The sequence below is a fragment of the Schistocerca gregaria genome, chromosome 7 (assembly GCF_023897955.1).
Source record: "Schistocerca gregaria isolate iqSchGreg1 chromosome 7, iqSchGreg1.2, whole genome shotgun sequence".
NCBI lineage: Eukaryota > Metazoa > Arthropoda > Insecta > Orthoptera > Acrididae > Schistocerca > Schistocerca gregaria.
Genome location: NC_064926.1, coordinates 122,865,313 through 123,009,491, shown reverse-complemented (window position 1 = coordinate 123,009,491; position 144,179 = coordinate 122,865,313).

The following is a 144,179-nucleotide window of genomic DNA, read 5'->3' as shown; positions in this document are numbered from 1 at the left end:
ACAATCATAGAAACAGACAATATGGCAACCAGAACTATTATTATTATGGGGGACAGAATAACTTCAGACACAACAGTCCACCGTGCAGTGATAATTCAGGGAGAAATTCTCCACCACTTAACCGACAAGAAATAAACTATAGGAACTACCGACATGACGACAGATGGTATGATCATAACGACAGACCGAAATTTCATCAGAACTGGCGGGATCCAGAGTAGGGCCCTCTCGGCAAGCTGAATTTGTAGTAGTTAGGTCGCCTAATCCCAATAACGACGCACGCCAACAAAGGGATAGCAGGCAGCCACGTGCGCCGGCTGGCTCAGAGAGAAATAACATAAACTGTAACATTGAGAAAAATTTGAGCATTCTTTACCAATGTACCATATACCACGTGATAATACCGTTGAAGCTGGATCTCTGCATAGAAGGAAGAGTAAAGGTTTACACCAAATTTCACATGTAAAACCGTTTATTGAAAAACAATCTGCTTTTAACTTTGCCTTTGCCATAAAACTTATCACTTTACATGACTGGTATGCTTTGTCAGACTTAGAATCTGTTAACATACAACAATGTTTGAAGTTAAATATCCAGTCAAGATCAAAGAGAACTTATTTAAACAGCAATTACGAATGCATTGTTATAGTGAACAGAGGACATGGTGTTATTGTGTGTGTACATTCTTGCTTGTTAATTGCACGATTACGTTACGACTATAAGACTTATATACACTCCTGGAAATTGAAATAAGAACACCGTGAATTCATTGTCCCAGGAAGGGGAAACTTTATTGACACATTCCTGGGGTCAGATACATCACATGATCACACTGAGAGAACCACAGGCACATAGACACAGGCAACAGAGCATGCACAATGTCGGCACTAGTACAGTGTATATCCACCTTTCGCAGCAATGCAGGCTGCTATTCTCCCATGGAGACGATCGTAGAGATGCTGGATGTAGTCCTGTGGAACAGCTTGCCAAGCCATTTTCACCTGGCGCCTCAGTTGGACCAGCGTTCGTGCTGGACGTGCAGACCGCGAGAGACGACGCTTCATCCAGTCCCAAACATGCTCAATGGAGGACAGATCCGGAGATCTTGCTGGCCAGGGTAGTTGACTTACACCTTCTAGAGCACGTTGGGTGGCACGGGATACATGCGGACGTGCATTGTCCTGTTGGAACAGCAAGTTCCCTTGCCGCTCTAGGAATGGTAGAACGATGGGTTCGATGACGATTTGGATGTACCGTGCAATATTCAGTGTCCCTTCGACGATCACCAGAGGTGTACGGCCAGTGTAGGAGATCGCTCCCCACACCATGATGCCGGGTGTTGGGCCTGTGTGCCTCCGTCGTATGCAGTCCTGATTGTGGCGCTCACCTGCACGGCGCCAAACACGCATACGACCATCATTGGCACCAAGGCAGAAGCGGCTCTCATCGCTGAAGACGACACGTCTCCATTCGTCCCTCCATTCACGCCTGTCGCGACACCACTGGAGGCGGGCTACACGATGTTGGGGCGTGAGCGGAAGACGGGCTAACGGTGTGCGGGACCGTAGCCCAGCTTCATGGAGACGGTTGCGAATGGTCCTCGCCGATACCCCAGGAGCAACAGTGTCCCTAATTTGCTGGGAAGTGGCGGTGCGGTCCCCTACGGCACTGCGTAGGATCCTACGGTCTTGGCGTGCATCCGTGCGTCGCTGCGGTCCGATCCCAGGTCGACGGGCACGTGCACCTTCCGCCGACCACTGGCGACAACATCGATGTACTGTGGAGACCTCACGCCCCACGTGTTGAGCAGTTCGGCGGTACCCGGCCTCCCGCATGCCCACTATACGCCCTCGCTCAAAGTCCGTCAACTGCACATACGGTTCACGTCCACGCTGTCGCGGCATGCTACCAGTGTTAAAGACTGCGATGGAGCTCCGTATGCCACGGCAAACTGGCTGACACTGACGGCGGCGGTGCACAAATGCTGCGAAGCCAGCGCCATTCGACGGCCAACACCGCGGTTCCTGGTGTGTCCGCTGTGCCGTGCGTGTGATCATTGCTTGTACAGCCCTCTCGCAGTGTCCGGAGCAAGTATGGTGGGTATGATACACCGGTGTCAATGTGTTCTTTTCTCCATTTCCAGGAGTGTATATTTTCCTAACCGTGCAACGATCCTACAACGCCGCGAGGCGACATCCCTCGCCGTGGGCAGTGGTTTTAATGTTTTGGATTTTCAATGTTCCTCCTATGACGTTGTCTTTGATGTGCCTACGTCACGAACCCGTGAGGTGACAAGCAGTGGCGTGAAGACTCGGACGTTACTGGGCTGGTGCTGCCGTCTTGTGACGGCTGACTTACTGCCGGTGTAGACCAGGAAGAACTGGCCCCAGTCTCCCGGTGCTGAGGGTTGAGACGAAACTGCTGGTTCTGCCAACTTGAGGCGGAGGGCGAAACTGACGTCAGACGGTCCAGCGGTGGCTTAAGTAGTCGGAGGGGATGGATACCCACGTGGCGCTGCGAGGACACGTGACCAAGCGTAGTAAAATAGTGTTTTGACGGCAGCGTTCAGTGCTACGACAGGTACCCTGCCTTTCAGCAAGGATGGCACCTCGAGGTCCTGTGGAGGCAACTTGTAACTCCGTAGTGTACAGCCCAGGCCATATTAGGAAAATACCGGGTGTTCAAAAAGTCAGTATCAGTTTGAAAACTGAATAAATTACGGAATAATGTAGATAGAGAGGTACAAATTGACACACATGCTTGGAATGACATGGGGTTTATGCAGGATGGCGCTCCACCCCATATTGATAGAGCGTGAAAGATCTCTTGCGCGCGTCGTTTGGTGATGATCGTGTTCTCAGCCGCCACTTTCGTCATGCTTGGCCTCCCAGGTCCCCGAACCTCAGTCCGTGCGATTATTGGCTTTGGGGTTACGTGAAGTCGCAAGTGTATCGTGATCGACCGACATCTCTAGGGATGCTGAAAGACAACATCCGAAGCCAATGCCACACCATAACTCCGGACATGCTTTACAGTGCTGCTCACAACATTATTCTTCGAATACAGCTATTGTTGAGGAATGATGGTGGACATATTGAGCATTTCCTGTAAAGAACATCATATCTTATTTGTCTTACTTTGTTATGCTAATTATTGCAATTCTGATCAGATGAAGCGCCATCTGTTGGACTTTTTAAATTTTTGTATTTTTTTGGTTCTAATAAAACACCACGTCATACCAAGCATGTGAGTCAAATTTTACCTCTCTATCTACATTATTCCATGATTTATTAAGTTTTCAAATTTCTACTGACTTTTTGATCACCAGGTACAGTCGTGCTCAAAGGTATTCGAACGACCTGAATTGCATTTAGCTCTCTGCTAAAGTTATCAATCTAATGGTTGTAGCATAATTCCCTTCACTTCTCAACCAAAAATAGTCGCATGTGGGGAAAAGGCTAACTTCTGCAACATTTTATTCTTTTCAGGTTTAATAGACAACCAGGTAGCAGATGCATCTCGAAACCCCTGTATTATGTATGGGTAGAGCGCATCGTGCCAAATTACGTCGGAAAAGTATTTTCTACATTAGCTGTCGTCTGGTAAGTTACTTGTTAAGAAGCAATATTTAACATCCCTTGCAGTTCGTTAACAGGGACAACAGATGCTGGGTAGGAATTCGCGTCCGTTAAAAATGTTTGCGTTATGTAATTTTAAGTTCTGTTTGCTAAATGATGCTGTATAAAATCGAGGTATGTCACTCTCTGTATGCCTAATCAGGAATGACTGTTAGTTTCCGTCAGTCACGAAATCTTTGCTTAGTCTGCATGACCTGGGTTTGAATCCATATGCAGAACGAGACGGTTCGTCGTGTCGTTTGAAGTTCATACATATTCTCAAGTAGCTGTTCGTGAATAACTTAAATTTTTAATGTCATTTTGTGTTAGATAATATGTACGGTATGTTACTTTGAAGAGAAAATTATGAATACGACGAACACTATGTGCATTACCTATCTGACGTAATAATGAGAGTGGTAAGATTTTAGGTATCTCATTTATTGTAACAAATGTGAGCTTACAAGCGTTAAGTACAGTCTTACCTATGATAAGGTGTTCCCTGATATTTGTAGAATCGTAGTATTACTTTACATCTTGAGTTATTGCGATAAAGACCAGTGTTTTCTAGTGGAGACTTGTTGGAACCGTTTTCAATAGTCAAACGACTGTACCAAGGAGCGATTAGAGGACCTGCTAGACAGCTGCGTTATGTGGGTTGCATGCGAATCAGGCGAAATGCAATTCAGGTCGTTCGGATACTTTTGAGCATGGCTGTAAATCATTGTTGTGAATCGAAGGTGGATGGGAAGAAAGGAAAGGAAAGGGAAGTGAAGGTAGTTCTGAGGACAGCTGTATAGAGACTTTGTACGGAACAAACAGCGACGAGTAATATCTGTGCCGTATCAGAAACTCGGAGTCTGCTGCTTACTATGCAGTTACATTACTCACTGTGTGACCCAGACACTTTGTTTTTTAGCAAATCCGCGTGTTATCCTAGCACGACTCACACCCCCATCTAGCGTCATCTATCTTCAGTTCCCGTCCATATCCTGCATACTTGCTTATTTTTTATTCCCGCTGCAGCTCGAATGTAAATATGCATCCACACAGAATATTACAGATTAAATGTATTCGACTCGAATTAATTACATTAATGAGTAGTGTCTGTTCTTGTGGACATATTCAAAAGAACAGACACCAACCGCTTGCACAGGGTGGTCCAATGATAGTGACTGTGCCAAATGTCTCACGAAATAAGCATTAAACGAAAAAACTACAAAAAACGAAACTCGTCTAGTTTGAAGGGGGAAACCAGATGGCTCTGTGGTTGGCCCGCTAGATGGATCTGTCACAGGTCAAACGGATATCAACATCGTTTTTTTTTTTAATAGGAACCCCCATTTCATTACATATTCGTGTAGTACGTAAAGAAATATGAATGTTTCTGTTGGACCAATTTTTTCGCCACTACGGACGGTATTTGCTTCGTTATACATTACCCGAGTTAAAATGGGCCGTTTACCAATTGCGGACAATGTCTAGATCGTGTTGATGTATGGCTATTGTAGTCAAAATGCCCAACGGGCGTGTGCTATGTATGGAGCTCGGTATCATGGACGATATCATCCAAGTGTCCGGACCGTTCGCCGGATAGTTACGTTATTTAAGGAAACAGGAAGTGTTCAGCCACATGTGAAACGTCAACCACAACCTGCAAATAAATGATGATAATCAAGTAGGTGTTTTAACTGCTGTTGCGGCTAATCCGGACATCAGTAGCAGACAAATTGCGTGAGAATCGGTAATGTCAAAAACGTCGGTGTTGAGAATGCTACATCAACATCGATTGCACCCGTACCATATTTCTATGAACCAGGAATTGCATGGAGACGAAGGCGTGTACAGTTCTGCCTCTGGGCACAAGAGAAATTACGGGACTATGACAGATTCCTTGCACGTGTTCTGTTTAGCGACGAAACGTCAATCACCAACAGCGGTAACGTAAACTGGCGTAATATGCACTATTGGGCAAAGGAAACTCCACTATGGGTGCGACAAGTGGAACGTCATCGACCTTGGCGGGTTAATGTACGGTGCGGCATTATGAGAGGAAGGATAATTGGCCCCCATTTTATCCGGCACATAGCTCGCGTGCGTTTGAAGCGGTATTGAATAGCATATTTCATGACATGTGGATTGGTCGTCGAAGCACCATACCACGGGCCACACTTTCACCGGATCTGAGGTCCCCGGATTTATTTCTTTGGGGAAAGTTAAACGATATTTGCCATCGTGATCCACCCATAACGCCTGACAAGATGCATGTGCGAACATTTCGGAATGCGAACTATTCGCTGTTGAGAGGAATGTCGTTACACGTATTGCCAAATGCATTGAAGTTGACGGACATCATTTTGAGCATTTATTCCATTAATGTGGTATTTACAGGTAATCACGCTGTAACAGCATGCGTTTGCAGAAATGATAAGTTCACAAAGGTACATATATCACATTGGAACAACCGAAATAAAGTGTTCAAACGTACCTACGTTCTGTATCTTACCTGTTGCCAACTGTTCGTATAAAATTGTGAGCCATATGTTTGTGACTATTACAGCGCCGTCTATCACAAAGCGAAAAAAGTGGTCCAATTAAAACATTCATATTTCTTTACCTACTACATTAATATGTAATAAGAATGGGGCTTCCTATTTAATAAAATGCAATTGATATCAGTTTGACCTATGGCGGCGCCATCTAGCGGGCCAACCATAGCTGCATCTGGTTTTCCCCTTCAAGCTAGACATGTTTCGTTCTTTGTAGCTTTTTTGTTTGACTCTTATTTCGTGAGATATTTGGACCGGTCATGATCAATGGACCACCATGTATAATCATTCATAAAACTTAAAAGAAGATATCTGTGTTTTGATTAGAGCTGTTTACGCACGTCCTCTTCGCGGGGCCGCTGCCCGCAAAACCTGCCTGGTGTGCAGAGGAAACTACCACCAGATGGATACAACAGAATACATTGTTCACTTATATTCCAATGTTCAAATGTGTGTGAAATCAACATCGATAACGCTGCGCAACACCACCTACCAATAAAATGTGCCTGCGGTTCTCGTTGTCGCTATAAAGCGAACGTAATGCATCTATGTGACCTGAGCAGACACGCAGGATGCATCGCAAACGTACGCGCGAATCGTACCGTCAAATAATTGAGTCTGAATGAGGACGCATTATTGGGATAAAATATAATGGATCCATCCGGAAATTTTCTGCTTGTGTGGAACGAAGTGTTTCGACAGTGCAGTGGGTGTTTGCAGCTTGGTTGACTGAAGGCCGTAGAACATGCAAAAATGGGTCAATTCGCACCATCCAGACCCACCCTAAAAAATATCGACAACTTTGCTTGTCTGAAAAAAGATGACCTCAGTTTGGTTCGCTGCAGGCAGAAGAAGCGCCTTCACAGTGACTTCATTCGTACAAGACACACAGCGCCAGCTCAAGGTTGCTGTTGGGCACATGTCGATGCGTGTCCAAGGCACTTGGACCATTGTGATGTACGTGGATGAGAAACTGCGACCCGTGGCCTTACCCTTCCTGCACAACACCCCAGACGCCATTTTTAGGCAAGACGATACAGGACCACATGTTACTGCACGAATACGTGCCTTCTACGTGTCACAGGCTCTCAGCCTTTTGCCCTGGTGCGACAGATCACCATACTTGTCATCAGTCTAATATATGGTGAAACGACGGGTGCAGCGTTGTGACCCAGTGCCAAACACGACAGGTGAACATTGGAACCAAGTGAATGAATCATGGATGGCTGTACCACAGGAAGCCATTTGCGTCTTATAGGCGTCGATACCACAACGCACGGAACAAGTTATCAGGGCCCATGAAGAACTCAGTGCCTACTAGGCAAGGGATCACATGACGAACCGAGGTGACTGAAATGCTAATCGTTTTTGCACAATATACTAATGCACATGTCCTGTGAATATAAACGTCCTCTCTCTAGTAGTTCATAGTGTTCTGTCGTTTCTGAACGTGAGTCTACGTAAAAGGAATATCATGAAGGAGCAACTCAAACCTGACAGTTTATTCCTTGTTGTCTAGAGGAGGTTTGTAACCAGGGTGTAGATACATAATATTTTACCAATTCAAACTGAGTGATAGATGGATAGTATGAGTTCACCTGGATGATCAGCTGCACATCAGCTGTTTGTTATCGCACTTTTTTAGTCACACTTTTAACTGCTTATGAATGAAGTTCATACGATTGTTAGTCAAAGTTTTACTTGTCACACAGTCAAAGTTTTACTTGTTACATCGAAATCTAAAGATATGTATCCAGTTTATGTTCATTTGACTGTAAGTACAGCATTCATTTTATGTTCACTTGATTGTAAATCCATACCTGCAGTCCTGGTATACACTGAAATTCCCGCGCTGTTCCACCGTAGCACATCGCTAAAAGAGGACAATGGTACAATGGAGGTGGTTTGCGCTATTTTGTTTTGGTTCTTGTAGCGTCTCGGAGATTTCGGGGTATACTAACTGTATGACTGCAGGCATGTTGGTGCAAACAACATGAGATGTGCATGAAAAGTTTATGTCGACTAGTCGTACACGTATTTCAACTTTTAATATGGATCGAAGAGGTACCGATAACGAGACTGACCATCAAAACTTGTGCCCTACGTATCATATTTCTCTTCTCTTACGTTAGACACTTTTCTGAATGAGTGGCGATTATTCACGTGTGCAACATCATACGTACTGAAACGAAGTACGCATTTCGACTATAATTCTAACAATGTTACCAAACAATGTTAGAACAGTAGCAGGTATGATCCTGGCGTTGCCTAGCGCTATGGAAGAAAGAATGAAACTGTAGTTAATAATGAGCAGTTATTTCGTCTACAGGAGTGATCTGAAGATCTGTTGAGATTTGCAGCGTTTAGCCTATCTGTTCACTGGTTATTACAGGGAAGCTGACCCCGATTGTCTCCATTTTTCCTTGATTTTCAGTGGAAAAGGATTTCACATTTAAGGAAGAGTATAGCTGCTTTTACGCAAGTGCTACGCACGCCGTTTCTAACAGGAACACTTTGGAAGAAGCAGGCTTTTCGACCAGGCTGACATTTGGTCATTCATGTTCTGCTAGACGTCATAACAAGGAGATATTTACAACCGACAATGACTTCGGAGCTAAGTACCTATTTACCTATAGAACATCTTTATAGCTATCGAGCGCAACAGAGCGAGTTGACGTCGATTGACCTACGTCATTTACAATCGCTTTCTTATGCTAATATTTATATGGGTGATGCTATTCTAGGTTACCAGGTAGGACCAGGACAGACAAAATGCTCAACTGCTGTTATACTTGACTGACTATTCTAAAGAAGTACTGTTACAGTCACTGTTATGAGTCCCATATGATAGCAGTTAGCTGTCTCTAACAATCTTAAACAGCCATCGTCAATCAATTATGGGCGATTAAAACGTAACGGTACATACCGCAGCGACTGTGTGGCAATCAAATAACTTTGTGCGTCTCTCCAGAGTTGGTATTTCTCCAGCAACACCCCAGGGGATGTTTGCGAAGGAGCATCGGCAAAGGGCTGATCTGACTGTCTGTATTGTAAGGAAAGAGAGTTCGCAGAATGAAAGTTAGACCCTTTCTGTCACGAGCATTCTTTTAGTCTTACTTAAATTTGTCCCTGACCTCTGCTGACGCCAGAAACGAAAGACTACATTATGAAATACAAAGTACAACTTCACCACTGATGTTTCGACCTTCTTGCAGTTCAGTTTAGTCGCCCTCAAGAGATCGCTGGAAGTGCGGTAGAACCGTCGGTGGTGTAGTTATTTAAATGGTTTAGAATAACGAGGCCCAACAGCAAGCATGATTTTATTGAAACTGTCACTGACCTTGGATTCCTACGAACTTACAATAAAAGCAGCTATGTTTCTTTCGGTAACATGCTCAAAATAAAATATTGAAACATACATTGTTATCTTATCTACGTCAAGACTGTTTGTTATAGAAGGGGTGCTGTGTTACACACACTGCAATCCTGTATAAGTAGAAACATTAGGCACTCTGAAAGACTGTTGTAAAACCAGCCACGAGCAACCCCTCCTCTTCAACATTGATCCTCAAATCGACGTAGGTCCCGACGGAGTGTGATATTGTATGCCGGTACCTCAGAACTCACCGTGAATGAATAAATTAATAAATTAGTCTGGACGGAGGTACTCCTTTGTCCAGAACGTTATACTAGTTTTTGGTCAAATCGTTGCTCTATGAACTGGCCTTGGAATGAAGTTATCTTTGCAATAGATATGATACACATTCTTATGTGTTGCAGGCAATGAGGGCACTGCAGACTGTCAGAAGACTTTGACCATATTCCAGTAAATGACATACTCCAAGGAACCGTTTACATGTCCTGCATGGATGCAAACCGTGAACATAATCTTCAAGCACGTCCCACATCTGATCGACTTTCATTGTGTACTGAATGAGATTTGGATCCACCATTCTCATTAACGTCATACCTTAAGACACTGTGACCCTCGGACGGTGTTGGCTTTTCCAAAAACTACACCCTAGTACCAACACCATGCGGTAGGTGTTGCGGCGTGGTCTGTCACTGGTACCTACAATAACAGAAATGAAACATTAGATAACAAATTTTACCAGTGCTTTTTATTCCATGAAATTTTGGGCACACTCAATAACAGTGTGGGTAAATACATTATGCAACCTAATTTAGATGTATAAGCTCAAAGAAAATTTTTACAGGCGTAGTTTCAAAATACTGTATATTGCCTGTAATCATTGTTGTTGTTGTTGTGGTCTTCAGTCCTGTGATTGGTTCGATGCAGCTCTCCATGCTACTCTATCCTGTGCAAGCTTCTTCATCTCCCAGTACTTACTACAACCCACATCCTTCTGAATCTGCTTAATGTATTCATCTCTTGGTCTCCCTCTACAATTTTTACCCTCCACGCTGCCTTCCAATACTAAATTTGTGATCCCTCGATGCCTCAGAGCATGTCCTACCATCCGGCCTTTCTTCTTTTCAAGTTGTGCCACAAACTCCTCTTCTCCCCAATTCTATTCAATACCTTCTCATTAGTTTTGTGATCTACCCATCTAATGTTCAGCATTGTTCTGTAGCACTGCATTTCGAAAGCTTCTATTCTATTCTTGTCCAAACTATTTATCGTCCATGTTTCACTTCCATGCATGGGTACGCTCCATACAAATACTTTCAGAAACGACTTCCTGACACTTAAATCTATACTCGATGTTAACAAAATTCTCTTCTTCAGAAAAGCCAGAAACCATTATTGTCCGTAAAAGGCGCAGAAGTGCTAAATATGAAATAAATAACTACAATGGTGTTCTTGTGACTGCATTTTGCACTGTATCCTGTGAAATGAATTCCTTTTTGGTACAATGCACAAAAAATTCCACGTTTCACAATGGAATACCAATGAGGGCAAAATGTACATTTTCCGAACTTTCGACCAGTCACCAAGACTGCGATTTTGTTGATCATTCACTGCCACGGGTGACGCTGTTTTCTCCTTCTTCTGGAGCGGCTGTAAAGCCGGCAAAGGCCGGCCAGGCTTCTGCTTCCCGGGAAACATCAGTAACTTCGCAATGCCACAGGAAAGAGTTCGCTAACACATTTGCAGTGCCATAAAATCGAAAGAAAATGCTACACCGATAATCGATGTCTCCATAACCTACCACGCTGTATGCCAAATATATTAATAAACGTCGCACCCTAAACAACAGAATATCACTGGAAGCTTCGAAGCAGCATTCGCCACCCAGGACGAACTTCAGACATCTTGCAGAAACAGTGTGGAATCTTGACTTTGCTCCAGATCGACATTTCCCCATCAAGGTTAAGTTACTTAAAAACAATTTCCAAAAAGAAGTTTTTTCGCGCAACATGTGCATTTCTTACGGCTTCAAGTGGCCATGTCCCCCGCAACCATCATTCAATCTCGCGGTGGGCATTGGTCACGCTGGTTTGGCTCGTGTAGTATGCACCAAGTTGGGAACTACCCCTTACGTCACACCATAAAGTTATGATGAGATCGTTAATTTGGGGCCCTCTCGAGGCCGCGTCCACGCCGTTCACTCAGAGTGACCCTCCCGGCGACGAGAGACGAGAAGCCGCGCTCCCGCCCCGGCTGTTTTCCTCCTCCACGGCTGCTTCGGAGCTGCCAGCACGACGCCACCCGGTTGTGTAATCGCACAAAGCACTGAAGCACTGGTCCCCACAGCCCACAGCCCTCGCGTCGCCCCCGGCCAAACTCTCAATGTTGTATGTCGCAATTTGCACCTCAGACGACTGGCGAGGGATGCGAAGGTGGTGCCTATAAATACTAAATCCCCAGCTCAGCGCCGGCTAACAGGGGATGACGCCCCCTCAGGCCCTGCGGGCAGCGGGACCACGGCAGACAAGGCGCCCCCGCCGCCATGGCCAACCTCGGCCTGGCGGCGGTTTTACTGCCGAGGGGGACTTTCCCCGAGGTATTGGATTATCTCTAATTAATTCCGCTGACAAGAATGGCCCACCGCTTCTTTCACAGCAGTCTTCTCCTCCAAATGAGATGGAAGTAAAGACCAGCGTCTTGAAGACGGTTGTTTCACACTCTACGTAAGGCACAAAAGGATCAAAATGAATGAACTGAAATTTCTTAGGATATCACCACAGTTTAACAGCGTGGGTAGAGAACGTTTTAAGTAGAGGACGTAATTTTCCTCGTTGCAATAGGATGACAACGATTAGTCAAAAATTTTGTATTGGGTCGTTGCTTATAAATCCGTGTTATTCCCCTTTGGGATGACACTACTACACTGCGAAACCTCATTTCTTTGTTATCCAATTGTCTTCTTCAGTTTGGAAGCTTGCTTACAGAAACATGTATGTCATTAGCAGCTCGTTTGGCCATTTTCACTCTTAATCATTATGGAGTGTGAAGTAGATCAGAATTTCCGACACTTTTTACTCGTCGAGCTTAGTCGAGGATCTAGAGCTGCAGAAGCCTCGAGAAGTAGTAATGGTGTAGGCGAAAAGGGGAGCATATGCTGAGAAGACGCTTCTGAGAAGAAAAACTCGACGCGTCATGAACGACGGTCAGGAAGATCTCTATTTGATGGAAACCGACTAAATCAGTAGTTTCACCCTAATCCTCTCCAAACAACTCTAGAATCAACATAAATTATAGAATGCGATCACAGAACCATTGTTTGCCATTTCCACTCATTGTATAAGGTGCAGAAATAAAGTACATTGGTATCAACTAAATAAAAAGTGAATAGCCGTAAGTCTTTCTTTGCTGGCCCATTACAGTTACCCAGTCATAGGCGCAATCGGCACGAATCATTCCCTCGGGACAATGGAGGAGGTGAGGATTATGCTGTCTGTATCTGAACATGAGGGATAGCAAGCATGAGGTTGAAGGGGTATTGAACAGCACATTTCATGACGTGGCCCGCACGTTCGCCGGATCTGACATCCCTGGATTTCTGACGTCCCAGGATTTCTTTCTATGGGGAAGGATATTTGCTGTCGTGATCCTCTGAAAACGTCTGACAACATGCGTCAGCGCATTGTCAATGCATGTGCGAACATTACGGAAGGCGAACTACTCCCTATTGAGAAGAATGTCGTTACACGTATTGCCAAATGCATTGAGGTTGACGGACATCATTTTGAGCATTTATTGCATTAATGTGGTATTTACAGGTAATCACGCTGTAACAGCATGCGTTCTCAGAAATGATAAGTTCACAAAGGTACATGTAGAACATTAAAACAACCGAAATGAAATGTTCAAACGTACCTAAGTTGTGTATTTTAGTTTAAAAAACTTACCTGTTATCAACTGTGCGTCCAAAATTGTGAGCCATATGTTTGTGACTATTACAGCGCCATCTCTCACAAAGCGGAAAAAGTGGTCCAACTAAAACATTCATATTTCTTTACGTACTACACGAATATGTAATAAAAAATTGGGGTTCCTATTTTTTTAAAAACCTATGGCAGCGTCATGTAGCGGGCCAACCATAGAGCCATTTGGTTTTCCCCTTCAAGCTAGACAAGTCTTTTAGTTTTTTCGTTTGATGCTCATTTCGTGATATATTTGTCCCGGTCACGATCATTGGACCACCCGGTATATTGGTGGCAGCAGAATCGTACTGCAGCCAGCTTCAAATGCTGGGTCACTAAATTGTCTTAATAGTGTTCCTCGGGAAGTACCCATTTGTGTTCCCGAAGCATCTGCGTGAAACTTGCGTCTTATTCTAACCTAGCAGCAACAAATCCGTCAGCCCGCCTCTTAATTGCTTCGGTGTCTTCCTTTAATCCGACCTTGTACGGGTCCCTAATAGTCGAGCAGTAATCAAGACTAGATCGCACTAACGTTCTGAGTGCCGTCTCTTTTATACATGATCTACACTTTCCCAGACTTCTCTCAATAAAACGACCATTCGCTTTCCCGACCTCAATCCTCACATGTTAGTTCCATTTAATATCATTTTGTAATGCTGCCCCCAGAGACTTAAAACGACGTGACTGTGTCAAGCAGGGCACAGCTAATGCTGAATCCGAATATTACTGGCTATGTTTTTCTTAGTCATCCGCATTAACTTAATTTTTTTTTATTTTTTTTTTATTTATTTTTTTTTTTGCATTTAGTGCTAGCTGTCAGTCATCACACCATTGAAAACTTTGTCTACGTTACCTTGTATACTCATGCATTCTCGCAATTTCAATACCTTCCCGTACACTACAGCAAACAAACGCAGATTGCTGCCCACCCTGTCAGCAGGATCATTTATGTATATAAAAAATCAACAGAGGTCTTATCGCACTTCACTGGGGCGCTCTCGACGATTCCCTTGTCTCTGCTGAACTCTCACTCTCGAGGACAACATATTGGGTTCTGTTGCTTAAGAAGTCTTCGAACCCGCTTAAGAAGTCTTCGAGACCCTCACCTATGTGGAAACTTATTCCATCTGATCGTAACTTTGTAAACAATCTGCAGTGGGTCACCATGTTAAATGCAATACAAAATTGTAGAAATATGGACTCATCCTGTTGTCCCATCCATAGTTAATACACTCCTGGAAATTGAAATAAGACCACCGTGAATTCATTGTCCCAGGAAGGGGAAACTTTATTGACACATTCCTGGGGTCAGATAAATCACATGATCACACTGACAGAACCACAGGCACATAGACACAGGCAACAGAGCATGCACAATGTCGGCACTAGTACAGTGTATATCCACCTTTCGCAGCAATGCAGGCTGCTATTCTCCCATGGAGACGATCGTAGAGATGCTGGATGTAGTCCTGTGGAAAGGCTTGCCATGCCATTTCCACCTGGCGCCTCAGTTGGACCAGCGTTCATGCTGGACGTGCAGCCCGCGTGAGACGACGCTTCATCCAGTCCCAAACATGCTCAATGGGGGACAGATCCGGGGATCTTTCTGGCCAGGGTAGTTGACTTACACCTTCTAGAGCACGTTGGGTGGCACGGGATACATGCGGACGTGCATTGTCCTGTTGGAACAGCAAGTTCCCTTGCCGCTCTAGGAATGGTAGAACGATGGGTTCGATGACGATTTGGATGTAACGTGCAATATTCAGTGTCCCCTCGACGATCACCAGAGGTGTACGGCCAGTGTAGGAGATCGCTCCCCACACCATGATGCCGGGTGTTGGGCCTGTGTGCCTCCGTCGTATGCAGTCCTGATCGTGGCGCTCACCTGCACGGCGCCAAACACGCATGCGACCATCATTGGCACCAAGGCAGAAGCGGCTCTCATCGCTGAAGACGACACGTCTCCATTCGTCCCTCCATTCACGCCTGTCGCGACACCACTGGAGGCGGGCTGCACGATGTTGGGGCGTGAGCGGAAGACGGGCTAACGGTGTGCGGGACCGTAGCCCAGCTTCATGGAGACGGTTGCGAATGGTCCTCGCCGATACCCCAGGAGCAACAGTGTCCCTAATTTGCTGGGAAGTGGCGGTGCGGTCCCCTACGGCACTGCGTAGGATCCTACGGTCTTGGCGTGCATCCGTGCGTCGCTGCGGTCCGGTCCCAGGTCGACGGGCACGTGCACCTTCCGCCGACCACTGGCGACAACATCGATGTACTGTGGAGACCTCACGCCCCACGTGTTGAGCAATTCGGCGGTACGTCCACCCGGCCTCCCGCATGCCCACTATACGCCCTCGCTCAAAGTCCGTCAACTGCACATACGGTTCATGTCCACGCTGTCGCGGCATGCTACCAGTGTTAAAGACTGCGATGGAGCTCCGTATGCCACGGCAAACTGGCTGACACTGACGGCGGCGGTGCACAAATGCTGCGCAGCTAGCGCCATTCGACGGCCAACACCGCGGTTCCTGGTGTGTCCGCTGTGCCGTGCGTGTGATCATTGCTTGTACAGCCCCCTCGCAGTGTCCGGAGCAAGTATGGTGGGTCTGACACACCGGTGTCAATGTGTTCTTTTTTCCATTTCCATTTCCAGGAGTGTGAGAAAAGGACAGCCGGCCGGTGTGACCGAGTGGTTCTAGGCGAGACAGTCTGGAACCGCGCGACCGCTATGGTTCACAGGTTCGAATCCAGCCTCGGACATGGATGTGTATGATGTCCTTAGGTTAGTTAGGTTTAAGTAGTTCTAAGTTCTAGGGGACTGATGACCTCAGATGATATGTCCCATAATGCTCAGAGCCATTTGAACCATTTGAACCACTTGTGAGAAAAGGACAAGCTGAGTTTCGCACAAGCTATGCTTCCTAAAACCGTGCCGATTAGGAGAAAATCATCTTCTCTGCTTCAGTAACATTTATTACTGTGTATATTCAAAGTGAAAATACTGTATGTTCTACGATCTTGCAGCAAACCTATGTTAGGAATTATAGTTTTTAATTTTGCGTGTCACTTTTTTTAACCTGTCGCCTGCGCTTTCTTCCAGTGACTTGGGTTTTGCACTATGCGAGAGATTCGCGACAGACGCAAGCTAAGTAAGGGGCCAATGTCGTAGAGTACTCTTTGTAAAACTGAACTGGGTTCGACTCATACCTAGCAACTTATTTGTTTTCTATTCTTTCAGCTGTTTCTCTGCGTCAAGGACGCTTATTTCTAGATTGTCCATCCTCCCCATTCCTACAATGTCCGACCAAACTTATTACGTTTTATCGTACATCATGGACATTGTTACTGAAAGAGTACTACACACCTCAATAATACTGATAGCACATAATTCGTGCTTAGTGTAAAATATGTGCTACAGAAACTTCATAGAATATAGAAAAAGTCATTATGTGATAGGTAAAGGCCACCTTGAGAAATTTTATGTTGAAAATTTGTGTGCAATATTTCATCTTTTTTCCTCATCAAGAGAATAAATGTTTTTAATACTGATTTGTAACACTTGCTACCACATTCGTGAGCTGGTTAAAATAACTCTGAAACCAAAATTGTACATAAAAATATGAAGGTAAAAGCTCTTCGATTTTTATAACAAGCCAACATTTTTTTTGTTTGGGTGGGGGGGTTATATTATTGAGAGAAGTACCAGTGTTTGTTAAATAAATTAAACTATGAAAGGGTTAAGGTGATTGACCGATACTTTGACTGATGGTGTGAACCTATAGAATTTTCGACCAAATATGTCGTGAAAGAATGGAGAAGTAACACAAAATTTTTAGGACACTCGCACTAAATATGTAGCATCTCTCTTTGATTTTGGTTTGTTTTTTCCCCAATATATGCTTATAATTTTCTCTTTCTGTAGCTGAGTGGTCAGCCTAACTGGCTGCCATGTGGAGGACACTGGTTCGATTCCTGGAACTGCCATGGATTTATCCTTGGTGGAAAGTCTGGAGTGGGGTGTACTCAGCTTCATGGTGCCAGGTGAGAAATATTGACAACAGGTTTGCTGACCCGACTACTGCCAGGACAGCGGTGGGCTCACCACATGGCCTTCCGTAATGCATTCATATCACGTCATTAGCTAGTAGATGACACGATCGTCGGTCGGGCCCGGCTTTCCTATTCATCCTATGTTTATAATTACTTTTGTTGATAGAATGAAGAAATATTCTTATTTATTTGAAGGTTTTCTACTTATTATTCATAGCGGAAGAGGGAAGCTAAGTATTCGTGTTCGGCAGAGAGAGTGTGTTAAGCAGCGGGAAGAGTAGCTCTGGCTGCTGAACCATTAATCGAATCACTCCCACTTCGCGTGTGCCCGCCTCGCACAACGCCTGCCGGCAGCGTTCGGGCTCGGGTTTTCATTAAGCGCTGCCCGCGCGCCTCGACGCCGTCCCTTCCGGGCGTTCGACGCCAGCCGTGTAAGCGGATGCCGGCGGCGCCCGGCGCACAGTGTCTGCCCTCCCTCTGCGGCTACAAACAGCCTCGCCGCCAGTACAGCTTAACTCATTCCGCGCGGAACAACACGATTAATGTTGCACGAGCGTGTAATAATAAATAAGGCCGTATAATTTTACGCGCCTGTGGGGCGGCTGTACAGGTACCGCGAGCCGCAGCTGCCTTCGCATTCATCGCCTTCCGCGCCGGGAGAACAGTGCCCTGTGGTCTTCTGCGGCGCTACTGCTGTCCGAGCTAACACCGCTGCATTCCCCCTTGTAGCTACTGCGCTGGTGCGGCACACCGTTGTTCTGTTGGATGCTCATTGTACCTGAGTACAAAATTAAGCCCGAAAAATTCCTCACCTCTCTGTGACTAATTTCCGAAAACACTGGCCAGTGACAACAGGATTTCAGTTGATGGTCTCCAGATAACATTAGTATGACTTACCACTGAGGAAGTAGTAATTAACAATTTGCGTCACTAGAAGACTGCGATGATTTTACGAATTAATTTCGTTTCACCGCGTAGTCTTTTGAAATGAGTAGTCCTTAGGACTGATTAGTCCTTAAGTAGGAGACCTGAGGAAACGCACTGTCCTCCTACAAGTTGGGCGAGGTAAAAATGGCCAAGAAGTTATTACAGGCACTATAAAACAGGCAATCAGCTTACATCACCTGACCTGTCTAATGAAGATGTAAGCTAAGTTTCCCACCTTAGGTTCATGAAACACTTTTTGGGTCAGTTTTAAATTGCTCACCCTATGCACAGTGACACAGTCATCTGCTAAGAAATCATGTTGACTACTGAGTAGACATAGCTTATAACACTTCCGTCTGCTAGTGTTATACCGTAACCTCAAAAATGGAGTCAGTTCGTATAATTAGATTATTTTTATTCATGTAATTATAGTATGAAGAAGCAGAGCAGTGTTACCCTCTGAAAGTATTTCAGTTGTGTTGACCGTGATATACCTAACGGAGCTGGCTTATCGGAACTGAAGGTCAGAAGTACATAAATACTTAAACAGTAATAAACAGTATTTAACCTATCCACACTGTTCAAAGGATAAAGAAAACGATCGCCAGCCTAATTAAGCAAGACAATGATTGACATTCCTGTTCAAGAAAATAGGTATGAGTAACTTTAACGGACAAACATACCTATACTTTGCCACACGCGAGTCCAATGAACTCTGGCACCTGAATACAATACGTTCACGTTAAGGTTGGAGCTAACAGATCAGAACAAACTATTTGCATACATATAACAGATAACAAAACACACTATTACCTTGAGGACTCAGTCAAAGTAAATGGTCTCAATAACATTACTATTAATATTCAAAGTAGAATCGTAAATTGGACATAGGTTTGATATTACTTTTCAAACAAATTCCGTCCGCAGCTCGTGATCGTGCGGTAGCGTTCTCGCTTCCCGCGCCCGGGTTTCCGGGTTCGATTCCCGGCGGGGTCAGGGATTTCCTCTGCCTCGTGACGACTGGGTGTTGTGTGATGTTCTTAGGTTAGTTAGGTTTAAGTAGCTCTAAGTTCTAGGGGACTGATGACCATAGATGTTAAGTCGCATAGTGCTCAGAGCCATTTGAACCAATCAAACAAATTCCTATCTGACATGAAATATGGATATGGTCCACAGCAAATTTAGTTAATGTGCATAGATTAAGTCTTTCACTACTAAACACCTTTCTACTTAGAAAGAAAATTAAATGGAATTCACTAACAGATTACTTCTCACTTTCTTTTCAATAAAGAAGTTACTGTTTTCATAGGCAGCTATCTTTCTATTAATCTTTATGTAACATGAACACAATAGACACACTGTGGATCCTGTTACAACATTAATATGCACTTTTAATACACAAGGGGAACCCAATATTGTAAAGAATTTGACTTGAATAGGAAGAGTAATTGAAACTTTCTATAATTAAGTAAATTTGTGCATTTGAATTACTTTCAATGGAGGGGGGGCCCTTAATCTTGACCAATGTAGCACAGCGAACTAAACACACTTTCATTACATCAGTGAAACAAGCACTTAACAAGCATGAAGATATAACTCTCAAGAGTTGCAGTTCTGAACTTTTACTGCAATGAAACACAAAATTTAATATTTGGAAGGTCCTTTCAACAAACAATATTAAACTTATCACACCCTATTGCCACATTAATTGTAATATGCTTTCACTGAAGGACACTGGGCAATCACTTTAGCATGAGAAGAACCCTAAGTGATTGTGTGATGAGGGATAAAAAATCAAGGTAGGTATAGAAGTTCGTGTAGAAGTTACCTTATATTTGTCCACACTAAAACATCCAATGAGCCGATCCTTCACTTTACATTACTATAGTGTTCCATTACAGTGACTGCGCAATGTGGTGGCGATTGCATGTTGGTAGGTGGATTTGCACGTAGAATTGCTGGACTCTGTCATTTCTTGGTGGCGATGATAGATACCAATTCTAGAATAGTTCCAGCTCTTTATCCATCCATCCGAGGCATTGGAAAGCATCAGGAAAAGCCTCTCTCGGAATCAGCACAATACACAACTTTTACATGAGCAGTTGATAGTTTGGTAGCTCGTCCCCGACTGACTCCTTGTTCCGCCTTTCTATCCATGCCAACGACATTTTGCGCGCGCTACACAGTTCCGTTCCCGAGGGGAACTACAACGTCTTTTACATACAAAATAACTAAGAACCCTAAGTGAAGGCCAGCAGTTTACATGAGAGTAACTGTCGTATCGGCCGCGACACAGCAGCCGGCAACTCGGCGAGGCGTGCAACAACGCTGGCGAGGCACACGATGTCAACAACTGGCGCAAGTAAATGCGTCGTCGCAGTGTTAGTGGCAGCGTGCACACCACTATCGATACGGATTAGCCTGGCGGCGCTGCCCTTGCCACCAGAGTGAGCAACCGTATAAGGGCGCCATCTACCAACACTCTGATTGGCCGGACCGGCGGATTTAAGCGAGCTCCCTGAGCCCGTTTAACCAGTTCAATCTTCGCCGATGACTGTGTTAGTAACCGACTGCTGGATTCACGACGGCCGAACCGTACTGTGGCCTCCCTGGCTGGAAACTTGCGACGCGTCGGTATCGACTTGTTGGCAGTGGTTTCGACTTTGTATTCTCTACTAGTGACTCTCATTTCTCCTTGGTGTTTACTGCCGTTGTGTAGTCGAACCGAAGGTCAAATAAATCTGGTTATCACGGAATATTTGTTGCGTTATAGTGCGGACATAACACAACAGTAACCAAACATATTAAACAAAACAGAACATTTGCACATATTGACATTCCTACAAAGTATTATTTAAACAAAATTACAATTACATACAATAAGTTTTGATCCCTCCAAATGAGGCAAAGAATTCAAATGATAGGTACACTACATTGCATAGAATCAAACCATGACCACAAAGCTTGTACACAGAAAAGAATAGACACTGTCATGGTATCGATTCAATCTAACAACATTTACAGAAGCTCAACGATATAACATTAAATAAAACAAAAGCCAAAATAAATCAGTACAGCATTAGAGCTATGGTGTTACAAGCTGTCGAATCTAGTTTATGCAGTAAACGATGTATGTTTGCATTGGCTGATAACCTGTGTGATCTTACATAGTGTGCTCACTTACGCTCTATGCTAATCATATCGCAAACGTAAGACGGCCTTAAATATCATGATTAGTAGTCATTTTTCATAACATCTAGAAATTGATATAATTCAATTAATAATCACAGTTCACGCTTCAGTCGCACTTACGAACGCGTAACAACGCAGCACAATTCCTAACGTACTTTACTCAAGTGCACTGAGTAGTACTACTCGACTTGTTACGTTTTCCAGTGCTACAAGGTTTTCTTGGCATATTACTGTTTGACGTCTGTCTCGCTTTTTTCGGCCAACGTTTGTTTGACAATTTTTCTGACTTTTCGCCAACACCAGTGGCTGGCATTGTGAAAGCTCCACCCTCCATTGCTAGTGACGGACTGGAACCGAGCTCGCGGCGGCACATTTTATGTACCTTAGCGCACCAATGCTCAAGGGCTTGTCCGCAGTCATTACCGCTGCGGTTCCCCTCTTGCAATCTGCAACGATCTTTCTCTGCAGTATGGGAATACAGGACCCGTTCACCTTGAGGCTTTCTTCTTTCTTGTTGAAGTTATGTTTGTGCATTTCTATAGCTTCTGCGAACAAGTGGGTGTAATGGCTCTTCTCTGCAGCAAAACGTTTCGTGCAGGCGAATTTCACTAGACGGTCAGTCTCACACAGCGAGTGCTCCGTCACGGCCGATTTCTCTACTTGCGCTAACCTGCGATGCCACTCATGTACGGTGATGCTGGTGTTGGTTGATCGTCCAGTCATTCCAACATAGACTGTTTCAGGTGTACATGGTAAACGACGTATTCCCGACATTGCAAGTGGGTCCCTTTCCTCCTTGTCCATCTGAGACACTGTTTGGTCCGCTTTGTCGCTTTACAAACAGTCTTCTCGCCGTGTTCGCGCAATATACGGTGGATTCTGTCCACCACACTAGGAATGTATAGCAGAAAGGCCGTAACTGACATTTCCCTGTGTTACTTCTTAGAATGTTTGATCCTGCGAAACTGCTTAGTGTAATTGTTGGAGCACTCATTGTTCCTCAGAACGCTTTCCAGACTTTGCGTGTCGAGTGTGATGTGCTGTGGCTATCATATTTGTCTTACTTTCGTGTTAATCATGCCTCTCTCCTAGCTCGGGAGGTGGTTTGATTGTTTATGCAGGTATCAGTCCGTTTGTATCGATTTTCGATTTACGCTGTATACCAGGTTTTCAGTACTTTTCGTGACCAGCATATCCAGAAAAGGTACCTCTATGGTAAAGTTTATGTTTGAGTAGAGCCTCTTCAGATGTCTTAGCAAACCGAGTTACTTCAGTCATCGAAGATATCGTCGACGTTTCTGTACCAAACCTTAGGTTCGAAATATTAAGTGAAAATACTGGCCACTACTGCAGTAAAGTGGACAATCCATGGCGTCCCCTTCCAGCTGTTCGTAGTAGCTGCCATTCCACATGCATGAAAGAGCCTGATGACGTCCTGCGGAGAGGCGGAACCGATATACTACAGAGAATCATTGAGTGGCACTTTAGTAAACAAATAAACAACGTGAGAGTTGACCTGGACATCTTTTGGTCCAAGTTTTAGTTTCTTTAGTTTCTCAGTGAAACGTCATGACTCCTTCATGTATGTGTGTGTCTTCCTACGTGCGACGGGAGCAGAGAGGCCGAGTGTCTGCCACTTTACACGTTTAACAATCGGTCTTAATTAGACATTACTCTTATGGGTCTTCGGAAATCCTTACAGCCGAGGTGGTAGGGCTTCTGCGTTGCACACGTTTCTCTGTGTGTCCGCCGAGAGAGGACGCCTTGATTAGCCGAATCGTATTCCGTGTGATCCACTGCGTCGGATTTACGCTTAATTTTCGGTACGAGGAATATGCTATTGGGCGCGTTAAGATTCTTGATAGCTTCTTATATTTCTACCTTCAGGTTGCAAGCTGATATGTACTATCAAAAACAGTTTTGATCACAATTTATTTATTACGGTTACCGGTTTCGACCACAGACCTACAAGTCGCATGCAAAGCTTTAATTAGAGGGCTACATACATTAAAGAAAATACATAAAGTTATCAAGCTATAAAGCTATAAAACGATGAATTACCAATGAATAAGAACTTCCTTCTGGTGGTAAATGCCTACTGGAGAAACCAGTGCACGTCTTACGATATATGATGCAGGCTCCACCTACTTCTGACGGAAGTTGAATAACAATGTAAAATTTCTTGGTTAAAAGAACATTGCCATGAAAAGAAAATAAACATACACTACACTTATCTTGTTTAACAGCTATCGTCAATTAAGAAGCGTTAAAAATACTGAAACGTATAGGATAAATGAACTTCTTTTTGACAGTACATGGGTTGCCCTCTCAAGGCCTGTTAGTGAACCATTTGGAACCACTGGTTGCCTTGGTGAAGTAGGAAGCCGTTCCAAAGATGTGGCAGCAGGCTTCTTTCCACTGAAGTTGTTGTAAAGTCGATAGGCAAGCTAGCAGTTGCCATGGTGAGGATAAACGCAAGTCCAAAAATGTGGCAGCAGGCTTCTTTCTAACGAAGTTGTTGCGAAAGTGGAATGTCAAAGGCTGTCACGTCAGACGATCTACTATTGAGCAGCAACATGTCTTATTGAAACAATTTTCAATAAGTAGGCTGCAACAATCGTTACCTGACATGTATAGTACATGCTGCACAGATATGATTTACGGGTGTAATAAGAGACTTCCATTTACATAGATGACGTAGTAATTCTTACAGATCAATATTCAGGGGAAAAAATAAAATAAAAGGCATTCTAAGTCTTACGTTGCATGCCAGTCTTATAAAATAAAAATAATTAAAATGGAAGGAATTTTAAATTATAATACTACCAGCCGTAGTGTCAAAATAAAGGGATGTGAATTAGCAATATGCAGTCTTAAAGCATATAAGCAAACATTCTAAAAAGTGATAGTCAGTCATAGAATAATGTTTGGCGAAATAAAATTACAAAGTAAAGATGAAATATTTCCTAAAGGTCTTAATATTTTTAAAAACGAAGGACAGAAAAGCGACCATTCTAAAGCAATCATCGAAAAGCTCAAAGAAACGGGTTACTTTAGTGAAGTGAATACATTTCAATTTCTTCTAAAATATTTAGCGGTAGTCCTTTTGGCACAGTGTGTAATATTTTCAAATTATTAGAAATGCAACCCTCAGAATGACTGTATCCATCAGGATGATGACGAAATATTGATTTGGTACGTGCAGTACCAGTAGTATGTTCCTTAAAACGTGTTGGTAATTTACGAACAGTTTGGCCAATATACTGTTTCTCACAGTCATTACATAGTATTTTGTAAACGCCTGACTTTTTGATTTCCCAATTGTGTGTTTCAGTTTCATCTGTAGTGGGTTATTGGTTCTGAATGCTATTGTCACGGTTGTAGTGTTAAATAATTTATTTATATTGTCTGAAATAGGTCCCATGTATGTCATTTTCGTACATTTCTTCCTGGAATTTATAACAGCATCATTTGTTTGTTGTAATTTTTGACACCAGTTAATGGGGAGTGTTTGATATCTGCAGTTTTGTACATGAAAACACCCACTGTTATGCCCAGCTACTCTCACTTGCTTTTATTCGGTGTGTCCAAGAATTTGAAATATATCTATGAATGTAGAAGACATTGAATGGCGTGACTGGATTACAACTCCACTGAGATTTTGGCTTCATGTGTGATTTTTGTATGATGCTGCCAGGTTATATGACTTACATGTGAGAAATTCTTGTCTTCATTAATAAATGTAACTGATCTGACCTTCAATCTTAGTTTCTAAATACATCCTTTTCTTATTTTTATAGTGATTGTCCTTTTCCCTTATTTAGAATTGTACTATTTTCCCACAAGCAGCACACAAATTTTATTTCTACTTGCAAATATTTCTGTTAATTCTGCGGGAAGACTATGTTCTTGGTGCCACATCAACGTGTTAATCTGAAGAATAAAAACTATGTCCAGAATTTGAGTGCGTATGTTGTCTTACCGTATGCCTATTTACTTGCCTCAGCTATGTGGGCATAGTTGCTGCAACTGTCTACAAACATTTTTCAAGTGCTACGTGTACAGTTTACCCATTCCACGTCAAAAACGTACATTTTCTAAGAATTTTTACATAGAAATTCCCTCACCGTTCATCATGAAGAGGTTGGAAGTAACGCTTATTGGAAGAAAACATTCTAGTGGGAAAGTTTTGACGCGGCCGCCTTTGGCAGCTTTCGTGATGACGCTGTGTTCCGGCCCAACGGCTTGACGTCATGTCTCTTCACAGCAGCCATCAATTGACGGGTGAGCTATCAAAAACAAGGACTCGGCTAAAAGGCATCTCCCGAAGTCCAGTCAGGCAGCCGACGGCTGACTAGTTCAAGTGTTGCCCGCCAGGCGGCGTGATTGATGCCAGGAAATGGGCGCGCGTAATTGGAGCGCGCTCCGCAGGGTTGCCAACCGACTAGGGCCCGCTGGTTGGCAGCGCGCCGGTTGCAGTAATATAGCGCTAGTCGGCGACAAGAGCGCCAGGCCGTTTTATTAAGTTTCCAAGGCCGGCTGCGGGCGCATGCGCAGAAACTGGGGAGCCTCGAGCAACAGCTTGCCACCGGGTCACGGCACCAGCTTATGAACTAAGTTGTCACGAGCAACGTGACGTGCTCTAACATGGAGGTTGTCGTTATGAGTAGAGACCCAAGTACGCCAGAAGCGTTTTTGACAAGAGTACATGAGTAAATATGGAAAAGAGACTGTTTCATTAGACCACGACAACAAATTATTTCGTTGCTCTATTTGTTTTACTACTCGCTAGATGAATGAGGCATAGAATCGGTGTTGGATTGTCTGCTTGTCCCTTATCCTTGACATCACCTTTCATGCATTTGACTGGATGGAAAGAACTCCAGTTACTGTAGCTCTCATCTGTTCAACTGATGCAAATTAAGGTAGGAAACCACCATTAGCGCAATGAACAAAGAGTTACAATATATTCCAATGGACGTATCATAGAGTCACATGGTCTCAGTTGTACATTTCTTCTTACAGGAGGAATAAAAGTCTCGGGAAGATAGGCGATTCGCTTGTATTCCCTGTACATTTGTACCATCCGCGAAGCGTTTACGTCACGCTGTGATCGTTGTCGTCATCGTTCTCATAGTCATCATTATAATCATAGCTGTCACCTTCACATGATCCAGGCCAACGAAAATTTTATAGTCTCCATTTACGACGTATTTTGCGCGGACCTCTGTTTAAGGCCGAAGCAGTGAACAAATACAGATTTCCGGTGTTCGTTAATGACTACAGATTATTCCACATGTCCGATGGTAGTTAATCATGGAGCTGTACCTACCTCCACCTTTCTGCCATCTGGTTACATGTCGAAAGACAGCCGCCCGGAATCTGACACGGAATAGCATGTTACGAAGAAACAGTTGCTAGGAAACGGAAGAGACAACGGCGTACCCCTTCTGATAACTGCGTCCATCGGAAATCTGCACAGTATGACGACCTTGTTACTGACAGTGCGCTGTCCTTCGACACTCTGACACCTGACGACGCGTCCTTCCCTGACTCCATCTCAATTTAGCGTCCACCTCCAGACACTGACCTTCCCCCGCCTGTGTCTGATGCGGTTGCGTCCCTTTCTGTGTCTGACCGCTACCTGGGGCGCACCTCTGATCATATTCCACTGTACCGGCCTGGTGACACGTCTGTCTCCTGGGTGGCCGACGCCGATGTTGAGGATCGATATTCTGGAGGTGTATATAACGCTGGACCGTCTTGGTAGGGATGGCTCCCTCGCCATCACAGTGATGTGTCCTTCAGTGTGGGCCTAACAGGGAGTTACCTGTACTTCCCCCTTTGTTTGAATCGCCTGTCTTCCTGGTGATGGCAGCTTTCCCGACTTATCATATACGCACATTCAATGTCAACACTATTCACATACGCCACAAATTCGCTGATGGCAGCTTTCCCGACTTATCATATAGCCACAATCATTGACAGCACTATTCACATAGGCCACAAATTGGCTTTACTCCTTGACGTGCTGTATGCCTTGGACGTTGACGTAGCTGTCCTTAAGGAAGTGCATGTTGCAACTTTCTGTGCTCACCATGGTTTTACAGCGTATGTCCACATGGTAGTGGGGTGGCGATTCTCTTACGCGGCTCCCTATCTCCCTGATGCCAGAGGTATGGCTCTCACGTTTAGTGGCGTCAGGATCGTCAATGTCCATGCGCTACCTGGTTCGGGCCGCCTCTGTGAACGTTACACCTTCTTCTCAAAGACAGTCACGCTTATCTTCTGCGATCGGCGGGAAGCACTGATCTTGGGAGGCGATTTAAACTTCACTCAGGCACCCAAAGACCAACTAACACATCACTCTCCACGCGCAGCATAGTGACAATTGTCCAGCACCTGAGCCTAGTGGATTCTTGGGAGGATGTTTATAGCGATCGTCCAGGATTTCCGCATTTCACTAGCCATTCTTTCAGCTGACTCGATTGTGTTTACATCTCCAGCGACATTGTCAGTGTGCTGCAGAACGCTGAGGTCTGGCCCACTGTGTTCTCTGACCATGGCACATATATCTGTGCCATCAGTCTGGCGCCATAGGCTGTGGTGCGGCCGTGGACCATGGAAACTGAACACGATCCAAATTACTTCACCCGACTGCCAGCAGTTCATCGAGACCACATGGACAGTTTGTCGTCGATGCCATGATGACTATCAGTCTGCCCTGTCATGCTGGGTTCTCTGTGCAAAGCCTGCTCTCCGCAAGACCTTGATTGGTTGCAGAAGGGAGGTCGTGGCATGGTAGCAACGGACTCAGGAATTCTATTTCATCATTCTCTGGTAATGTACTATGATGCTGTATTCGCCAGAGAGCCAGGGGATGGCGAATCGTGCCGACCCCCAGCTCACGTCCCTCCTTCTCCACAACTAGAGCTATGGTCAGGGTGTGCACAAATGATGGGTTAGTGAAAGAGCATCCATCTACGTATCATGTCGTAGCGGAACGACGCCATCGTCGGAGGAATCTGATTAATGTTCTCATGAATGCTGATGAGCTGCATTTTGGTACTCAACGAGATATTGGGTCTGATCTCCATGCACATTACGTTACACCGAACTCTGAACAACGTCACCACCCTGACAACAGTTCGGCGGTCTCCAGACTCTCATTCGGCTCGGTTCAAGTGGATACGACGATGGATCTAATTGCTAACATCATGAAGTCCATGATGCTATCCAGGCGGGTTCTATGAACAGGTCTCCTGGTCCTGACGGCCTCCCATTGGAGTTTTATCAGACATTTCGTTCCCTTCAGGCGCCAGTGTGGACGGAGATTTGTCAGGACCTAATGTCACTTTTCATGTCGATTCCAGACGGTTTCCTCGATGGTTTCCTAATTCCCACCCACAAGCCCTGGGGTACCTCACAGATATGCGATTACCGCCCCTTGACGTTACTCAACAGCGGTACATAGTTCTTTACCCAGCTGCTGTCTGCACAGCTTACACGTACAGCTCGGTACATGGTATCTCCCCACCAGACTTTTATAGGATGTTCCAATAACATCCGTACTGCCCTCTGCCGCTATCAAGGCGTAATCGCTCTTGCTCACGCTCGTCATATGTCTTGGCAGCTCTTCAGCCAGGCGTTCGATCATGTGGGAGGTGTGCTCCACAATGTGGGCTACATCGTAATGCATCACCTTCGTGGAGCTACTTCTCATGTACTCTGCAATGGCTGTCTTACTCCTCCCACCTCGAACCATCGATCAGTGCGTCAAGACTGCCCACTCTCAGCACTGTTGTATGCATAGGCAATGGAACCATTGCTACGTCAGCGCCTTTCTGGGATATTTCTTAGTGACCATACATTCAGCTACAATGGATAGGCAGACTATCACGTCATCATTGTTCCTAGTGGTGCTGAGATCAGGGAGCCACTGGCATGCGTTACTACTTACGACCTTAACGTCAGCAAATCGAGCGCCATAGGTGCGGGACTTCCTGCAGACAGTGCTGTCTCTCCAATGCTTAAGACTCGATTTCGCAAGTGATCTGCGGCGGACAACTGCCATCAGCTGCCGACGTCGACTTTCCCAACTACGAGCTGGGCTCTTAGATCATGTTTACGAGCACTCTTCTGCAATGCACACAACACGTAAATCTATATTTGGCATCACGTATCCCACACGTGGTACAGGCAGTTCCTATTGCGCCATCCAGGCCCACCGCATGCTAGCTGCATCGGGTTTGTTTGTTTGCCACGGCTTGCTGTTCAAAATTAAATACCAAACCCTCACCCTCCATCGGTGCAGGAGTGGTTTAAGTCTGTATCATGTGCCTGACAGAACAGTAGCCCTTTTCATTGGCTATCACATGACGTAATGGCGCCATAGTCCTAAGTGCCTTACACCCAATTGCGGTAGTCCACACTCTCTATCAGCACATATCCAACTTTCGGAAGGCCAGCCACCCTTCTTTTACTTTTTTCTTGAACTGAGCTACGCTCATACTGTGATACTGCCGGCGCAATTGACATCCCCGAAGGCGATCTACGATTGCCTTCAGCAGCCCAGGTCACTGAACGTGGTGGGAACAGGACATGGTGGCCAGGCCTCGGTTACGAGCCCTGCCCACTTTGCACCCACCCTTCCATTGGGCCGCGGCAAGGTTCCTTTAAGGAGAAAAGAGGCTCAGTTGGGAGAGCGTTAGAAAAAAATGCGATAGCGTCCTTGATTATTAATGAAAACGTCCTCGGTACCAGGCTCGAAACCTGACACCGTATAAACATTGATTAATAATCTGCATTTGAGGCCGAAGGCTTCCCGCATAACAATTCATCTTTAGACTGCCAGCAGCTTTGTCAAAGAGGGTGGGAGAGCGGACAGATGATGATGATGATGATGATGATGAATATGATGTTTGGCTGGCACGGCGCTCAAGTGCGCGGTCCCAATTTTTACTCAGTTCAGTTTTTTATCAGAGTCCAATCTAGTCACTGTCACGAATGATGATGATGAAACGGTGAGGACAACACAAACACCCAGTCCCCGGAGCGGACAGAGGTTCATGGTACCCTTGGGATAGGAAACTGCCCCTGAAGACGGAAGAATCAGCTATGATCAACGGCAGGAGGATGCAGAACACAAAGGAAACTACTGCATTAAAGGCACATTACGTGTATCGTCAGGACATGAGGCCTTTAATTGAAAAAGTGTGATGTTTATTTCTCCACTGGCAAAAGATTCCGGAATAGTCCCCCATTGGGATCTCTGGGAGGGGACTGCATAAGAGGAGGTGACCATGAGAAATATATTGAATAACTGACGAAAGGATAACGTTCTACGACTGCGGCGTGGAATGTCAGAAGCTTTAACGTGGCAGGGAAGCTAGAAGATCTGAGAAGGGAAATGCAAAGGCTCGATCTAGATACTGTAGGGGTCTGTGAAGTGAAATGGAAAGATGACAGGAATTTATGATCGTATGAGTATAAGGTAATATCGGAAGCAGCAGAAAATGGTATAATGGAAGTAGGACTGATTGTGATCAGTTCAGTGATAGGGTTGTTCTCATCAGAAGCGACAACAATAGTTCAGGTATACATGCCGACTTCACAAGACGTAGATGGAGAGATAGAGAAAGTATGAGTGACATTGAACGGGTAATACAGTACGTAAAGGCAGATGAAACTCTGTTAGTCATGGGGGACTGGGATGTCGTTGTGGTGGAAGGAGTAGACGAAAAAGTTACAGGAGTGCTTGGGACAAGGTGTGAGAGAGGAGGAAGTCTAATTGAATTCTGTAATAAGTTCCAGCTAGTAATAGCGAATACTCTGTTAAATAATCACATCAAGGGGAAGTATAGTTGGAAAACGCCAAGTGAGTTGGGCAGATTTAAGTTAGATTACATCATGGTCAGACAGAGATTCCGAAATCAGATACTGGATTGTAAGGCGTACCCAGGAACAGACATAGACTCAGATCACAATGTGCTTTTGATGAAGAGTAGGCTGTAGGTTAAGAGATTGGTCAGGAAGAGTCAATATGCAAAGAAGTGGGATATGGAAGTGATAAGGACTGACAGGATAGATAAAGCAATAAGTAATAGCCCAGTAGGCAGCACAGTTGAAGAGGAAAGGACATGTTTAAAAAGGGCAATCACAGAATTGGGGAAGAAAAAGGTTGGTACAAAGAAGGTAACTGTGAAGAAACTATGGGTAACACAAGAAATGCTTCAGTTGATCGATGAAGGAAAGGAACACAAAAATGTTAAGAGAAATTCAAGAATACAGAAAAACAAGTCGATGAGGAATGAAATAGACAGTAGGAAGCTAAGACGAAATGGCTGCATGCGAAAAAGGAATAATTATCGAAGGACTGACTCAACATATAGAAAAGTCAAAACAACCTTAGATGAAATTACAATCGAGGGCATTAACATAAGAGTTCATCGGGAATTCTACTGTTAAATGCAGATGAGAGAGCTGATTGGTGGAAATAGTACATTGAAGGCTGATTGATAGAAGAAGAAACAGAAGTCGGTTTAGAGGAGACAGAGGATCCTGTATTAGAATCGGAATTTAAGAGAGCTTTGAGGGTATTAAAATCAAATAAGACAGAAGGTATAGACAACATTCCATCAGAATTTTTAAAGTTACTGGGGAATGTTGCAACAAAACGACTATTCACATTGGTGTGTAGAATGTATGAGTCTTGCGACATAACATCTGGCTTTCGGAAAAATATCATCTACACAATTCCGAAGACTGCAAGACATGACAGGTGCGAGAATTATTGCACTGTCAGCTTAGCAGCTCATGCATCCAGGTCGCTGACAAGAATAACACGCATAAAAATGGAAAAGAAAACGGAGGATGTGTTAGTTGACAATCAGTTTAGCTTTAGGAGAGGTAAAGGCACCGGAGCGGCAATCTGACGTTGCGGCTGGTAATGAAAGTAACACCAACAAAAAACAATGACACATTCATAGGTCTTGTCGACCTGGAAAAAGTGATCGAATATGTAAAATGGTGCAAGACGTTCGCAATTCTCAGGAAAATAGGGGTAAGCTATAGGGATGGATGGGTCATATACAATATGTACAAAAGCCAAGAGGGAAAAATAAGAGTGGACAATCAAGAACTAAATAGTCATTAAAAAGGATGTCAGACAGGGACGTAGTCTTTCGCCCCTACTGTTCAATCTGTTCATCGAAGAAGCAATGGTAGAAATAAAAGAAATGTTCATTAATGGAATTAAAATTCAAGGTGAAAGGATATCAGTGATACGATTCGCTGTTGACATTACTATCCTTCTAACATTCTGCGTGGTGTCTGTTGTTCTATGTCGTGTCTCCCTACCACTTTCGCGCAACGACGCTCTGAGCGTGTTTTTTAGGGACCTGGGACCTGTTGCTGGTAAGGAGACGCCAGACCACACATGGCATGTGGAGTTCAGAAGAGTTCAGTGAGACTAGCGAAGATATAACCAGATACTTAATGATTTCAGCGTCAGTTCCACTGCACTCCTGTAAAAGAATCTTACTACTAACTAAATTTAGTGGAAGGGGTTCAAGGCTTTCTTATTTTTAGTTAGCTAGTAAAATAACGTCGAAAAAGCAGTTAAGTTTACCATTGGAAATTTTATTCTACTCACGAAACATTGCTTATATATTGCACTATTGATAAAAGGAAATGTTTTAATACAGGATGATAAAAACCAACTGCGTTCAACAAAAATGTGAACGAATATTCCCTGAGTGGATTTCCAAGTTCTACAATGGATCGAAGGATGACCTATGCCGTATCACATCTATAATCTAGGTTTAAAATAAGTTTCACAAAAGAGAAAACTTTCAAAATGGCCTACAGTGACCCTCAATTATCTTTAATTACATATCTAACTTGTCTTAAATTACAGTGGCTGATGTGGCTTCTCAATAAGTATATAACAGAAAAATTATCGCGTTTCAGATTTTTACTTCAAGTGGCAAATGTGAACACCATGAGCTTTAATTGACGATCGACACTAGTATTACGCAAAAAGGGGGTGTAACAGATGAGACTTCTGCAGTTCTGAGTGAAGCTTTATGCGCTGTTGTGCGACATCGCATGTGTTCATTATCATGTCGGTGTTCGTCAGGCGGCGGCGAGCAGCATAGCTCCGGTCGCCTCGCCCACCTCGCCGTCTCGGAAGCAACTCTCTCCTAACTTCTCCTCACTACAATTTACAGAAGTTGGTTTAAAACCCCATCTGGCTGTGTTTTCATCTGACGAATCAGGGTCTCAATGTTAAGCTTAAGCTCTGCCTACAAAATCTGTCTATCAAATGAGAAACGTTACTTTTCGTGGTGGGGCAATGTTTTTAAAGTTTACAACGTAACAGAGACGCGAAAAAGTCTCACGCTAAAACTTGCAGCTGGTGTGACCCTTTTAGTGTTATCGTAAGATCTATGCTGTTCTTATGGAGGGCTCTAGCTTTTAACATGGGATGGGGGTGGTCCTGGTGGTTAGCTGGAGACGTGGGTGTCCGTCCCTTATCGTACAGCCTTCTAGCTTAACACGGTTCTGCTCTCGGCTTCTGTTCTCGTTTCTCCCCTCTGTCTCACGGTGGGAAGGTATGAGATGCATTTAGGCATTCTTGTGTTAGTCTGTGGTATTCCATTTGCTCACTCGTTACTCGTATTACTTTGGTTAATTTAATGTCACCTTTTATTCGGAGCTATGTGACATACTACTGGATTTGCTTATCATGTCAGGGTTTTCATGGAAGGTGTTGGATTTGCCAGACACCTTACATCCTGAGTGAAAGTGAAGAAGTACATTATCTGCTGTAGTGTAATGAGTACAGAATATGGACTGACAGTAAATAGAAGAAAGACGAAAGTAATGAGAAGTATCATAAATGAGGACAGCTAGAAACTTAATACCAAGATTGATGGTCACGAAGTAGATGAAGTTAAGGAATTCTGCTACCAGGCAGCAAAATAACCAATGACGGACGGAGCAAGGACATCATAAGCAGACTAGCACTTGCAAAAGGACGTTCCTGGCCAAGAGAAACCCTTTAGTATCAAACATAGTTCCTAATGTGAGGAAGAAATTCCTGAGAATGTACGTCTGGAGCACAGTATTGTATGGTAGTGTAACATGGACTGTGAGAAAATCGGAACAGAAGAGAGTCGAAGCATTTTAGATGTGATGCTACAAGCTAATGTTGAAAATTAGGTGGACTGATAAGGCAAGAAATGATGAGGTTCTGCCCAGAATCGGACAGGAAACGAATATATGGAAAACACTGACAAGAGAAAGGGACAGGGTGATAGGATATCTGTTAAGACATGAAGGAATGACCTCCATGGTACTAGAGAGAGACGGAGGGGAAAAACTATTGAGGAAGACAGAGATTTGAATACATCCAGCAAATAATTGAGGACGTAAGCTGCAAAAAAACTTCAAATGTGTGTGAATTCCTAAGGGACCAAACTGCTGAGGTCATAGGTCCCTAGTCTTACACACTACTTAAACTAACTTTAACTAACATATGCTGAGAACAACACATAGACCGATGCCCGAGGTTAAGACTGGAACCTCACGTGGGAGGGGTCGCACTATCCGTGATATGGCGCCTCAAACCGCGCAGCCACATCGCGCGGTGTTCATTGCAAATGCTACTCTGAGATGAAGAGGTTGGCGCAGGAGAGGAATTCGTGGCGGGATGCATGAAACCAGTCAGAACACCGATGACTCGAGAAATGTGGTAGTGTGGTTACGATTAGTGTCTCTGCACCACCTCTCTTCTCGACCTTTTAACTCCTTGACAATAATTACCGTCCCTCTAGCTCTATATTGTCAAAACTCTAGGTACTGGGTTGTATAGCTTCATGCAAAGATACTGAGTGATTTCTTATAGCAACGTAGGTGACACTGAGAAGCAACTAAACTCGCCTTATTTTCTGACAGCGATTATTTCCGTAGCGTATATGTTCCAAAACTGTACCTCCATGCGTTTCCACATGGCAGGCATCTTTTACAATAAAACCTTGTTAGAAGGCCGTGACTTGTAGCTTGGTGAAACTCTTTCATTCTGTTGATTTATGAAGTATCGGGTACAAATTTGTTGGGACGTAATAGTATATAATTGACAAGAAGCCAAAGCCGTTATAAAACCCAAATTTTCCTTTCTATCGGACTAGTAAGTAAAGGGAGAATGGCACTTAAATTGTTGTTACTTCGTAGTTGAATTTCCTGATCTGTTATTGTTCCAAGATAATTTCAGTTTGTCATTTTACAGTAAAGTTAGTATTTTCTTTTAATTTTGTGGATAACAACTTAGAAAAAAGGAAAGATTTGTATTCCATTCATATGTCTTTTGTGTTGCTGAACAAACTGCTAAAGACAATACAAAACTAGACAAGACAGTAATACACGATAATTATAGTTGCCAAAACAACACAGGACTGTCCTCACTAAGAATAATAACAAGAGGTGTGCTGTGAGGTTTATGGTATGTCCAGTCCATTAACTCAGATTAATCCAATATATGACATTCTTTTGTACTTCTCCATTAAATTTAATTAAAATTCGGGAAATTCAATATGAATTGAATTAATCACTGAATTGCTAAGCGTTACTAACGTGTAATACTAATAAAATTATGAAAGTGAATATATGGAATAAACATATGGGACCAATATAAGTCCAAACGTTAAATCAAAAGAATTCAGAGGAAGCAGGAGCTTAATCCTCAAAAAAACAATAAGATAATCAGACGGAAGTCTACAAATGTAAGGCCTGTCCTTTGCTCTCCATAAACGCCAAGTGGAATGTATTAAAAATAATGAAATAAAAAGGGAGAAACAGTCATCCCAGTTTAACACAGTTCATTAAAATAAAACTTTATGTTAAAAATTCACAGAGTAATTCTAAACTATGATCTATCGTTACCTTCTATTTAATTAATTAAGACACATATTATTATAGGGATCGCCAATTTAATATTGAAGGGCAGCGTGGAGGGTAAAAATCGTAGAGGGAGACCAAGAGATGAATACACTAAACAGATTCAGAAGGATGTAGGTTGCCGTAGGTACTGGGAGATGAGGAAGGTGGCACAGAAGAGGGTAGCATGGGGAGCTGCATCAAACCAGTCTCCGGACTGAAGACCACAACAACAACAACAACAACAACAATTATTATTATATTGAGTGCTGAGGTACTTTGCGGTGATAAATGAAAAGGATATCTTAGGTGCGCATGGGAAAAGTTCAGACAAACGTACACAATTCACACGCACAAGAATAAAGATGAAAATGACAGTAAGTCAAAGTCTCAGAGATTCATCCCTATCGCTACGATTGAATTATTGTGAATACGAATACTATGGATCACTTTCCGACAAAGAAATTTATATGCATCACCTTGCACATGAAAATAAGCCACACTGGCTTGAAACACAACACACACACAGCCTCCCTCCCCCTAATTCCGCGAATATTCACGAACAAAGCAAAATTACTAAGACTCGTGAAAACATACAGAACACAAATGTAAACCGTATAGACGCGAATAGCAATAAAATATCTCGAGGAATTAAGAATAAAACTTATTCAAGATAGTACTGAAGTTACACACGGTAAAATCACCTGATGTACATGGAAAACCTGCAAATCACACTTAAGTGGCAGGCAGAGGATTCATCGAACCACCTTCACAATAATTCGCTGTTATTCCAGTCTCGAATAGCGCGAGGAAGCGAATACCTATAGTTCTTATTTCCCTTATTTTATGATTATGATCGTCTCTCACTGCGAAGGCCGGCGTCAACAAAATATTTTCGCATTTGGAGGAGAAAGTTGGTGATGGAAATTTCATGAGAAGATTCCATCCCAACGAAAAACACCGTTGATTTAATGATGTCTACCGCAAATCCTGTATCATGTCAATGACACACTCTCCCCTCTTTCGGGATAATACAAAACGTGATGCTCTTCTTTGAGCTTGACCAATGTAGTCCGTTAATCCTATTTTATTTTTATATAATGGGTCTATTTTTTAATTTGCTAAAAATTCGATGCAGATTATCTCAGACCGCAGAGCAGTGGTCCAAAAGAAGACGGAAAAGTGTAGTGTAAGGAGTCTCCTTAGTAGATCTGTTACATTTCCTAAGTGTCTTGCAAATAAAACGTAGTCTTTGGTTAGACTGCCTCTCATTGTTTTCCATGTCTTCTTTCCAGTTTTCCTAATTGTAATTCTTAGCTATTTAGTTGAATTTACGGCTGTTAGATTTGACTGATTAATCGTGTAACCGAAATTTGATGCATTCCTTGTAGTACTCATGTAGATGACCTCACACGTTTCTTTATTTAATGTTAATTTGTCAATTTCTTCTACACACAGATATTTTTTGTGAATCGTTTTGCAATTTGTTTTTATCAAAACTAAATTACAAACGACTGAGCGTGACACTATGAAATACAAGTTAAATAGTATTAAAAAAATCTAACAGAGAAGTTTCAATGTACTCCAGAAGGTATCGTGTGGTCTCCACCTACCCATGAATACAGAGTTCTGTGAGAGTACTTGGTTATGTCTCTCCTAATTCTTAATTTTCTCACTAAATTTACTCTCTTGCCAGTCTCAGCTACATCAGGTACACATGCATTTCCTTAGCTGCACCTGTCTCGTTCTGTGTGCGTAATTAACACCTAACTATTTCGTACAACAGTATTTACTTCTTCTCTTCCAACTTAGAGCTATTAGTCATCACTTTGCACAGCTTGCAATCAAAGTTTTTCTGTTGCTAAGAGGAGTAAAAAAAACTACGCTAGTTGCAGCTAGTCATTGTACACATGAACGTTCCAAGTATCTGAACATCATCGGTGCTGAGTTAGGCGTTGGAGATTATTAAGGTTACCAACGTTAGCACACTACTCGAGCCTGGCTTTCTGCCTGAACGCCCGCAATTTATCTTCTGGCTAGGCCAACTCAGCCCGTATTTTATTATGATGTCATCTTTGGTCTTATGGCAAGACAAGATGCCAGCGATATCTGTGCAACGCGAAATTAAAGTCTGTATTGCATTTTTAGCAAATTGAAAAATAGACCCATTATATAAAAATAAAATAATGGAAAATTAAACGTATGCTAATCGTATTGCTACGAGTAGAAACAGCAACAGTAGGAATCAGTGTATGTTCAAGAAACGGATCAATTATAACCGGTTTCTTATCTCCATATAACACAATGACATCCAGCGTCGGCTTACCCTCTTGGGTTTCTTGTTTCCCCCACTTCCTTTGCTCCGGGGAACCATCGGGAATTAATCTAGGTCACCCAGAGGAGTCACTCAGGCAGTTGTGTCAGGTGAGATAGAAAAAAGCCGGAACCGCTCAGGAACCAATGAGTATCACACACGCCTCTCCCCTTCCTTCATGATAGTATGATTCCAGTAGCCTGAGCACCACCAATTTAAGGTGTGAACTTCATAGTGAGAGACCGCTGAAGCACCAGCAGCATCAGCAGAGATCAGCCAGTGCCCTGTGGCATACGGGGAATAAGGCTGGTAGTAAGTATCTAACACAACTATAACTGTTGTTATTAACAATATTTTGTATTCGAGTACGTATTTATGGTTTGTTATCGTTTCCGGCTGGTGAGCAAGATGTATGAGACAGGCGAAATACCCTCACACTTCAAGAAGAATATAATAATCCCAATCCCAATGAAAGCAGGTGTGCTGGCTCTGTGTGATGTATCTAAAGTGTATAAAGCTCAGTGTTTGTATTTCCAACCCATCCCAGTCCAGTTCGACAACCTACCCTTGAGCCCCTCCCCCCCTCTAAGTTTAGAAGCAGTTGGTCATCAACTGTGCTATAGAAAGACCATGCTGTGATAGGCTCATATGACGATCATAGCTTTCGGAGCGATGGTCAATTGCCTGTGGCCTGGTAAAAGTCCACACACAATGAGAAGGAAGAAAACATTTTTTTCCATTTTACAACCAACACACTGCAGTTTAATGGGTAGAAGCCCATCTATCTGGCACCAAGAGTTCATATCATAAGATACGTTATGTAGCAAGGTTCATACAGAGAAAGAAGTTTGTCATTTTGAAACATGTGAGGCAGTAACTTAAATCTGTGCGAGTCACATAGCCAAGATATAAGCTGTGTAGAAAACAAGTAATAGTCCAAGACATTTAATCTGGTGTGTCTTTCATGTAGGTAAGGAAAGCGGTTCGCTATACTTTCAGTAACTTAGTTTTGGGTACTTTCAAAGTCATTCAAATACACATTCTCTCCCCCCCCCCCCTCCCTCCGCACCCGAAATACAAGTACTTAAATCTTTATAAACAGTAAATGTCTTAGGGTTTTTAGCAGACTGTCGTATAAGATAAGCCAATATTTTCGTACAAACAATTTATTAATTTCTGCATATAGAGTTACACACAGAGAACAACCCTTTCTTTATGTTTTTGGGTGTAGTTTCAGTAACATCTACCTTAATTTTTAACTTGTAGCCAATAATTTGACGAGCATAAAGAAGGTATGTTCTCAAATTCTAATGCATACCTATCTTCCTGTAAAAACATCTCCTTTAAGTCTTTGAGATTAGCTTTATTTTCTCTTCCAGTTCCTCGATGACACTATTGTTAAAGCACAGAAAATCTTCTTGTGTGTATGCCAAGAGCTCTTCTCCTACACATTCTTGTTCAATATCTGTATACGACTTAAAGCTTACAACTTTTGAAAACGAGCGTCCATTAAATGTACATATATATTCCATAAGTTTTAAACTTCATAAATACTTGTTCTGTTGCTGGTTGCACAACATCCAGTTCGCCACATTTAGATTAAATATAACCATTTTTAGGCCAGTCCATGAAAATGAAGGTTGTAAGTAGGCTGTTTAGGTTTTTTTATTGGTAACGCCGCCGCCACGTAGAGCTCTGTATGAAAATCACTGGCTGTGCTGTGTGCAGTCTGTGGCTGGTTTGCATTGTTGTCTGCCATTGTAGTGTTGGGCAGCGTCAGCTGGATGCTAACAGCGCGTAGCGTTGCGCAGTTGGAGCTGAGCAGCCAGCAGTGGTGGACGTGGCGAGAGAGATGGCGGAGTTTTGTACTTTGTAAGACTGGATGTCATGAACTACCATATATATTATGATTATTAAGGTAAATACATTGTTTGTTCTCTATTAAAATCTTTCATTTGCTAACTATACCTATCAGTAGTTAGTGCCTTCAGTAGTTTGAATCTTTTATTTAGCTGGCAGTAGTGGCGCTCGCTGTATTTCAGTAGTTCGAGTAACGAAGATTTTTGGTGAGGTAAGTGATTTGTGAAAGGTATAGGTTAATGTTAGTCAGGGCCATTCTTTCGTAGGGATTTTTAAAAGTCAGTTTGCTTTGCGCTAAAAATATTGTGTGTCAGTTTAAGCACAGTCATGTATAATTTTTCTAAAGGGACGTTTCAAGGTTAATAAAAAGAATTCTTATGTATCCCTGAAATACGTAAAACTTTTTGATTCCATTGATTTCGGCGAGCATTTCAACAACGAACCGATCTCCATTGCTGTTTACTGTAAATGCAGGTTTATATTTCCCAATCATAGCCAGATTTCTCCATACACTTTGTTTAAGGCCGTAGGTAAACCTTGTTGGACATCTGCAAGACATATTCTTTATCCAACTGCTGTTTATATTCTTCCTTTAAGACAGTTATCTTCGCCATATACTGCAGTTTCCGTTTCTTAGCTTCGATTTCCAGTATTCTCCTTTGCGCATGTAGCCCATTAACTGTACTTAGGGGAACAATTTCCTTAATGGGAATTGGTTTAAGTCTGTTTGACACATTGTTTCTTTTCTTTACTATTTGCGGAATAACATTGTTTGTGGGAACCAGGCCAAATTCAGTGATACTAAATTTGATGGTACGTTAGAGACCAATGTCCTAGACTGGGAAAAGTTTGTTTCTCCTGCTTTAATATAACACTTCTGTATAACACTTATATGGTCTCTTGAATGAGTGTTAATAATCTCCATGTAGTTTACGTGTTGATAATTAAAACAGTATGCTGGCACAACATAACTTGTACACTTCTCTCGCTCTTGAGCGTCTGGCACCCGTCAATTTACCGGTAATTACCCAAGTAGACAAACTGCAGAACGTTGTTAAACGCCACACAGCAGCTGTTCTGTAAGTTAATAGTTAGCTCACCCCACATGGCTGTGACTGGCGCGGAGGAGTCCAATTGATAACACTGTATATACAGTTCGTCAGAGGCTAATACACTTAAACAGTCTCGCACAGGGTTGAACCCAACATGCATTTTGTAATTGTGTATTGTAGCCTCGAACCTCGTAATACCATCCTCCTTAGACAAGAAAGACATAAAAGTTTCTCGTAGCCACTTTACAAAATCCATAAGATGATTACCAATAACTTCGTTTATTTCCGCACTTGTGATCCACATATAAATTTGTCATATATCTTTACAACTGGAGCTCATCCGCATTAAACACTCAATCGCAGCTGTCTTATCGTTGTCCAAGATCACATTACTCCTTTCCTGGCAGTCTTCTGTCGTGCAAATGTTGTGATTTTATATTAGGTGTCGCACATCTCCATTTTGTCAAAAATCCCCGTAAAATCCAAAAGGTAATAGTCGTCTATAATAAGCTGCTGCATTATTCTAGACATCTTCCAACAGAACACCCCTTTTAGCGTCGGTCAATTCACTTTAAATATAAAGTGTAGCAACAAGATTTTTATGTTTCTTCGAAATAGTATCCTCTTGCTGTCACACTGCATTTCCTATGTAAGAGGAAAGACAGCTTCGTCTTGACATCATATCTCGAAGTAACGAATTTGGAGTATTTACTACGAAGATGATAGTTAAATGATCGACAAATTATTTTTCAAACTTGACTGATAGCCTGTTCTCTAATTGCTCCTGACAGTCCACTTGATCATAGTTTTTAACAACCATAATGTTACCACAGAACGGTTCTGTAATGGATGTAAACACATTCAAATTCTTCTTCCTAAGGAGCGTGCCATTCTCGTTGTAATTTATATTACCAATATTAGTATCAAGGTTGTCCAAGCTCTCCAGTAATAACCACAAACCAAAGCGTTCGTCGACTGGCCTCATCTTCTTCCCTAATAGCTGAGGGATATTTAGCATTTTGGAGGAATTCGTATTAACACTTAGCGCTCCTACGGAAGACTGATCGGTTGTAGGATCCAAGCCACCTTTTATAATATAAATGGCTGCAATTCTGGCCACCTGGTCTTCCGATCATACATTCTAAATACGGTATGCTCGCAATCTAATTGTAAACTCCTAGCCGGCTGCGGTGGTCTCGCGGTTCTAGGCGCGCAGTCCGGAGCCGTGCGACTGCTACGGTCGCAGGTTCGAATCCTGCCTCGGGCATGGATGTGTGTGATGTCCTTAGGTTAGTTAGGTTTAAGTAGTTCTAAGTTCTAGGGGACTGATGACCACAGCACTTGAGTCCCATAGTGCTCAGAGCCATTTTTGTAAACTTCTAGCCGAATTCCACTATTTTGTGTACCAGTATCTCATAGGGGCCCTCAGTGAAGCGAAGAGGTTCTTGGAATAGGGCGAGGTATAAAATCCGTAGAGAGGAGGCTCCACATAAGGCTAGTTCCGGACGGTATAACGATCTTATCGCGTCTGGTCATGTTACATGTCCGGTGTCCTGTTAACTGCTTGGGTTCCTTGGTGCTCCCACTCCCTCTCCTCCAGGGAATCACAGGAAATTAATCAATGTCACCCAGGGGATTCACCCAGGGAATTGTGTCACGTGACATAAAAATGACAGGAACTCACACTCCCCCCCCTCCCCCACACTATGAACCAATGAGTATCATGCACCCTCTCCTCGTATGGGATGGGCTCCTCAGTAGCTGGACGGCATAGGCAGACATCGTGTCCAATTGTTTGTAACAAATTACGTCACTCTATGTCTGTTTGTGAATAGCAGTATTAAGTGGTGCCACCAGAGACCACGTCCAGACACATCTGTAAGTAAACCCATCTTTATGCATTTTTCGTATTTTTCCCAATTTTACGTATTTTTGACAATTTTGCTGTTTTATAACTGGAACCACTCTGGAGCATAGGGAGATAGCTGCGTCCATTTGTTTATAACAAATTACGTCACCCTAGGTCTATTTGTTAAAAATAATATTATGTGCCACCAGTAGAGACCTAGGCAGATATGTAAGTACTCTCAGTTTTCTCTATTTTTCGCATTGTATCCTATTTCGTGAGTTATGTGTCAACATCGCCTCGCATCATGTCACGACGCCGTGCCACAGTGTCGTGTCGCGTCGCTCCGTGTTACGATGTCGTGATGCGTCGGGTCGGCTTCAGGAGGTTGTCCGCTTTGGTCCCGATTTCTGTATCGTTGCTAGTGTGTGATATTGTAGTTTTAGAAACGACCATGTTGGTAGAATTGGCGACGTCATAGAGATTTCTATAAGCCAAAGATATTTTATAAGAGATACAACACTAAATTACTAGATTATGTGACGTCATAGTAAAATGATGATGCCTTCAGCCAAAGATATTGTAGTTAATGCACACCTCTAGAGAGAGTCGTCCAATATCTGCACCAATCCCAGTGAAAATATTGTCGTCGGCTGTGGGGTAGATCATCCCCCTCGGACTACAATGTGTTGGTGTGTGGCCGTTAACGGCAATAATCGGGGACACATGGCTCAGCAATGCCGAGAAAGAAGCGACTGGTATCAAATATAGCTAGCTGAGAGATCTACCGTACGCGGTAATAACGACAAAGCGATCCCATGGAAACATCAAAGAGAGGTACACATCTAGATTACGAGGATCACCTCACCTGTAATCGTCGAATAACGCCGATACAGAATGGAACTCCTTGTCCAATCGTGGACACCAGGTCGCAAAACGGGAGTGCTCCACATGTCTATCACTACGCCAGGCCGTATCCCCAGACGCGTTCGAGAAATCTGAATAATGTATGTGTAATCACATCAGGCCAATTAGCTGTCACGAACGGCGATCGATCGTCGAGGGAGAGGATGTCTCGCCACAACAAAACCTGTCGTATTGTATTGTATGCAGCTGGGGACCTAGAAGCGACGGAGAGGCTTCGTCCACGCCGTGGCACTCAGTGGTTCACAACCCCACAACAGGCTGTAGCAGTCCACTCACCCCACTGCCGCCCCACGCCGAACCCCGGGTTATTGTGCGGTTCGGCCCCCAGTGGACCCCCCGGGAACGTCTCCCCAATGTTTGCGTGGTAGAGTAATTATGGTGAATGCGTACCTGGTGAAAATGTGTGCGTGGCAATCGCCGACATAGTGTAATTGAGACGGAATAAGGAGCACCAGGCCACATTTGCTGAGGCTGACCTCCATACTAACCCGCCGGGAGGATTTGTGCCGGTCCCGCTCGGAAAACAGAGCGTTAGATCGCACGGCTAAGCGGGCTGGCAAACCTGTCGTAACTTGTCGACGCTTTGTAGATAAACGCTGCTAATTTCAAGTGCCAAAAAATCCCTTCATTACTGACACACACAGTGGTTACGGTTACTACAAGCCACACCACAAGTTGGGAAACGGGGCCAAATTTCTAGCAGTTTACTGTCGAGTTGAGATTTTCACGAATGTTTTATTCGTATCTTACAGAAACTAGCAGTACGGCAATAAACTACGTTTCAAAAGACGACGCTAATGCCAATCAAAGTAATTTATAGCAATACAACAATTTTTAAAAAACTTAAGAATATTAGTAAACAGGCTACTAAAGTAAATACAGAACTTTGTTAATAAAGTATGGTGAGGTAGTGAAGCTACCAACACCGCCATTGAAAAAATTAAACAGGTCTCAGCAAACACGATTAATGGCAATAAAATGAATTTACAAACTTGGAGGAATTAAAAAAAAATTAAAGAAAAGCGTTTTGGAATATCATTAGAATATAGCAGATATGACGGACCCGTGTAAGGCGGACACATATCACCCACTCAGGCATGCTCAGGCTAGACAGAATACTGACCCATTTAAATACGCCAGTAAACACAATTGCCACTCTCAGGCTCGTCACTGCACCGACTTTTAGCCAGCGAAACCCTGTAATAAAATGGCTTAACTTGCTGACGGAATTAGAGCTAACCTCGTGCAAGGAAACATTACACCACACAGCACTGAATGAGCGACCACGTGTTCAACCTACAAGAAGCATTAAGTTACTCATAACCCACGACAGAATAGTGAAACAATTGAACTGCCAAAACTACACCTCCCAGTAACGAGAGGAGGAGGAAAGATCACTGTCTTCAATTACACCGGTGCTGGGGACGGGAAACCCTGTAGACGGAGGCCACAAGGCATTAGAGACGCTGCTTACACAAAATTATTACTTAATGATGAAACGTTCCGCGAACTTAACTTGCAATTACGCTCGAACAGGCAGTACACGACCTCCGATGGCAAGGATCCATCCGACCGCGCACGCGTCACCAGCGTACCCAACACGCCACGGTCACGCGACAACACGCTCTGTCACCGGAGTTCACGTCTTCTTTGCAAGGTTGACGGGTAGTGTCCGCTCCTTCATGTTAGGTGTCTCCTTTTAAACTCCAGTGTTGAAACGCAGGATTTAAAAAGGTTTGTCAGCGTCCCACCAAGGCTAAATGAACAGCAACTAATCGCGGGGCGATTCTGTATGCAACCAACACGCGGGGAGCTCTTCCGTCAACTCGACTCTCTCGTCACACAGAACCGACATATATCACGTGGCGACGCGGTACAACCGACCACGCCTGCTTCGCGCTGGAGAGCCACACTACATGCCGTGTCCACCACACTGTCTTCGCGCTGGAGAGCCACACTCCACGCCGTGTCCACCACACTGCCTGCGCGCAACGCCGCTACTTCCGCGCCACCACACGAGGTTAGAACTGGTCAAAGATCTCGCTTCCGCCATAGCAGTTTCCCGAAGCAAAAACGTAGATATCGGTAGCAGAGGGAAAAGACAACCAAGCAGCCACTTAATGACAGACAACATATCAAACAAACATGTCAGGGGAAGAAAAGGAAAAGCGATGCAATCTAAACACAAGGTGTAGCACGAGTCGATACACGGCTCAGTTACTAAATTCACAATTCATTCATGCCTCGAGGTTGTAAGGGATCCGTGATCGCACGAAAATAGATGCTATTATCCGACGCCCAGGTCGATAGTAGACAGGAATCGATTGTCAAGCGCTGCAGGAGGCAGTTAGTGTTGAGTGAGCAGTAGTAATGGAGTGTGTCGAGTGACAAGTAGTGCTGGAGAGATTGGCAAGAATGGTGGTCGAGTGAGTTGTAAAAGGTAAAATTCAGGATTTGTGTGTTAGTAGAAAATATACAGTTTTTACGTAGCAACCTTTGTGGTCCTTAATAATAGAGAAACTTTCAATCATTCCACTATTCAGTCTCAGAACAGCCGCACTCGGTTGAAATACCCCCGAAACCACAGCAGAAAAACGATAGCCTTTCATCCGTTAAGCACACAGTCATATAATCATAATAATTAACTGTTTTGGCGGCTTCGATAAATTATACAAAACCCAGTGAAGGAATTAAAAGGGGGTGTTTCAAGGTGTGTCCTGTGAACCGGTTCCTTTCTTTATTCGAGTTGTGTAGCAAATATTCAGTACCTCTACATTTGCCATACGACCCACCCAATTAATCTTCTGGATTTTCGTACCACTTTTCAAAATTCTGTCTTCTGTTCTTGTCGGAAATGTTGGATTACCCCAGCTCTGAGTAGAGTGTCTCATCGCTCTTAGGTAGCTGAGAGCCACGTGAACATACAGCGGGAGAAGCAAAGAGACAGAGAGGTGGAGAGTGGAACACACAGATGGAGACAGAATGTGGAGGGTGACACAGTGGGAGAGCGCGGCTCGGGAACACTGGGGCACACCGTGGGAGGCGGCGGGCCAGCTGAGACGCAGCTGCAGAAACACAGGGGGCGCAGGCGTTAATGAGCAATTTGCATGGTAATCACGCCCGCCGCGGGGCCAGGGACCGCCGCTGTCGACGTCACGGCGGCGACGGCGACGGCGACGGCGGAAGAGCAGGACGGAATGCGAGCGAGCGGCCCCGGAATGAAGGCGCGCCAGCAGCCGGCAGCCGGCGGCCGCTGGGATCGGCGCGCGAAATTGAAATTAAAGCTCAGCGCCGGCGCCGGCGCGCTGCGGCGTCCAATTAGAAACACTTTGCCGTTATTAAGTTACGCCAGACCGCCCGGCGTCGCGCCGTGCCGTGCTAACTGCTTGCCGGATCGCTCGGGTTCCGGCCACCGCGACCACCGAGCTCGGCGTGTAGTTAGGTCGGCCATTGTGAGGAACGAAATTACGGCCTTCACTAGTTAGTGCGCACTCGAGACGGATGTCTCGAAATTCCTTCGTGCTGGCTCATCAAAGAAGCGGACCTGATGTACAATGGTGAATTGGCACTGACAGAGTAAAAGCGATCTCTTTAATTTTTGCTGTAATTAGTGGAACACATCATATAAGTTCGGTACTCCAGTGTAAATTGGCAGGAGGCATCAGGCTTAATGCCACGCAACACCGCCTGTAGCGTTGATAGTGGCCTTACTTCAGAGAGGAAGAAAGATCGTATTCTGATCAGCCACCCTGAAACGTGTTAACCGGCCGGTGTGACCGAGCGTTTGTATGCGCTTCAGTCTGGAACCGCGCAACTGCTACGGTCGCAGGTTCGAATCCTGCCTCGGGCATGGATGTGTGTGATGTCTTCAGGTTAGTTAGGTTCTAAGTTCTGATGACCTCATATACTAAGTCCCATAGTGCTCATAGCTATTTGAACCATTTGATACGTGTTACAAACCGGACACAATAGGAAGGACCAGGCCCCTTTGAATTTTTCTTCTGTCACTCGTTTATTACATCAGAGAAATACAGATTTTAAGACGAAATTTAACTACACGAAATATTGCTCCCAGTAAAGGTTAACATAAGAACTGACAAAAATTAGTTCTCGTAGAGGTTTCTGCTGCCAACAAATTTTAAGGAGGTACTGTAAAGTTTATATCAACTCAGCTCAAACACGTAGCTAGTAATTGAATCACGACACAGACTCTTTAACAATTTCGGCAACAATAAATAGCGTGAACTTGTACTCACAGTAACCATCTAATCAATAGCCTTGCCATCGAATAAGTAGTAGGACATTTGCATCGAATTAGCAACACCCAGCAACTAGGGGAGTTAATACCAACAGTCTTTAAATGTCTTGCTCCCCATTAAATAAACAAACTTGCAATAATTAAATGAATGACAAATCAAACATACTACGCTCCACTCAAACTCTTCAGTGGAAGCCAAGCCAAAATGAAGATTCCATTAATTGACTAGCACTCAAGTCACACTAAGGCTCATCTCTGTGTTCCCAGACACACATGGCGCAAACTTATAGAAGACAAGATTTTAAAGGGAGCACATCAGTAAAACCAGTAGTGGAGCTAACTCGTGCCACTGAAAATTAAGGTACTAGACCGGGGCACAAGGTGGTATACAATGAGGTTGCCTTAGTGCTATACTGCGCTCCAAAATATTAATTCAAATGGCCTATTCAAAATTAAGTACACATACGCGTAAACCAGCATTAATTAACGAGGAGTGATACCAGGTCGCTCGAAGGGATCACAACACTTAATCGAAAAGACGAATGCCGGAGGCGGCAGTAACATCTAACCCCTTCACCGACTTTTAACCAGGAGTCACTTCCCGCTATACCAGCAAACATTTAACCAAGCACAAGGAAGGAACCCCAAAGAGGAAAATCACCTAAAACCCATCAAAAGATTATAAAGGACAGGGAACCCCAACTATTTAAATTTAAAAGAATTAGCTCTCCCCCAAAGACACTGTAACGCTAAGGCCACACTTAAGAGGGCACCGAAATTGGTTACAAAAGGTCTTATCATTTGCTCCTTTTCTTTAAAAGAAACACAAGGCTGTTAACTTCTGCTGGACGTCCGGTATGGCAGCAACCCAAGCTAGGCGGTCGCAAGGCACGGCGAGCAAAATCAGGAGAGCAGACAGGCAGGCCACCAACACAAATCCTCCATGCTGAACGAGCAGACCGCGGGAAACCAACTCCACATATACGTGGTTGCTTCCCACCTCGTACTCCGCGGCGTCTCAGCAGGTCGCCCCAGCAAACGTCAATTGCCACTCGCCCCGCGAATGCGGAAAACAACAGGGCAAGCGAAGATAAGAAACACCTAAGGATCGATAATGGACATCCAAGAGAATGGCTCGCCAGTAACGAGCCCCGCGGCTCATATCTCACTGATTATTAGATCCTGGAGACTATCATCCGCTGTTCCAAAGAGTGCCAGACATTTCATACAGTATTGGGATCGCATGCTTTAGTGGGACAATCGAGGTGCGATGCAGTGCCGAACTGTTCGTCAAGCCAGTAGCGTATGTATGCAATGATGAGAATTGTGGTGTCCACATAACGACTTCCCTTGTCAAAGTAGGTACCTCACTACGGAACCACAAGAAGGACAGTTGCTGCCTGACGCAGCAACGAATTTCCGACGTCGGCGTAGGCACGCCTTCAAGAATTTCCGTCGGCCGGTATGGACGAGCGGTTCTAGGCGCTTCAGTCCGGAACCGCGCTGCTGCTACGGTCGCAGGTTCGAATCCAGCCGCTGGCATGGATGTGTGTGTTGTCCATAGGTTAGTTAGGTTTAAGTACGAGGGTGAGTCGAATGAAAACCTTAAATTTGGAATAACAAACCGAAAATTCGCGCCGTTATCCTGTATGTTGGTAAGCGTGCTACAAACAGCGGTGGTGGTGGGTAGTGTTTAACGTCCCGTCGACAACGAGGTTATTAGAGAAGGAGCGCAAGCTCGGGTTAGGGAAGGATTGGGAAGGAAATCGGCCGTGACCTTTCAAAGGAACCATTCCGGCATTTGCCTGAAACGATTTAGGGAAATCATGGAAAACCTAAATCAGGATAGCTGGAGACGGGATTGAACCATCGTCCTCCCGAATGCGAGTCCAGTGTGCTAACCACTGCGCCACCTCGCTCGGTCGCTACAAACAGCGTGCAGAATGGTCTGAAGGTGGCAGCATAGTGCAGATGCACACATACCGTCGCAGTATCAGAATAAAGACGGCCGCCCCACTTGCGACTTGCACTAGGGAAGAACAGCGTTCTGTTATTCGGTTTTTGCGTAGTGAAGGTGTGAAACCTATTGAAATTCATCGACGAATAAAGGTTCAGTACGTTGATGCATGTTTGTCACAACAGCAAGTGTACGAATGGAGTAGGAAGTTCGCAAATGGTGCGACTTCAGTGGAAGATGCTCCTCGTCCAGGACAGGCACAACGAGTTGTGACTCCACAGAACACTGCAGGAGTTGAAGCCATAGCGAAGGAAAACCACCGAGTGACACTGAATGACACTGCAGCATGTTTACAGATTAGTCATGGGTCAGCACACCACATTGTGCATGATGTGCTCTAGTTTCACAAAGTGTCTGCAAACTGGGTGCCACGAGAGCTGACTCCTGAAATGAGAGAACGACGTGCTGATTTTTGCGAAGAACTTCTTCGGCGCTTTGAACGAGAAGGTGATGGCTACCTTGCAAGAATCGTTAGTGAGGACGAAACCTGGGTTCACTTCCGCCAACTGGAAACGAAGAGGCGAGCAAGGAATGCCGCCATTCCTCATCACCAAAACCAAAGAAGTTTCGAACAGAACCAGCAGCAGAGAAAGCTATGCTGACTCTGTTTTCGGACGAAAAAGGCGTCATTTTGGAGCATTACATGCCTAGAGAGAACACTGTCACCAGTGCATGACGCACAGGTCTCCTAAAAAACCATCTACTGCCTGCAATCAAATTAAAGCGACGTGGATTGCTGTCAGCAGGTGTGCTTTCGCAACATGACTGCCCATTTGCAACAACCACACACTTGCATTTTTAGTGTTTTCCTCATCCACCATACTCATCAGATCTTGCCCCAAGTGATTTCCATATGTTTGGACCACTCAAAGACGCAATGGCAGGAAAGAAATTCCGTTCTGATGAGGAGGTATGTCACGCGGTTCATGAGTGGTTGCGCTGACTACCAAAATAAATTTTTTTCCTATAGGAATTTATGTACCTTGTAAGCACTGGAGGACTTGCATTGAGTGTGGGGGAGAGTATGTTGAAAAGTGATACATCTTTGTACCACTTCTGCACAATAAATAATATTCTTGAAATATTTAAGGTTTTCATTTAACTCACCCTCGTAGTTCTAAGTCAAGGGGACTGATGACCTCAGATGTTAAGTCCCATAGTGCTTAGAGCCGTTTGAACCGTTTTCAAGAAGTTCCATAGGACACCGCTGCCAGAAGGTTACTTGTGTCAGACCGCAGCTGTCGCTCTGCCCCACTTTGCTGACATCGCTTGTGACCAGCGGTGACTGCTGTGTGAGAGCACAAGAGCATGTCAACACCCTGACCTTTGACACCTTGCGAATTGTTATCAATTATTACGCCCGGAAAGCCTTCGTCTTCACATTGCGAATTTAATGATAATTTTTCTTTGAATGCTGTTAAACGTGACATAGACGCGGTAATTTGATTTTTTTTTTTTTAATCCACAGTCTACTGACTGGTTTGATGCGGCCCGCCACGAATTCCTTTCCTGTGCTAACCTCTTCATCTCAGAGTAGCACTTGCAACCTACGTCCTTAATTATTTGCTTGACGTATTCCAATCTCTGTCTTCCTCTACAGTTTTTGTCCTCTACAGCTCCCTCTAATACCATGGAAGTCATTCCCTCATGTCTTAGCAGATGTCCTATCATCCTGTCCCTTCTCCTTATCAGTGTCTTATCAGTGTTTTCCACATATTCCTTTCCTCTCCGATTCTGCGTAGAACCTCCTCATTCCTTACCTTATCAGTCCACCCAATTTTCAACATTCGTATATAGCACCACATCTCAAATGCTTCGATTCTCTTCTGTTCCGGTTTTCCAACAGTCCATGTTTCACTACCGTACAATGCTGTACTCCAGACGTACATCCTCAGAAATTTCTTCCTCAAATTAAGGCCGTTATTTGATATTAGTAGACTACTCTTGGACAGAAATGGATTTTTTGGCAATGCGAGTCTGCTTTTGATGTCCTCCTTGCTCCGTCCGTTATTGGTTATTTTACTGCCTAGGTAGCAGAATTCTTTGACTTCATTGACTTTGTGACCATCAATCCTGATGTTAAGTTCCTCGCTGTTCTCATTTCTACCACTTCTCATTACCTTCGTCTTTCTCCGATTTACTCTCAAACCATACTGTGTACTCATTAGACTGTTCATTCCGTTCAGCAGATCATTTAATTCTTCTTCACTTTCACTCAGGATAGCAATGTCATCAGCGAATCGTATCACTGATATCCTTTCACCTTGTATTTTAATTCCACTCCTGAACCTTTCTTTTATTTCCATCATTGCTTCCTCGATGTACAGATTGAAGAGTAGGGGAGAAAGGCTTCAGCCTTGTCTTACTCCCTTCTTAATACGAGCACTTCGTTCTTAATCGTCCATTCTTATTATTCCCTCTTGGTTGTTGTACATAGCAGGCCGCAGTGGTCTCGCGGTTCTAGGCGCGCAGTCCGGAATTGTGAGACTGCTACGGTCGCAGGTTCTAATCCTTCCTCGGGCATGGACGTGTGTGAAGTCCTTAGGTTAGTTAGGTTTAAGTATTTCTAAGATCTAGGGGACTGATGACCACAGCAGTTGAGTCCCATAGTGCTCAGAGCCATTTGAACCATTTTTTTGTTGTACATATTGGATGTGACCCTTCTCTCCCTATAGCTTACCCCTACTTCTTTCAGAATCTTGAACAGCTTGCACCATTTTATATTGTCGAACGCTTTTTCCAGGTCTACAAATCCTATGAACGTGTCTTGATTTTTCTTTAGCCTTGCTTCCACTATTAGCCGTAACGTTAGAATTGCCTCTCTCATGCCTTTACTTTTCCTAAAGCCAAACTGATCGTCACCTAGCGCATTCTCAATTTTCTTTCCCATTCTTCTGTATATTATTCTTGTAAGCAGCTTCGATGCACGAGCTGATTGTGCGATAATTCTCGCACTTGTCAGCTCTTGCCGTCTTCGGAATTGTGTGGATGATGCTTTTCCGAAAGTCAGATGGTATGTCGCCAGACTCATATATTCTACACATCAACGTGAATAGTCGTTTTGTTGGCACTTCCCCTAATGATTTTAGAAATTCTGATGGAATGTTATGTATCCCTTCTGCCTTATTTGACCGTAAGTCCTCCAAAGCTCTTTTAAATTTCGATTCTAATACTGGATCCCCTATCTCTTCTAAATCGACTCCTGTTTCTTCTTCTATCACATCAGACTAATCGTCACCCACATAGAGGCTTTCAGTGTATTCTTTCCACCTATCTGCTATCTCCTCTGCATTTAACAGTGGAATTCCGGTTGCACTCTTAATGTTACCACCGTTGCTTTTAATGTCACCAAAGGTTGTTTTGACTCTCCTGTATGCTGAGTCTGTCCTTCCGACAATCATATCTTTTTCGATGTCTTCACATTTTTCCTGCAGCCATTTCGTCTTAGCTTCCCTGCACTTCCTATTTATTTCATTCCTCAGCGACTTGTATTTCTGTTTTCCTGATTTTCCCGGAACATGTTTGTACTTCCTCCATTCATCAATCAACTGAAGTATTTCTTCTGTTACCCATGGTTTCTTCGCAGCTACCGTCTTTGTACCTATGTTTTCCTTCCCAACTTCTGTGATGGCCCTTTTTAGAGACGTCCATTCCTCTTCAACTGTGTTGCCTACTGCGCTATTCCTTATTGCTGTATCTATAGCGTTAGAGAACTTCAAACGTATCTCGTTATTCCTTAGAACTTCCGTATCCCACTTCTTAGCGTATTGATTCTTCCTGACTAATGTCTTGAACTTCATCCTACTCTTCATCACTACTATATTGTGATCTGAGTCTATATCTGCTCCTGGGTACGCCTTACAATCCAGTATCTGATTTCGGAATCTCTGTCTGACCATGATGTAATCTAATTGAAACCTTCCCGTATCTCCCGGCCTTTTCCAAGTATACCTCCTCCTCTTGTGGTTCTTGAACAGGGTATTCGCCATTACTAGCTGAAACTTGTTACAGAACTTAATTTTCTTTCTCCTCTTTCATTCCTTGTCCCAAGCCGGTAACCTTTTCTTCTACTCCTCCCCCTACAACTGCATTCCAATGGCCCATGACTATTAGATTTTCGTCCCCGTTTACATATTGCATTACCCTTTCAATATCCTCATACACTTTCTCTATCTGTTCATCTTCAGTTTGCGACGTCGGCATGTATACCTGAACTATCGTAGTCGGTGGTGGTCTGCTGTCGATTCTGATTAGAACAACCCGGTCACTGAACTGTTCACAGTGACACACGCTCTGCCCTACCTTCCTATTCATAACGAATCCTACACCTGTTATACTATTTTCTGCTGCTGTTGATGTTACCCGATACTCATCTGACCAGCTATCCTTGTCTTCCTTCCACTTCGCTTCACTGACCCCTACTATATCTAGATTGAGCCTTTGCATTTCCCTTTTCAGACGTTCAAGTTTCTGACATTCCACGCCCCGACTCGTAGAACATTATCCTTTATTGATTAGTCAATCTTTTTCTCATGGTAACCTCCCCCTTGGCAGTCTCCTCCTGGAGATCCGAATGGGGGACTATTCCGGAATCTTTTGCCAATGGAGAGATCATCATGACACTTCTTCAACTACAGGCCACATGTCCTGTGAATACACGTTACGTGTCTTTAATGCAATGGTTTCCATTGCCTTCTGCATCCTCATGTCGTTGATCATTGCTGATTCTTCCGCCTTTAGGGGCAGGGCAGTGCCCTGAATCCTCTATCCGCTCCTCCGCCCTCTTTGACAAGGCCGTTGGCAGAATGAGGCTGACTTCTTATGCCGGAAGTCTTCGGCCGCTAATGCTGAGTATTTATCAAAGTTTAGGCAGTGGCGGGGATCGAACCCGGGACCGAAGACGTTTTGATTATGAATCAAAGACGCTACCCCTAGACCACGGGTACACTCCCCGAATACACAGCACTAATTCTACCGCGCTATGTTTCGCTACTACTGTAGACTCTCAGAAACTTGGCATCAGGGTCGCGAGAACATCTTCAGTTGTGCACGTAATAACAACATTTAACAAAGAAGTTTAAATTAGTGTTGGTTGCCGTGTGGTTGCAACGTGACAAATGTCAGGTTTTCACCCCTGAAGATAGACTGATAAATACGTTAGGAATCTTGTACATTTATCCGAAAAATTAAAAAAGCACGAAAACTCCCACTTGCACAAAAATGCGAAACGGAGAGTAGCGAAAACTTAAAAATTATTTCTTTCTCCTGTACTTAATTATGTACAAAACAAAAAAATTCTACAAAAACAATGCTTTCTTTCTTCAAGTAAGTTGTCCATATTATTATTAATAATGTTGTTATTATTTACGATAACGTTGGAAGCTAAAGAAGTGAATTAAAATTTTTGCTTCGGCCGGGACTTTTTTGTTTTTTGGGTTTGGTTGTTGCGGACGTCACATGACTGCTTCTAAAGTGCATTTGTTGATCTTTTCACTCAGGTTTTTATTACAGAGACCAACCACCTCTCTGACCGAACACGCTGAGCTACCGTGCTCGGCTCTAACTCGGGTCTTTTTGCTTAGGAGGCAGATACGCTGACCATCACACCACCACACCCTTATGGTCAACAGAGTTGCACGAACTACACAACTCAAATACCCTCCCAAACACAAACTCTAATTCGACTTGGGTAGTTGGTGCAACTCTGTTAACTACATCGCTGTGCTGGTGTAATGATCAGCATATTTGCATAATGAGCAAGAAGATACGGCCTCGAGTTCCATTCGCAGAACAAATTTTTAATTCACTTTTTCAGCTTCCAACGTTATCGTAGATAAATTAGAGATATAAATGTCTCAGGGAAAATTTAATGTAACATTATTATTATTATTGGTATAAACTTGTTGATAAGCATGGCTGTTTTAGAGCAGATGCCATTAATTTCACATTCTCAAATTTATTTGTATTTGTGAACACCCTGCATGTATACTCAAGACCGCCAATTCTTGTGACAATAGCATCGTATTACATCTGATCTAGCACAGTGAGTTGTATTATAAGTCGTAAGTGTGCCGAATTTTGCAGTCAGTTGTACGTTCAGGATATCCTATCATTATTTACTGCATCAAGTCATAAGTTAGAATGTTCATCGACAGTAGCAAATATGCTGACGGAAATAAATTGAAACACCTAGAAGGAGCCGTACGACATAAACGGGAATTGGTAGATGTGTTTCTGCATGTGAAAGATGATGTCTCTTCAGATTTCATGCCAGTCGCAAAAGAGTCTAGCTAGTAGCGCAACTACGAGTGTGCAAATAAGGTATGCTTTAAATACGTATAGTTCCCTTTGAGCTTGGCCGTAGAGAGCTGATATTAGTTAAGAGTGTCTTTAAGGGTACAAAGACACCATTATCAACAACTCACTGAGTTTGAAGGAGGTCATCTAATAGGGGTACGAGAAGGTGGAGCTTCATTCTTCGATATTGCAGAAATACTTGGCAGGAATGCAGCCGCGGTACGTGACTGCTGGAAACTCCGAGCCAGGCGCCCTGTAATGTGCATTCCACGAAACCCAAACCATCGCCATGTACAACTTCAGCGAAACCTCATTGGAGGGCTCGGTGGAGGTCTCTTGTATTTTCTGTTGATAGCTGGTTCTGTCCGCCCCGACAGCCGACGGATTGCCGTCCTACGGGCCCGGCTTCGATTCCCGGGTGGGTCGGGGATTTTTTCCGTTCTGGGACTGGGTGTTGCGCTGTTTTCATCTCCATTCGGGGTGCAGGTCGCCCAACGTTGCGTCGAATGTAATAAGTCCTGCACCAAGGCGGCAGGACCTGCCCCGCAAGGGACCTCCCGTCCAATGACGCCAACCGCTCATTTCCATTTTTCCATCACTGGTTCTGCCTCACTGCCAGTGACGGCCATTCTCTGTTTAGAAGGATGCCAGCTGAGGGCCTGTAATTAACCTTGAAATGTTGATGCATTACTTTGTTCTGAAAGCGGTGCTGATATTGAAGACAATGAAAACGGGTTAAAAGCTGTGAGCTATCTGGGGAAGTTAACCTTGCATTACTGAGCAACTGTTTCACCAGGTATCCAGTCTAGCTTACCAAATTCCCAACCAGACTAACATTAATTATAATCTTCTAATAGTCGTATTACGACAACCGGTGATATATATATATATATATATATATATATATATATATATATGGTCAACTTGGTTTACACAAAGAGTGTAACTCAACAACAATTTTGATAATTAAAATAAATTACACCCAAAACCTCGAACTGGTTGCTATCGTCTTACTATTAACCTGATGGGTCAAACAATTGTATAAGCACGTGGTCTCACAAAGTACACCCCACGTGGGCTGAACATAAAGAAAATTTGCTGTATTTAAAAATATTGTCAAAACGAGACGTTATAATCTCACGCACATGCGCATTTAAGATCGATGATCTTAGTTAAAGTTACGGATCCTCAACGCGTGATTCCATTTAACCACAAAGTTGTGACCAAGCAACTACTGGAAGATATTCTGAACTTCACACTCGAAATACACTGCGTTGCAATTTAAGGTAACATTAGATATTTTAGAGCTAAACCTGAAATAAAGGTGATTAAATTTTCAGTTAGGCTGAACTTAAGAAATCCATTGTCCTGCGGACTTAGGAGAGACGCGCTTAGCCGGAGATCTTACCGCGAGGGTGCTTCACAGATACAAAACGGAAGTGACCAGAGAGGCAGCTTGCTATACAAACATGACAAGGGACATACAGGACCATACTAAGAATAGAAACCTCTTTGCTTTTAGAAAGCGTAGCTACCTGTTCCGACGTTGGTCCTACTGTTCTCTAGCAGACAGGGCTGTCTGCTACCGTCAAGCATACAACTAGAAATACATTTGCTCATTCATCCTTTCACACAGAAGGGAAGGGGGATGACAGTATCTTATCATATACGGTATATAAAAGAAAGCTGATGTAGGTTCCGTATGAGACTGTGTGACATGAATTACATATAAACTGTGTTTTAAAGTGTAGTAGTGTGACATATCGTTCTTGTTTATGTGTAAAAGTAACACGTTCCTCTGCTCAGTCTCCTCCCAGATAGTCAGAAACACCACAGTAAATTTAGAAGTGGAAGTATGCCGTAAATGACAACAGTTTTAAGAAATTAACCTGAAAGGGATCCAACAGAGACCTTTCAACCTCTCTTTGTGCTACACGTGCAGTGGACCGGAAGCTGGAACATGGTCTGGGGTTCGATACCGTATGACAGGAGGAGCATTCTCGTGTTTATCTCACGCACCCTCACTGCAAAATTATACGTCGGTCTGGTGATTCGACCTGCTGTCCTGTCATTCATGAACACCGTTCCAGGGCGTGTTTTCCAACATGTTAACGCTCACCTACGTACCGCTCCTGGGTCATCCATAGTCAGCTTTCACCGTTCCTTTATTGTCCGACTGATTGCAACAGGCATGTATCTCCATCCCACAAATCTGCATCCGGCGCCTGTGAAACAGAATACACGTTCGGATTCTTACATTTTTCAGTCTGGCGGTTACACCAATTCCTAAGGTACCGACATTTCACATTTTCAGTTGCTTACCTCGCTCTTACCTGTGATCTTGCAATGTTAATCACGTAAATATATTACATAGAAAATGTATTACAGAAATTTCATTACTCTGCACTAATTGCCGCGCGGGATTGGTCGAGCGGTCTCAGGCGCTGCAGTCACGGACTGTGCGGCTGGTCCCGGCGGAGGTTCGATTCCTCCCTCGGGCTGTGTGTGTTTGTCCTTAGGATAATTTAGGTTAAGTACTGTGTAAGCTTAGGGACTGATGACGTTAGCAGTTAAGTCCCACAAGATTTGACACACATTTGAAAATTTTCTACATTAATTACTTTTTGGTGTTGCGATAGTTTTGCTCAGTGTACATAGACATTCCTGTGGACATGGATTGTTTCCAAGTTAAGTATTTTATATTGTTCAAACTTTAACAAAGTGATCTAACGTTTTGTGTGTGCTGCAGAATCTGATTGACATCGCCCAGTGGTATATTTAGGCTTGCTGAGACCCACTACAATGCAAACTCAAACGTCTGAAGGGTCTTTACTCCCGGCACAACACTGACGACAAAGATGCTTGCTGATATGTTGCAGTGCATTAAATTCCGCCCTGTTCTCCCTTGTTGTTAGTTTTAGGGTTCCGGTAGTCTCATCGACGAAATATAATATTACAAAATTTTTGTATCTTCTATAAATTGTCTAATGGTGTCTGAGATCCCACGACAAATCTTCGTAAACTGTGTAATTCCGTCGTGATGTCTTATGTCTTATATGTATTAACCACTTTCACAGTACATTCGATGTATGCTTTAGACGTTGCACTATTACTTTTTAAAATGAACACACCGACATTTGACTGTGTTGTTGTTTATTTAATTACGACCCAGATTTTGGCCTTTTATGCCATTTTCAGGTGATTGAGTTTATGTCATTAACATATAACGCAGAACATCAAGCTCAAAATTGGCCTCAAATTAAGATAAATATTCGCTCCCCATCAGGAATTTCGTGGGGAGCGAATATGTTTCTTTATCAGCCAAATAGCGGCGTGTTCATTAAAATTTGTTGTATGACTGTTCCTCAGCATCATCAAAACTGTTTACTGCACTGCCTTTATTCTGAATTCCACTAGAGTATACTATGAAAGCGAGCAGTAATGGCAATAAATTTCTTTGACTCACAGGAGAGCGTCAAGTAAATTTTGTAATCATGAATCGGTTGAAATCTGAAGACAGACACAAGTTTTCCCGTAAAGGCTGTTAGAACATTTCGATAACTAGTACTAACTGAATAATCTAGAGTACTCGTCATCCTCTTACTCATGCCGCGTGAATGGAGAGTGGCGGCAACATTAAATTACAGTACTCGCAGAGGCTTCGAAGGAGTTATTCTCCCCAAGCTCCATTCAGTAACACAAAGAGAATAAACCTTAATATCTGATGTTTTGAAGAACTTAACAGTGGTTTGCAGACAATGTGTGTAGATGTAGCTGCAGAAGTAGAAAGAATATGGAGAGATGGTTAAAAAAAATGTGGGGTAGACAGGTAGGACGAGAGGAGTGACAGGATTCAAGTGGATAGATAAATTGTTGGTTGGAGGTGGGGATAACATGGAAGGGAAAGAAAACTGGAGAAGCACATGCACACAGACTAGTATGCCAAGAGAGAATTAATAGAAGAGGAGGAAGGAAAAGGAGTCAAGAATGCAAGCAGCAGGCAAGTGTATAGGATACTGGAGATCTGATAAGAAGAACAAGAGAGAGCAACGAGAAATGATGTGGAGAAGAAGGCAGTCAAGTTTATAAACTTGGAGACTAGAAATCTATTCTGTAGGAATCAACATGGGTTTCGAAAAAGACGATTGTGTGAAACCCAGCTTGCGCTATTTGTCCACGAGACTCAGAGGGCCATAGACACGGGTTCCCAGGTAGTTGCTCTGTTTCTTGACTTCGGCAAGGAGTTTGATACAGTCCATACAGTCGTTTAATGAACAAAGTAAGAGCACATGGACTGTCAGACCAGTTGTGTGATTGGATTGAAGAGTTCCTAGATAAAAGCATGTCATTCTCAGTGGAGAGAAGTCTTCCGAAGTAAGATTGATATCAGGTGTGCCGCAGTGGAGTGTCGTAGGACCGTTGCTATTCACAATATATATAAATGACCTCGTGGATAACATCAGAAGTTCACTGAGGCTTTTTTCGGATGGCGCTGTAGTATATCGAGAGGTTGTAACAATGGAAAAATGTACTGAAATGCAGGAGTATCTGCAACGAATTGACGCATGGTGCATGGAATGGCAATTGAATCTCAATGTAGACAAGTGTAATGTGCTGCGAATACATAGAAAATCAGATCCTTTATCATTTAGCTACAATATAGCAGGTCAGCAGTTGGAAGCAGTTAATTCCATAAATTATCTGGGAGTAGGCATTAGGAGAGGTCTAAAATGGAATGACCATATAAAATCAATCGCCGGTAAAGCAGAGATTCATTGGAAGAATCCTAAGGAAATGCAGTCCGAAAAAAAGGAAGTAGGTTACAGTACACTTTTTGGCCCACTTCTTGAATACTGCTCACGGTTGTGAGACCCGTACCGGATAGGTTTGATAGAAGAGATAGAGAAGATCCAACGGAGAGCAGCGCGCTTTGTTACAGGATCATTTGGTAATCACGAAAGCGTTACGGAGATGATAGACTCCAGTGCAAGACTCTGCAGGAGAGACGCTCAGTAGCGCGGTACGGGCTTTTGTTGAAGTTTCGAGAACACACTTTCACCGAAGAGTCAAGCAGTGTATAGTTCTCTCCTACGTGGATCTGGCAAAGAGACCATGGGATAAAATCAGAGAGATTAGAGCCCACACAGAGGCATACCGACAGTCTTTCTTTCCACGAACAATACGAGACTGGAATAGAAGGGAGAACCGATATACTCAAGGTACCCTCCACCACACACCGTCAGGTGGCTTGCGGAGTATGAATGTAGATGTAGAGCTGTCTAGCAGTCGTACTACAGAGGCCATAACGAAATAAGAAGAAGAAGAAGAAGAGGAAGATTTTGGGGTGTTGTATCTTCGCAATTTGTCACACATCAACGTGGGAACGCTACAGTCGTATGTCCACTGGCTGCTGTGCTCTACAATCGCCGCGTGCGAATAGCCGATCGGTCTCGCCGGCACGGTAGCTCAACGTGTTCGGTCAGAGAGCTGATTGGCCTCTGTAATAATAATAATAAAAAAACAGAGAAGAAGGATCAAAAAAGGAACTTAACCGGATGTCATGTGACGCCCGCAACGACCAAAACACAACGATCAACAACGAACAGCATGCAAAAAAAAAAAAAAAAAAAAGTGGTTGCCGCACGGGATTGCTACACTTAGGACACGAGTTCCCGCAAGGAAGGGTGCAAAAATTTTGTCCGCATCTCGTGGTCTTACGGTGCCGACACGGTAGCTGAGCGTGTTCGATCAGAGCATTAGCTGCCCTCTGTAATAGAAAAAAAACTTAGTTAATGGATCAACGATGAACTAAAACGGGTGTCTTTCGACGTCCGCCCCGAGCAGATACAACAAACAAAATGAATTTAAAAAAAAATACTGTAGCGTTCTCGCTTCCCGCGCACAAAGTCCCGGGTTCGATTCCCGGTGGGGTCAGGGTTTTCTCTGCCTCGTGATGACTGGGTGTTGTGTGTCTTTTATCATCATTGACTCGCAAGTCGCCGAAGTGGCTTCAGCTCAAAAGGACTTGCAATTCCGGCCGCCGAACACCCCGCATGGTTTCTCCCGGCCAATAATGCCGTACGATCATTTCATTGCATATCTGACATCGATCTGTTGTAGAATTTAAACATACGATTTCTATGCTGGCACGGTAGCTCAGAGTGTTCGGTCAGAGGGTTAGCTGCCCTCTGTAACAAAAAAACTGAGTCATTGGATCGACGATAAACTTGAACAAGCATCATAGTACGTCCGCCCCGAAGAAATACAAAGAACAATAACGAACAAAATTAGATCAACAAAAAAAAAAAAAAAAGCAGTGTAAGGCGCTTCAGTCAGGAACTGTGCGCCTGGTTCGGGCGGAGGTTCGACAAGTCCTCCCTCGGCCATGGATATGTGTGTTTGTCCTTAGAATAATTTAGGTTAAGTAGTGTGTAAGCTTAGGGACTGATGACCTTCGCAGTTAAGTCTCATAAGATTTCACACACGTTTAAACTTTTTTTTTTAGTACTCTACAGTCGTTAGTTCAAGTTGGCACCGGGATTTCTGCGCTGGTGTCGAATGTACGTCAGGAAAAAGCCAGTCTCACTACTCTTTGGACGGTCGGTGTAAACTGGCATGTGATAGGCTGTACTCGCTAGTCCATTTTTCCGTAGAAGTAATGTATGTCATCTTTTTCGAACCAATGTCCAGCAAGAGAAATCGGGCGTCCAGCAACGACGCGACAAAACGGGCCTCTAGGGACGCCACACGAGGCGATTCCCGATGAGCAAGTTGTGCCGCCGGCCACCGCGAGCGCTGGCGCCCTCGCAGCCGTGTGACCGCAGCGTGCCTCCCTGTTGCCAACTGTCGCGCGAGTTACTGCCCTCAAACTTCGGGAAGCAACGGCCGGAAAATTGCCTGCCCTGCGACCCTCTGTGGGCGCTGTGCCACTCACGCGGGCCTCGTTACTGCCACAGCCGCCGGGCTGGAGAAAGGCAGTTAAAAGCGGCGGCGGCGGCGCAGCCGGGGAGCCCTAACGAATGGTCTCAATTACCTCCGCGCGACACCTGCCGCAGATAAATTAACAATAGCGCCTTTGTGCCTCCTTCGGCTGAGACGAAACCGCTCCTGCGCCAGGTTCTCTCGACTCTGACTCCTGCTTCCGGGAAGAGCGAGGGGGAAGATCACAGCTACCCATCACACTGGCGCCAAGTTTATCACATCGCTACGTAAGACCATCCCCGCTTACCTGTTTATGGGAGATATAAATTTACACCTAACTGAGGACGCAAAGTGGAGAAAGTAAAGGAAGCATAGAATGGTACGACAAATGAAGCGAGGACATAAAAAGTAGACAGGACAGGAGGTCACGCTTGGGCAAAATAAATCTATTAGCACTAAACATTGGCCTTAATATAAGGAAAAACTTTCTGAGAACGTAGTCATACATCTGCAGCACAGCATTGTACGGAAGTAAATTACGGATTGTGGGGAAACCAGAAAAGAAGAGAATAGAAACGTTTCAAATGCCTTGTCATAGAAGGGTGCTGAAAATTTGGTGTAGAGCAAACATAAGAAATGAGGTGTCTGTAGAATTGGTGAGAGAAGAAACATGTGAAAAACGCTGGCGAAAAGGACAGGTAATATGATGTGACACGTGTTCAGACGTCAGGCAATAATTTCCCTCGTACCAGAGGGAGCTGTATAGGGTAAAATCTGCCGGGGACACCAGAAACTGGTAAGTATGTAACACTTACTTTGACGATGTTGAATGTAAGTTGTAATCGGATATGGAGACGCTGAGACAAGAGAGGAAATCGTGAAAGGCCACATTAAAAAAAAAGAGAGTGAAAGGGGGCGGGGGGGGGGGGGGAATACATCATCGTCTACCTTGTTCTACATATGTTCTACCTTGTGGCTGATACTTGGTCACTTCTCTTTCACATCGTGGTTTCTGCTTCTCTCTCTGACTCTGTGCGCTAGTGAACCACTTCTTTTCCCTCTCCATTACTTTTCTTTTTTACAATCCCTTCAATCTCTTGACAGAGTTACTACTATCTTCCTTTTTCCTTCCGATCCTTAAAAGTTTTCTCCTCTCCCCAATTTTTCTCAACATCAATCAAACAGTCTTTAGTATATGAGTATTCAGTAACTCATATTGTTGTTCAACTATAAATGTTCGGACCTAGGGAAAAAGACAACTTCCATGTAATTTATAGATTGTCAGAGAAGTGAAACAATTTCCCAAAAATTGGGACAAAGTTGTAATACGTTTACTTCATCCGAAATGCATAAAACACTTAAGACCTACCTGCACCCTCTCTGTAATGTACAAAACATTACTCAACATCAGTACAGGTTGTACAGACAGAAAAAAATTGGTCAAGTCAAGCTGCTCTGAGAGTATGGTTGAGCTTCAAGCATACCTCTGTGATGCTATCAAGATCTGAACCTGATGGTCTAAACAGTGAACAGACCGCTCCCAATAAGGTCGTGTGGAGTGCCAAGACAAAGATGTGTAATGGGTAGTATTAGATATCTGAATCTCAATGGTGTGGCATAATTAAACATGAAACATGGGTGCAATAATGAAATCGAAAGGATGACTGCAGGTGTTTCATTTTATTACGTAATGGAAAGGGTTTCACGTAATTGGGGAATTAAACTAAAGGACACAATAAAGTCCTGTTTATTTTTAAACTTCATGGATATTCAATAAATAATACAAGTAATGTTATTAAGAGCACAGTGGTTGAGGTGGATAATTATAAATACGTTATGATACTTTGGCGCCGGTGGATGAAATAAGAAATAAATGTAAAAAATGACGTACACTTAGCTTAGTCCATGTAAAGCACAATTACTACAAAAAGTGAAAGGAAAGATATGGAAAAATGTATAAGAGCACCAGTTCCCTTGCCTAAGTTGTTGCGTTCGTCTAGTTGAACGTGTAAATTAAATCAGAAAAGAAAAACTCAGAACAAATAACTTCGCATCTGTCTCGTCATTTGCAAATGCTGCACAGGCTTACCATTTTTTCTAGAACTTATGTGGAGAGAGGGCTCCAGTCGTAACTGTAAGTCCCCTGAATCTGTGATCAGCACTGAGATAGAGTCTCAAAATGACCATCGGCTAAAGCGTTCTGTACCGGACGTGTAGAAGAAGCCAAAGTACCCCTTGTATTGAACTCTAAGACGAACTTCCTGACTGCTCACCCTTCAAAATTCTTGCTGGTTCTACCAGCACTGAATTCCCGTTAGTCACTTGCTGTGAACCTTCCAAGTTTGGTCGAATGAAAAATTTATAAAAATATTAACGATATCTCAACTCTTAAAGACTCTATGGTGGTTACCCAGTAACATACATTTTTCTTTTAGAATGGGGCAGAAAGCAGAAATACTCACCACTACGAATGTGGTTTCATGTTTCGTACAATAATAATAGCTGCACGTAAACACTCACAAGGCTTCATCCCACCTACAAAAGAAGTATTGATGAGACAATCCTAGGCTCCCTTACAAAATGTACAAATAATTTAATGTTAACCTCAGCAGGTTCCACGCGCTCTGAGTGTCTCATCATCACCTGTCAGAGTCCTATTTGGGCATATCAGGAGTTCCTTACCACGCCCCTCACCATTGTAGAGTCTGCCCCAGATTAAACAGTCCTGCTGACATGCTGGTTTCATGGATCCATACCAGTTGTCTCCATACCAGTATACGTCCGTCCGTCCACTCTATACAATTTGAAACGAAACTCGTCTATCCCGGTAAAACGTTTGCAGCCATTAACAGTCCCATATCGGTGTTGACGGCCCGAGGCGAGGCGTAAAGCTTTGTGTTGTGCAGTCATCGAGGGTACACGAGTGGGCCTTTATCTCAGAAAGCCCATATCGATGATGTTTTGTTGATTGGTTCGCACACTGACACATGTTGATGGCTCTCGCGTCTGTCGGTCGTCGTAATTTAATATATTTTTATTACTTTGATTGTTGCCGACTTACGTGGTGGGCCTTAATTAAAATATTTCATTTAATTTTGATTTACAATTAAAATGCTTTTGTGAAGTTCTCTTTTTTAGCAATATTAATCTTAAATTATTTGTTACTTTAATGAATGTTAGACTCGCTGAATCTTAAAACATTTGCATGTAAGTTGAACAATGGAATAAACTTTTCATATCAATTGCTTCGGCTAGTCCGTTCACTTTAAAGCAAAAAATCTTTAGTCGTTAATTACAATTGCGGTCCACACACGCGCAAGAGTATTTCCTCTTACCTCCGTTAACCACTCCATTGTAGTCGCAGTGCTGGCAATGGCTCTCGGTGGTTGTACTGAAAATAAGAATCTTAAAGCTACGTATTTTCTGCAGCGTCGGGCGGCTGAGGAGAAGAAAATGTACATTATGTCAATAGCGGGCGAGTTTTTCGCTTCCGCTAATTTTTTATAAGTTAATATCGCCACGTAATGGCGTCGTTGGCTGCATGGGCGGCTGCGTTTGTTGATCTGTAAATTACTCGAATGCAGGTTAATTCAAGGAAGGCAGACATGAAATCGGGATCACCTCTTACAAATTAAAAGTGAACAACAATATTAAATCAATATATCATCTGCTTAATTAGTACAAAGATGCATACATTTGCCAGCACTCGCAAGATGTCCGTCTACACGCAACAAAGACAAGAAAAGAAGAGAGAACGACTAAAATATTAACAAAAGAGCGTATCCTATCGTGTCTTTAGACGATTTTGTTATATTTCTTTGCCCTCGAAACTTACTCAGAGAAATTATTATAATACGGGTACATGATAAAAGTGTATATTATTCAATTTTTAAATGTCTCTTCTTTACAAATATTGTTTTTGAACTCTTTTCGTATTATTTCACTGGGGACGCTATATGGCCCAGCATTGAAATCAGCAGCAATATACGCAAGAGTTGCTCTTGTGTAACTTGAACGATCCTCTTGAGTTATCATTGGTCCTGTTCCTGCAGGATCTTTTCCCTGCCACAGCGGTATCGGAGATTTGATGTTTCGCCTGATTCCTGACATTCACGGTAGACTCGTGAAATGGTCGCACGGGAAAATACCCACTTCATCGCTACCTCGCAGATGCTGTGTCCCATCGCTCGGGCGCCGACTATAACACCACGTTCAAACTCACTTAAATCTTGATAATCTGCCATTGTAGCGGTAGCAGCGATATAACAACTGCGCCAGACACTTGTAGTCTTATACAGGGTGTTACAAAAAGATACGGCCAAACTTTCAGGAAACATTCCTCACACACAAATAAAGAAAAGATGTTATGTGGACATGTGTCCGGATACGCTTAATTTCCATGTTAGAGCTCATTTTAGTTCTTCCACCTACGCTCAATGGAGCACGTTATCATGATTTCATACGGGATACTCTACCTGTGCTGCTACAACATGTGCCTTTACACAACATGTGGTTTATGCACTATGGAGCTCCTGCACATTTCAGTCGAAGTGTTCGTACGCTTCTCAACAACAGATTCGGTGACCGATGGATTGGTAGAGACGGACCAATTCCATAACCTCCACGCTCTCCTGACCTCAACCCTCTTGACTTTCAGTTATAGGGGCATTTGAAAATTCTTGTCTACGCAACCCCGGTGCCAAATGTAGAGACTCTTCGTGCTCGTATTGTGGACGGCTGTGATACAATACGCCATTCTCCAGGGCTGCATCAGCGCATCAAGGATTCCAAATGGTTCAAATGCCTCTGAGCACTATCTACATCTACATCTACATCTACATCCGTACTCCGCAAGCCACCTGACGGTGTGTGGCGGAGGGTACCCTGAGTACCTCTATCGGTTCTCCCTTCTATTCCAGTCTCGTATTGTACGTGGAAAGAAGGATTGTCGGTATGCTTCTGTGTGGGCTCTAATCTCTCTGATTTTATCCTCATGGTCTCTTCGCGAGATATACGTAGGAGGGAGCAATATACTGCTTGACTCTTCGGTGAAGGTATGTTCTCGAAACTTCAACAAAAGCCCGTACCGAGCTACTGAGCGTCTCTCCTGCAGAGTCTTCCACTGGAGTTTATCTATCATCTCCGTAACGCTTTCGCAATTACTAAATGATCCCGTAACGAAGCGCGCTGCTCTCCGTTGGATCTTCTCTATCTCTTCTATCAACCCTACCTGGTGCGGATCCCACACTGCTGAGCAGTATTCAAGCATTGGGCGAACAAGCGTACTGTAACCTACTTCCTTTGTTGTCGGATTGCATTTCCTTAGGATTCTTCCAATGAATCTCAGTCTGGCATCTGCTTTACCGACGATCAACTTTATATGATCATTCCATTTTAAATCACTCCTAATGCGTACTCCCAGATAATTTATGGAATTAACTGCTTCCAGTTGCTGACCTGCTATTTTGTAGCTAAATGATAAGGGACCTATCTTTCTATGTATTCGCATCACATTACACTTCGCTACATTGAGATTCAATTGCCATTCCGTGCACCATGCGTCAATTCGCTGCAGATCCTCCTGCATTTCAGTACAATTTTCCATTGTTGCAACCTCTCGATACACCACAGCATCATCTGCAAAAAGCCTCAGTGAACTTCCGATGTCATCCACCAGGTCATTTATGTATATTGTGAATAGCAACGGTCCTATGACACTCCCCTGCGGCACACCTGAAATCACTCTTACTTCGGAAGACTTCTCTCCATTGAGAATGACGTGCTGCGTTCTGTTATCTAGGAACTCCTCAATCCAATCACACAATTGATCTGATAGTCCGTATGCTCTTACTTTGCTCATTAAACGACTATGGGGAACTGTGTCAAACGCCTTGCGGAAGTCAAGAAACACGGCATCTACCTGTGAACCCGTGTCTAAGGCCCTCTGAGTCTCGTGGACGAATAGCGCGAGCTGGGTTTCACACGATCGTCTTTTTCGAAACCCATGCTGATTCCTACAGAGTAGATTTCTAGTCTCCAGAAAAGACATTATACTCGAACATAATACGTGTTCCAAAATTCTACAACTGATCGACGTTAGAGATATAGGTCTATAGTTCTGCACATCTGTTCGACGTCCCTTCTTGAGAACGGGGATGACCTGTGCCCTTTTCCAATCCTTTGGAACGCTTCGCTCTTCTAGAGACCTACGGTACACCGCTGCAAGAAGGGGGGCAAGTTCCTTCGCGTACTCTGTGTAAAATCGAACTGGTATCCCATCAGGACCAGCGGCTTTTCCTCTTTTGAGCGATTTTAATTGTTTCTCTATCCCTCTGTCGTCTACTTCGATATCTACCATTTTGTCAACTGTGCGACAATCTAGAGAAGGAAGCACAGTGCAGTCTTCCTCTGTGAAACAGCTTTGGAAGAAGACATTTAGTAATTCGGCCTTTAGTCTGTCATCCTCTGTTTCAGTACCATTTTGGTCACAGAGTGTCTGGACATTTTGTTTTGATCCACCTACCGCTTTGACATAGGACCAAAATTTCTTAGGATTTTCTGCCAAGTCAGTACATAGAACGTTACTTTCGAATTCATTGAAAGCCTCTCGCATAGCCCTCCTCACACTACATTTCGCTTCGCGTAATTTTTGTTTGTCTGCAAGGCTTTGGCTATGTTTATGTTTGCTGTGAAGTTCCCTTTGCTTCCGCAGCAGTTTTCTAACTCGGTTGTTGTACCACGGTGGCTCTTTTCCATCTCTTACGATCTTGCTTGGCACATACTCATCTAACGCATATTGTACCATGGTTTTGAACTTTGTCCACTGATCCTCAACACTATCTGCACTTGAGACAAAACTTTTGTGTTGAGCCGTCAGGTACTCTGTAATCTGCTTTTTGTCACTTTTGCTAAACAGAAAAATCTTCCTACCTTTTTTAATATTTCTATTTACGGCTGAAATCATCGACGCAGTAACCGCTTTATGATCGCTGATTCCCTGTTCTGCATTAACTGATTCAAATAGTTCGGGTCTGTTTGTCACCAGAAGGTCTAATATATTATCGCCACGAGTCGGTTTTCTGTTTAACTGCTCAAGGTAGTTTTCAGATAAAGCACTTAAAAATATTTCACTGGATTCTTTGTCCCTGCCACCCGTTATGAACGTTTGAGTCTCCCAGTCTATATCCGGCAAATTAAAATCTCCACCCAGAACTATAACATGGTGGGGAAATCTACTCGAAATATTTTCCAAATTATTCTTCAGGTGCTGAGCCACAACAGCTGCTGAGCCCGGGGGCCTATAGAGACATCCAATTACCATGTCTGAGCCTGCTTTAACCGTGACCTTCACCCAAATCATTTCACAATTCGAATCTCCGTCAATTTCCTTCGATACTATTGCACTTCTTATCGCTATAAACACGCCTCCCCCTTCACTGTCCAGCCTATCTCTGCGGTATACATTCCAATCAGAGTTTAGGATTTCATTACTGTTTACGTCTGGTTTCAGCCAACTTTCTGTTCCTAGTACTATATGGGCGTTGTGACCGTTTATTAATGAGAGCAGTTCTGGGACCTTTCTATAGACGCTTCTGCAGTTTACTATTAGCACATTAATATTGTTATTCCTTGTTGCATTTTGCCTACTCCTGCCTTGCCGCGTCTCAGGAGGCGTCTTGTCGGGCCTAGGGAGGGAATTCTCTAACCTAAAAAAACCCCATGTGCACTCCACACGTACTCCGCTACCCTCGTAGCCGCTTCCGGCGTGTAGTGCACGCCTGACCTATTCAGGGGGACCCTACATTTCTCCACCCGATAGCGGAGGTCGAGAAATTTGCACCCCAGCTCTCCGCAGAATCGTCTGAGCCTCTGGTTTAAGCCTTCCACTCGGCTCCAAACCAGAGGACCGCGATCGGTTCTCGGAACGATACTACAAATAGTTAGCTCTGATTCCACCCCGCGAGCGAGGCTTTCCACCTTCACCAACTCCGCCAACCGCCTGTACGAACTGAGGATGACCTCTGAACCCAGACGGCAAGAGTCATTGGTGCCGACATGAGCAACAATTTGCAGTCGGGTGCACCCAGTGCTCTCTATCGCCGCCGGTAGGGCCTCCTCCACATCTCGGATGAGACCCCCCGGCAAGCAGACAGAGTGAACACTGGCCTTCTTCCCCGACCTTTCCGCTATTTCCCTAAGGGGCTCCATCACCCGCCTAACGTTGGAGATCCCAATAACTAATAAACCCCTCCCCCCGTGTGCCTGCTCGGACCTTGCTGAAGGAGCAGCCACATGTCCACTCACAGGCAGAGCGGGCGATGCCACACGGCCAGCCTCCACATTGACCCTCCGCCTCGTGCGCCGCGAACGCCGCTGAACCCGCCACTCCCCTTGGGGAGAGGGTGGCCCAACCGCGCCCGGTACCCGCGAAGATGTCTCGACAGCAGGGACAGTGGGTGAAGCATCTAACACCTGGGGTGCACCATGCGACGCACCAGACTCCCCACTGCCGCTACACTCCGAGGCAGCAGCCTGAAGACGGCTGACCGCGGCCATCAACACGCTCAGCTGTTCGCGAAGACTGCTGTGGTCATCAGTCCCCTAGAACTTAGAACTACTTAAACCTAACTAACCTAGGGACATCACACACATCCATGCCCGAGGCAGGATTCGAACCTGCGACCGTAGCAGTCGCACGGTTCCGGACTGCGCGCCTAGAACCGCGAGACCACCGCGGACGGCAAAGGACGGAGGGTGGATGCATGTATCCTCACTAACGGAGGACATTTTGAACATTTTCTGTAACAAAGTGTTTGAAGTCACGCTAATATGTTCTGTTACTGTGTGTTCCCATTCCATGATTAATGTGATTTGAAAAAAAGTAATAAAATGAGCTCTGACGTGGAAAGTAATCGTTTCCGGACACATGTACACATAACATATTTTCTCTCTTTGTGTGTGAGGAATGTTTCCTGAAAGTTTGGCCGTAGCTCTTTGTAACACCCACCAATTTCTTTGGCACTTCAGTGCATAACGTAATGAAACATTTGTAGATGACGTTAGTAACGTGGAAGTATGAAATTGAAGTCTTCAAACATTGTATAATTTTTGAGTGGTTCAAAGAGTGAATGAAGTAAATAACTCACCTATACTGTACCGGAACAAAGATGAATTTTAAGGTTTTCATGTGCATTCTGCTATTGTAAATAACTCACCTATACTGTACCGGGACAAAGATGAATTAACACTTGGCATGAATAGTGAACAATATTACTGATTCTGAGTTTAGTTGTATATGTGGCTGGCTTGCCAGTCAGTGTTTTTGAGAAATGAGATCTGCTATTTGTGAATCTGAGAGGAACTTTCTGGAATACTTTAGTATGGAAATGGAAACTCATTTATAATACTTTCTGGTTCTTCTTATTGGTGTAGAACAACTTTGAGTTTGAAGGTGATGAAGACATGCCCAAGAATGAACTCTAAATTGAAGGAAATATTTGTCCCTAGGAAAAACAATAACACAGATGATTATTGTTAATTTGATCCATTTGCTTTTCATTACGTCACAAATTACTCAAATGATTGAAATTTGAAAATTTTCTAATCAGAGAATTTTGTAATTATTAGAGTCTTCTTACATTAAGCGATCCTTTTGTCAGTAGTCAGAGATAAATTTGTCATGAACCGATTTCTCTAAAGTGAAACTCACCTCCATGATTTATAGTAAAGTTCTAAATATTTTGTCGTGTGTGCATTGTACCTTACGCCACATGAATTCAGACATTGTTTCTGACGAATAAGAAGAAAGACATTTGTAGTGAGTAATTCATTTTCCTTTTGCTGCTGCATGCGCTGATTTGTATTTACTTCCGAGTCTTACAGTCTTGAGTAATCAGTGTGTAGTCAGGATTTCAGATGTCACATGCAGATGCACAGGATTAAATCTAAAGTTTTATTTCACGACACTGATCACGTGCACTACACAGGTCCAAACTACAGTCAATTTTTTTCAGCAATTGAATGAGATACCTAAAGTATACGTTACATGAGAAGAAAGTTTTTAAACCAAATATATTCCGTTTTCTCATATACAGACGATTTTTATAGAAAGCTTACGAAGTGAGTATAATACTCATCTAAGTGTAGAGTGATTTTTTTGTAAAATAAACTGATGAAGTTCAGAAATACTTTTTTTTTAGTAATCCGATCACTTACAGTAATGGTACAGAATCTCATAACAGAAGGAAATTTAATATTCAATCGTGGTCCGATCATGCAAACAGGAATCAGAATATCACTAGCTGATCGGCTGATACCACTTTGAATCACCCTTTCGTATAGTTCACAATGAAATCAGTGAATTGAGAGTTCAGTTACGGAAATACCGTAGACAGGATATGATGACGATTCTCTTCTTTCTAATGCGTTACAAAGCCCATTGGTCGATATTTCTGATGCTGAAGCTGCGATTGTAAATGAAGAAGAATAGAACAACCATTTAACTATCGGACAACCTGTTCCTGTGCTCGATGTGCCTCCATTCTGGTTCAGTCGTGCTATGTTGTTCGATCGCTGATTTATACCTCAAAACCACACCATACCGCTACCGTTTACGATACCGCATGTTCTCTTTCACATTCACATCATTTTCCTGTCAACGTTGAAGTATGAAATACCATGCGGTGAACATATGACGGCAAAGAACTACAGAAAATTTTCTTGCAGTTGTTAACATTATGCACCATTTGTATGCTGCAAAAATGTTCAGCATCTGTGATAACTTCTTTCGTTTTATTTATTTAGGGAGTTTTTTGTGATTTTTGCCTTTATTTCAGAAATCCGTTTACATAAATCTGATCTGGCCTACTTGCAAATACTGGAAAATTTTCAGTGTGATTTTGTAGTATTAAAATGCATAGGAGTCTGGTCCAAACAACAAGGGGGAATGCAGCTGGCATTGAAACCTGCATGCCTTTTTAGATATGTAGATGTTACTTTGGTTGTTTGACCTCATAATAGTATAACTTTGTACAGATTTTTGGTAGACCTAAGTTCAGTGGAGATGGAGAAGAGTGACGAACCTTCCTTTCCTTGAGGTATTGGTCAGGAAGAGGTATGATGATACACGCTTCCAATATGCATTCACCGTGATGTCGCCATACATGGATGCGACCAACATGATGCTGCAAACAGAACCTGAATTCATCCGAAAAAATAACGTGTTGGCATTCGGGCACCCAGGTTCGCCGTTGAGTACACCATCGCAGGCGCTCATGTCTGTGATGCCGCGTCAAAGGTCTCCGAGCTGATAGTCCGAGCTGATAGTCCATGTTGCTGCAAACGTCGTCGAACTGTTCGTGCAGATGGTTGTTGTCTTGCAAACTTCCCCATCTGTTGACTCAGGGATCGAGACGTGGCTGCACGATCAGTTATAGCCATGAGGATAAGACGCCTGTCATCTCGACTGCTAGTGATACGAGGCCGTTGGGATCTAACACGGCGTTCCGTATTACCCTGTTGCACTCACCAATTCCATATTCTGCTAACAATCATTGGATCTCGACCAACGCGAGCAGCAATGTCGCGATACGACAAACCGCAATTGTAATAGGCTACAATCCGAACTTTATCAAAGTTGGAAACGTGACGGTACGCATTTCTCCTCCTTGCACGAGGCATCACAACAACGTTTCACCAGGCAACGCCTGTCAACTGTTTGTGTATGAGAAATAGGTTGGAAACTTTCCTCATGTCAGCACGTTGTAAGTGTCGTCACCGGCGCCAACCTTGTCTGAATGCTCTGAAAAACTAGTCATTTGCATATCACAGCATCTTCTTCCTGTCGGTTAAATTTCGCGTCTGTAGCACGTCATCTTCGTGGTGTAGGAATTTTAATGGCCAGTAGTGTACTTTGTGTCAAGGATACGTATCAACTCAGATGCTGAAAGTTAGTCAACTCAGCCGATACTGGAGTTACCTTTCACGAGAACAGGACGCTGAGAATTTATCGAAAGTCCGAATGCGTTATCGAGACATTGTTATCAGAAGGGACATTTATTATTCATGGATACACAGTCGTCTTCTTTCATGACTGCCAGAAGATGGGCAAGCAGAACGGCGCTTGCCCCACAGGTATACACTGATGCCAGCACAGCTCACATTCTCAGCAGGCGTGGCGAGAAGGACGAGTACTCGGTACACCATGGCCAGTGGGGTACCATGTCGCTGTCGGTGACGTCATAGGCTGAAACCCAAAAAGGCAGACATCACCTCTGCAGCGAAGTGTTACGTCATGGACCCTCGTTAATAGTGTTGTGGTTGGCAGGAGAGCCAACACAGGGTTACTAAAGGAGGCCGAAATGCACGCGTTTTAGCTCACGCAGGCTGACGTGAGGTCTGGAACATGACAAGGGAATTAGAATTGGGAAAAACGGACGTAGCTGGTCGAATACTTAACTTTAATCCATTAATGACGAACGTCGCTCTTGACGGTACATGATTTACAGTATCAATAGAAACTGATTCTGGCGCCTTGCTAGGTCGTAGCAAATAACGTAGCTGAAGGCTATGCTATCGTCTCGGCAAATGAGGGCGTAATTTGTCAGTGAATCATCACTAGCAAAGTCGGCCGTACAACTGGGGCGAGTGCTAGGAAATCTCTCTGGACCTGCCGTGTGGCGGCGCTCGGTCTGCAATCACTGATAGTGGCGACACGCGGGTCCGACATATACTACCGGACCGCGGCCGATTTAAAGGCTACCACCTAGGATGTGTGGTGTCTGGCGGTAACACCACAAATAGAACAGATAATGTCGCTACACTGATATCCTCTTACAGACACAGGCTGTGGTGGCAGATTCTGTGCTTCATCACATTGATCGTAGCTCAGTAGCTCACCAGGTACAATCAGCTAGGCCTCCAGGGGTCCTGGTGGAAAGGAACGCCCAATTATCCTCTCAGACGAATGCTGATGTGAAACGGCAGCAGCCCAAGGCAGCAAAGTCTCCAGTCTGGGATGGCTGTTGTCTAGTTGATCATAGTCATGTAGACATGCCACGGGTGTTTACAGGTCTCACCTCAGAACTGGTTAGTTGCAAACTGAGAATTAAGCTGTCGTAGATAACGTATCTGTACAAGTCCGTCTAAACCAATGACTTTATCCTGTGGCAATACTCACCGAATGTGCTGTAGTTTCCTGAGTTCCTCAGTGCTCTACACCGCGCTGCAGTGTCCCAACTCTGCTCTTCGGACTTTCAGATCAGTTAGTTCTGCAGCGACTGTTTGCTGAAAGCCATTCATGCCTACGACTTAGGCATTGTTCCTTCACTGCGCATGGTCAGCTTGGTGCATTACCACCTTTGTCCTCCATCTCGGTTGGTCTGTAGCAGTTTGTGGTGTATTTCATACCTGCAATATTGGCTGTTCTTCTGAGTTGTCATTCCAATATAGATATTCCTCTACTTTCTCTCTGCCTCTGAATGTGACCTGCTGAAACTTTAAGTATTTTCACATCTGCTCACCACACCTGCTCAGAAGGGAAGTCTTCCGAAGTAAGAGTGATTTCAGGTGTGCAGGGGAGTGTCTTAGGGCCATTGCTATTCACAGTATATATAAATGACCTTGTGGATAACATCAGATGTTCACTGAGGCTTTTTGCGGATGATGCTATAGTATAGCGAAAGGTACAATGGAAAAATGTACTGAAATGCAGGGGACTCTGCAGTGAATTGACGCATGGTGCAGGGAAAGGCATTTGAATCTCTATGTAGACAAGTGTAATGTGCTGCGAATACATAGAAAATCAGATCCTTTATTTAGCAACACTATAGCAGATCAGCAACGGGAGGCTGTTAATTCCATAAATTATCTGGGAGTAGGCATTAGGAGCGATTTAAACTGGAATGACCATATAAAATTAATCGTAGGTAAAGCAGATGCCAGATTGAGATTTATTGGAAGAATCCTAAGGAAATGCAATCCGAAAACAAAGGAAATAGGTTACAGTACACTTGTTCGCCAACTGCTTAAATACTGCTCACCTGTATGGGATCAGTACCAGATAGGGTTGATAGAAGAGGTAGAGAAGATCCAACGGAGAGCAGCGCGTTCGTTACAGGATCAGTTGATAATCGCGAAATCGTTACGGAGATGATAGATAAACTCCAGAGGAAGACTCTGCAAGAGAGACGCTCAGTAGCTCGGTACGGGCTTTTGTTGAAGTTCCGAGAACTTCCCTCCACTGAGGAGTCAAGCATTATATTGCTCTCTCTTACGTATATCTCGCGAAGAGACCATGAGGATAAAATCAGAGAGATTAGAGCCCACACAGAGGCATACCGACAATCTTTCTTTCCACGAACAATAGGAGACTGGAATAGAAGGGAGAAACGGTAGAAGTACTCAAAGTACCCTGCCCCACACACCGTCAGTTGGCTTTAGGAGTATAGATGTAGATGTAGATGTAGAATATCATTCAGGGGTGTAACAGTACTGAAAAACAGAGCTGAAGTGCTGTGCGCTGTCGGTCATGCCACGCCATACAGACAGGTAGCGTTTCCATAGGGACTGGTCGTATTCTGGAAAGACACGGCGTGAAGTGCGGTTTTCGACCACTGTCTAACATTATCGCTTTTTTAGGGGCTGTAAAGGATGATCTTTGTTAGTGTAAGGCAGTGTCTACCATATTCCTTGCAGCTGTGACTATCATACACAAGTCAGAGCGCCCAGATGACTGGAATGGTGTACAGAGCATATGCATCACAAATGCTTACAAAAGCTTAGCAAATTTTTCATTACAGAATCTTGTTTTGTTACCAGTCATTCTATGGTGCATGACAGACTCAGGGATTCAGGCGGGCAGTTACAGTTACGTAAGTAGTGTTATTAATGAAGCTAGGAAGTGGCCTTATAAGAATCTTGCTAAAATTCTGCCGCCTTCCTGGTGAAACTACAGAGGTACAGAGTCAGCATTACTGGTACACACGTTGTTCATTAATGCTTCATTAATGATGACTTAAGACGTTTATTATCTTTGGTTGCATGTTGGAACTGATTGCTCATAATGTATGTTTCCTTTCTACATGTGCAACCCTTAGTTCCTGGTTGGCTTAGCCTCACCCACTGAGTATTTAAGCTGCCATAAACAGCAACCTATTTTTTCACTCATGCCTTAATAATAAGTCAAGTTTGTTAAAATGTAAATATTTTTAACATCTTTTCGCTAGAAACGCTCTTCCAAAGAATAAAATATCCGTGATTCTACTACTAGCACCTCCTATAAATGGTAGCACCACTAGTTCACTTGCGGCTGTAGATAATGTGTACTGTTATTGAGAACAGAGATATTTTACATTGTGCATAGGTTCCATCGTTGTCACAACAGTTTTGTGTGTTAGAGATAATGTTTAAGGAGTTAAAGAGATGTACGGGTAAAACGCTTCTTGCAGTGACGACTACACATTCAGGTTGATGCAAAACTGTTGACAGATAAGAGCACTTCAATAGCAATACGCAAATTTCGATTAGCAATACTTGGTAGCCAACGCCAATTGCAGGTAACAATGGCCAGACTATCCTAGCCTTCAGCCGGGGAGACTGGTGATCTAGGTGCGTATGCTACTCAATATGAACATCTAAATAATGCTGTGCAGTATTCTATGTGTGTAGGAGTGCTCGTGAGTGATAAATACAAAGATAATTTAGAGGGGGTGGGGTTCTGCAACAGCGTACGTCGGTAACTGACATGAAGGTAACAACGGGCTTCAGGCGAACTCTTTCATACATGATGGCTTTGTACCTGTAGAAGAAATAACTGTATAAGTAGACTAATTGATGGACTGAAGACACATAAAGGTATTAGTCCCAGGACAAAAGCTGGATGAATCAGCTACAAGAGAAGAATCTGGTTATTAAATAAAGAGAATTTGATTGTCCTGGACGTTTAAAAACCATGTGATCACTGATATCTGACCATAATTATTGCAGGAATCTGTGAGCGCCGGCCGTTGTGACCGAGCGGTTCTGAGCGCTTCAGTCCGGAATCGCGCTGCTGAAACGATCGCATGTTCGAATCCTGCTTCGGTCTTGGATGTGTGTGCTGTCCTTAGGTTAGTTAGGTTTAAGTAGTTGTAAGCCTAGGGGACTGAATACCTCAGATGTTACGTCCCATAGTGCTCAGGGCCATTTGAACCATTTTAATCCGTGAGAGACGTCACATGTCTGAATTTCTAACGCTGTGGGCACGGGAAGAAGCTAACGTGACAAAACTTATTGCATGAACGTTCTACATCTACATCTACATTTATACTCCGCAAGCCACCCAACGGTGTGTGGCGGAGGGCACTTTACGTGCCACTGTCGTTACCTCCCTTTCCTGTTCCAGTCGGGTATGTTTCGCGGGAAGAACGAATGCCAGAAAGCCTCCGTGCGCGCTCGAATCTAATTTTACATTCGTGATCTCCTCGGGAGGTATAAGTAGAGGAAGCAATATATTCGATACCGCATCCAGAAACGTACCCTCTCGTAACCTGGACAGCAAGCTACACCGCGATGCAGAGCGCCTCTCTTGCAGAATCTGCCACTTGAGTTTGCTAAACATCTCCGTAACGCTATAACGCTTACCAAATAACCCTGTGACAAAACGCGCCGCTCTTCTTTAGATCTTCTCTACCTCCTCTGTTAACCCGACATGGTACGGATCCCACACTGATGAGCAATACTCAAGTATAGGTCGAACAAGTGTTTTGCAAGCCACCTCCTTTGTTGAAGGATTATATTTTCTAAGGACTCTCCCAATGAATCTCAACCTGGCACCCGCCTCACCAACAATTAATTTTATATGATCACTCCACTTCAAATCGTTCAGCACGCATACTCCCAGATATTTTACGAAAGTAACTGCTACAGTATTTGTTCCGCTATCATATAACCATACAATAAAGGATCCTTCTTTCTGTGTATTCGCAATAGATTACATTGTCTACGTTAAGGGTCAGTTGCCACTCCCTGCACCAAGTGCCTATCCTCTGCAGATATTCCTGCATTTCGCTGCAATTTTCTAATGCTGCAACTTCCCTGTATACTACAGCATCATCCTTCGTGCCAACAGAGCGAAGTACTATATCAACTGTAAACTGTTTTAGTCACGTTATACAGGATTCTCTAACGCCGTTCTAAGTATTGTCTAACATTAGAAGTTTATGTGAGCTACACGTTTACTTATTCCAAATGTATTTTATTTGTATTTGTCTTCTCTACTTTCTGAAAGGTAGAATTATTTGATTCATATAATTTTGCAAAACACTGCATACATTCACTTCAGTGCAATTATTATTCGATGCTGTTTTCTAAACCCACAGAAATTTTTTTGTGGTCCTTCAGGGAATGGCACAAAGAGAGATCGTAGAACGCCACCACCTGGCTCTGAATTTCTCGTCTCAGTTTCCTGCGGTGTCACGAGTACAACGGCAGCCTGTCCACATCCCAGACGTACACCGCTGTCCACGTTGTCGCCACAGACGCGCGTTCTCTTCTTCTTTTTTTTTTTCTACTTGAGACAGTCTTGCCAACTGCAGCCGAGCAACTGGCCAATTAAACTGCCACTCGCCGGCGACGGCTCGAGCGCACTTCTGCCTACAACGTTCTTTCTTGTGCGGCGTTCGTTTGTCTCTTGCCCTCCCAGTTGCGAAGAGCTGTCAGGACCTAACTGCAGAAAGAAAAACGGTCATGCTACTCGACGACTCTCATTTCTGTCAGAGACATCCGTTGTTTGCCGACGTAAGACTACAGGGCTGATACCGTTTTAACAGTCTATAACGCTGTCGTAAATAACAAGTCACAATTCGCAAAATGTTATGTTTTGAAGCAATCTGACACCCGTCTGTGTCTCCTGCACGAAGGAAAAACAATTCTGTTTCACCTGTCACACCTGTCGGCCATGGCTGGTGCTTTATGAGATGTGAAACGGAAACAAATTTACAATGGAACAGCAGAAAAAAGTATTATGTTCAACAAGAAATCTTAGGAATATGAAGAGCTAATTTCTTGAATGTTCACTATATTTTGATCCTCAGATTTTTATTTGTTGCCACGCAGAAGAAAACTTGAGCCTGAAAAATGTTTTGAGTTTATGAAAGCCACAGATGAGTAATATATACACTAATTTGTGTGGGAAGACGATCAATGGGACAGTAGCAATTTTTTTTTCTTTTTGCACTCCATTGGCATACTTGTTTCGAAAACAGGTATTTCCGTTACCAGATATGTGTTATGCACCAGTGGTGGTAGGTGATAAGTTCTATGGGACCAAACTGCAGAGCTCATCGGTCCTATGCACCACTACTACTTACTGTACCACTGTACATTTCCGAAATAACTTACAATGAATCCCTTGAGTCGGCGTCGTAAGGTCTATCTTTATTAAGGCTAATTTGAAATCGTTGTGTTGATACGAAAGGAAAAATATTTGCTGCTAACGACTAACCACGTGCATCAGGAGGATGACTGAGGTGTTTGAGATTAATCTCCTATGGGATGTATGTATTACAGTTCAAAAAATGGACGTCGTCGACTTTCAAGAAATGTTCGAAACAAACCAATGACGTGCACTGGGAACACGGAATGATAAATTTTGCGCCACAGTGATCACAAAGGTCCCAACTATCAAGTTGGACTCCTTCAGAGTCACAAACCGTGCACGACAAACAGTCAGTTAGCCACTATTAAAGAATGCATATAGAATCATATTGATATAACGGAGTAATGAAAACTGATGGAATGCGATGACATGCAACCGAATGCGAAATAATTTGTCGTGACACTTATCGTGCAACTCGCTATCTTTTAAGGAGTAGTTTCAGATAATGCGATAATATGTTTTATAGGCACGGAAATAGACCCAGAGGCTGACTCCAGTTGGTATGTGTTGTAATGTTACATATTTTTCAGAAGGGATAGTTTGCTCTAAGGGAGTATGACTTTTATGCTCAGACCAAGAGTCAGGCAAAAGCAAGTTATTTTGACCAGCTATTGGCCGAAACCAGTGCTCATGCCGTAGTTGTATTTCTTTTCCGCCAATTTTCCCACTCTTTCTTGCTCCGACGTAAATAGTTCCTACTTTCTTTCCAATATTACACACGCGAGAAAGAATTGTAGCGGTCAGAGCACTTCGAACTTCTCGCAAAACAATAAATAATTTTCAGCCAGTTTGCCATCCAGATTAATAGTCGGCATAGTTCAATAAATAAAAAGGCTTCATATCATTATATTGTGTCTCACCGAAATATGCAGATGAGATACCACAAACAGTGGGTTGGGATCATTGTATCAAAGCATCTTGCCTCCTGTCTAATATATTTTATTCTCAGTTCTGACAGAGCAGAGATCGTACGATTAAACAAGAAACCTTCAAAGCTCAATACTACACAGGAGCCGGCCGGTGTGGCCGTGCGGTTCTAGGCGCTTCAGTCTGGAACCGCGTGACAGCTACGGTCGCAGGTTCGAATCCTGCCTCAGGCATGGATGTGTGTGATGTCCTTAGGTTAGTTAGGTTTAAGTAGTTCTAAGTTATAGGGGACTGATGACCATAGATGTTAAGTCCCATAGTGCTCAGAGCGATTTGAACTATACAGGAGTATAGTTCATCATGTTATCTTGAAGTCGACTCATTTTATGGAGAAATCAGAGAACCTTGAAAACTTACGAAGAAATCATAGGTGAGCATCAATATAGTCATGAATAATTTTAATACCAAATTAGGAAATGTTGATTGGAAAATATTGCAGCTCCTTTTGGACTAGCCAAACTCCATGACAAATCGTCTCGACCACTTTGTCAAGAAAATATATAATGGTCACGAACACATGGACCCAGTTACCATGAGCAGATTCTACACATAAAAGATGTTATCTTGTTATTTTACATAGTCTAGTTGGCAATAAGCGATCTGTGTGTATTGAGAGTCGGGGATGCAGAAAAAAATTATGTATACAATGTAAGCCAACAGCGCAAATACAGTTTCTTTTCGATAATTAGTATAATAAAACATTATTATTTTGCTCCCCAAATAGCAAAACTCCTTTACTACTTTAAGTGTCTCATTTCCTAATCTAATTCCCTCAGCATCACCCGATTTAATTCGACTACATTCCATTATCCTCGTTTTGCTTTTGTTGTTGTTCATCTTATATCCTCCTCTCAAGACACTGTATAAACTGTATTATAAAATATTCCAATAGAATGCACGTACAGGTACTACAAAAATTTCTTGTTTAGTGTACATCAGCAATTTGTGGACACATTTTCGCAATTTTGTTTAAGTTGTCCTGCTCGGTATACAGCTTCAAAAAATTATGTAAATTCGCACATAAAACACATTTAATGCTTGGGTCTATATATTGTATTGTGATTGATTACATCAAGAAAATTATATGTTGAGAATAAAATTCGTACCCAAGGTTACGGGACCTTGCATAAAGAATCAAACACTCTCCACATGTGTGTAGTGACAGAAAAACTGACACTTTATGTTGTTCTATACACGTAGCACCAGAATGAATGTATTCACTGTGCAAATTTATTACCAAGTGAGCTCCATATGTGAAACGTGAACATCATAAGTTGGTCGAGACAATCGGTATTTTTAAGTAAGGAAGCGCCCGCGTCGTAACAAGCGCAGGACTCATCGATGCGGTGTGTCACGACTTACAAGGAAGGAAGTTCCGCCAGATGTCGCTATTGGCCAGGTGTTGATCATAGCGGAAGCCATGTATAGTGAGTATGAATAATTTGAATGAATGCAAAATGTAAAATACTGTTGAATCTTGCCTAGTCGTCGAAATGGGATAACTAAGAAACTTGCTTTCTCGGGTCGCTAGACAACAACGCAATAAAATCGTATTAACGACTTTATTAGGAAAAGTAACTGACAGTACTTAACTTCATGTTAAACACATACGTTGCAAATAAGAAATCTCTTGAGTATAACAATTCCTAGTTTGAGCTAAATAGAATGTACGAGCAAAGTAATGAGCTTCGACGTTTCTATTCCGGTCGCTACTCTTCAAGATACTGTAGAACGGGGCCGCGGCCAGTAGGGCGTGGCGCTTATGTTCTCTTCGCATAGAGGCTTCTGCTGTCGCGTTGTCGTCCTGGAGAATGGTCGGTCAGCGCGCAATTTGCTGATGTCTTCTTCGCAGCCCTATCTGCCCTGGCGTGCCGGGACTTGACTTTACGCTAAAGCAAAAACTATGTAGAATTAAAATGATTTTCCTAATCTCCACATAGTGGCCTATAAATTCGGAATCGGCAGCAACGTACGAACTGTAAATTTCATTATTGCTCTGAGTATAGTAATAAATAATTTCTTTTAATGCACGGATAACATAAAAGTTATGTAGGATCAAAAACCGGTTACCCATGTGCCACACTGTGGCATATGAGTACCTTAGAAATGACATTGCGTATCTTTTATGCGTGTTATTATATGAAAAAGTGTAAATCATACTAATTATAACCGCATACAATTCAAAAATGATGGAAATGTAAAAATTATTACTTGTCCCATAACAAGAGAATTCTAGAAACTATTGGGAAACATGATGTGGCTTTTACATCAGTAGTCTAAGAAACAGTGTGCAGAATAAACCTTTAGTTTGAAAAAAGTCTTATAATCTTGAGAAAGTATTCTTATTTAATAAATCATAAAGACTGTAAGTCTCTATAGTATAGACAACTTCGCTTTTGTTTCGATTTTTCATACATAGTTCTACTCATGTAGACTTCGGGCTACATGCTTGCTACTTGAACAATATGGAACTCTGAATTGTATCAGTAGTTTACGCCGAAGCATTCACTAATACGAGAGTTGGAACCTTAATATTAGCAACTATTTGTTTACAGTTCGTACAAAATAGATACGTGTTACCAAGTTTTACTGATCTTCAAAGTAGTCACCAGCATTTTGTATAAACCCGTTGTCAGCGATGTTGAAGTTGTAGGACAGTCTTAGCAGTGCCAGTTGCGTTGACTGTTCGATCGGCGCGGTCTATTGCCGACAAATTCGTAGCAGTTCTGAAGCAAATGCCGTGAAGTGTTTCCTTCAGTTTAGAAAGTGCGTTGAACTCACGAGGCCTTAAGTCAGGGGAGTGCAGTAGGTGGTGTAGCACTTAGCAGCTCTATCAGGCAAACAAATCAGTAACAACTTGCACTATACGTGCTTGAGCATTGTCCTGCAAAATGATGGTCAGATCCTGCAGGACGTGTCATCGCTTCTGTCTCTATGCTGTTCATTTTTGGAGCGCATCCTACCTTTGCGATCATGACATAACCTCTAGTTCCGTGTTCTAAAACTGGTTGTAAATGTAGTACAGCTGCCAGCACCGAGAGCAAATCTACTATTTTTCTGATCGGTATGTGCAGTATAGCACTGTACTCGATTGCATCCAGTGCCCTCGACCCGCATATTCCACATTTGCAGTGCGTTTGTACGGTTTTCCGTATGTATGTGCATGTGCAATGAGGAAATTCTGCAGTGATCGGTAGTTTTGCGTCAAAATTGTCGATTTTTTGTCCTGGTTTTATGCGGGGTGGCTACGTCTCTGCTAATCATCTGTGATCGGTGGTTGTACACTTGACTGGCCGTCACAAAATAATGAGATGCGGGTGCAGTCGAACTTAAAAAAACTATACCGATTTTGCTCGTAAAACTAGATGAAAATGGACATTGTCTGTTTTCGTGGAAAGAGGACATTTATTATCGTCATGAATGTTTTTTCCCTTTTTTTAAATAGTTGCTTTATTATAGGAGGTGATGTTAAATAGTCCAGCTCAGAACGGCGGGCGACTTCTCTACGAGACCATGGCTCTTGCCCCGTACCAGCTGGAGCACGCTACGTGTTGTTAAACAAAAGAGTTTTCCATCCCAGAACGAGAGGCCTATTGGAGGCATTGAGGACCTGTCAGGTCTGTGACAGCTCATCACTGCAGATGCACCCCCTAACAATTAGGGCTGACTGTGTAACTATACTTTAGATGACCAAGATGCATTCGGGACAGCTGTTCTTTTATCTCCTATTGTTTGGTTAATTATACCTTCTTTTGTATTGGTGAAGGATCATCGTCCCAAGGAAGACAGAGGCCAGCACGTGTCGCAAGGCTGCTAGCAGAGTAGCTCCCTCCTTTCATCCATCCATCCTGTCGGTGGTTGGAGGGAGCGAGGGGAGAGGGCCTCGATTTTCCGCAGTTTGTGATTGTACGTCGAGGAGAACATTCGTTCAGCCACCACCTCCTCTGCAGTCTTTTAGGACGACGACTTTCCCCTGTACATGTGCTGCATTATGGCCCGTTTGTTACAAGAGCTGGGTTTTCACAACAATTTCGATGTGTAATTAGAACTGTTATGCATTTTCCCCATCAGCTGTGATAGGGTGTATTGGCTGTAGGGTGCTTTTTCGTAGGTGTCTGTAGCGAACTCCAATGTCAAACAGTGATAGATGCTATATGCTTACAGGTAATATATTTTTTAAACTCATCTCCGTTGAACACCAGCATCTCATCAGTTGAACCTATTCCCCGCCAGAAATAATAAAGATAGCACCTCACACCCTAGCCTTTATTCCTACCAGTTTGTAGATGTAGGGTGGAACTTGAGTGGTTCTGTCACTGGTTTCGAGAGTTGCGAAATTTTCTCGAAACAGGATAACACCAGCTGTATGGGATCATCAGTTTTTGTGGTGTATTGCGCTTCTTTTTGCCGTCCTTGTGTAGCGCTATGGTTATAGCCGTTTAATTAGGCCCTATCTTTGTGATTGATTATGTAATTAGGATCGATATTTGTGTCAGTTTAAAGTATTATTGCGAATGTTTTCGACAGCAAGATAACACCAGTTGTATGGTATCTTCATTTTTTGCACTGTATTGCGATTTTATGCCACCATTGTGTAGCGCTATGCAAGGAGTTGTGTAATTAGGCCCAATCTTTGTGATAATTTACGTAAGTAGCATCGATATTTACCTCAGTTTCGAGTGGTATTGCGAATTTTTTTTCCCAACAGGAAAACACCAGTTGTGTGGTATCGTTAGTTTCAGCGCTGTTTGCGATTTTATGCTGTCCATGTGCAGCGTTAAGCATATAGTTGTGTAATTATGACCGATTTTTCTGTGTAAATACATAATTAGGATCGATATTTCCATCAGTTTCCAAGCCAAAATAAATAAAGTACACTGACCTACCCTTCCTCTCCCACATATGGACAGTTTCTATGTCTTAAGGGTACACTTAACGCTTCCGATTCAGTAGAATCAGGGTTTGAATCACTGATACATTGCATTTCTTACGTGGACTGATTGTTTGTGCACTGCATTATTTTTGGCTACTTAAGCATTGTGAGCATGTTTGCATAGCATTACACATGAATTATTTTGGTGATCTGTGAGTAGTCCGCACATGTGTATACTGTCTACTGGATTATTTCGGTAATTTACGAGTTGTTTGCGTGTCTACACATCAGTGTACTGCATTATTTATGAATAGTTTGCACGTCTGTAGACTATTTACTGCGACCTCAAGCACATCAGGGTGAGTGTTTTGTATCAGCGCAGCAAATAAACTATGTGGAATCCGTTCCTAAATTAACAGTTCCTAAAATAAATGAAGTACACTCCTTCATTTCTCCAGCAGCACAGAACATGTCTCCCCTCCAGACCACCAGGGAAGTTGGAGGCGATGAGGCTATGCACACATGCAGCTGTGCTCCTATTGGCTGAATTGCACGATCACGTGACCAATCTTGGCGCCCTCTAGTGGTGAACTCGCGAACTACCTCAGTTCTTTGGTCTGCAGGATTGGAGGCAGCTGTCTCTTGTGTGGTGGGAGCTTATTTGTAGCTTTAATGACAGACAGTTCCAGCAGAGAGAAGTTTCTATGCGTTGTGTAGTGCATCTTTAATGCATCTCAATGTAAAGCATTTATTTGCAGGACCATATCCTTCCTCTTCATATGTTCAAGCATTAATGGCCACTTCCATTATTCATGCAGTGAGCTGTGGGTACACTCATTGGCTGAATGACTGTCTGTAATACTGCTATTAAGACTCCCTCTGTCTGGCACCAACACCTTGCAAATTGGACACATGCTTCTCCCACACCAACAGCTCAACGAGCACTGATATCTCAACCTCTTGTGGTGGTAACACCACGCCAAGCCACTACTGTTGTAGGTAGATAAAAACTTTAAACAAATTTCAACAAACTTAAACAAGTTTATACATATTTAAGCAAATTTAAACCAATTATATTTGAATTGAATGACATCATGAGCAGTCTTTAGTGGAGGCAACACTGCACCTACTCCTCTCAGCTGCAGAAGTAAGCTCTTAGAGCAAAATTCCCGCCAAAATTCAAATTTTCACTCCCATTTTCCAAGAGAATAACGTGCCATCATAAAAAAGTCGGAAACGGGAGGGGGGGGGGGAGTGCCAGGTGACCTGTAGAAGCTCATAATTGAATTACCCGCCAGGGCGGCGTGTCAGGGGGTGTGGCACTTTCCCGCCAAAACCCACCATCTTGGATAACGGTACTCGTGTCAATAGCTGACATCATGCCCGCCATCTTGGACGACGTTATGCACCATTGACAAGCCTACAGGCCGCCATATTGGATGATGTCATTAGCCCCATCTTGGATACATCTGACAACAATGCTCTCAGTGCTCACGCTGCCACTGCCTTACCACTACCACCTTTGCTTTTAAAGACAACGAAGGTTGTTTTGACTTTCCTGTATGCTGGGTGAGTCGTTCTGACTATCATTTCTTTTTAGATGTTTACACACTTTCCCTGCACACATTTCATCTTAGCTTCCTTCACTTCGTATTTATTCAAGTCCTCAGTGACTTCTATTGCTGTATTCCTGAGAATTCAAGAACATTTTTGTACTTCTGCCTTTCATCAATCAACTGAAGTATGTTTTCTGTTACCCATGATTTCCTTGCAGTAATCTCCTTTGTACTTATGTTTTACTTCCCAACTTCAGTGATTGCACTTGTTAGAAATGTCCATTCCCCTTCAACTGTACTGCCTACTGAGCTATTCCTTATTGCTGTATCTATAGCCTTAGAGAACTTCAACCGTATCTCATCATTCCTTAGTATTGTGTATTGATTCTTCCTGACAAATCTCTTAAACTTCAGGCTACTGTATTTTGTCTGAGTCTATATCTGATCCTGGGTATGCCTTACAAACCTGTATCTGATTTCGGAATCTCTGTCTGATCATTATGTAATCTAACTGAAATCATCCTATATCACTTGGCCTTTTCCAAGTATACCTCCTCTTGAACAGGGTATTCGCTATTACTAGCTGAAACTTGTTACAGAATTAAAATAGTCTTTCTCCTCTGTCATTCCTTGTCCCAAGGCCATATTCTCCTGTAACCTTTTCTTCTAATCCTCCCCCAACAACTGCATTCCAATCCTCCATGACTATACGTTTTTCATCCCCCTTTACGTACTGTATGACCCTTTCAATATCCTCATACATTTTTCCTATCTCTTCATCTTCAGCTTGCCACGTCGGCATGTATACCTGAACTACCGTTGTTGGTATTGGTTTGCTGTCGATTCTGATAAAAGCAACTCTGTCACTGAACTGTTCACAGTAACACACTCTCTGTCCAACCTTCCTATTCGTAACGAATACTACTCCTGTTGTACCTTTTTCTGCTCCTTTTGATATTACCCTCTACTCATCTGACCATAAACCCTTGTCTTCTTTCCACTTCACTTCACTGACCCCTACTATATCTAGTTTAGCACAAGTCCTGTGGATGCACGTTACATGTCTTTAATGCAGTAGTTCCCATTGCCTTCTGCATCCTCATACCGTAGATCATTCATGATTCTTCCGCCTTTAAGGGCAGATTCTCACCCCTAGCACAAGAGAGTGCCCTGATCCTCTGTCCGCTCCTCCGTCTTCTTTGACAAGGCCGTTGGCGGGATGAGCGTGACTTCTTATGCCGAAGTCTTCAGCCGCCAATGCTGATTATTAATCAAAATTTAAACAGCGGTGGTATTGTAACACGGGTCCGAATACGTTTCGATTATGAATCAAGGATGCTACCCCCGCCCCCTTTTTTGCATTTTATTCGTTATATTTGCTCGCAGCGGATGTCACATCACATCGGTTTAAGCTGATCCCTTCACTCAGTTTTTTTTTTTTTTTTTAATTACAGAGCCCAGCCACCTCTCTGGGGCCGAACATCCTGAGCTACCGTGCCGGCTCCCCTAGGCCACGGGTACCTCTACTGACTTACTGACCAACAAAAGTGAACAATTATTGATTCGGCGTGAACGCGTCAGAGACAGGCGTCATTATCAGAATCGATCGAGGAACCGTCGTCTAGCAATTCCTCGACGTCAGATTCTGACAACACCGCCGTTTGCTGGTATCACAGGAGATTTGGTGACGCAACAAGCAAGTGTACGATGCCCTGCCCCCACCCTAGTGCCGGCGGCAATCAGACATAGGTACTGCATCCGATTGTCGCGCGTTTTTTAGGGCGTATTCGTGAGTGGCTTTTAAGTCCGGGTAGAAGCACCTCGTAGATGCTGGTTCTGACTTACGCGTGTTCCCGCTCACGGAGTTATACAGCAAACGGCCGCGCACCGTCTTCTGTTGGGCTTCCGCCAGTACGTCAGGTATACCGACATATGGGACGCTGCGATTCAGTCGAACTTTTCGGACTGCCGCACGACTTTATTTGGGATTGTGGAGTCGCAGGCGTGTCAGAAACCGTAACAAGAGCAGAGTTTTTTGGCATGTTATTCTTTCCCGCCGTGGCGAAAACGTGGCTTGCCGATGGTTCAATGGGTTGACACCTCACGACACAGTGCATCGCATACAGACTACGGAAGACCCACCAGTCTCCTGCCGACAATGGCACCTGGTACCAGAACGAACTGCAATGGTGAAAGCGGCATGATTGGTGAAGGCGTGATGCGGCCTTCGGGTAGCACCAGGTCATCTCCAGTACAGTTGGTGCTACGGAAGAACGTCGCAAGGCGCCCTTGTGACGATTATCGAGCCTTGAACGCTGTAACTCTCCTCGATCATTACCACATACCATAACTTCGGTATTATAATTATGCATTGTGTGGCGCGACTGTATCCAGTATTTTAGACGATGAAAAGGCGTATACGCAGATCCCAGAGGAGGAAGCAAACATACAAAAGACAGCCGTTATCACTATCACAGTCCTTTCATGACGTTGGACCTACAAAACGCAGTGCAAACGTGACAAAGGTTAATCGACTTTTTGCTTCACTTATATGGACGACATTATGGTCTTCTCTATCTCTCCAGAGCAACATCACCTGCATCTTACCAAAGTGTTAAGAAGATTCGAAAGGTATGGCATCGCCCAAAATACCGCCAAGACTGTATTGGGTCAGGCACAAGTTGTTGTTTTGGACCACAGGATCACGTCGTTCCACTCGCTAACCTCGTCAGAGAAAGTTGAAGCTATCCTGCAGATGACCTGGCAAAAGACCTGCAAGAAACTGCGTCGTTTCCTCGCATTCCTCATTTTCCAGTATTTACTATCAGAAAGTCTTGAACACGATTTATTTATTACGGTGACCGGTTTCGATCACTAGTCATATTCAGACCAATGAGTAAGAAGTTCCTTCTGGTGATTTACCACCAGAAGGAGGTTCTTACTCATTGGTCTGAAGATGACCACAGTAGTGGTCGAAACCGGTCACCGTAATAAATACATTGTGATCAAGACTGTTTTTGATAGTAAATATTTGTAACTCATTGATCACTGTTCACTCCCCAATGTATCCAAAAGTAACTCATTTTCTAACCCTAGCATACACCTAACGCAGCGGAGTTGCAAGCGCCGTTAACAGCGAAACTCACTGGCCCAAAAAGCAGTGGAAACTCACGAATTTCGTGAACAAATGAAGTGATCTCGACTTTCGAAGCAGACAAGCGGCGTATAGCGGATACGGCAGTACTCGCCCACCCAGAAACGAGCGCACCACTGCCATCGTGAGGTGACGCGAGTCAGACGGCAATCGTCGCAGAGTTGCAACAACATAAAGATGGAGCATGGCAGCCGCTACCATTCTTCTGCATCTCAACAGCAACGGAGTGCATATGACAGAATGCTTTTAAGAATCTACGAAGTCATTAAATATTTCCGATCTTCACCGGAGGCCAGACAATTTGCCATTTTCACCCACGATAGGCCAATCGCTTATGACTTCCGACAAAATAACATGAATTGTTTAACCTAGGCAGCACAACCAGTTGGTCTACATTTCTCAGTTCAGCACAGACATAAAGCTCATTTACGGGATAGACAACGTAGTAGCCGACTGTCCATATCATTCAGCATGTGTGCATTCGATAATATACGCCGGTTACTCCAAAAGAAATGCACACTATTTTTGTAAAAATACAGTTTTCATTTTGCATGTGTGAAAGTTCTACAGTGTGTAGGTACATCCTTCCCGCCTGTTTTCAAACTTAGTTCAACCTGTTCCTGTGAGTGGCGCCGTCACAGCATGTCTTCAAGATGGCTGCGCACTTGACGTTCGTCAGAGGCAACGTGCTGTCATAGAATTCCTGTGCTGTGAAAACGAGACAGTGGGGAACATCACAAGAGGTTGAAACGGTGTATGGAGATGCTGCTGTCGATCGCAGTACAGTTAGTCGGTGGGCAAGCAGGTTACGTGATGAAAGCTGGCACGGCAATATTGAGGATTGTCCTCGCAGCGGCAGATCTCGTACTGCGCACACTCCAGACAATGTGCAGAGAGTTAACGAATTGATGACAGCTGACAGACGCATCACAGTGAACGAATTGTCACGACACTGAAGAAACTTCAAGCTCGATTTAGTGTTGTTCGACTACATCGGCAAAAGCAGGATGTTTTGCAGTTGCACGACACTGCACTGCCACATGTCAGTCAAAAAAGCATGGAAGCGGTGACAAAACTCGGATGGACAACATTGAATCACCCGTCTTACAGTCCTGACATGGCCCCATGTGACTATTATCTCTTTGGAAAACTTCGTGGAACAAGGTTTAAAGATCATGACTTCCTTGTGCGCGCTGCCAAACAGTGGCTCCAACAGGTTGTTCCAGAATTTTACCATGCTGGTATACAACCGCTAGTTCCAAGATGGCGTAAGGCAGTTGAGAGGGATGGAAATTACGTGGAGAAATGAAAATAGTGTTCCTGAAGGATGTACCGACACATTGTAAAACTTTCAAACATGTAGAATAAAGGACGGATTTAAAAAAAAATTGTGCGCATTTCTTTTGGAGTGACGCGATTTGTAGTCATTCATATAGATGCGGTCGCCCCCACCTCCATCTAATGGCCAAGTATATTTATTAAAAGTGCCAAACCGCTTCACACGCTGGCTGGAAGCTGTACTGACAGACAACATCTCGGCGGAGGCCTTAGTTTCCGTATTTGTTTCTGCTTGCGTGTCATGTTTTGGCCCTTCGCCTGTGATGATTCGTCGCGCACGCCAGTTTGAATCCGACCTGTTCGCACAGCTGACTAAACTCTGTGGCACTGTGCGCCATATAACGACGAACTATAGCCACTCCAGCAATAGGATGACAGAACGCTGGCAACGATCACTGAAAGTAGCCCTCATGTGCAACGAACCAAGTTTGACCACAGCCCTTCCAAGGCGGATCTCGATGCTTCAGCTGCCGAACTTGTGTTCTGTGGAACGTTTCGCCTGTCAGGGGAGTTTGTGGATCCAAGTCCTTGCAGGTACCCACGGTGATTTTATTTGTCAGTTGAGAGAACACGTCTCCCACATCCGGTCCCGGCAACTGTCCAGACACGGCACTGATCCTCTGTATACACACCAAGACCTTCACAAGTGCACAAGTATTATGCTACGCTCTGCCATCGTCAAATCCCCGTTACAGCCACCTTACCGACAACCGCATAAAATGATGCTACGAGGAGACCACACGTTCGACATTACAGTTAATGGCAAAAGCCCTACTGTCACACTGGACCGTGTGAAACTTGCTAATCTCTTTCGAGAAGAAATTTCAACGAGGTCAACTCAGCACAATCCAACCTAGTTGCGACTCCGTCACCGCCAGGTCCACATCTACTCGCAGAAATCCTCTGGACGCACAACATGACAGCGTCGAGTTCGTTTCCGTTCAAAGCTTTTGAACATCGCTCCGCTTTCCCGGTAGAGGCTGATGTTGCAGATAGAAGCGACAAGAGACTGCAGTGTTAAGTCGTGTGGTTCTCGCGCGTAACTTTGTAACGCTGACAAAGTGCTTCCGCGCTGCCACCAGAGGCGCTGTAGTCCATCGCGCTTGTGCCAATTCCCTTAAAATAGTTTTTTTCTCCGTTGTTAATTAGGTACGAAACTGCTTTTGATTACTGCATGTTCTAGTATCAGGTCAATCCTACTTCCTTGATGCAACATTCCTCATTAACCAACTATCTGTGTATTTTAAATAAAGTGTTACTGATCCTGACGTGAACAGACGTTTCGGTATATCGGTGGCGAATTGTATGCCCGCAGTAATTCATTCCGACGGCAACACACATAAGGCCACTCTGACAAATGTACTTGCAAACTTAATCACACATCAAAAAAAGTTTTACATCACCTATGTTCCGAGAGCATTTCCGATCTTTTTATTGCTCGTGAAAACCACATATTGCATGTTGTTCCATCATACATCGAGAGCTTCAGAGGTGGCGGTCCATATTCCTGTACACACCTCTACCTCTGATACCTAGTAGCACGTGCTCTTGCTTTAATGGATGCCTGTATTCATCGTAGCATACTATCCACAGGTTCATCAAGGCACTGTTGGTCCAGATTGTCCCACCCCTCAACGACGATTTTGAATAGATCCCGCACAGTGGTTGGTGGGCCACATCATCCATAAATAGTCCTCTTCAATCTATGCCAGGCACGTTCGATGGATCATGTCTGGAGAGAATGCTGGCCACTCTAGTGGAGCGATATCGTTATCCTGAAGGAAGACATTCACAAAATGTACACGATTGGGGCGCGAATCGTCGTCCATGAAGACGAATGCCTCGCCAAGATGCTGCCGATATGGTACCACTGTCAGTTGGAGGACGGCATTCACGTATCGTACAGCGTTACGGCGTCTTCCATGACCACCAGCAGCGTACGTCGGCTCCATATAATGCCACCCCAAAACAGCAGGGAATCTCCACCTTGCTGCACTCGCTGGACAGTGTGTCTAAGGCGTTCAGCCTGACCGGGTGGCCTCCAAACACGTCTGCAACGATTGTCTGGTTGAAGACATATGCCACACTCATTGGGGAAGAGAAGGTGATGCCAGTCCTGAGCGGTCCATTCGCCATGTTGTTTAGCCCATCTGTACCGCGCTCCATGGTGTCGTGGTTCCAAAGATGAACCTCGCCATGGACTTCGGGAGTGAAGTTTCGCATCATGCAGCCTACTGTGCACAGTTCGAGTCGTAACGCGACTTCCTGTGACTGCACGAAAAGCATTATTCAACACTGTGGTGTTGCTGTCAGGGTTCCTCCATAGCGGTCATCCATTGCAGTAGTAGCCCTTGGGCGGCCTGAGCCAGGCATGTCACCTACAGTTCCTGTCTCTCTGTATCTCCTCCATGTCCAAACAACATCGCTTTGGTTCATTTCGAGATGCCTGGACACTTCCCTTGTTGAGAGCCCTTCCTGGCACGAAGTAACATGTCAAACCGCGGTACTGACTGTCCAGGCATGATTGAACTACAGACAACACGAGCCACGTACCTTCTTCCTGGTAGAATGACTGGCACTGACCAGCTGTCGGACGTCCTCTGTCTCATAGGTGCTGCTTATGCACGGATGTTTACATCTTTGGGCGTGTTTAGTGACCTCTGAACAGTCAAAGGGACTGTGTCTGTGATACAGTATCCACAGTCAACGTCTATCTTCAGGAATTCTGTGCACCGAGGTGATGCAAATCTTTTTTTGATGTGTGTGTTTAAGTACGAAATATAGTGCGGGATATATGATGTTAAACACATTGTTAGTGGGAAAAACTGCCGCATTATGCATGATACTTAAATTAACTAATACTAAACTGCTGAACAGATTACTACGAAATTTGATAAGGAGACAGCTTGAGCCCTGAGGAACAAGATAGGCCGCTTTAGGATTGTGCTTAGTACCAGATGTTCATCCGAAGAATATTATCTGAATTAGCGAAATATTTATTCTGTGAAATTTAAAATTTTCCGGGCGAACTAAATATTCAAAAAGATTTCGGGCTTGTAGTCGGCCGTCGTTAGCTTCCAACCACGATATTTCGACTGGACAACTGCCAACCATCCGCAGGTGAGCCATCGAAGACTGACGAAGACGCCCTCCGTTCCGTAATATATAGCGTGCAGCGAGTATTCCGGGCATGCGTCAAAATCATGTGGACATACGAACCACACCGCCCGCCAGCAGCGCCTTCGCTGGTGGAACTGCAGGACTCAGCTGTCTTCGGCGTTGTCAATTGCCGCGGCCATCGGAGTACTCTGACGTCTTCGTCTGGAGCAGATCTTAGAGATGACGGGATTCCACACATTATCTAGCTGGTAGCCATTGTCTCCGTTGATAAGATTGTCTGTCATGCGAATTTCCACTGATTCTTTTATGGCCGAGTCCCAAAAGGATGTTGCTGTGGCCAAAATTGTTGTCATACTCCATTGAGTGTCCAGTGGAAATGCAATGCTCAGCAACTGCAGACTTGCTAGGTTGCAAAAGGAGAGTACAGCGCCGATGTTCAGTGCAACGTTCTTCTACTGTTCGCAATGTTTGTCCTGTGTATGACATGCCACACTGACAAGGTATTTTATAAATTCCCCCCTTCCGCAATACCAGATCGTCTTTCACTGATCCCAGTATGTCGGAAATCTTCGATGGTGGACGGAAAATTACTGTCGCTTCGAAACCGTGGAGGACTCTTGCAGTTTTGAAGGAAATGTTGCCAACAAACGGAAGAAAAGCTAAAGATTTAGTAGGCCTGCTCTCTTCTTTCTCCACTCCCTGTTTCTTAGGCTTAATTGCAAGTGCCTTGCTAATTTGCCCGGTAGAATATCAATTCTCTTTGAACACCCTCTTCAGATGGGCAAGCTCTTCAGGCAAACTATCTGCATCTGACACTACATGAGCTCTGTGTACAAGTGTTTTAAGTACACTCATTGTTTGCGATAGGTGATGGCAGCTGGAGGAATTTAAATACATATCAGTATGTGTGGGCTTACGATAAACCGAATGCCCCCGAGAGGCATCACCCTTCTGTCTAACTAGCACATCCAAGAAAGGGAGGCAACCATTCTTCTCTAATTCCATGGTAAACCGAATGTTCTCATGAATGGAGTTGAGGTGATCTAAAAACTCCATTAATTCGTCTTCTCCATGAGGCCACACTACGGAAGTGTCATCCACGTACCTCCAAAAAACAGTCGGTTTGAGGGTTGCTGATTCAAGTGATCTCTCCTCAAAATCCTCCATAAAAAGGTTGACCACCAAGGGGGACAAGGCGCTACCCATGTTCAAAATATTCTTGGTTGAACATAAAATATGTTGAGAAGAGAGCGTGGCGAAACAAAGCAGTGATTCGCACCTGAAACTTATTGCCAATCAGTGCCAAGGAGTCTGCAAGAGGTACCTTAGTAAAAAGAGACACCACGTCAATACTAACTAAAATATCAGAATTACTTAGGTGGAGAGCCTCCAGTCTGTTGATAAAATCGGCCGAGTTACGTATGTGATGTGGACATTTGCCTAGAAATGGCCTCAGCAAGGATGCAAGATGTTTGGCTAAATCGTAAGTGGGGGCCCCAATATTGCTCACTATTGGCCGTAAGGGTAGTCCGTCTTGATGTACCTTCGGAAGGTCATACAGCCTTGGAGGTAAGGTCTTACGCGCTTGATCGTCGTGTGCAACGGAAGACATCTACACTCCTGAATTCTTTCTCGTTGCCTCCAGAGTCGAAATATAGTGGATTGAAGCTAACGACGACTGGCTTCAAGCCCAAAATCTTTTTGAGTATTAACTCTTTCAAAAATATATTTACAATTTGACTCTACCATATTTGACAAAATGATGTTCTTGGTTGACGTCAGCTACGTGGTACGAGTCAAATTCATGAATATAATTTTTATACAATGTACACTTGTAAGTAAGCTGTTTAGGTTTTTTTATTGGTAACGCCGCCGCCACGTAGCGCTCTGTATAAAAATCACTGGCTGTGCCATGCGCAGTCTGTGTTTAGTTTGCATTGTTGTCTGCCATTGTAGTGTTGGGCAGCGGCAGCTGGATGCTAACAGCGCGTAGCGTTGTGCAGTTGGAGGTGAGCCGCCAGCAGTGGTGGACGTGGGGAGAGAGATGGCGGAGTTTTGTAATTTGTAAGACTGGATGTCATGAACTATCATATATATTACGACTATTAAGGTAAATACATTGTCTGTTCTGTATTAAAATCTTTCATTTGCTAACTATACCTATCAGTAGTTAGTGCCTTCAGTAGTTTGAATCTTTTAGTTAGCTGTCAGTAGTGGCGCTCGCTGTATTGCAGTAGCTTGAGTAACGAAGATTTTTGTGAGGTAAGTGATTTGTGAAACGTATAGGTTAATGTTAATCAGGGCCATTCTTTCGTAGGGATTTTTGGAAGTCAGATTGCGTTGCGCCAAAAATATTGTGTTTCAGTTTAAGCACAGTCGTGTATAAATTGTTCTAAGGGGACGTTTCATATGGACCAGTCGCGTATAAATTTTTCTAAGGGGACGTTTCACAATGTGTTTATTTCAAGATTCCACAATATTTGTGTGCGTTTCAAAATGTAAAGCCACTATGTGCACTAACCATGTTGAGAACGAGAAAACCTAGTGATTTGCAACAAAATTTACACATAATTTCAAACTTTACTATATCTTCTATTGCTAACACTCCCCAGAGGAAGATGAGAGGAAAATTTTATCGCTTACTACCTTTTGGTTGTTTATGTAGTAAAACTGTCGCATCGATCATGACGTCATGACGTTTACATTTGTTGTTTCTTTGCTGCTAACTCTATTCGTAATATATTTAGCAGAACAGTAACCACATTTGATCCTGAATGAAGCTACAAAATTGTTTCACTATATGACACATACTTAAGGATATTTCAGGGAAAGGGCGGTGGATAGAAAGAGGGGGAGGAGGAGATGAGCAAAGAAAGGGAGACGAGGAGACGGAGAGAGCGGCGGGGGCGGGGGGGGGGGGGGGGGTGAGGAGGAGATGAGCTGATAGAACTGAAATAAATACATACCAGGGCAACGCCAGATGCTCATTTAGCCTTGAATGATTCTGCTCTCCATCCTGCGCTTAGTGTTAGTTCCTCTCTCGAACACAAAAAATCAAAGGAAATGTCAAGATCATTGACATGTTAATTTAACGAGGTTTCTTCTCAAAATATTCTTCAATGTTTTTCACCAGAAGTTATTTAGAAATGTGTAAATTCTGTCAGTGTCTCATTTTCACTTTGTACAAGGACTAGACGCAAGAGTGGTTATACTTGTAATAGAGATGCTAGTGTAACATTGCACTTATCAGAGGATAAACAAATTACTGAGTTTTACTCACTACGAAACGCTGTATTCTACTTATCATATTAATAACCAAAATTCTTTCGTTTGCAAATGAACGTTTGTTTTATCTGCAACTAAACGCGTTCTGACTATTCATGGCAGGCATTGTTACAGAGGTGATGGTGCAAAAATTGTTCTGATGGGAGTGTAAATGCATGGCTGTCTTTTATGGGTTATGAAATGCTATATTGCGTTTATCATGTAGATAACAGAAACTCTCTCATTTGTAACAGACTGTTTATTTTGTTTCTAAGTTAACATGTTTTGCTTGTTAATGCAGGCGTCATCAATGGTCTGTGAGATTAAGAAAATCATATAATTATTTATATATTATTAGGAGATACGTAGTGATTTAAATTATCTAACAATGTTTTTTAGAAACAGAGAACTACAAAAGAAACACACACTCCAACACATACAGTGCTCCAACATCCACCCTGCCTCCGTCCTCATCCCAACATCGCTTCTAGTACTATCCCTAGCAGCTCCCTTGGTACCTCAGTCAACCTCACAGCAAGTGAGCTAGACTGTGCGTCCTGTGCTACAAGATAAGTTACGCCTAATCAAATGAACAGCCCATAGAAGTCCCAATGGATATGTGAAAAGGGTAGAAAATGAAAGTGATAAGTCAAAATCAAATATTTGTAAATAGTCAAATAATTTTCATATGATGTGACTTCTGAAATTTTCCCGGCGTATTTGTTCTTCTAATAATTTCCGGGTATGCAGCCGGATCCCGTCGACATTCTGCCACGATATTTCGGCCCAGAGACGTCCGGCCATCATCAGGTGAGTACACAACTACTGAAGAGCCCAGGTGCAGTCGCGGTATTTATACCGATTCTCGCGCACGTGTTGACATGCGCGGCATAGCCGAGTTGTACGTGCTGCCCTCGGTGGTGAAAGTAAAAGATCATCTAGTCATTGAGTATCGAATGACGCTGTCTATTCCGCTGTGAATGTATACTTTTAATAACAGGATTCCAAGTTTTATCCAGTTGAAAGCCGTTGTCACGATTTATAAGATTATCGGCAAGACGTATTTCCACTGATTCCTTGATTACGGAATCCCAAAATCCGGAAACCGGAGCTAAAATTTTTGTTCCATTGTATTCCATTGAATGTCCCAATGAAATACAGTGCTCTGCTACTGCCGATTTTGACGGTTGCCGCAAACGGGTGTATCTTTCATGTTCTGTACATCGTTCATGGACAGTTCTTGTCGTCTGGCCAATATATGCAGAGCCACATTCACAGGGAATTTTGTAGACGCCTGCTTTCTTCAGTTGTAAATCGTCTTTAACGGATCCAACCAGGGCCCGGTTCTTTGCTGGTGGACGGAAGATAACCTTGATTTTATTCTTCTTCAGTAATCGGCCTATTTTCGACGACACATTCCCGGCGTATGGAAGAAACGCAGTTGATTTAAAGTCGTCATCAGCGTCCTCAGTGCGCTGCTTCTTGTTATGACAGTTGCGCATGGCCTTTCTTATTTGGCGTGAAGTGTAGCCATTCTCTTTAAAAACCTTCTCCAAGTGTTCTAATTCTGCGTGGAGGTTTTCATCGTCCGATATTACATGCGCTCGATGTATTAAGGTACTGAGAACGCCGGCTGTTTGTGCTGGGTGGTGGCAGCTTGACGCCTGGAGATACAGATCTGTGTGAGTCGGTTTCCTGTACACAGAATGTCCTAATGACCCATCATTTTTACGGCATACTAGCACGTCTAGAAATGGTAAAGTGCCATCTTTTTCAATCTCCATCGTGAATTTGATGTTCTCATGTAAAGAGTTTAAATGATGAAGGAATTTCTCCAGTTCCTGTCTGCCATGAGGCCATACAACAAAAGTATCATCTACGTACCGCCAGAAGACCGTAGGCTTTAAGACAGCAGACTCAAGTGCTTTCTCCTCAAAGTCCTCCATAAAGAGATTAGCTACCACAGGGGACAAAGGGCTCCCCATGGCGACGCCGTCGGTTTGTTCAAAGAATTCGTCATTGAATAGAAAGTACGTTGAGGAGTATATGTTCAAACAAGGCCGTCATTTCTGCACTGAATAAGTTGCCAATAAGATGTAACGATTCCATTAAAGGCACTTTGGTAAATAGTGAGACCACATCAAAGCTGACTAATAAATCCGAACTGCTAAGCTTAACTTCCTTCAAGCGACTGACAAAATCCTCGGAATTACGTATATGGTGGCAACACTTACCCACATACGGCTTTAGTAGTGAGGCCAGATATTTTGCTGTAGAATAGGTGGCAGCACCAATATTACTCACTATTAATCGTAGTGGGGCACCATCCTTGTGTATCTTGGGAAGACCGTAGAGTCTTGGTGGTACTGCATTGTGTGGTCTCAATCTCTTGACAATTTGTTCAGGTAGAGAACAGTCGTTCAAAAGGGTAGCAGTTTTCCTTGATATTCGGCTTGTTGGGTCCTTTTCAATTCTGCGGTACGTGGAATCATTTAGCTGACAATATATCTTCTCGTTGTAGGCTTCCCTTGTCAGAAGAACTGTGGCGTTACCCTTATCCGCAGGCAGTACGACTGTGCTAGTATCTTCTCTGAGGCTGCGGAGAGCAGCTCTTTCAGCTGGCGAGATGTTACTCCGTTGTGGCGCACATTTCAACAACGTTCGGCAAGATTCACGTCGAATTTCGTCTGCATTATCCGCAGGGAGACGTCTAATAGCTTCCTCGATGGAACTGATGAAATCCGTTAAAGGCAGTGAAACAGGAGTAGGGGCGAAGTTTAAACCTTTCGCAAGCACTGACATCGTCGCATCGTCAAACGATTTCTCCGTAAGGTTCACCACGGATCGTCCAGAGATAGCTTCTTGCGGCTTTCGTGTTACGAGTTGGCTAAACTTCGCACTTTGCCTTTTCGTACTGTTCCTGTGAGCCCAGTCTGCCTTGGCCCAAGATACACCGTCAATCCAGTCCCAGCTAAGGGAAGAACATCTTGCTGCAATCTTCAGATGTAAATAATATAAATTCCTGGCAACAGTGTCTAACTCACGACGCGTATAACGGATTCGTTCTCTTAATAAAGCCAGACTCGCCTTGCGTTTTATATTGTTGGCGGCCACACTATTAATAAAATGAACAACTCTGGCGAAAGTTGGAATCAAGTTATTGTTTTTACATTTCAGTAAAAAATTTAGTGAACACAGCAACCTGGCTCTTTTCTCGCGTAATTTATCCAGTACGTGGATATCCTGAACCATCTCCTCCCCGTAAAGGTATTTGATGTGACTTCTGAAATTTTCCCGGCGTATTTGTTCTTCTAATAATTTCCGGGTATTTTCATATGCTTTCCACGAATCACTGTAGGTCTCCTTACAAAAGAATGTAATTAAATAACTTTCTTTATACCATAGCCTTCAAAAAGTTCCGGGACTGGTTTTATTCCTGGAGTATCAGCGACGGCAGGACAGTAACTACGGTGGCAGTTTGAACTACCAACTGTAAACAACAGACGTGCATCTCACCAGTTAGGTATGGGCAGGCAGTGTTAAGTTGTCGACGAGCGGCCATTCTGTGACAGCGCTGTTGTGAAACAAATCGTAATGGTGCAACGAATTGATTATTTCTAAATCAAATGTAGAAGAAATTCTCTAGAGCGCCTAGAAGAAGATAAATGGAGTTTACACCTGGACTCCAGGACGAAAACAACAACACATGGACACGTGACACAACTTGATTAAAATAAAAAAAAAACACGGACAATTGTTTTCTGGCAAAAATCATGATATGTGATGAGTCTTAGTGTTGTAAACACGAACGTGCCGCAAAATGACACAGTAAAGAACGGGGCTCTGATGGTTTCTGCAAGACCGATGATGCTGCGAATGAGAGGCACGAGTTGAACATAATCTAAAAGCACATTTTTGACAGTGTGCTGTTTGAACATTCTGTGCGTTGTACTCTGCAGGGAGGGGTGAGAGGGGTGTGGGGAGGGGAAGACTATGTGGAACACCTAAAGCATTGAATCCGTCATGCTACCCTTTTTTCAGTCTTTTATTAACCCAGTCTAAAAACGTTCTGGACCGATGAGATAAAGCAATGATAATAACTAGCATGACTCGAAGACACATGTTTGATTAGAAACAAAATAAAAATATTTTGTGTGCGAGAAATTAAAGGGATCGGAAGCAAGGTTATTGCGAACACGGGCCACATTTTGATCCTCAGATATTTAATAATTCCCAATTACAAAGGAATTGAAGACAGGAAGATGATTGGAGGTTATGAAAGTCGCTGATGCGAAATACACACATTATTCTGTAATGGAAGCAGATGCACCGGACAGTTACAATTTTTCTTTAAATGTTGCAAAGACAGAATCTTTCTTTTCTAAATGATAAGAACATAAATGAAGTAGGAAGAGAGGAAGTATGGCCGGAGGTTTTAACAACATGATTAGGAAAGACTTCCCACGGAGTACATTGTAATATATTGACTGAAATTTGTAATAAAACTGTCACTGATCAGAAAGTTCTTAGTTTCATAAAATATTTGTATTGGAGCAGTACTAGTTTGATAAAGATAAATGATATATTGTCGGAAATGGTTGAAGTCTGCAGACGAGTCCAGCAGGGTAGCGTCGTTTTGTCATATTTGCTACGGAAAAGATTTTTTCTTGAACCTATGGCAGTAACTGAAGTAGTTGTAAAGGTCAATGGCAGTCGATATTGGTATCACCCGCTATGTCACTGATTCTGTATTAATCAGAAATACTATACAAGGTCAAGATAATCTGCTTAACGTTATGAGTGAACATAGGAAGAATGGGTTCTCAACATTCAGAAAACAAAAGATATCATAATAACAAAAGAAACTGAATACCTAATAATGTCAGACTGTCACTTAATCGAAAGAGCAAGGACGTTACAGTACCGGGGCACAATAACTTCTCAAGACTAGACTTATGTATGTGGAGTAAAATATCAAATAGAATACCCTCGCAATAAAGATATTTCAACAAGTAGAATAATGCGGACTGCAATATATAGATCTTAAAGCTTAATTGGTGAAGTACTGTCTCTCGTTGGTGCCGCTGCATGAAATGATAGGTTAACCTCTAACATGTAAAATATATAGGCTTCTCAAAAAATGGTTCAAATGGCTCTGAGCTCTATGGGACTTAACATCTGTGGTCATCAGTCCCCAAGAACTTAGAACTACTTAAACCTAACTAACCTATAGACATCACACACATCCATGCCCGAGGCAGGATTCGAACCTGCGACCGTAGCAGTCGCGCGGTTCCGGACTTAGCGCCTAGAACCGCTAGACCACCGCGGCCGGCAGAGACTTATCAAATGTGGGTCTACTACCATATGCTCAAAATTCCATGCATAACACAATCCAAAAATTATGAAGCTCAGCAGAGATTAAACAACAATGGCGAGAAGAAGAAATGCGCACTTGGGTCAATTAATGAGTAATTCAGAGTACGTACCACTTTCTGCATGCTGTTATGTATCTTACAGTGGCAAGGATTGCGAACATCTGAAGATCTGATAAACACGGGCAGGATATGGAGAAGGTGAGGTAGCGTGTAAAGGATCCGAATTCAAGGAAGAACTCGATGGTCTCGCGGTTCTAGGCGCGCAGTCCGGAACCGTGCGACTGCGACGGTCGCAGGTTCGAATCCTGCCTCGGGCATGGATGTGTGTGATGTCCTTAGGTTAGTTAGGTTTAAGTAGTTCTAAGTTCTAGGGGACTAATGACCACAGCAGTTGAGTCCCATAGTGCTCAGAGCCATTTGAACCATCAAGGAAGAAGAAGTTAACACGTTGGATTTTGGCTTTATAGATTCCCACTCGGAGAAGCCAGTATCCGTAACGCTTCTTCAGAAAAAAAGTGAGCTCCTTAACTCAGAGGGCTCCATCAGCCCGCGTAGTGCGGGAGTCTTCTTTTGCATTTTAAGCGCCGCCGTACGTAAACGGCCGTCGTAAATACTTTAGCCGCCTCGCCGCTCTCGAGTGCCTCGAGAAATCAGCGCAGCATCTACGCCGCGGGGCGAACGATGCATTTTTAATTTCCTGTCTCCTATCTGTTGCGTCGAGTGCGCTGCGCCAGCGGGGGTCGGCGCGCCAGATAAATAAAGCATTATCCGGCGCCCCGCGCGTTACTTATGCAGCAGCCGGCAGAGGTCTCTGCCGACGACCACGGGCCGGCCCGCGAGGCTGCGAAGGGCTCTGATCAAACAGTGGCGCCGCGGTCCACAGGGGCAAGAGCCAGCCGTCCAGTCACCGCTTCCACGTAGTCAGGAAGCGACATGAGCGACAGAACGCTGGCGCGGTCTGAGGATGATGGGGAAGAAAATAAACCATCTTTATATTTCCGTAAAGCATTTATTTAACCATAAAAACCTTAATCAACGTGACAGGATGGGGAAGCAGAACTGCTCTCCTCCCCAATACGAGTACAGCACGTAATGTCAAACCATAAATTGATGAAAACTTCTTCTACGGCGAGAGACTCCTGTTCAAGGATAAGAGGCAGTTAGTCCCTTTCTGGGGAACGCTTCTCAGCTATGTTATGCAGTGTTCACTTTTTCGCTGTCTTCATTTCCGTCTTCTGAGTTGGTATCTGAGCGAACCGGACGGGATCCGCGATTGCTCAGTGTCAGTACTAGACGGAGACTTCACTGGATTTTAACTGCTATATTGAGAGGACAGGCGAATAGTTGCTGATCTACAAGTATTTTGATGAATGTAGTTATGAAACGACACTGAGATATGTAAGACTCTGAGCACTATGGGACTTAACAACTATTTTCATCAGTCCCCTAGAACTTAGAACTACTTAAACCTAACTAACCTAAGGATATCACACAACACCCAGTCATCAAGAGGCACAGAAAATCCCTGACCCAGATATGTAAGGATAAAACCAAATCTATTACGTTTTATCATTTCACAACCCTGAGTGCCCACTTGTAATTTTATATCTGCTTCCACTCTAAGGTATGATATACACTCCTGGAAATTGAAATAAGAACACCGTGAATTCATTGTCCCAGGAAGGGGAAACTTTATTGACACATTCCTGGGGTCAGATACATCACATGATCACACTGACAGAACCACAGGCACATAGACACAGGCAACAGAGCATGCACAATGTTGGCACTAGTACAGTGTATATCCACCTTTCGCAGCAATGCAGGCTGCTATTCTCCCATGGAGGCGATCGTAGAGATGCTCGATGTAGTCCTGTGGAACGGCTTGCCATGCCATTTCCACCTGGCGCCTCAGTTGGACCAGCGTTCGTGCTGGACGTGCAGACCGCGTGAGACGACGCTTCATCCAGTCCCAAACATGCTCAATGGGGGACAGATCCGGAGATCTTGCTGGCCAGGGTAGTTGACTTACACCTTCTAGAGCACGTTGGGTGGCACGGGATACATGCGGACGTGCATTGTCCTGTTGGAACAGCAAGTTCCCTTGCCGGTCTAGGAATGGTAGAACGATGGGTTCGATGACGGTTTGGATGTACCGTGCATTATTCAGTGTCCCCTCGACGATCACAGAGGTGTACGGCCAGTGTAGGAGATCGCTCCCCACACCATGATGCCGGGTGTTGGCCCTGTGTGCCTCGGTCGTATGCAGTCCTGATTGTGGCGCTCACCTGCACGGCGCCAAACACGCATACGACCATCATTGGCACCAAGGCAGAAGCGACTCTCATCGCTGAAGACGACACGTCTCCATTCGTCCCTCCATTCACGCCTGTCGCGACACCACTGGAGGCGGGCTGCACGATGTTGGGGCGTGAGCGGAAGACGGCCTAACGGTGTGCGGGACCGTAGCCTAGCTTCATGGAGACGGTTGCGAATGGTCCTCGCCGATACCCCAGGAGCAACAGTGTCCCTAATTTGCTGGGAAGTGGCGGTGCGGTCCCCTACGGCACTGTGTAGGATCCCACGGTCTTGGCGTGCATCCGTGCGTCGCTGCGGTCCGGTCCCAGGTCGACGGGCACGTGCACCTTCCGCCGACCACTGGCGACAACATCGATGTACTGTGGAGACCTCACGCCCCACGTGTTGAGCAATTCGGCGGTACGTCCACCCGGCCTCCCGCATGCCCACTATACGCCCTCGCTCAAAGTCTGTCAACTGCACATACGGTTCACATCCACGCTGTCGCGGCATGCTACCAGTGTTAAAGACTGCGATGGAGCTCCGTATGCCACGGCAAACTGGCTGACACTGACGGCGGCGGTGCACAAATGCTGCGCAGCTAGCGCCATTCGACGGCCAACACCGCGGTTCCTGGTGTGTCCGCTGTGCCGTGCGTGTGATCATTGCTTATACAGCCCTCTCGCAGTGTCCGGAGCAAGTATGGTGGGTCGGACACTAGTGTTCTTTTTTCCATTTCCAGGAGTGTAGATTCCGTGGCCGTTCGTGTATATTCAAAAAAATGGTTTAAATGGCTCTGAGCACTATGGGACTTAACATCTGAGGTCATCAGTCCCCTAGAACTTATAACTACTTAAGCCTAACTAACCTAAGGACATCACACACATCCATGCCTGGGTCAGGATTCAAACATGCGACCATATCGGTCACGCGGTTCCAGACTGAAGTGGCCACTCCAGCCGGCCGTGCATATTCACAGAGGTGTACAACCAATGTGTATTATTATAAAAATGTGCACCTCTAAGAAATCAATGTTAATGTCTAAGCGAGAGAAGTAACTAGCAGCCTTCTCTGTCGTAACTATACACGGTGAATCACCTAAAACTTGCCGACCGCGCGAATCACCTAAAACTTGCCGACCGCGGTGGCCGAGCGGTTATAGGCACCACAGTCCGGAACCGTGCGACTGCTTCGGTCGCAGGTTCGAATCCTGCCTCGGGCATGGATGTGTGTGATGTCGTTAGGTTAGTTGGCTTTAAGTAGTTCTAAGTTCTAGAGGACTGGTGACCTCAGCTGTTGTGCTCAGAGCCATTTGAACCATTTGAATCTAAAACTTACAGCGCAAATATTGTAGAAATGGAAAGTGCTACTGATATGCTTTTTTCACAGAATGGATTGGTAGTCAGGAGCTCGTATTTACGACAGTACTGGGCACTACACTTCGTTTAAATAATTAGCTTAAGCTCCCACGTACTAAGGCACGAATATATATTTGATACACTCAGCTTAATTGAGCGGCCCAGAGATGTGGCTGGTCTCAGTGTTTGGCTACGTTTTTCGTCGTAGGGTGTCAACTCACACCTGTCGTAAACTAAATTTTTAAGCTGAAATAAAATATAAAAATACGATGTAGGCAGGTACTGCGGTGAAATTTAAAATATTGAGTCACTCACGTTGTTTTATAATTGGAACACGTAGTTTATTTCTATTTTCTCACGAAAGTCTTCAGTATGTTTACTAAAAATGCACCGAGCGAGGCGGCGCACAGGTTAGCATTTCCTTTTGTCTGGTCGTACCACATCATAATGTAATAACAGCGTGTCCCGAATGTTTAAGCAATGGCGCCTGTGTCCCTATTATGCTGCCACATCATTCCGTAAGATGTTACTAGACAGCCTAGACTTATCTTGTTAGAATTCCATAAGGTAGATATAATATTCAGTTGAAAGTTTTTGAATAGAATTAGGCTTGAAACGACTGAATACGATGTTTTTTCTTCAAATTCGTCTCAACTGTATAGCACATTAGCTCGATTTTCCTTGATTCATGACAGCTAGACGAATTCCAACGTACTAACATTTTCGGGACATAGCGAAATAAAAACAGAACCAGACGTTATTAACATAGCGTAGTAGTTCCTGATAAACGTGGAATTCAGCGTTGATTTCTTTTTCATCTCTACATAAGCGTTGGTCTTCAACCGTGCCCTGAGTAACTTGCAGCAATATTTTGTCGCTTTCGCTCTATAATATTGTTAGAAGGCATATTCATCTCGATCTACCATAACGGTATTAATAGTTTTCATTAAACTGACTTTCTCTGTTCATTTAATATTGGCTGATGTACGAGGAATAGGTACGAGTATACGCCCAACGCATCTAACAGAAAACGCCTCGCTAACAGGCTGTCACGTCAGTTATTTTTTCTTATCTGCGTCATGCGCTAGTCTAAAAATCATTTTGAAGCAACCAGTGCCTCGGTTCTACTTGTTACCCACATGATTAAAAGTTTTCATCCTGCTACGGTGATTCAAATTAATACTACAACATAATGTTCCTAAATTTAATGTTTTTATAGGGCTTATTATGCTAAAGGAAAATGCTATTGGAATTCAGATCGTTGGGCGGTAAGAAATGCGCATTGTCTTTGTTATATGTAGGCAAGCCTCAGAGAAATGTGTATTACGTACGAGGGTTGGAACTTTAATAGTGGCAGCAATTTATTTACAGCTTGTATAAAATCTATACGTGTTTCAAAATTTCACATAAGTAATGAGGAGGTATTGGATAGAATTGGGGAGAAGAGGAGTTTGTGGCACAACTTGACAAGAAGAAGAGACCGGTCGGTAGGACATGTTCTGAGGCATCAAGGTATCACCAATTTAGCATTGGAGGACAGCGGGGAGGGTAAAAATCGTAGAGGGAGACCAAGAGATGAATACACTAAGCAGATTCAGAAGGATGTAGGCTGCAGTAGGTACTGGGGGATGAAGAAGCTTGCACAGGATATAGTAGCATGGAGAGGTTCATCAAACCAGTCTCAGGACTGAAGACAACAACAACAACAACAACAACAACTGACTTTCAAAGTAGTCACCAGCATTGTGTATAAGCCTTTGCCAGCGATGTGGAAGTCGTAGGATAATCGTAGCAGTGCCAGTTGTGTTGACAGTTCGAGCGGCGCGGCCTATTGCCCGACGAATTTGTAACAGTTGTGAAGCGAATTCCGTGAAGTATTTGCTTCAGTTTATAAATCGTGTTGAAGTTACGAGGTGTTAAGTCAGGGCAGTGCTGTAGGTGGTATAACACTTAGCAGTCCCATCAGTCAAACAAATCAGTAGCAGCTTGCACTGTACGTGCTTGAGCATTGTTCTGCAAAATGATGGTCAGGTCCTGCAGAAAGTGTCATCACTTCTGTCTCTATGCTGTTCATTTTTGGAACACAACCTGCAACCAGCTTAGAGACAGGACCATCGATTTCAAAACTGGAGAAAACACTTCAGAACTCATACAAATTCGCAGTGCAATAAACCGCGTCGCTCGAACAGTCAGCACAACTGGCACTGCTACGATTATCCTACGACTTCCACATCGCTGGAAACGGATTATACACAATGCTGGTGATTACTCTGAAGGTCAGTAAAACTTTGAAACACGTATCTATTTTGTACGAGCTGGAAATAAATACCACTATTAAAGTATAATGATAAACAATTCTAAACACATCACCAGATCTGCCTACCCTGCCATTGTATCAGACTGCAATGTGTAAAGCAGAAACCAGATATCCATTATGTTTTGCACGGGAACGAAGCAATCCTGTCAAGTCTTCACTGTAGGAAAAATGACTAGCATACTTAAGCATAGAAAACACAAACTGTGGAGCCAGAAATTTGCTCCTATTTCTCCCAGAAAATTTTTCGTACGGCGTTGTATGACCCGCTCATCTTAGAATTTCTGCCAGGACTGCAAAGACACCCACAGATTCTACGACACTTCCGTTTCTCGTCTGTGCTTTCATCCTCAGCAATTCCTCTCGTTGCAGATATGCATGCTAATGCGAAGAAGCTAAGCGGGCAGCGCCGTGAGCGTAATGAAAATTTAAACGACTCTGCCGGCAAACTCCGGACGGGATTTAAATTAAGCAGGCGGTAAAAATTGTGGGCTCTGCAGACAGACAGGAATGCCGCGCTATTGCGCAGCTCCGGAATTTGCACTTTCAGCGCAGGAGTTCTCGGAAATTAAGAGGACGCCGCGAATGTCTAGTGCTCTGACTGCAAGAAACGGCAAATCTTTGTACCACACTTTCGTAAGAATACTGAATATGCTAATATTTCCGTCTTGTTCAAAGTTCCACTCCTCTACAGATAAACATATTGAGGGAAATTATGCCACTCAAAAGCAGTTCACGATTTGCGACATTTTTGTGATACTGTATTCTGGGACATCCCACATTAACGTATGCTAACGAGTGGCTACCTACAGTACAATATTACAATAGGTCATTGTTGTAATGTGTTACCACTTACAGTATGATCACAAGCGGCATGTAAAGTCCTCTTCACAGTGCTGACCTGTTGAATGCAAACTATTCTATATCACTCGTAAAGTCATATATAGGGCAAAAAGCAATATTCTAACCATTTAATCTTCCATGGCATCTTTTTGATCACACTTTATTTTTAGGTTGCTTTTATTGCTTCGACAAGAAGTGTTGATGACAAAAACAATCTTTCTCTTTTTGGTTTACGTGCTCTCAGCGCATTTTGGTAGCCATGCCCGATTTCCATAATTTTCAGTATGGCAGAGCCAGCCTTTGTCCTTAGGTACGGCTACTACAACACTCATTCATTGCATAACAACAACATTTGTCAACTACGTTCCTGAAAAAAACAACCGCGGTCATTTGGCAAAGCCTATTTTTCTGTAAAATTCGTAACAATACAAACAGAATGTTTATTGTCGTCTTGTTAGTACATTACTGGTCATTAAAATTGCTACACCAAGAAAAAATGCATATCATAAACGGGTATTTATTGGAGAAATGTATTATACGAGAACTGACACTCGATTACATTTTCACGCAATTTGGGAGCATAGATCCTGAGAAATCAGTATCCAGAACAATCACCTCTGGCCGTTATAACAACCTTGATACGCCTGGACATTGAGTCAGAGCATGGATGACGTTTCAGGTACAGCTACCCATGAAGCTTCAACACGATGCCACAGTTCATCAAGAGTAGTGGCTGGCATATTGTGACGAGACAGTTGCTCGGCCGCCATTGACCAGACGTTATCAATTGGCGAGAGATCTGGAGAATGTGCTGACCAGGGCAGAAGTCTAACATTTTCTGTATTCAGAAAGACCCGTACAGGTCCTGCAACATGCGGTTGTGCATTATCCTGCTGAAATGTAGGGTTTCGCAGGGATCGAATAAATGGTAGAGCCACGGCTCGTAATACATCTGAAATATAGCGTTCTCTGTTCAAAGTGCCGTCAATGCGAACAAGAGGTGACCGAGACGCGTAACCAGTGGGACCCCATACCATCACGCCGGATGGTACACCAGTATGGCGATGATAAATACACGCTTCCAATGTGCGTCCACCGCAATGTCGCCAAACACGGATGCGACTATCATGATGCTGTAAACAGAAACTGGATTAATCCGAAAAAATGACATTTTGCCATTCGTGCACCCAGGTTCGCTGTTGAGTACACCATCGCAGGCGCTCCTGTCTGTAATGCAGCGTCAAAGGTAACCGCAGCCATGGTCTCCGAGCTGATAGTGCATGCTGCTGCAAATGTCGTCGAACTGTTCGTGCAGATGGTTGTTGTCTTGCAAACGTCCCCATCTGTTGACTCAGGGATCGAGACGTGGCTGCACGATCAGTTATAGCCATGCGGATAAGATGCCTGTCATCCCGACTGCTAGTGGTACGAGGCCGTTGGGATCCAGCACGGCGTTTCGTATTACCCTGTTGCACTCACCAATTCCATATTCTGCTAACAATCATTGGATCTCGACCAACGCAAGTAGCAGTGTCGCGATACGATAAATGGCAATCGCTATAGACTACAATCCGACCGGAAACTTGATGGTACGCATTTGTCCTCCTTATACGAGGCATCACAACAACATTTCACCATGCAACGCCGATCAACTGATATTTGTCTATGAGAAATCGATTACAAACTTTCCTCCTGTCAGCACGTTGCAGGTGTCGCCAACCTTGTGCGAATGCTGTGAAAAGCTAATCATTTTCATAGCACAGCATCTTCTTCCAGTCGGTTAAATTTCTCGTCTGTAGCACGCCATCTTCGTGGTGTAGCAATTTTAATGGCCAGTAGTGTAATAGATGGAGTTTTTCAGTCAGTTGTTTGCCGATGTTAAGTTTCAACATCTATTATTCTCTGACGAATTATGCAGGCAGGGTACAATGGACCTAAAAGAGAAACGCTGAGGAAGAAATGAGAATGTAACAAGAATGAAGAAGTTGATGTGCGAGGAACACGTACACCGCGTTGCCAAAAGTGTTCCAGTCTAAGATGTCGAAGATGGCTGCACATATCCGTTCTTCTTTTTTTCTTCCACTAAATATTTCCATTTGTTCTCCTAGGTACATTTGGAGGTGAATCGATACGCGCTCCATTTCATTCCAGATGGAGAAGACTGCGGCTTGTTCAATAGACAACAGCTGAACTACAGGAACAATTTATCCTAGTTGTATACAATGGAATCGAGAAATGTACAAGACTGTAATTAGACTGGCCTTATCACAGTCTATAGTGCGACACATCGACGACTATGTAAAATAGTACGTGAAGAGAGTGCAAATTCATTGTCCTGTATCTCTTTTGTCCCCTAAATGATGCCATAATTTAAGCTAAGGATTTCTCAATATCCAATCGATAACAGCCTGAATAAATAGAGTCTGCCTGAAACTCTAGGACTGACGAAAATACGCGGTTTTTTTGGGTGTGTATCAAACCACAGTTTTCGATAATTGCTAGTGGGAAGTTTCTGTACTTCCATAAATCGGTCCGATATCTTCGGAGTGGTTGTTCTATCTGTGATTCATTCGACAGGCTAATAAATGTTGTTAGCGCAAGTTGCAAATCTGTTTGGTTGTCAAAACATAGTTCATTAGATAAAGTGGTAACCTCTTATGAACTGAAGTAAATCTTCCTTCACAATACCGGAGAGGTATTGGTGACATTTGTGTCTTCTGATTACATGTAAAATAATTCTCTGATCCATACAAGAACTTCCGCAATGTGTTATGCGATGAAGATCTGATATTATGTTGCTGTTGACGATTCTTCAAATAATGATGTCATGATGTTCAGTTATAATGAAAGTTTCAACAGGAGAAGGAAGAACAAAGTAACCTTTTCATTGACGAAATAAATCTCGGGTGAACAGCTGGTGTGAGTGCACAAAGGACGCAATATTTCGGCAATCGACCTTGTTGCCATCATCAGGTGTGCTGATGAACTGCCAAGGGACGGTAAGCATGAGGTATATATCAGATTCTCTCTCCCCCTGTTCACCCGAGGTTTATCTCGTCATGAAAAAAGCCTGGAGAAATTTAAGAATCACAACCTTTTCATTATTTGATTACTCGACACTAGGAACATACGGTAAGAGATGTAGTTTACATTTCACGAATAAGCGCTGGTCAAAACTAAATTATTGTCATGATATACTTCCATTATATCCTAGAGTCCAGCCTCGAAATCTTCAAAAGAGTATTTAGAGTTATAGAAGCTGCAGACCGCTGCCGTAGGCCAAGAAAACAAACTGAGGAATCTAAGAATGTGCAAAATTGAGGCATATAAGAGCTACATTTTTGTGGAAGACCTTGGCGTACGGGTAAAACTGCAAATATAGTGAATATTCTATATTCGTTGACTTTCAGTCAGCTGAACAACAACGCAATTAAAGTTAAAAAAGTTAAAAACTGAAAAAGATATCAGAGCTAATTTTCCGTTCTCGGCGAGTGACAGCCAAAACTTTTTCAACACGCTGATTTCCTGATGAGAGGAGAAAGATGGGTCGAACTTGGATACTTTCGAAACTGGTAACAGTTTCAGATATGTCCAGTGAATGTTTGACTTGTTCAGTTCTGAGCATTTTTCGTAACTAAGACTTTTTTTGTTCCACAGGGTTGACCAAATACAGAGTGTGTATCGATCATGTTAATCTTCCATACACCCACAGAAATTTTCTGACAAATGCAGTCATTGTTAGGGGGGAGTATACTTGAAAAATGTTTCCTTGTCACTAGGACGTAACGTTAATTAGTACAACATCGTGGGAATCTTTTAGATTTGCCTGAGAAGCAATTTAAAAATGTTATTTAGAACAATACGATATAGAAAGGTTCACAAAATTCTTTCACATTCCCGATAAATGAAAATTTGTGACGCGAACTATTTTTGTAGTCGACTCCTCAATTACACGGATATTCTCTAGAAACATTGTTAACAGCAGATTGATGGATACAACGTTTGACGTAGTTAACATTCCGGCCTGAGAAGAGTATTATGCAAAGAATTTCGTTTTCATTGTCAGTGTGTTAGGATGCCCTTCTTGCGACTGTTTCTGGATATACATGCAATTACACTATAAGAATTTGTATGCAATAAACTATTCGCACAAGTACTACACTGTGTTATCTTCTTGAAACCTACTTACAACCGTATAGCTCCACTTATGTAAAATAAGACTTTTTATTGAAAAGGTCAAAAGGGAAAGTCTTCGACGAAATCTCACGCAAGATTATCAACTAAAAATGATATCTAAAAATAAAAAATGCTCTCTGAAACATTATAAGTATAATAAAAGACTATGAACGTGTTCAAACCATAATAAATTCTGAGTGAGTGTTCGGGCCACCGTTGTTTATCTTCAACACAGAAACAGATCTCCAACGAGTATGGAAAATTAATTTCGCAGCCGAAATGTAGGCACCAGACTGAGTTATTTCCACTGCGTTTTCTAACAGAATAGTCTGTTAGGTACATTCATTTATAAGCTTCATTTTCGGGGAACATGTGATTGTGATTTGTGCGGATGTCGGAAACATTGTATTAAAACAAGCTCTACAGCCAGTATTCAGCAACACTAACACAATAGCGACATAACATATCACAAGAGACACAGACATAGAAATCTTAAGGACAAACAACAAAGAACATCACCAACAGAAAGGATGCAACTCATAAGTGATCAGACCAACGCTGAAATTAACACAACATTTTTAAAGTAATAGAGCATACAGTATGGTATTAGACATTAATTTTCATCCTTCACTCACGAATACTCCGGTTTGCTTCTACTACATTCACTGTTTCAGCCTTACACCGAGCTCCAAGCCCACTCACTCATTCCTCCAGAACTGTCTAGTCTCTGCTGAACACCCAGCAGGTTTTCTCTATCATTTCTTTATTGCTTATTTAGCCCGACCAGATTAGGGCCTCAAGTGCCGCTTTTACATTCACCGGAAACAAGACATACAAAAAAATACAAAAGAAATAATAATAATGTTGTTGTTGTTGTTGTTGTGGTCTTCAGTGCTGAGACAGGTTTGATTCAGCTCTCCATGCTGCTCTATCCTGTGCAAACTTTTTCATCTCCCAGTACCTACAGCAGCCTACATCCTTCTGAATCTGCTTAGTGTATTCATCTCTTGGTCTCCCTCTACGATTTTTACCCTCCCCGCTGCCCTCCAATGCTAAATTTGTGATCCCTTGATGCCTCAGAACATGTCCTACCAACCGGTCCCTTCTTCTCGTCAAGTTCAGCCACAAACTCCTCTTCTCCCCAATTCTATTCAATACCTCCTCATTAGTATGTGATCTACCCATCTAATCTTCAGCATTCTTCTGTAGCACCACATTTCGAAAGCTTCTATTCTCTTCTTGTCTAAACTATTTATCGTCCATGTTTCACTTCCATACATGGCTACACTAAATGCAAATACTTTCAGAAACGACTTCCTGACACTTAAATCAATACGCGATGTAATAATAATAGTAATTTGCATTACTAACAAAAGTAATAATTGGCAATAATAATAGTAGTAGCACTAATTATGACAATAAAATTGGGAGAATTAAGAATAATGTTAGGTAGTTATTACATGAAACGCAATAATAATAATTTGCGTTGATAAAAAAATAATAATTTACAATAATAATAATAGTACAACAACAATAATAATAAAATAACGAAGGCATTCAGAATGACATTGATCAGTACCTAACTCTTGAAGCACTTTTTGGTATTAGAAGAAGTGGAATGGATAATGAAAGAGGAGAGAGTTGAAATGAAAGTGACGATGATTTCTAGGAAAGAAGAGAATTTCAGTAGGCAACTCTGCAACCTAGGGGAGAGAGAAGTGAGGGCGGAGTGAGGGTTGACGAGCCTGAATAAGATATAGCGATTGCCACAGAATGAAACCATTACCTGTCTTTTGAAGTGTGAAAGAATTTTAGTCTGCCTAAAATTATAAGGAAGAGTGTTCCGAAGACAGGATCCTTATACAGAAAATTTCTTAGATAAGTAAGTGGCTTAGAAAACATGTCAGTGCTGTGTAGTGGTAAAGAGAGAATTTTACTTTTTTTGGAACGGTTATTTCTGCTGTGTTGTTCAGATAGAAGTGTAACGAGAGTAATGATTGAGAAGACGATACAGCAAACATAGGATATAATAATTTCCACGCCTATCAACACGTAGCTATGACAATTCTTCATAGAGAGGAGCTATATAGTTGAAGTAGCGTTCATCATAAATGTACCGCACACAAGAATTCATCGCCAGTTCCAGCCAGCCCACACACGAAAGAGCTTGGAGAAGAGGATGTCCATAATCAAGGATAGGGATTGTTAGTTGCACTACATGTTTCTTTTTAACCTAGAGAAGAAATACTTTTTCATGTTTCTGTAATGAACAGGTGTTCAGACTAGACTCACACAAGTCCAAGTGATGATCCAGAATTATACCGAAATCCTTTGCAGAAGAAGAAAAGATGATTTTTGTGCAATTTAGGATTAAGGGTGTGACAGAACCTCTGAACTGAGGAGTTATGCATTCCTCATCCACGCTCTCTATCTCTCTCAGAAAAACAAATGCTCACGAATACGAAAATGTACTTAAATATTCAAAACAATGCGTTCACTAGGTTGCCAGGTACCCACGATCCATATAAGAACAGAAATTAACTTTCAGAAACATATTGACCAATGCAAAACAAGTGAAACCACAGTAAAAATTTGTATGAAATAAGTTTTGTAAATTTTTATAAAAATAGTGTGCAGCCAAAAAATACAAATGCAGCAAAAGAGAAATCAATTTACTAGAAGAAGAAAAATCGCGAAGGTTAAACGTGCAACCGAATTTTTGGGCTTAAGACTCTGCTAACAAAGATGGAAAATCTGTAGACATTAGAATATCTAAAAAAAAAGAGCAATAAACTCCGTAAGCAATTCCGAGAATATCGCAAGAGAAGTTTTACGCATCTATTATGTAATCGATGTATTTGTGCGTAGCGGTTTGGATGTTGGAGTTCACGGTGATCAAGTGGAGCCGGCACGGTAGTTCAGTGCGGTCGGTCAGGGAGCTGCCTGACCTCTGTAATACACTCCTGGAAATGGAAAAAAGAACACATTGACACCGGTGTGTCAGACCCACCATACTTGCTCCGGACACTGCGAGAGGGCTGTACAAGCAATGATCACATGCACGGCACAGCGGACACACCAGGAACCGCGGTGTTGGCCGTCGAATGGCGCTAGCTGCGCAGCATTTGTGCACCGCCGCCGTCAGTGTCAGCCAGTTTGCCGTGGCATACGGAGCTCCATCGCAGTCTTTAACACTGGTAGCATGCCGCGACAGCGTGGACGTGAACCGTATGTGCAGTTGACGGACTTTGAGCGAGGGCGTATAGTGGGCATGCGGGAGGCCGGGTGGACGTACCGCCGAATTGCTCAACACGTGGGGCGTGAGGTCTCCACAGTACATCGATGTTGTCGCCAGTGGTCGGCGGAAGGTGCACGTGCCCGTCGACCTGGGACCGGACCGCAGCGACGCACGGATGCACGCCAAGACCGTAGGACCTACGCAGTGCCGTAGGGGACCGCACCGCCACTTCCCAGCAAATTAGGGACACTGTTGCTCCTGGGGTATCGGCGAGGACCATTCGCAACCGTCTCCATGAAGCTGGGCTACGGTCCCGCACACAGTTAGGCCGTCTTCCGCTCACGCCCCAACATCGTGCAGCCCGCCTCCAGTGGTGTCGCGACAGGCGTGAATGGAGGGACGAATGGAGACGTGTCGTCTTCAGCGATGAGAGTCGCTTCTGCCTTGGTGCCAATGATGGTCGTATGCGTGTTTGGTGCCGTGCAGGTGAGCGCCACAATCAGGACTGCATACGACCGAGGCACACAGGGCCAACACCCGGCATCATGGTGTGGGGAGCGATCTCCTACACTGGCCGTACACCTCTGGTGATCGTCGAGGGGACACTGAATATTGCACGGTACATCCAAATCGTCATCGAACCCATCGTTCCACCATTCCTAGACCGGCAAGGGAACTTGCTGTTCCAACAGGACAATGCACGTCCGCATGTATCCCGTGCCACCCAACGTGCTCTAGAAGGTGTAAGTCACACTAACCCCCCTTTTTTCTTTTTTGTTAAAATACTTTTGTTCCTTGCATTTTTCCGGTGCAGACGTCCCATGATATCCGTTGAAGTTTGTTGTTGATCCATTTACTCAGTTTTTTTATTACAGAGAGCAGCTGAGATACCGTTCAGGCAACACCTGGACCACCATGAACTGCAGTGGCAGGAACCTACACACAAGTACATGAGTTACAGAATAGACGCGTAAAGTTTCTCTTGCGATTTTCTCAGAATTGCCTGAGGAATGCATCTTACTGATTCTACATCTACGTGGATACTCTGAAAATCACATTTAAGTGCCTGGAAGAGGGATCATCGAACCACCTTCACAATCGCGCTCGGAAAGAATGAACACCTATATCTTTCCTTAAGAGTTCTGATTTCCCTTATTTTATCGTGCTGATCGTTTCTCCCTATGTAGGTCGGTGTCAACTAAATATTTTTGCATTCGGAGGAGAAAGCTGGTGATTTGAATTCGTGAGAAGATTCCGTCGCCACGATTAACCCCTTTCCTTTAATGATGTCCAGCCCAATTCCTGTAACATTTCTATGATACTCTCTCCCATGTTTCGTGATAATACAAAAAGTGCTACCTTTCTTTAAACTTTTTCCATGTACTCCGTCAGTCCTATCTGGTAAGGATCACACACCGCGCAGCAGTATTCTAAAAGAGGATGGACAAGCGTAGCGTAGGCAGTCCCCTTAGTAGGTCTGTTACATTTTGTAAGCGTCCTGCTAATAAAACGCCGTCTTTGGTTATTAACCACAGCATTTTCTATGTGCTCCTTCCGATTTAAGTTGTTCGTAATTGTAATACCTAGGTATTTAGTTGAATTTATGGCTTTTAGATTAGACTCGTTTATCGTGTAACCGAAGTTTAAAAGAGTTCCTTTTAGCACTCATGTGGAAGACCTCACACTTTTCGTTATTTAGGGTCAACTACCACTTTTGGCATCATTCAGATACCTTTTCTAAATCGTTTTGCAGTTCGTTTTGATCTTCAGATGATTTTATTAGTCGATAAATTCAATCCGTCAGTTACTACGAACTGTGACCTCTCCAGTCACATAACCGAGACGATATTCCACTAGCACGCCATTTCACTACAAGCCGCTTGTGTGGTACAGCGTCAAAAGCCTTGCGGAAATTAATAAATACGGAATCGATCTGAAATCCATTGCCAATAGCACTCAACACTTCATGTGAATAAAGAGCTAGTTGTGTTTCACAAGAACGATGTTTTCTAAACCCATGTTGACTGTGTCAATAGACCGTTTTCTTCGAGGTAATTAATAATGTTCGAACACAATATATATTTCGAAATTTTGCTGCATATCAACGTGAACGATATGGGCCTGTAATATAGTGGATTACTCCTACTACCTTTCTTCAATATTGGTGCGACCTGTGTAACTTTCCAGTCTTTAGGTATGGATCTTTCATCAAGCGAACAGTTGTATATGATTCTGAAGTATGGAGCTAATGCACCAGCACACTCTGAAAGGAACCTAATTGGCATACAGTCTGGGCCAAAAGACTTGCTCCTGTTATGTTATTCTACGTTATGTTGGCAGCTATTCTCGATTCGAATTCTGGAATATTTAATTCGTCTTCTTTTGTGAATGCAATTCGGAGGGCTATGTTTAGTAGCTCTGCTTCAGCAGCGCTGTCTTCGATAGTATCTCCATCTCCATTTCGCGCAGAGAAGGCATTGATTGTTTCTTGCCGTTAACGTACTTCACATACGACCAGAATCTCTTTGGATTTTCGGCCAGGTTTCAAGACAAAGTTTCGTCGTGGAAACTGTTATAAGCATCTCGTACTGAAGTCCGCGCTAAATTTTGAGCTTCTGTAAAAGATCGCCAGTCTTGGGGATTTAGCGTCTGTTTAAATTTGGCATGTTTGTTTCGTTATTTCTGGAGCAGTGGTGGGCAAATGGCTCTGTGAACTATGGGACTTAACATCTGTGGTCATCAGTCCCCTAGAACTTAGAACTACTTAAACCTAACTAACCTAAGGACATCACACACATCCATGCCCGAGGCAGGATTCGAACCTGCGACCGTAGCGGTCACGCGGTTCCACACTGAAGCGCCTAGAACCGCACAGCCACACCGGCCGGCTGCAACAGTGTTGTAACTCGCTTTGTGTACCAAGGAGGATCAGCTCCGTCGTTTGTTAATTTATTTGGTATAATTTCTCATCTGCTGCCGATACTATATCTTTGAATTTAAGCCACATCTGGTCTACACTTTAGTATGAATTTGGAATGAGTGGAGATTGTCTCTCAGGAAGACGTCAAGTGAATTTTAAATCTGCATTTTTGAATAGGTATATTTTTCGATTATTTTTCGAGGATTTGACTACGACAACCCTGTGTTCACTAATACCTGAATCGGTTTTGATGCTCGTTCTTAACTCAGGATTATTTGTTGCTAAGAGGTCAAGTGTGTTTTCACAAACGTTTACTATTCGCGTGGGCTCATGAACTAACTGCTCGGAATAATTTTCAGAGAATGCATTTAGCACAATTTCGGTTGATATTTTATGAGTACCTCCGGAATTAAACATGTTTTTCCGCCAACATGTCGAGGGTAAATTAAAGTCACCACCAATTATTATCCCCAGCCGTAGTGGCCGCGCGGTTCTAGACGCTATAGTCCGGAAACGCGCCACCGCTACGGTCACAGGTTCGAATCCTGCCTCGGGCATGGATGTGTGTGATGTCCTTAGGTTAGTTAGGTTTAATTAGTTCCAAGTTCTAGGCGACTGATGACCTCAGAAGTTAAGTCCCATAGTGCTCAGAGCCATCTGAACCATTTTTTGTCTGTGTCCGTGCTGGCTCCCACAGTAGGCGACACAACAAACGTTATTTGAAAGTAAGAGAAGAAAACAAGAGAGATAAATAAAAATGTCCTGTGAATGGGGCCTCCCGTCGGGTATACCGTTCGCTCGGTGCAAGTCTTTCGATTTGACGCCACTTCGGCGACTTGCGCGTCGATGGGGATGAAATGATGGTGATTAGGACAACACACTGTGCGGATAAAATCTCCGACCCAGCCAGTAATTGAGCCCGGGCCCTTAGAATTCACTTTCTGTTACACTGATCACTTTTTTTTCTTTTTTTTTATCGTTATGTCTGGTCGTTGCGGACGTCACGTGACATCCGGTCAAGTTCGTTTGTTGAGCCTTTCACTCAGTTTTTTTAATTTTTATTATTTTTATCACAGAGGCCAACCAGCTCTCTGAGGGAACACACTGAGCTACCATGCTGGCTACTACTCATCTACTGGGCGCGGACAAAAAGAGAGAAAGTACCATGGGTATCAACTGCCGTGGATAGTTGCATCAGTAACTAAGAATTACGGTCTAAAGTATGAAGAAAAAAAATAACAGTAGAATTACTACTCTGATTGCGATCAAAAATACCTTGTTCCACTCTATTCCATGAGAGATGAGAGGTTACTGGGAAACTCCCGGGGGCGGTTTGAGCTCACTTCCACTGCCGGATAATGCGCAGTAGATTGGAAAGCTGTGATGTAAACAACTGCTGGGACTAGGTGGCCGTTCCCCGTCTGAGACAACAAGCAGAGGAGCTGCCGCCAGGGTGGAAGTTGCTGGAAAACACGCTGCGGGGGAAGGGAGGGGGTCTGTTCTCTTTACGGCCCTTGTCTTATCGACGGCGCGGCGTTTCCCACGTCACGGCGGACGGCGGCAAAAAGCGAGAGCAAATAAAAGCGAGCGCCTCGCTCAATCTGAGGGGAGCCGTAAAGTTTAATTCAGACATCACAGGCGAGCGAGAGAGAGGTGCTGTCCGACAAAGGTCCGGCCAGCTCTTCTCTTCCTCACTCCCCTTTTATTACATCGCCGCCAACTGCCCTTCCCAGCGCCGCAGCGCACCGGAGTGCATCTGGGAGCACAAAAATTTATTGTCTCCACTCCAGGAAGCCACAGCGGTGGCAAGAGATTGTCTTTATGTAGCTCTGTTCCAGTTTAATTGTAATTAAGCTAGGTTAAATACACTTTGAACTGACTTGATGGTATAAGAACGTCTCAGAAAAGTGAGCACCTACCTATAACTTTTTAGTTTCATGTTCCGCGCATCGCTTGCGCGGTTAATCATGATGATGAATAACGAGTCAACATTTCTGGTGACCGTACTGTGCACCTCTTTTTGTGATAAAGGCAGCCTTAATGTGAAGTAGTGAAAGTAATTATTTTCTTCTAGTATTGTAATTATGTACATCATTGATCCTTTTCAACTGCAGTGGGTTATTTACTGCAAACTTCGTGAAGAAATAAATATGCTGTGAAGCAGTAATCAGAATCCAAAACTCCTGAAACAGATGTCAACCAGGAGATCACTGTTGAGCACGTGTTTGAGCGACGAAGACTTTCTCTCTTAGCGATGAGTTATCCCACAACATTATTCTAAATGAAAATATAAAAATATATCAACTTACTGATTTATTTCTGCTTAGGATTTGCAGTTATGCGGCTATACTAAATAATTTTAGGCTCTGCAAAACGCACTCTTTTCGGTTTAAATTATCATTAATACAGACAGCCATATCTTTCGAATTTTCCATCGTAGGTTTTATTTCTTCCTCGTGCGTTGCACTTTTCATTGCTGTAGCAACTTAATATGTGCAGAACTAAATACGTTCTATCCTTTTAAAACTGAGAGATACCTCTAATAATAATCGCTCGGCTCCTCTTGGAAATAATTTACGTAACGCCGAGTTACGTAGGCTAGGAGCCCAATCATCAGTATGTTAAATCATTGCATTAAACTTGCAACAAGGACTGGACCAGAAATTCATTGTTTATGAATAAATGACGCAATTAGCGGATCGTCGGCTAAGGGGAAAGTGTGGGTTCACGGTCCGCTTACCTGTCGTTCCGCTAAGTGATGTCGTTTATTCATAGACAAGAATTGTTCAGTCCAATCCAAGTTTCAACTTCAATGTCATGATTCACCGTATGGGACCTGATGATGTGGCATCCAGGCTACTAAACCGATCCCTAAAAACTATTTGCAACAGGTGTCAAGCGGTTATTGTTCGTGTCTACCCCTGAATGCGGTTATTTGGCTCTGAACACTATGGGACTTAACTACTGAGATAATCAGTCCCCTAGGCTTAGAAATACTTAAACCTAACCAACGCAAGGACCATCACACACATCCAAGGCCGAGGCAGGATTCGAACCTGCGACCGTAGCAGCAGCGCAGTTCCGGACTGAAGCACCTACATCCGCTCGGCGACAACGTAATGTTCTTCAAAAAGTCAATCATTGAAACATAAGTAACACCGGTTACTTATATTTTAATGAATGAATTGAGCAACTCAGCTCTTAAATCACTGTACATCTTTGACGATATGTTCGTCATGTAATCACCTTAACTTCTGATGAAGTCATCCAGTCATCCTTAGAGGTGACGAAACCTGGTCAAGGTATATACACTCCTGGAAATTGAAATAAGAACACCGTGAATTCATTGTCCCAGGAAGGGGAAACTTTATTGACACATTCCTGGGGTCAGATACATCACATGATCACACTGACAGAACCACAGGCACATAGACACAGGCAACAGAGCATGCACAATGTCGGCACTAGTACAGTGTATATCCACCTTTCGCAGCAATGCAGGCTGCTATTCTCCCATGGAGACGATCGTAGAGATGCTGGATGTAGTCCTGTGGAACGGCTTGCCATGCCATTTCCACCTGGCGCCTCAGTTGGACCAGCGTTCGTGCTGGACGTGCAGACCGCGTGAGACGACGCTTCATCCAGTCCCAAACATGCTCAATGGGGGACAGATCCGGAGATCTTGCTGGCCAGGGTAGTTGACTTACACCTTCTAGAGCACGTTGGGTGGCACGGGATACATGCGGACGTGCATTGTCCTGTTGGAACAGCAAGTTCCCTTGCCGGTCTAGGAATGGTAGAACGATGGGTTCGATGACGGTTTGGATGTACCGTGCACTATTCAGTGTCCCCTCGACGATCACCAGAGGTGTACGGCCAGTGTAGGAGATCGCTCCCCACACCATGATGCTGGGTGTTGGCCATGTGTGCCTCGGTCGTATGCAGTCCTGATTGTGGCGCTCACCTGCACGGCGCCAAACACGCATACGACCATCATTGGCACCAAGGCAGAAGCGACTCTCATCGCTGAAGACGACACGCCTCCATTCGTCCCTCCATTCACGCCTGTCGCGACACCACTGGAGGCGGGCTGCACGATGTTGGGGCGTGAGCGGAAGACGGCCTAACTGTGTGCGGGACCGTAGCCCAGCTTCATGGAGACGGTTGCGAATGGTCCTCGCCGATACCCCAGGAGCAACAGTGTCCCTAATTTGCTGGGAAGTGGCGGTGCGGTCCCCTACGGCACTGCGTAGGATCCTACGGTCTTGGCGTGCATCCGTGCGTCGCTGCGGTCCGCTCCCAGGTCGACGGGCACGTGCACCTTCAGCCGACCACTGGCAACAACATCGATGTACTGTGGAGACCTCACGCCCCACGTGTTGAGCAATTCGGCGGTACGTCCACCCGGCCTCCCGCATGCCCACTATACGCCCTCGCTCAAAGTCCGTCAACTGCACATACGGTTTACTTCCACGCTGTCTCGGCATGCTACCAGTGTTGAAGACTGCGATGCAGCTCCGTATGCCACGGCAAACTGGCTGACACTGACGGCGGCGGTGCACAAATGCTGCGCAGCTAGCGCCATTCGACGGCCAACACCGCGGTTCCTGGTGTGTCCGCTGTGCCGTGCATGTGATCATTGCTTGTACAGCCCTCTCGCAGTGTCCGGAGCAAGTATGGTGGGTCTGACACACCGGTGTCAATGTGTTCTTTTTTCCATTTCCAGGAGTGTAGAAAACCTATGCAAACGGTTGGCACATTTTTACATTTTTTTAAACTTTACGTAATAGTAATTTCTGTAAAGGCTGATAGGTGACTGTTACTGATGGTTCATCTTCTTGACTACCGTGTATTTTCAAAAATACATTAAGCCCCCTACCTCTGTATTTTGTACATATAATTAACTGTCTTTATATCGGTTATTTCTGATATATTGTTTCAAATGGGCACGTGTCACTGTCCGCGCCCAGTAGGCTGCACAACCTGCATTGTTTTCGTAGCTGCAGTGTGCGCCAGTGGGCCGATCAGTCTGATGTTCCTATCTAGGCGTGTGTGCCAAAGGCTGGAAGGTGTTTTATTTTATTTTTGACTCCAACGTAGCTGCTACAAACTCTGACCATTGCTTTCTCGCAACGTAATTTTACGCAAGTAACCTTTGTACGTCATGGCAATTCTCGTCTTGGTTAATGTTCTTTGTCACACTTAATTTTCTATGTATTATTTTATAGGGTTTCCCAAATTTCCATTGTGCTGGATACACACTTAGAAACCTAGGTCAATGTATCAAGCAGTTATCTGAAACTGTTTTCCTGTGTAATTCCTATGTTTGACAATTGTTTCATATTGTTAAGCACTGTGTTGGATTCAAGAATAACAGGAATTTTTGCTGAACACTAAACCAATCTATGTGTAACCGAAAACCACTGTCATTGCTATGAGTCTATATGTTCACAAAAAATACATCTGACCACTTGTGACCTTCCGTGTTAGATACAGCGAACATGACGTAATTAATAATGAGAATATGTTACTGTTTTAAAAGAGAACATTCGTAATGGGAAACATTTTCTGATGAAAAATATGCGTTAAGATGATGTACATTTTCGTAAAAGTGGAATAATGAACGTTTTTGATGAGTCAGAGACTATTTTTATTAATTAGGTTTGTTTAGTGATATCCTAATAAGAAAGTAATTATTTCTGTGTTCAATACAAGGTGCTAATACCAACGTATACAGTCTATGTAATTTACTGAACCATGCGGGAATTATATTGGCATTTGTTGCTGAACCGCAAGTAACAAAATGTTATGCTAGTTCTTCTTGTTAAAATGGTTCAAATGACTCTGAGCAGTATTCGACTTAACTTCTGAGGTCACCAGTCGCCTAGAACTTAGAACTAATTAAACCTAACTAACCAAAGGACATCACACACATCCATGCCCGAGGCAGGATTCGAACCTGTGACCGTAGCGTCTTCTTGTTAGACCTGCCACGTATGGACATACAACTTTTATCTGGAGGCAGTTCGACACATATCTGATGTACAAGGTTTTCATTCAGACTCTGAAAAACCCAGTGCGGAGCACATTTTTGGTTCTATGGTTTAATAGTACGTCAATCATTTCCAGCCAACAAGAGACGTGTGACGTACTATGTAATGGTATCCTTCATAAAATTACTTCTACTAGAAATGACTTTGTTCGGGTAAAAGTTGGAAATGCTGATCTCTAAAACTGATGCAAAATCTGACGCTAAATATTAGAGTGAAGAGGAAACATGCATTACTACTGAAAACAGCTTACGATCTCTTGCATATAATCTTGTAATAAATAATATACGACTGTTTCCGACTGAGCATTAGACCCACTTGGACTGACACTAGTACTCTTCGCACGGACACCCGGTGACGTGGCTGATGTGAGAGGCTGTAACGGCAGCTTGGACTGCGTCAAGAGTACTGATGTTCACAAAAGAAAAAGGCAAGTAAGCTCCCATAAGGTTTACTGTTGTATGAGGATTCTTCAGATGGCGTATCTACAAGAAACGCTTATTTTTCCAACATGTCAAAGAAAATACTACATATTTTGACATAAAATCTACACAAATCCGCAAAGGGGCTACACAATCAAAGACTCATATACAAAGAAAGAAACAGACAAAACATAAAACGGAAAACTTCGTAATATTTTGCATCACGCGTGTATTTGTGACGTTCTGGTTTGCACTGATTATGCATATTTTATTAAAGATTAGACTTGAGTATATCTACCAATAGTGTCCCTTTACATTTTCTTTACTTCCGGACACTGATTCACATTTGATGCAGGTCTGTGTGTATATACTACAGCATCGTATTATCTTCTGATTGTACCAGGTGCTTCTACATTACTTTATTGTGTATATAGTGAGCTGATTAAGAATGATTTATTGTTTCTAAGGCGGATAGTCCGATCATGATGTGATTTTCAATAATTTTTTTCCTTGGAGTCCAGTTTCTCTATCGATCGTGCATCTTGTCCCCTTTTTCATATTTATTGCTAAATCTCATTTTCATACAACACGAATAAGTTGATAATTAATAAAACTTCCTGACACAAACAGCACTATATTTTCGACTAGTTTAGAGCTTTCGTATGCAGATTGCAGCAATTACGAGTTTGTATTACGAAGTAATAAAGTATATCGGGCAGAAGACGTGTCTGGAGCACTCCGGACAGCAGTGAGTCGCCTGCCATATGACTCAGGGGTGATGGCCTGGCTTGCATTTCATTTCATAGTAGGATCCTTTTAGTTCCTATCCGCGACACCTTTGCCGCCGAGTGGTACATCGACGATATTCTACGTCCTGTTTTGTTGTCCTTCATAGCAAGTGCTTCAGCAAAGTAACGTCCGCCCGCACACAGAGGGAGTTTCTACTGCCAAAATCTTGGCAAACAAGGACCTCTCTCCAATAGATAACATTTGGAGCATTATTGGTGGGACTCTCAAGTCATCTCGAGATTTTGACGATCAAACGCACCAATTGGACGGGATCTGGCATGGGTCCCGTCAGGAGGACATGCAGCAACTCTGTCAATCAATTCTAGGCTGAATACCTGCATGCATAAGGGACTGAGGTGGCAAAGGCATCATTGATTTGTCGAAATTGTGCAGCTCTTCCTCTTCAATATATCATCCATTATCTATAAGAAGCTTTAATCATTTGTTGGTCTGCACATGTACGTCATACCTACTGGTTTCCGTCCCATTCGGATAATTCCTCCCCAGTGTGTCTTTCTTTTCCTTAGTATGTATGATAACAACGACCAACTTCAGGATGGTGTTAGTTGTTTGGTGCAATTACATTGAGAGAGGATATGGAAAGTGTGTAGGATGATGTGATGATGATGTATTGGTTTGTGGGACGCTCAACTGCACGGTTATCAGCTACCGTAAAAGTCCCAAACTTTGCTCAGTCCAGTCTCGCCACTTTCATGAACGATGATGAAATTAGGAGGACAACACAAACACCCAGTCACCTCGTGGCAGGTGAAAATCCCTGACCCCGCCGGGAACCTAATTGGGGACCGCGTGCTCGGGAAGCGAGAACTCGAACATGAGACCACGAGCTGCAGACGAAAGTGTGTAGGTGCAGGGTCGGTGGAGCATATTGTACCCACGGCACGTGAGAAGTGAGAACTACGAAGGAAACGACTGGTGCTCATTGTGAAATAATACCAAAATGTTGCTTTATTCTACTGCGGGATTTTTGCCGCATAGTTAGTAGGCGGGGTTTCCGTTTTAATTCAGTATGGAGTGCTAGTCTGAGGTATTTCAATCTGTTATTTAATTGGATAAAATGGCTGTCCTGAGGGAGGAAGCTTCGAGTAATTCGTCCTACAGTTATGGACGGTGGAGGCTGAATGAGTCAATGAATCCTTCAATGGTCTACACTATTTCGGCGCTACAATGTTCCCTATTCTAACTCCCCTGCGACAAACTGGGTAATCAGAAAAACAATCAAGTAACCGAAATAATGCACCTCAATGGAGGGCACAACTAAATCGATTACTGTGAAAATGAAAGACTTCCTTCTCGCTTTCCTTATTGAAAGTTTAGCACTTCAACTAGACTGCTGGTAGGAAAGAGGTGTATAATGTCCTATTTTCTGTTAGCAGTGTTATATCAGGACTCTCTTAGTAATTAAGTGCATTTAAAGGCGGATTTAGTGAATACCTGGAAAATGATAGAGGCCCTGCGTCATTGTTCAAGCTGATGGCGTTCTGCATTTATATACGCGGGGGAGGATGGGGGTGAGGGAGGGCTGCTGAGAGTTTATTTTGGGTTCAGTCTCTGTCATTTGGGTCTCAAGGTCGATCTCTTTTATGGTCAGGACGCTGGAACCGTAATACCTAGGGAGAGATAATGAGATATCCAAAGATGGCTATTTGCGTCAAAGATAATATGGTGGAGTGCTGAAGGTTCACTACTGGAATGTGCCGACCTGTGAGACATTTATAGCGTAAATGTTTAAGAAATAGGGTTTTAGTAGCTATGCTTCTGAATAGGCATGGACTGTGGTGTGAATAACAGGGAATTTCATATACACGAAGGTGCTAATATTTACAGTGTTATATGACTGAGTTTGGGATTTTTTGCTTCTAGGATTGGGAGTAGATGTGGTAATCGTATATTTGGTTGGATTTTATTATGACAGTCAGAGGGAAGAGTGATTGTAACATAGTATATGGTTAAATACAACCCTTTTATGCGCTATTTTTGGGGTGGTGCAGGTCCTCCAACACGACTTTCATCAGTTTCAGTCCTACGATTGTTGACGAATTGATTAAAATTCTTGTGAACCAGAGACGCAACCCTGACAAGGTAGAATTTGCTGCAGCGATGAAGAATGTGTGGGTTAGTCTGCACACCCAGCTGAAGATAGTTTACGAACGATTTCTAACGGTCGGCTGGAGAGGTCGTTGGCAGCACGGAACTGTGTTTCGCAACACGCATCACGTGGAACGAATAGTGCGGAGCTTAGTATCACTGTGCACTAGAAAGTAAGTTGCACTCCCCTGCTTAACCGGTTTCCTTCAAGAGTCCCTACAGTATGTTTTCTCAGTGAGCTCCAAAGTCCCAGGAAAGTTTTCAGTGTGAACCAGTTGCACTTATAATTCGGGTCGACGCAGCAGCTCCAGTCATCACAGATTATCTGCTAAAAGTGATTCCGCTACTTTCCAACTGTGCTTACGTCGTATGGAGGGCTGCATTGCGTAGCAATTGAACTTAGCCTCCGAGTAAGACGGCCACAGGCTATAAATATTGAACAGCAATCTCTCGATGTTGAGTGTATTTAAGCCATTGAAACGTGTGCTTTCGAAACAGAACTGCAGTAATTTCAGTAGGTATGGGTCCCTGATGCTTGGTTAGGACTAGCATCTCTGTTGACAATAGCACCAGTTGTAGCCCAGAGTTTGCTGTCAACGTCCTACGTTGGCTACGCTGTTTAATTGGCATCAGTGGCACTTTGGTGTTTGTTGCCACCATCCTACGTCGGCGACGAAGTATAGCTACAACAGAAACTGCAGGCAGTGCTGCTGTTTCTCAGTGGATCATGTTCATGACGTGACCTTGGATGCGTGGGTTGACGACTATTGTCTACTACAAAACAGAGTTGGATGAGATGGGTATGCGGTAGTTTTAGTCTTGGCTCGGGAGGGAATTGTCGGCAGGATGGGACTGGTGTGATTCAGGGAACATGTTCCATTTTGCAGGAGTGACAGAAAAATGTTAACGTTGTGCCAGTGTGGCCTGAGCTCCCAGTTGGTGCACATCGACAGCGCAGAAAGATATGTATATAGCTTCTTTTCTGTGTTTACTTCGTAGATTCTTACTTGCATTGCGTGTGAGTTTCACATAGGAGGTGTAATTTCGAGTTTTGGTTACCGTAATCGTAAATTCAGGCAAATTTTAGCGCAGTCATTAGGCATTTGTACAGGTTAGTTGATACATTCTTTGCGTGTTTCCCTTGAGTTATCTTAGCACGGACTTGTGTTTCAGTAACTGTTGTTCAAAATCGATTAGAATGGAAAGGGACTGTGATTGTTGTGTTCCGATGAGGGTTGAGTTGGCATCCCTTCGCTCACAGCTGCAGGCGGCGCTGACTTCTGTCGCACAGCTTGAGGCTGTTGCCAATGGGCACCACTGTGGGGAGACGGACTTGGGTATCATGGGGATGTCAACCTCGTCCCGTCTGTCCCCTGATCGGTCTGCCGCTGTGGTTGCTCCAGTTGCTGCCCGCAGTGGAGCTGAGTCCTCGCTTGTGGTTGATTGGAAGGTCATTCCAAGGCGTGGCAGGCAGCGAAAGACGTCCCCGTAGGCTGATCAGAAAGCATCCCCAGTGCGTCTGACAAACAGATTTCAGGCACTGTCTCTGGCCGAGCCAGATGTAGCTGCCTGCCCTGTTTCTAAGGATGATTCTCAGCCTTCAAGGTCTGGACAATCGCAGAGGGTGGGCTTATTGGTAGTTATGAGCTCCAATGTTAGGGGCATAATGGGGATCCTTAGGGATATGGTGGCCAAGGAGGGAAGATATCCAGTGTGCACTCCATGTGCATTCCGGGTGGAGTCATTCCTGATGTGGAAAGGGTCCTTCCGAATGCCATGAAGAGCACAGGATGCAGCCAGCTGCAGGTGGTGGCAAAAGGCGGCACAAATAACGTGTGTCGCTTTGGATCTGAGGAAATTCTCTCTGGATTCCAGCGGCTATCTGATTTGGTGAAGGCTGCCGGTCTTGCTTACGAGATGAAGGCAGAGCTCACCATCTGCAGCATCATTGACAGAACCGACTGTGGACCTTTGATGGAGCCGGGTGGAGGGTCTGAATCAGAGGCTCAGACGGTTTTGCGACCGTGTTGGCTGCAGATTCCTTGACTTGTGCCATAGGGTGGTGGGGTTTCGGGCTCCACTGAATAGGTCAGGAGTTCACTAAACTCAGCTGGAGGCTACACGGGTAGCGGAGGCTGTGTGGCGTGGACTGGGCGATTTTTTAGGTTAGAAGGCCTCGGGAAAGTGCGGGATGGGCTGCAATGTCAAAGGGTGCTTGGCAATTACAGGACGTGCTTGGATCAAGGAACACTCGGAATTATAGTTGTAAATTGTTGTAGTTGTGCTGGGAAAGTCATTGAACTTCAAGGGCTAATAGAAAGCACAGAAGCTGAAATCGTTATAGGTACAGAAAGCTGGCTAAAGCCTGAAATAAGTTCTGCAGAAATTTTTACGAAGTCTCAGACGGTGTTCAGAAAAAATAGATTAGGCAGAATTGGTGGTGGGGTGTTTGTGTCTGTCAGTAGTGGTTTATCTTGTAGTGAAGTCGAAGTAGATACTCCGTGCGAATTGGTATGGGTGGAGGTTATACTTAACAGCCGAACTAAGTTAATAACTGGCTCCTTCTACCGACCCCCAGACTCTGATGATATAGTTGCTGAACAGTTCAGAGAAAATTTGAGACTCGTAGTAAATAAATACCCCACTCATGTGGTTATAGTTGGTGGGGACTTCAACCTACCCTCGATATGTTGGCAAAAATACTTGTACAAAACCGGTGGTAGGCAGGAAACATCTTCCGAGATTGTCCTAAATGCTTCCTCCAAAATTATTTCGAGCAGTTAGTCCACGAACCCACGCGAATTGTAAATGGTTGCGAAAACACACTTGACCTCCTAGCCATAAACAATCCAGAGCTAACAGAGAGCATCATGACTGATATAGGGATTAGTGATCACAAGGTTGTTGTAGCTAGGCTCAACACCATTTCTTCCAAATCCACTAGAAACAAACCCAAAATAATTTTATTTAAAAATGCGTATTAAGTGTCACTAGAAGCCTTCCTAAGAGACAATCTCCATTCTTCCGAACTGACTACGCAAATGTAGACGAGATGTGGCTCAAATTCAAAGATATAGTAGCAACAGCAATTGAGAGATTCATACCTCATAAATTGACAAGAGATGGAACTGATCCACCATGGTACCAAAACAGGTCCGAACGCTGTTGCAGAGGCAACGGAAAAAGCATGCGAAGATCAGAAGAACGCGAAATCCCGAGGATTGGCTAAAATTTACAGACGCGCGAAATTTGGCACGGACTTCAATGCGAGATGCATTTAATAGGATCCACAACTAAACATTGTCTCGAAATTTGGTAGAAAATCCTAAGAAATTCTGGTCGTATGTAAAGTACACAAGCGGCAAGACGCTGTCAATACCTTCGCTGCGAAGTGCCAATGGCACTGTTCCCGACGACTGTGCCGCTAAAGCGGTGTTATTGAACGCAGTTTTCCGAAATTCCTTCACCAGGGAAGACGAATGGAATATTCCAGAATTTGAAACACGAACACCTGCTAGCATGAGTTTCTTAGAAGTAGAACCTTAGGGGTTGCGAAGCAACTCAAATTGCTTGATACGGGCAAGTCTTCAGGTCCAGATTGTATACCAATTAGGTTCCTTTCAGATTACGCTGATAGAATAGCTCCCTACTTAGCAGTCATATACAACCGCTCGATCACCGATAGATCTGCACCTACAGTTTGGAAAATTGCGCAGGTCGCACCAGTGTTTAAGAAGGGTAGCAGTAATCCATCAAACTACAGACCTATATCATTACCGTCAGTATGCAGTAGGGTTTTGGAGCATATACTGTATTCAAACATTATGAATCACCTCGAAGGGAACGATCTATTGATACGTAATCAGCATGGTTTCAGAAAACATCGTTCTTGTCCAACGCAGCTAGCTCTTTATTCGCACGAAGTAATGGCCGCTATCGACAGGGGATCTCAAGTTGATTCCGTATTTCTAGATTTCCGGAAAGCTTTTGACGCCGTTCCTCACAAGCGACTTCTAATCAAGCTGCGGACCTATGGGGTATCGTCTCAGGGAATCGTCCTGGGACCTCTGCTGTTCCTGATCTATATAAATGACCTGGGTGAGAATCTGAGCAGTTCTCTTAGGTTGTTCGCAGATGATGCTGTAATTTACCGTCTAGTAAGGTCATCCGAAGACCAGTATCAGTTGCAGAGCGATTTAGAAAAGATTCCTGTATGATGTGGCAGATGGCAGTTGACGCTAAATAACGAAAAGTGTGAGGTGATCCACATGAGTTCCAAAAGAAATCCGTTGAAATTCGATTACTCGATAAATAGTACAATTCTCAACGCTGTCAATTCAACTAAGTACCTGGGTGTTAAAATTACGAACAACTTCAATCGGAAAGATCACATAGATAATATTGTGGGGAAGGCGAGCCAAAGGTTGCGTTTCATTGGCAGGACACCTAGAAGATGCAGCAAGTCCACTAAAGAGACAGCTTACACTACACTCATTCGTCCTCTGTTAGAATATCGCTGGGTGGTGTGGGATCCTTACCAGGTGGGATTGACGGAGGACATCGAAAGGGTGCAAAAAAGGGCAGCTCGTTTTGTAATATCACGTAATAGGGGAGAGAGTGTGGCAGATATGATACGCGAGTTGGGATGGAAGTCATTAAAGCAAAGACGTTTTTCGTTGCGGCGCGATCTTTTTACGAAATTTCAGACACCAACTTTCTCTTCCGAATGCGAAAATATTTTGTTGAGCCCAACCTACATAGGTAGGAATGATCATCAAAACAAAATAAGAGAAATCAGAGCTCAAACAGAAAGGGTTAGGTGTTCGTTTTTCCCGCGCCCTGTTCAGGAGTGGAATGGTAGAGAGATAGTATGATTGTGGTTCGATGAACCCTCTGCCAAGCACTTAAATGTGAATTGCAGAGTAATCATGTAGATGTAGATGTAGATGTCTTGTATAGGAAGATTATACAGTTCATGAGGAGCAGCGGTGAGAGTTGTAGCATCGAAAGTGACTGCGGCAGCAGTAGGCGACGGCGGATCTGCGGGTGGTGACATGACGCTGGTTCATGTTCGAGACGAGAAGACACTACCAGTCGATGGAGTAAAGACGGCGGAGACGAATACCATGGCAATAAGTACATAGATTCCTAGCCAGGGATGGCTGGTTTCTGACTTGAATTTCCAGGCAAAAGAAAAATGACGAGTAAATATTACATTAATTTCAAGTTACTGAGCAAACGTTACGCAAAATAAGTTCGAAAATAAATGTACCAAATGAGATGTAAGTACGACCTTTTTTCTTTCAGACAGCAATGTGTCTGCACACAGGGGTGACAAACCGTCTGAAGTCACAATTCGTGGACGTCGAGAAAGACTAACTGCTGGACAAAGGCACCGAGGACGCTCAGCTCAACATACGTGTAGATCTGAGCGACATACTTTATGGTTTCTTGCTACTCTGTACGTGTGTACGTGGGAGATAAAAACTACGAATGAGGCTGTCGGAGGGGCCTGATGAATCGACCATTTAGCGGAACATAGTGTTTCGCAAATACTGAGAAACGACACAGCAGCCAAGATACTGCGAGAGTACTTGTAGAGCAGATCCTTCTTTATTTTAGTGTGCATTACGCAGCTGTCCTGAGATATCAGAGCCTGACTTCCATGTCCTGAGTCTATTTCAATAAAATCCTGGAAGTGCTAGATCACCATAAATTGCAAACTAGCCTATGGTGGCGGCAGTTTTCCGTCTGCCACACGACTGAAAAGTAATCACCACGGCCAAGACGTGCCACGTTTATCAATATTGCAAGGAAATCTCACATTTGTAAATAGTGGCCCCTATGTGGATCACCCAACGACTTGACTAACTTGACATAAAATTAATTTAATGCCTTCAAACCCACAACAAGGTAAATGACATAGTAGGGAAGGAGAATAGGCATTGTTGAAAAATTAATAACAAGGTCTTGCGCTATCACAAAGAAAATTATTAATATCAAGGTGAAGAGGGAACAAATATATAAACAGAAACTTCATCCGTATAACATTTTATTAACATGAACACAGGTTGGCTGGCAACAGACTTGGGGAACCTAGTTGGAATTTACGTGTAGATGAGACTGGATACTTTGAGTGGAAGAATGCGAATCAAGGCAAGTACACTCTGCTGTTTCGTTCGACTCAATGGTCTCTCACGTCAAGAGACAATTAAGCACGCAATGGACGCTGGAAGTGACTACTGCGGGTACAAGGCTGTTATAAAAAAAAGATGGCCACGAAGACGATTGATAATCTTCTGAATTTGTCGAAGCTGTGCTACATTACCAATATAGCCAGCGAAAGACGAGATGCTGTAGCCTGCGTGCATGCGCTGCTGAAGCTGCTAGATTGCGTGGCCCGTCGTACAGCGTCAGATGACCCCACGTCTGCCGGTGATCGTGTCACGTTCGCGAAGATATTAAGCCTAGCCTGGGTGTCCGGACGTGTTTACAACTAACTGCTCTCTTCATAGAAACGGAAGAGCTCTAGCGGCTGTACTCGGAGATGGTCGAGGGAAAAGTCCCAACCTTTACTGTTGCACCAAACCTTCCAAAAAACAGCCGTTCCCCCCATGTTCTTGAATAAACCTACATGGCCCAGCAGTGATTACCGTGCCAATCATGTTTTCTACCAAGGAGACCCAATCTTCTTCAACCAACCACTGCAGTGCAGTACACATTCTGTTCTCTGAAAAAACAGCATACAATGCCTGGTCGTCCTGCAGCCAAACAACGGCGCAGTTCACAAGATGAGAGAAGCTTTCTAGTGAAACAAGTGAAAGTATCAGCGATGGTCAAGGGCGTTAATATGCAGAAGGCACTGGAAATCACGACTTTAAAGACACACAGTGTGTTTCGACAGGACATGTGTCTTTTACCTGAATATGTATCACGAGTAATTGTGAGGAAAACAAGTTGACAATCAATGACACAGTAACACTCAACGAGTCTGTGCATTACATGTCGTGAATGCGTTAGAACAGCTATGGAATTTAGCAAGGGGTATGCAAAGAAAATGAGGATATCTCGTTAGACGAGTATAGGGTCATATTAACGGCGGCAGAAAATGGTACAGGTGGAGGAGAATTCGTCATGAGTAGGAGCGTAGGATGAAAATGAGTATTTGGAACATTGCATTCATACGTTTGCTCACATCAGAAAGGTCAAAGATCCATGTCACCAACGATATTTCCGGTATAGATACTGCAACACCCCAAGAAACCCGAAAACCCAAATAAGAATGTCATGATAATTTAAATTAGGGAACAGTGTTATCCTGACAGGTACGATAACTTTGACAATAATATAACAGCTTAAAGTTATGATGAACACCAATTTCAATAATTACTGAGTATGTCATGATATAATGGTAGAAAGAAAGAAAGGTCATTTATAATTAGCTATCAAACATCTCAGTAATAACTGAAAATCAGTACGACGAAAGTTAAGTCCGAAGTAATATGTCGGTCAGAGATAACATTTATTGTGAAAGAGAGTTGTAAACGCCGCGAAAAGGAAATTCAATACTTCTACAGTGCTCGATCATAGAAGAGTTAGTCGCTTGCTAGCTTGCTTGCTATCAAGCCACGAGAGAGTACCGTTTGTTATAGTACTACAAACGAGACGCTACGAGATTGTTTCTTTTTTTTTTTTTTTAAAAAAAGTAATATTGTGTTATAGAGATGCGCGGTCTTTGTTCTCAGTTATTTTGACATGAGAACTTGAGCTGAAGTGATATTCTGACAGTGTAGGACGAGTTAATGAAATTTAATGATTGGATATGTTATTGTTGGACTCAACCTTCATCAAAGTGAACAGTTACAACGAAGAATGGACATCTATCGAAGACTGCAATACCAGATTAGCCTGGAGTAGGAAATATTAATACGATCACACGAAGATAATACAAATACGCCGATTGTAAAAGTTGTAATTGTCACGATCACCGAACTGAAAAGAATCGTAATTGATCTGATCCATCGGTGTGCGTGTGGTGTGTGGTGGTTAGTGTTTAACGTCCCGTCGACAACGAGGTCATTAGAGACGGAGCGCAAGCTCGGGCTATGGAAGGATTGGGAAGGAAATCGGCCGTGCCCTTCCAAAGGAACCATCCCGGCATTTGCCTGAAACGATTTAGGGAAATCACGGAAAACCTAAATCAGGATGGCCGGAGACGGGATTGAACCGTCGTCCTCCCGAATGCGAGTGCAGTGTGCTAACCACTGCGCCACCTCACTCGGTGCGTGTGGTGTGATGATTATAAACTAATTGCTAAGAAGGAACAATAAAATTGTTCGTCAGTAATGGAAATCTCACGTGTTGGCTCCATCATCAATTGAGCTGTGTGATAGTTGATAATCAAAATAAATTTACTGTGAACATTTTAATTGAAAGAGTGACTTGATGAACATTGAGCATTGAAAGGAGTGTTTTGCCGAAATAATATCACGACGCACGGAAGCAAGATAGCATTATAGATTATCTCTGGATTTGCGTCGTGCCACAGTGATCAATTCTGCCTAGCAACGTAGCAACAACTACTGATACTGAACCGCAAATGTGAAACGACGCCGGTGATGAATGATTCACTCAGTACTGCAGTAACTAACTAACCGGGCTTTACAAATCATCATAAAAGCATAACAGACAATTAAAATCAGCAGCTCGCATCGCTGAGAAGACTGTGCGGTCTCGCAAACGGATCGTGACACATTACGCGAGGAACAATTTTCTTTAGAGATTTTCAGGTGCTGTGCCACGTTATCCGACGGCGACAACGATCATTGCGCGTCGCGTCTCCATTCCACCGACCGAGCTGAAGCAGCAGCGGCTCAACATCAACAGCGACGACAAAAGGGGAGAGGGGGCGTCACAATACCGACATCAGAATCAGAAATTGAAGACAGAGAAAGTTTGCTATAGGAGAAAACCTAAAGAGTAATTCATCACGTAAAAGAGCATGGAAGATATCATAATCGTGCGGGATTGAAATACTTTAGCGACGGAGGAGGCAGAAAACAGAGTTATGGCCGTATATGGACCCGACAGTAGGAATGAGAGGGGGGGGGGGGGGTGACTGAGTTCTGCAACTAACTTCAGGTGATCGTATCCTGTTCAAAAGTCACAGGGAAACGAGATCTACAAGTTATGGCCTAGAGCAGGTCGGCCAAGACATGTCACACTTCACGCGTGCAGTGTGGGCGGGTCGTGCACGGGCCGAAGCGCGACCTATCCCTCGCCTTTGCTCGGTCCTTCTCAGAAGTACGCGGGACAGCGTGACATTACGTATAGCACTGCTCGCGGCATTTTGCAGCCGCCACAACTCTCTCAGTTGGGCAGAATCGTGGCGTCAGCGTCGTTTACCCTTCGCTATTTGTTCGTGGCATGAAGCACGTTCAAAGGTTCAGTGTCTCTCTGCACAAACAGAGGCACTCAAGCGACCTGTCGTCACAATCCTTTAAAATGAATGGAGATGGCAAAAAATAGAGATGAGAAGTCTCAGTTCGCATAATCAACGGGTGCTCCTTATTTGCTATGCTCAAATGATCAAATGTGTGTGCATTCTTAAAGGACCAAACTGCTGAGGTCATCGGTCGCTAGACTTACATACAGAAAAGGTACAGTACTGTCCGACATAGGAAAGATGTACAACAACGAACTTTGTTGTTCTTGTTAGATCAGCGTTTTTGTAGAACAACACCATTTTATTTTATACGCCGAAGCCGGATACCAATGTAGGAAAGAAGGGCAATTTGTATGTTTAATTATTCAGATGAGCACTTCCTTAAAATAGATCCCTGTTTGGTAATGTTTGTGCCCAGATCACGCAAGAAACAGATTGACCGTCCTTACGGCGGAACAGGCAACCGTAAAAATAGTTTTCCCGTCGGTCAACAGATGTCGCAGGCGACTCTACATTGCTAACTAACCTGTCCATGTCACGGTATTGGCAACGCTGTATCTTCGATGACGTGAATTAGACTGATTTGTGTTTGGTTAGAGCGCTGCGCTCGAATTGCATTCGTCACACAGGTGACTGTAGCTCATGATACGCTGTGGTTTTTCCCGAGTTTTCAATCGAAAAATGTAGATTAGCTCCTGTAATTCTACAAACCAAGTTTATTTCTCATGTAGGGATACTTCCACAATCATATGCGAAATGAAATAAATGAAAAGTAACACGCAAACATTTCTCGCGAGTTACTGTTGAAATGCAGACTGTATTGCAGTCGCATAGATTTTACACTCGCCTTCCATGCCGTCTATTTCCTCTTTGTTATACAGCTCTTCTGATACGGATTATGGTGGTAAAAAAGATCTCCAAGTGCAGGTTAACTCTAGAAAGCTTACAAAATCTTCTCTCCGTCTTTGAAATATAATCAGTTAATTTACTGACAAATATTGAACCGAGCAGTGGGTTTCGAGTCCTGACATTACTGACAGAATTATATATTTTCCATAGAGTATGCATAGGGATTAGGCGAGTTATAACGACAATATATTTTTCACATTGAGACTGTAAATAAGTTTGAGAAACAGATTTTGCTTCCTTTCTAAGTATTTCTGTAAGCGTTCTTAAGTATAACGACATTTTGCATTTGATTACTGTTAGTTGTAAACGAATATAATTTCATGTACACACTTAACGATATCTTCGAAAAAATAAAGGAATGGCTGCCACGTTATATGAGAACATAAGATCGACAAAGGTTAGATAGGATCGAATGATTAGGGCTCTTTATTAATTCTTATTCGTAACTAATTCATTGATTTAGCTGGATTTAAAGTCCACTTCCGTAACCTTTCTTTATCTTTGACGGGAAATCTGAACATTTTTAGTTCAGGATTTGTCCGTCTACTCCTTCCACAGTTGATATACTTGCAGGCACTCGGCATGACAACCCGATCCACTATCACCGCTATGTCAGAGACAACTGTACTTGACAGACGCCAAACAGTGGAGAGCTGCACGCGTTCCGACGATGTTGCCACATATTTCACAGAACGGAGTGCCATCTAGCGGTTGGTGCCACAAGTAAGGGTGTGACGCTGTCGCCGCCTGGTGGCCGTTCCCTGACAAGGGTTGCGTGCTAGACCAAGCGATCGAGCAATCTGTTTCTTACATGATCTGGGGTTTGTGCGTTGAATGAATCGCTAGTTGTCTGCTGACCACAAATAGTGAAGGTAGATTATATAATCATCTTTGAGACAGTTCTCTGGTCACCTTTGGCTGACCCAAAGAGAGGAAGTATGCCAGAGCATCAGAGGGCCTGGAATGTGGCTGACCAATACGGTGGCAAGGTCCTCCCCCAATTCTGCGGAAGCGCGGGATGACCAGATGAACGGCCATGTTTCAGCACTCTGTCTCTGGTTCTTCAGGTCGGAAGACGTGCTCTATTTGTGCTCCAGAAAAATGAAAATGGTATGCATGTAGAATATTTAGGAATAGAGGAACAAATAATTTCTCTTTTCAGAAACTTTTGGTGGGAGGCTGATGTA